This window comes from Diceros bicornis, chromosome 11 (assembly GCF_020826845.1).
Source record: "Diceros bicornis minor isolate mBicDic1 chromosome 11, mDicBic1.mat.cur, whole genome shotgun sequence".
NCBI classification, from domain to species: Eukaryota; Metazoa; Chordata; class Mammalia; order Perissodactyla; family Rhinocerotidae; genus Diceros; species Diceros bicornis.
This window is the reverse complement of record NC_080750.1, coordinates 71830780-71974958: the sequence shown is the minus strand read 5'-3', so window position 1 is coordinate 71974958 and position 144179 is coordinate 71830780. Positions and strand designations below refer to the sequence as shown.

Sequence of the window (144179 nt, the reverse complement as noted above, 5' to 3'; positions counted from 1 at the left end):
TGGACACATATGCTTTTGCAATAATAAAAAGAATAAGTTATTAACCTTTAAAACCTCTACTGTTCTTAGAACCCATGTGCCACTCCCCCACAGCTGAGTGCAGGAGCCTTTCTCCTCGGAAGGCCCATGGGAGTTGGACTTCTCCCACACTTCCTCTATCTAGGCTATAGTTATTTCTGAGCATGATTTTGCTAGACTATTAGCCATTCACCTTTCTGCGGCCCTCAGCGCCCTGCCCACCTGTGTGGTCACTGCAGCGCTCAGTGTGGCCCTGTCCCACACTAATATTAAGCATTTTTTCAATCATGATTCTTTTGATTTTTTACAACAAAACTGAACAATACCTATTATATTCCTTATTCTGTAGATTAGGAAAGTAAAGCTCAAAGGTTGACTAGAGACCACATACATCTGACTCCAGGTCCTCACAGACACCACAAACATCGCTCGGGGGCAGACCCCAAACAGGAGAGATGCTGAATCATTGTCCATTTTCACCTCAGCTGGGTCTGGGCTGCTCTTGCCGCCATTTTAGGCAAAGAAGAGTTTGTTAGAGTTGGGACAGGGCCTGGGCAAGCATGGCTCAAAGCAGGGAGTGCCCCCTTCCTCTCTCTGCCATGCCAGGCCCTATACCGAGGCCTGTATTTTCAAGGGAGATGAAAAAATTCAATTCTGGGGTGTGGAATTAGCGATCTCCCTGGAATAACAGATTAAAGCCTTATTCTCCAACAGGCTTCTCAGTGGTAAATGAGGTATTTTGATCTCCTTCTGCCTGGTTCATGGTTCAGAACTTGGGCGAGGAAGAGAAGGTGTCATATAAAAATGCCCTCAAAGACCACAGGAGTCCAACTGACCGCAGGTCCTTCCTTCTGTTAAATGTGCTGAGCTAACCCTGGGGCAAGGTTTCTCAGCCCTGGCATTATTGATAATATGGACTGGATCATTCTTTGTTGTAGGGGGCTGTCTGTGCACTGTAGGAAGTTTAGCAGCATCCCTGGCCTGCCACTCGATGCCGGTAGTATCCCCTCAGTCATGACAACCAAAAATGTCTCCAGGCATGCCCAAAGCCTCCTGGGAGGCACATTGCCTCCAGCTGAGAACCACTGCTCTAGAGTTCTGTGCTCCAGCTTCTCACCAGCACAGTAACAGATTGTGAGCAGAGGTATCAGACTGGGCTCTTCAGAACCAGACACCAAGGGAGTGCAAACTATAGAACAGGATTAGGGGCTTTGACCCAAGTCAAGACTAACTTCTGTGCAGTCACAGACACACACATTCCTAGCAGAGATGGTTAAAAGCAAAAGCAATTAGGGACCCATTCATTCAATCAGTCAATCAACAAATATGTGTCTATTTCTTGACCAATTATTATACACTGAGTGCTGTGCTAGAAGTTGGGGCCATAAAGATGGAGAAGATAAGAAGCAGAGTCCTGGCCCTCACAAAGCTTACTCTCCAGCAGGAAAACAGATATTACACAATCAATTACAATAAAGTACGTGAAGGATTATGACGGATAAATTCAGAGAGCTCTGCCTGAATTTACAAAAGATTAACTCAGCGGCTAGAAAAGGATCCTTTGTATCATCTTGAACTACAATATTGGCCTATCCCACAAGTTGCCCTTTCCCCACTGCAGCCCTCTCCTCCCCAGAGTCATAAGCACCCCCCCTCCAGATCTGGAAGCATGGTTGGGACGGTAGTCACCTAAGACCAGAAAGGCCCCAGAGTACTGAGGGTGTGTCAGGATCCAGTTGACTTTGCTCCCAGGTGTAACTTCTGATTCCATTTTGAGCCAGCTGAGGCTGGGGAGTAATCGAATTAGGCAAATATTATGGGGAAGAAAATGGGCCTGTAAGTAGCTTAAAGTGATGGAAATGACCTGAAGGTGGCCATGCAAATGGTCTGTATAATATCCTGTAATAACCTGTCCAGGCAGCCAAGGAGGCAGGCTTCCAGTAATGAGGTGTCTGATTAGAATAATGTTCAGTGAGAGAACGTGTGAGTGTCCGCATAAATCAGGCTGGAGAGCCTCCCCAATTAGCTGGGAAGGAGACAGGCAAGGTGGGCACCAACCCTGCCCCGGGAGGCTGCTGAGGAAGCTGCAGAGGTGGGGGAGGGAAACTAATCATTCACATAACAATCCCTGACATTTTAAAGCACTCTACAGTTTATAAACTCTTTCCCGTGCAATATTTCATCTGGTCCTAGCACAGCTGTTCTAAAGATTAAATAAGATGCTGTTCTCTTGTAAGTTAATTAATGGTCAGTCTGGTTGGCGGTTTTAGCCCCAGCACCCAGCATGGTGCCAGCACATAGTAGTTGTTCAATAAACAGAAGCTATTAAGGACCACGTAGCAGCGAGATGACTGTTTTCCAATCATCTGCTTTCTCCCTATTGGCACTGGGGACACTGGCAGGCTCACATGCATCCTCACAGAGCTTCCTTGCCCTTCCTCTACTCCCCAGACAATGGGGGTAGTTTAGCATTATTCTCAGCAGATAGCTACTTGAGAAATGTTAGTTTTGTCTTTATCCTCCCATCTCTGCTCCAACTGACAAGAACCTAGGTAGAATGTTTTGCTGGACCCCACAAGACAACTCATTCCATTTGGTAACTGGGTATTGAGTGTCTACAATGTCAGATTCGTTCCTTTATGCATTCAAAATAATCCTTGAATATTCCATATGGGCCAAGGTCAGGCACATGGGGGAAGAGTAGAAAACCAAGAGCCCTGGGAGCCCAGGCCTCGCAGAGGACACGCAGCCTGTGGTCATGCCTGCACCCTGGGGCACCAGAATCAAAAAGCCACGAGGAGGGGCCTTCAGAGGGGGGCCACACAGCCTCAGGGGAGAAGAGCAGCTACAACCCTCACATCTGTGGGTAGCTGTCCAGCTTACAGGGGTTTCCACACTCACTGCCCCGGGTTCCTCACCACTTACCTCTGAGAAACATTTCCATTCTCTCTGTTGCACAGAGGAAGAAACTGAAGCCCAAAGAAGTTAAGTATCTTGCCTAAGATAACGTAGCTGATAAGCAAAAACCTAGTTTCAAGGCAAGGTTTCAGACTCCAAATCTAGTCTCTTCTATGTAAACGAATGTGTGTGGTAATCAAACTCCCAGGCACAGCCACAGCCTGTTCGCAGATCTGTATGTGACTGCTTACACTGCACTTACACAAACCCTCACCAGAGACGGCTCCACATCCGTGTGCACACCCAAGCAACTCCTCAGAATGGCACCTGACCTCTTGGCATTTCTCTTTTGATGCCAAAGAGTAGTAATTTGGGGGGGGCATTAAAGGGCCAAAACAGGGATTGAGGGACTGTCTCCTGTGCCCTGAAATGCTGGGCTGGATGCGAGACTTCTGGGGATGGTTGGACCAAGATGGGAAAAACTTGACCCACAGTGATGTTGTTGTGATCATCCAAAGCCCAGATAAATTTGAAGATTCCTTACAGGTAATCCACTATGTATAAACGTACTACCTGCCAGAATGGATGAATGAATGAACGAGTATTCCCTCATGTCCTAGTCATCTCAGGCTACTGTAACAAAATATCATAGACTGGGTGGATGACACAATAGACATTTATTTTTTCATAGTGCTGGAGGCTAGAAGTCTGAGATCAAAGTGTCAGCAGGGTTGGTTCCTGGTGAGGCCTCTCTTCCTGGCTTACAGACAGCCACCTTCTGTGTCCTCACCTGGCCTTTCCTCTGTGCTCACTCAGAGAGAGAGAGAGAGAGAGCTCTAGTGCCTCTTCCTCTTCATATAAGACACCAGTTCTGTCAGATCAGGGCCCCACACTTATGACCTCATTTAACCTTAATTACCTCCTTAAAGGCCCCCATCTCCAAATACAGTCACAATGAGGGTTAGGGTTTCAATATAAATTTGAGGGAGACACAGTCTCCCTCAAACCATGACCCCAGCCCATACCAGGTATTCAGTCCATAACACCTCCATACCATGAGCTGGAGGCAAGCTCTGGGGCATAGGAACATAGAAACCCACAAAGAGCTGCATGTTGTTCACCCCAGGATATCCCCTGCAGGGTCTTGGATGCTACGCATCTTGGACACAGCTTTCTTCTGCCCCAGAGGCTTGTAGCACATGCTTCTACAGGAGAAAGGCTGTCAGAATCCAGGAAGGCTAAGAAGCAGACTCTTCCTGGTGCCCAGAAGCCTCCTCTCTTAGCCCTTCCCCAGCATCTGTAGACAGGGCTGGGGGTACATGTGGTCCAGGAGCAGTGGAAAGTAGCCCTCTGAGGCCCCAGGTGACCAGCTATAGCCGCATGGCCTTCTGAAAAGCAGACCTGAGTAGAGGAGAAATGAATATGCACAACTAGGGAGTCATCCAAACTGAGGCTAAGCTGTCAAGTCCAGCTTACAGAGCTGGGAGAGAACCCAGAGACGAGCCCATCCAAATAAAATATATTTGCATAAAATATTTTTGCATTCGTATTTTGCTGACAGGAAAACTGAGGAAAGGGATTTGCCCAAGCTGTAACTAGTCCCCACGCTATGTGCTACTGGCTATCATGAACCCATAATCCAAACTTCTTTCAGCCAGTCTCCAGAGTGATGTTTCCCAAACTCAGGCTAAGGATCCCCAGGTCAGAAGCTCCCATGGGCTGCTTGTTTTAAAGTAAGATTCCTAAGCCCCACACGCCGAAAGTCTGTTTCATTACATTTGGGATGGACCCCAGCAGGTTAATAAGCTCCCCAGGGGGAACGGGTGCACTCCAAAACTTGAGAACGATGCTCCAGAGGAGTATGGTCTGCTGTAGCAACTTGGAAACTACCACACGACACAGGGAGAGGGAGCATCTAATGGTGACCTGGGTAGAGGGAGGCAGTCCTCCACCTGTGACCAGCACAGAGCTTATGGACAGTCTCACCTGGAACAGTGAGGGTGGAGGGTAATCCTGATTCTTAACTTGGAAACCTCGTATACATAGAAATATATTGAACATTTGCATACTGCCTCTGCCAGCATCTGGAAGTCCCCTCAAATAGCAACGAAGCTGTGCTGGGGCTGTGAAGGCAACTGGTGGCCACAGGAGGAACTGTCTGGCCTGAGCCCCTTTCCCTGGCCCTCCGCCTGGCTTTCAGTGATGATGTACCACCCGCCTCCCTTTTCTCTTTCTGTCTTTTATTACTTCTTTTAGTTGACTCAGATCTTCTCTTTCATGCAATCACACTCACATTCTTTTTAATCCTCTTCCTCTTATTAAATTACATCACTTGGGGTTTTCAAATTCACATTCCTACAGGGGCCAAACAGAAAATACTTTCATTAAATGAAGAGGACCTGGTCCGGTCAACACCAGCCTACCATTACCCTGTGGTAGTTTAGTGCCACAGGGCCAGGTTGCTAGGGCTTCCCATAGCCAGAAATCTGGATATTTTTTAATGACATTTTAATATCCTGGCAGATAATTTTTTAAAGCTTTGAAATGCTGTGTAGAAACTATATTGTATAGTTGAAATTTGCTAAGAAGCTAGATCTTAAGTTTCTCACCACAAAAAAAAAAGATAACCATGCCAGCTGATGAATATGTTAATTAGCTTGATTGTGGGGATTATTTTACAATGTATACCAAAACAAAACATCGTCATACACCTTAAATATATACGATTTTTATTTGTCAATCATACTCAATAAAGATGGGAAAATATAATAAAATTTTTAAAAATATAAAAATAATTGCTATGTAGGCTAGCGTGGCATAGACCCAACAAAACATGCCTGAGGGGCACCAGCTTGTGATGCCGCAGTAATTCTTGCCTCTTGTCTCCTAGTTTCCTTTCTTCTCCCTCCATCTCCACTTTCCATTGGTAAACCCAAAGAGTTCTGTTGGTAAACCCAAAGGTCTGTTAGGAGAGAAAGACTTAGGTCAATGCTATCCCAAGCAAAAGATAAAGTGGTATAGAAGGAATCCTTGAATTTTTTTTTTTTCTGTGAGGAAGGTCAGCCCTGTGCTAACGTCTGCCAATCCTCCTGTTTGTTTTTTTTTTTTGGCTGAGGAAGACTGGCCCTGGGCTAACATCCATGCCCATCTTCCTCTACTTTATATGGGACGCTGCCACAGCATGGCCTGACAAGCAGTACGTCGGTTCGCCGGATCCGAACCAGCAAACCCAGGGCCGCCTCAGCGGAGCGCGCTCACTTAACCACTTGCGCCATCAGGCCAGCCCCTGGAATCCTTGAATTTTTAACCAAAATCAGACATTTAAAGAACTTATGCCATCAGCCTCAGTCTAAGTCCCCTGAGAGAGCCCAGAAGAACCCTTGCAGACTCTCCCCCGACACACCTCCGTAGATCTCCGACTGTTCTCAATTAACCTGCTTCCCTCAAGCGCCAGAATTCCAAATAAATAAATGAGTTCTCATTCAATGGAATTGTTTTTCTGTTTTGTTTAATTACTAGTATCGTGATAGTATTGTTTTCTACCATTTCCAATGCAAATGCACAGTGTTTCTGATTCATTATGGATTCAGCTGGGTTTTATGAGCTATCCCTGGAAGCTAACCAGCACTTAAAATCTACTCCTATGGGCAAATATGTGCCAAATTCCAAAGATCCAACTTTTACAGATCTGCTCCGGGAAGTACAATCTATTAATATGCTGAGGACTGCCTGGAAATATGCTGTGTTTTGAGGGGTACATTTTGCTTTTCACACCACTCTTACTAGAAGCACAGACTGTGAGGGTGAGAAGATCCTTAGAAATCAGTTAGTCCCCCTGCTTATTTCACAAACGAGGAAAACATTTACATAGGAGAGACTAGCAATCGCGAGATGGAGTGACAAGCCCCAATTCGCACAGCTAGACAGTGACCCGGGTTCCCGACACCCACCTCAGAGACTACAGCCTTTCCAGATGACGGGAAATCCTATGGCTTCAAGGCAGCCAAGGAAGAAAAGAAGTGACACCATAACAGCTGACATTTATTGAGCATTTGGGACGTACCAGGCACCGTGGTAGGCACTTAGCGCATCTCATCTTCCAAAAGCCCTATCTGGTGGTACAGATATGGTCTCCACTGTACAGATGGGGCTGCAGAGGTTAAGCTGTCACCCCAAAGTCACACAGTGAGTGTCAGAGTTAACTGTCACAGTTAATAAGTGACAGGGAACTCAAGCAGCTGCACTCTAAATCAAGGTGCCGCGTCAAGTTGCCCAATTTACTCCCCTATCCTGTCATACCCCAAAGGAAGATCTTCGCCACCCAGCCTTGTGGAGGTGGTGCTTCCCAAACCCCAGATTTGCATCTTTTTTTTCCTGTTGTAAGAGAGTGGTCTCTGTGGTACAGCATTTCTCTGTTGAGAAGTACCAGTGGGACCTTTCATTCCAGGTAACATGACAGTCTAGATGTTCAGAAAATTCTCCCAGGGAAGAATACCATAAGCATGATGAATAAAAATAAATTAATTGCATAAAGGCATAGCTGAGCTGGGCGGAAAAAAAAGAAAAATCCTCTAAGGCCAAAAACCATGAGAAAGCCCAATCTCAAGAGGTGAGTGCCCCCTAAAGCTTAGGGGGGGGTGAGGTGTGATCGGATGACACTTCTTGACCTGGAACTTGGGTTTAATGGATCAACATGAAGGGAAGTTGCTCAAGAGACAAGATCTGGGCTCAAGAAGAATGGGAGGCAGATGAGAGACCCCATCACAAAGCCAGGACACTTCTACACCCTAAATAAACCCACCCCACACCTGGAGATGGTGGAGACACCTGCCTGTCTCTGCCCTGGGTAGAGTCTCCCTTGATAATTCCTCATCAAAAAACATCTCTCATGTGGATTTGGGGCTGAAACTTGTACCAGCTGTATGACACCACAATAAAAAAAAAGTGATTTTAAAGTGATTTTTCTTGAAAAAAGCAAACACACAGACCCGCGGGAGGAATATAATTCAAACTTAGACGTCAAAGAATTCCTACAGATAAAGCTCTAGAGAAATGATCTCAAATATCTGTACTCCCATGTTCATTGCAGCATTATTCACAATAGCCAAGATAAAGAAACAACCTAAGTCTCCATCAACAGATGAATGAATGAAGAAAATGTGATTGATATATGTATATGTATATATGGGAATAGTACTCAGCCTTAAAAAATAAGGAAATCCTGCCATTTGCAACAACATGGATGAAACTGACGGGCATCACGCTAAGTGAAATAAGTCAGACAGAGAAAGACAAATACTGTATGGTATCACTTATATGTGGAGTCTAAAAAAAGCTGAACTCATAGAAACAGAGCAGAATGGTGGTTACCAGGGGCTGGTGGGTAGGGAAATGGGGAGAGATTGGCAAAAGCATACGAACTTCCAGTTATAAGATGAATAGGTTCTGAAGATCTAATGTATAGCATGGTGACTATAGTTAACAATACTGCATTGCATACTTGAAATTTGTGAAGAGAGTAGATCTTAAGCATTCTCACCAAAAAATAAAAAGTAACTATGCAAAGTGATGGATGTGTTAATTAACTTGATTATGGGAATCATTTCACAGTGTACACATATATCAGATCATCACGTTGTACACTTTAAACATATTACAATTTTTCTTTCTAAATTATACCTCAATAAAGCTGGGGGAAAAAAGAAATGGTCTCACAATCACAAATTACAGGACACAGCACGAAATGAGAAGTACCTGTAGTGAAAACCCTAAGGGGGAGTCGTGAAGAGGGCCCAAGGTGCTGAAGCCAAACCAGGCACTGAGAGGAAAAGTGACAGCCAACAGTCACAGGACAGTTAAATGAGCTGCGCCCTGTGCTAAGGCTCTATATGGAGAGATCCCTGAAACCTTTAACTGCATGTTCTACCCATCAACCAAGGATTGGAATAGAAATAAGCTTAAAATAGCAGAATTGGAAAGGGCAGTATCAACCACCTACTCTCATGTCTTTCAAACTGCAAGTCTTGAAATTTTGTCCAGTTGGATAGATACATAGATAGTTAGATCAATAGATATATAGATAGATGGTAGAAATAGATAAATGTGCACATAAGTATATATACACAAATGTATATGTGTGTGTATTAGTCAGGGTTCTCCAGAGGAACAAAACAATAGGAGATATACATACACATACACATACATATACACATATACACATACATATACATATACATACACATATACATATATTAGAGACAGAGAGAGTGATTTATTATGAGGAATTGGTTCATGCAATAATGGAGGCTGAGAAGTCCCAAGATCTGCTATCTGCCGCCTCAGGGCAGCTGGTGGTGTAATCAGTCTGAGTCCAAAGGCCTGAGAACCAGGGAAGCCAATGGTGTTAATATCAGTCTGGGGTCAGAAGAAGATGAGATGGATGTCCCAGCTCAAGCAGTGAGGAGAAAAAAGAGGTGAATTCCTCTTTCCTCTGCCTTCTGTTCTATTCAGGCCCTCAATGGATTACGTGGCACATTGGGAAGGGCAATTTACTTTACTGAGTCCGCTGATTCAAATGCTAATCTCATCCAGAAATATCCTTTCAGACACATCTAGAAACACCCTCACAGATACACCTAGAAATAAGGTTTAATCTGGGTACCCTATGACCAGTCAATTTGACATAAAAAATTAACCTTACAACATACATATATATATATATGTCTCCATACATACATACACATACAATATGAATACATATACTGGGTCTCAATGTAAAATATATTTCTTACAGCAGATCAAGGTTAAAAAACAAAAAGTCTAGGAAACGCTGACATAGCCCCAAGCTACCATTTTCTTTCATGGAAAACTAAGGCCCAGAGAGGGAGCAAAGTCGCTGGCCTGGCTAGAGCAGAGTCCATACTAGGGCTAGGTCTTTCTTTGCTCCCCGTGGCACAAAGTGGCACTGGGAGCCTTCACTATGCACAGCCCTGACCTGGAAGCTCCCTCATGTGCCCCTTCAGCACCTTCAGCACTCTAACTTCCTGTGACACCTCCTCCCCTCTCCTTTTGCAGAAACGCCTGTGGCTCTTCTGCTGTCTCTGCTCTCCCACTATCAAGACCTGGTCTCAGGAAAGGAGTTAGTAGCCCTCTTCACACAAAGCTATCAACTACTCTCACACTATCTTCTTCCTGATGATTTGTCCGTGTACTGAAAGATTGAAAGTTTAAGCCAGAGACAAGAATTTCTCATCCTGGAGTTTTTCCCTGGAGTCAGCAAACCAGCAGAGAGGTCTTGAGGGTGGCAGTGGGGGAGGGGAAACGCATTTGTCCTCTTGGGTACCTGGTGACGCACTACATCTAGTGCTGGGTAACCAGGTACCACCCGTAGACACTGGTGGTCCTAAGGGGTGACAGAGGGGTTGGCATTGTTCTTCTCTCCACAATCTCTACCAGCTGTTCCTTCCTCTGGTATGGAGCCCTCTGTCCTACTTCCAAGGTTGATAAAGAGATTAACAGATGACAAAGTTGTGAATCTGCTTTTTTAACACACTTAGCAAAATTTATCATTCTAGATAAAGTCTGTGCCTTCAAAGCCATCAGCTTGGGGGACAAATCATTTATTTCAGTGATACTTTCATTCATTTCAGGATCTCTGTTTTAGGAATATTAATAATTACCAATTATGAAATGCCTGCTATGGATCAAAAACTATACCAGGCACTTTACACCTTATACCTTATCAAATCCTGTAAAAGAAGTATCGTCCCCTTTTAAACAAGACAAAGCTACTTTTACTCTATCTGTATCAAACCTCGTTAGTGGCCACAAAAACTCTACTCCCCAATTTTAATCATCACAGTTGGCTCTAAATGACTTTAGGCTGTTTCCAGAAATCAAGTCTACCCTTGAAATGCAAAGAGTGACCCCTACAGAGAACAGTCAGAGAGTGTGTCACATGCTCAGTTGGATTTCCCAGAAAGGAGTTCCAGGAATATTTTGTGCCATAGCAACATCTTCACAATAAGTTCATGGCCCAAGATGACTACTTCGACGTTTGAACTTGTGTATGTGTATGCATGTGTGTGTGTGTCTGTGTTTAACTAGCCAAGGTACTTTAGAGATACAGGCTACGCTCTTAGAAAGATCTGCCTAAATGCCTGACCTGGTACTGTGAGAGGGGAGGGAGCAAGAAGAAGGTGTCACAGAAGTTTCCTTTCCTAACAGATGAGGGGGCGAGGCAACCATATCACCTGGTGCCCTCCTATCTAGTCCTGCACCTTCCTTCTCACCCCACTGGCTGCATATCTGGTGACTGCACACAGACTGCACACAGTGGCAGAAGGGATGGCTTGGGGGCTGGGTTCTCAGCTGCAGGGTTCACCCCACCTGGAAGGCTCTCTCTCCCCTTGCCCTACTTAGGTAAGACCGACCCTGGGGGAGTCCTAAGAGGTTGGCCTTGCTTTTCTCCCCCTTCACTCCTCTCCTCTGATATGATGACTGAAGTTTCTCAGCCCTATGTGGGTGTTTTGCAGGTTCATTGTCAAGCTCTCTTTCTGACCAGATCTATGCCTTTAAGTCCTTCAAATATAGAAATTCTGGAGTTGCCACTGGTCAAGTGGGCCCTTTGTGCTGCTCGACAATTGCCACACTCTCTGAGTCTACTTTCTCTCCTCTCTGCTCTCTTAAACTTCCAACACCTCCTCCCTACCTTTCACCTGCAGCCTGTGATGCTTATTTCAACGAGAAAAGAGAGACAGAAGAGAGCACCGTGGGGTCCCACCACTGGACCTGCCACCCTGCCTCTCTCTGCCTTTCCTCCCATGACAGGGACCTACCAGCAACATCTCATTAACACAGCAGATTAGCCCTCCCTCTCAAAACACTTTCTTCCCATGGCTTCTAGGACAACCACTCTCTCTCTCTTGGATCTTCTCTCACATCACCATCTGCCCCTCTCTGCTATCTTTGCTGATCTGTCCTCATAACCTTACTAATGGCAGGGCCCCAGGGATCAATTCTTTGACTTCTTATCTTTTTTACAAACATTCGCTTTCAAAATGAGCTCAATCTGTCTCATGGTTTTAAAATACCATCTGAACTCTAATAACTAACTCATACGTTTATATCTCCAGCCCAGACTCTCCCCTAAGTTCCAGGTTCCTATATGCACTGCCTACCCACCATCTTCACTTGAAAGTCACATCTTAACCTTAACCTACCCTGCTAGGAACCACTAACTCCTATCCTACAAGGAACCCTTGGTCTTCCCCCCAGATCTGCACCCCATGCAGCCCTTCCCATCTCAGTAAATGGCAACTCCCTTCTTCCAGCTGCTCAGGCCAAAACCTTGGAGTCAACCTTGACCCTTCTCTCTCACAGCTCATCCCATCAGTAAATCTCATTGGATCCACTTTCAAAGAATATCCAGAATCCAGTCATTTCTCAGTGCTCACCATCTTCCCTTCTGTTGCCTTGGTCTAAACCACCGTGACCTTGTCTGGATTACTGCAATAGTCTCTCTCTGCTTCCACTCTTGCTTCTCAGAGTCTACGCTCAACACAGCAGTAGGGTGAGCTGTTTATAATTAAGTCAGATTACTGACTTCCCTGCTCTAAATCCTACACTGACACTTAGGATAAAATACAACATCCTTACCCACGTGGAATTACCAGGACCCCCAAGATCTGGCACCCCACTGCCTCTCTACCCTCCTTTCCTGCCTCTTTCTTCCCACTCACTCTGCTCCAGCCCCAATGGCCTCTTCTGTTCCACTCCCACCTTTATGCTTGCTGCTCCCTCAGCCAGGAATATTCTTCCCTCTGCCAGGAATATTCTTCCCTGGCCTCTAACCCTGCTCTATTTTTCTCCTTAGCACTATCACCACCTGACCTATCAGCTGTCTATCTCTCCATTCCCCCACCGCAGTAGAGCTTCTGGAAAGCAGGGACTTTCTCCACCTCTGCTCATGGCAGTGCTCAGTGAGGTCCTCCTACCCTTTCCCCACCTCCAGTCATGGCAGTGCTTAGTGAAGTCCTCCTACCCTTTCTCCACTCCAGTCATGGCAGTGCTCAATGAAATCCTCCTACACATGCTCTAAGAAACTCCTCCTGGCGCTGCAGCTGCATCTCTGTCCCAGAAGCCACAGCATCTCCTACTCCTCCCCACCTCCACCACCTCACCTCACCTCATTTTGCTCTTTCCACCTGTCCTTCTGCCTGGTGCTGCCCCTGGCGGGCCCATGAGACCAGACACTCCAGGGCATCATCCGGAACCTACAGTGCTTTGCACCTGAGAGGATCTCAGTAAGTGTTGGCTGCTTGCCGTGAGGTTTCTATGATGCTGACTTTGTGATCCAAGGGGGGCTGAGTGTCCTGGTGAGTACAACCACCACAACCCTGGGGGCACCTACTGGCCCCAGAGCTGACTTACAAAGGCCCATTCATGCCTCAAGAACACCACCTGCTCCTGAGAGCTAAGGGGATCTCCACATTCCTTGGGCCAGATGGAGAGGCAGTGGGGACCTCACAGCCTTCTCACCTCCCTGAAGTCCCACTGCTGGCCTTTGAACAGGCATTCAATAGCATTGATAACACGGTGAAAATTTCTCCCCTTTTGATTCTCTTTCAAAGATCTTGGTATGGGATGAATTGTGCCCCCCAAAAAAGATGTGTTGAAGTCCTAATCCTCAGTACCTCAGAATGTGGCCTTATTTGGAAGTAGAGTTGTTGCAGATGTAATTAGTTAAGATGAGGTCGTACTGGAGTAAAGTGGGCCCCTGATCCAACATGGCTATTGTCCTTACAAGAAGATGTGAGATAGAGACACAAGGAGAAGGCCATATGACGATGAAGGCAGAGATTGGAGTGATGCAGCCACAAACCAAGGAATAGCAAGGATTTCCAGCAACCACCAGAAGCTATAAGAGGCAAGAAAGGATTCTCCCCTTTCAGAGGGAGCAGGGCCCTGCTGACATCTTGATTTCAGATTTCTAGTCTCCAGAACTGTAAGAAAGACAACAAATATCTGTTGCTTTAGCCACCCAGTTTGCGGCAGCCCTAGGAAACTAATACAGATCCCGATAACTCGAGAAAGTCTCATTTGCAAGCTAGCAGGTTTTTAATGCATTTCCAACACTTGCTAATTTTCCTTTTTATGAAGAAAAACCAGTCCTCAGGCTAAGAGCTTTTGGCAGGAAAGGCACCTAACTAATTAATAACCTTGTTTTGATCTCATTATATTTATTTTTATGATCACCATCCATTTCTGGCAAGTGATCACTGGTCTTTCTTGCACAACAGTAAAACAAAGTTTCATTTTTAAATAAATAGATTAAGTTAAAAATGAGTTGGGAGCTGGCCCCGTGGCTTAGTGGTTAAGTGCGTGCGCTCCGCTACTGGCAGCATGGGGTTTGGATCCCGGGCGCGCACTGACGCACCACTTCTCCAGCCATGCTGAGGCGGCGTCCCACATACAGCAACTAGAAGGACGTGCAACTATGACATACAACTATCTACTGGGGCTTCAGGGGAAAAAAAGGAGGAGGATTGGCAATAGATGTTAGCTCAGAGCTGGTCTTCCTCAGCAAAAAGAGGAGGATAAGCATTGATGTTAGCTCAGGGCTGATCTTCCTCACAAAAAAAAATTTTTTTAATGAGTTAAAATCAATCAATGTGATATACCACATTAACAAAATGAAGAACACAAATCACATGATCATCACAATAGACGCAGAGAAAGTATTTGACAAGATTAAACATCTATTTATAATAAAAACTCTCAATAAAATGGGTGTAGAAGAAAAGTACCTCAATACAATAAAGGCCACATATGACAAACCCACAGCCAACATCATACTCAACGATGAAAAACTGAAAGCTATTCCTCTGAGAACAGGAACAAGACAAGGATGCCCAATCTCACCACTCCTATTCAACATAGTACTAGAGGTTTTGGCTAGAGTAATCAGGCAAGAAAAAGAAATAAAACGGAGCCAAACTGGAAAGGAAGAAGTAAAACTGACACTATTTGTAGATGACATAATTCTACATATATAAAACACTAGAGTCCACCAAAAACTATTAGAAATAGTTAACAAACACAGTAAAATTGTAGGGTACAAAATAAACATATGAAAATCAGTTGCATTTCTATACACTCATAATGAACTAGCAGAAAGAGAAATCAAGACGACAATCCCATTTACAATCGCAACAAAAAGAATAAAATATCTAGGCATAAATTTAACCAAGGAGGTGAAAGACCTATACAGTGAAAACAATAAGACATTATTGAAACAAATTGAAGAAGACATAAAAAAATGGAAACATATTCCATGCTTATGGACTGGAAGAATAAACATAGTTAAAATGTCCACATTACCTAAAGCAATATACAGATTCAATACAATCCCAATCAGAATCCCAATGGTATTCTTTACAGAAATAGAACAAAGAATCCTAAAATTTATATGGAACAACAAAAGACCCTGAATAGTCTGAAAAAAAAGAAAAAAGTTGGAGGTATCACACTCCATGAATTCAAAATATACTACAAAGCTAAAGTGATCAAAACAGCATGGTACTCACAGAAAAACAGACACACAGATCAATGGAACAGAACTGAGAGCCAAGAAATAAAACCACACATCCATGGACAGTTGACAAAGGAGCCAAGAGCATACAATGCAGAAAGGAAAGTCTCTTCAATAAATGGTGTTGGGAAAACTGGACAGCCACGTGCAAAAGAATGAAAGTAGACCATTATCTTACACCATACTCAAAATGGATTAAAAACTTGAATGTAAGACCTGAAACCATAAAACTCCTAGAAGAAAATATAGGCAGTACACTCTTTGACATCAGTCTTAGCAGTATCTTTTCGAATACCATGTCTACTCAGGCAAGGGAAACAAAAGGAAAAATAAACAAATGGGACTACAACAGACTAAAAAGCTTCTGCAAGGCAATGGAAACCAGGAACAAAACGAAAAGACAACCCACCAACTGGGAGAAAATATTTGCAAATCATATATCCAACAAGGGGTTAATTTCCAAAATATATAAAGAACTCATACAACTCAACAACAAAAAAATGAACAACCCAATCAAAAATGAGCAGAGGATATGAACAGACATTTTTCCAAAGAAAAATATACAGATGGCCAACAGGCACGTGAAAAGATGTTCAACATCACTAATTACTAGGGAAGTGCAAATCAAAACTACAATGAGGTATCACCTCGCACCCATCAGAATGGATATAATTAACAAGACAAGAAATAACAAATGTTGGAGAGGATGTGGAGAAAAGGGAACCCTCATTCACTGCTGGTGGGAATGCAAACTGGGTGCAGCCATTATGGAAAACAGTATGGAGATTTCTCAAAAAATTAAAAATAGAAATACCATATGATCTAGCTATTCTACTATTGGGTATTTATCCAAAGAACATGAAATCACTAATTCAAAAAGATACATGTACCCCTATGTTCATTGCAGCATTATTCACAACAGCCAAGACGTGGAAGCAACTCAAGCGCCCGCCATCAACGGATGAATGGATAAAGAAGATGTGGTGTGTGTGTGTATATATATATATATATACACATATATACACACACATACACACACAATGGAATACTACTCAGCCATAGAAAAAGACAAAATCGTGCCATTTGCAACAACATGGATGGAACTTGAGGGTACTATGCTAAGCAAAATAAGTGATACAGAGAGACAAATACTGTATGATTTCACTCATGTGTGGAAGATAAACAAACAAACACATAGATGAGGAGAACAGATTGGTGGTTACCAGAGGGGAAGGGGATGGGGGGAGGGTGAAAGGGATAAAAGGGGCACATATGTATGCTGATAGATAAAAGCTAGACTATTGGTGGTGAACATGATGCAGTCTATACAGAAACTGATATATAATAATGTACACCTGAAATTTACACAATGTTATAAGCCAATATGACCTCAATAAAATAATTTAAAAATAAATAAAATTTTAAAAATTAAAATTAAAAAAGTTAATTTAAAGAAAAATATTGTATCACATTAATAAAAACGGCATAAAAATATGGCAAAAAAAGCAAAGGAGGGGATGGTGACTGAAGTTGAGCATATATCATCGTAAGGAGCGCCAAGACCAGATAGGCACTGTATAGATGCCTTTGATGTCCTGAATCATAAATGCAAAATAGATAAAATGAAAATGACAACACATACAGTTAGAAAAAATATGACATAGGCAGAATTGTCTTCACATCCGTCTTGCCTTTTCTTCATCACATCCCATCCCCAGCCCCCTTGTTGGCCTTCCGTCATTTGAGGGCAGGGCCTACATACGTCCAGGTTCCTCTTGCCACTGAAGAAAACTGATCTGACAAACTAGGTCTCCCTGAGCTAGGAGTCAGAGGGTGGAGTGACAGCCACACCACCGTCATTGACTTGATGAGTGACCTTGGGCAAATCCCATAGTCTCCCCAGACCTGAGCTTCCCCTTTACAAGAGAAGACAAGACTATCTTCAGGATCTCTTGCAGCTCTGAATTCTATGCTTCTGGGATGTTAGTGATTTAATACATTCCCTTCTTAGAGACTCATATTTCACTTCAAAAGACCCCCCAGGAAAGGGATGAATAAAGTCATAGGAATGATTCCACTAAAGGAATTCCAGGTTCAGTGGCACACGGAGGAGAGAGATTTTCAGGGGGGTGGGTGGGACACCTCTAACATTGCACAGTAGGCGACCTGTCTCTACAAGAGGCTGGCCTCACCCCCAGGTGACAGGCCTACCGTCGTCTTAGACCCCCACCTCCCCTACGGGTCATGGCCTAACCCCCCAGTGTCACTGCCTTCCACTCTCAGGAACCAAGAAGCCAAATCTCCAATGGGGCTGAATACTGCATTTTTAATTTTTAAAAAGCAAAATATAGATATTTATTTACATGAATGTTCATACAAACACACACACACACACACACACACACACACACACACACACACAGAGTTGGGGGCAGGAAAGGGCCAAGAAGAAAAATCAGTTTTGACAACCTAATAAATGTCAATTTCTGAGGGGGGCTGAGTTAGAAGATGAATCCTCACAACTTTAATTGGAGACATGATGCTCTCACTCTGCAGGCAGCCCCACCTCTCCCCAGATCCCTCTACAGACAGCAAGGCCCTGGCCTGGCCCTAATTGGCGAGATGCCTCTGTCTGCCAGGATCTGTTTCTGGGATGTCAGAGATGCTCTAATAACCCCCACCCCATCCCAGTGCCTCTCCGAGAGGAGAGACAGAAGCAGCAGGACATGGGGCTGAGCGGTCACATGGACGGTGCCTGCTCTGTGTGGCCCTACATGAGATTCAGGAGGAACAAAGGGGCCCTCCCACCTGGTGAGGTTTATCCCCCCAACAGAAAATCAGGGGGCTCCTTTGCAACCCAGTGATGGTGTTCTAATCCAGGCACAAGGGAAAAGAGTCCAAGATAGCAGGAGGGTCAGCACTAGAGTGCAGGCGGAAGTCAAGGGCCCCCCAGAGGCAGTGTCCCACAGTGGTTGGGAGGACCGCTCCAGAGCCAGACTGCCTGGACCCACAGCCCAGCCCCACCACTGCTACAGCTTGGATAAAGTGCCAGAACTTTCTGTCCCTCAGCTGCATCATCTGTAAAATGCAGACAATCACAGTACCCAGATGGAAGCACTGTGAGAGGATTAAATGGGCTGAGACAAGTAGCACACGCCCTCAGGCCCAGCACACAGTAGGAACTCGACCAGGAGGAGCCCTTCTCCTGCCCAGCACACCTCTCTCTGCCAGAGCTGTGGAACTAGAAATCCTGAGCAAACGCTGGAGCCTTCGCGCCATTACCCAAACAAGCTGCGCATCACGTATGAGACAGCCCAGCAATGACAGACAACCACCCACCTGGTCAATCTGGGCAGGAATGGCAGTCCCCACCCCGGGCCAGCCGTGTCACGCTAACGACCTTCCAATAAAACAGGGAGGAACATTTTCCTTCAAGACCCCCTAACTGTTCCCGCCCTCTCCAGAACCCCCAAGCATTCTCTTTTTGCCCTCCTGCAGACCTTAGTCCTAGTCATACCCTTTAGCTCCTTTTTACATTAGTAATAGCCCAAGTAACTAGCATCTGCATAGTGCTTTACTGTTTACGAAGACATTTTCAATTTACATTTTTGAACTGTTAATATACTCACGTTTCAAAAACTTAAAAATATATATTAGAAGACAAACAGTGAAGATTCTCCCTGTTACTCCCATCTTCTATCCTTCCAGAACACAGCCTCATTCCCCAAAGGTGACCACTGCTCCTCAGAGATCCTTCTAGACTTTCATTACGTAGGCACTGGAAAATATTCCTATTTCCTCCTTTTTAAAACACAAAATGTATCATACTATACATATTGTTCTGTATCTTGCCTCTCTTCACTTGACAATACATCTTATACATCAATACAAATGTTTCTTTCTCTTTCCTCTTTACGGCTGCGTAATACTCCATCACATGGGTGAACCACAGTCTCTTAAAAAGGCCATTCTTGATGGACATTTACATTGTTTCAAATCTTTTCCCATCACAAACAATGCTGCAACAAATAGCCATAAACATAGACCCTTTGCACTTACGCCAATATATTTGTAGGATAAATTCCCAGAAGTGGAATTGCTGGGTCAGAAGATACGTGTATTTATAAGGTTGATAGCTCCGCCAAATTGCCCTCCACGGAGGTTATACACATTTATCTTCTCATGCGGAGTAGAGAGTGCCTGTTTCCTCATGACTTCACCATTACAGGGTGTTATCAAATTTCTGGACTCTTGCCAATCTGATAGGTGAAAAAATTATCAGTGTAATTTTAATTTATGTTTCTCTTATTTTGAGTGAGATTGAACATCGTTGTATATGTTTAAGATCCATTTGTATTTCCTTCCCTTAGATGTACTTTGCCACCCATTTATCTCCTTTGGTCTTCACAACACCTCTGTGAGATACAGGAGGCAAGTATTAATAAGACGTGCATTTTAAAATGATAAAGCTAAGACTCCAAGCATTTAAGATACTGGTTGAAAGCCATAGGCTGGTGTGTGGCAAAGCCAAACCTCCATCTTGCAGTTTTCTCTCGTCTGCCTTGAACCCCCGCACTGAACCTAGAGCAGTGCTGAGACATGGTAGAAGAAGAGCCAGGGGACCAGAAGTCCCCTCTGACTTCGCCGCGGCTTGAGAGTTACAGGCTATGTGCCTTTGGGCCAGAACCGTCACTTATGTGCGGACTTTCCATATCTGTAAAACCAAGATTTGAACGAAATCACCAAGGTCCCTTCCAGGAAATGATTATAGTGGGAAGCACTCCATGACTCTTTTATTATTATTTCTTTTTGAGTAGAGGAAATAAAACAGTTTTCAAACCTCCCAAGATGAGAACTTTCAAATCACACACGTTTACATGAACCTAGTCTAATCAGGGGCCACGAGAGAGGCGGCAGGGGGAGGGAGACAGCGGGGCTTCGGGCAGTGTCGGGAGGAGGGGGGCCTGTTGTGGTTGTGCCCTGGAGTTGGCCCACACTGAGAGCCAATGGCGAGATTCTCAGGAGTTTTGCAAGTCGACTGACGTCAAACCAATAGCTTGAAAGTAGCCACAGTGGGAATATTTACACCATGGAAATCAGCAACTGCTACAAATGATAGCATCCTCATCTCCCACTCCCAGAGCCGGATGTTCAACATCTACTATCGTGTCTCTGCTGGAGGGTCTTCAAAAAGTTGTAAGCAAAGGGGAGACTGGGGAGTTAAGACTCTCAGAGAGTCTGGAGTGTTCTGAGCCTGAGACAAGCTCACCATCACCAGCACGATGCTCACGCAGGGGCAGCCTCAGTCAGCCAGGAGCCAGGTGACCCCCACCCTCCACATCACCTCCAGGGGTCAGAGCACGGACCCTGGAGCACACTGTGGGGTCCAAATCCCTGCTCCCACAAACTACCCGTGTGACCTCGAGTAAGTTGCTTAAGCACTCTGCCTCAGGTTCCTCATCTGAAAAATGGGGAGGTAATAACCATTGTACCTAGCTCAAGGGACTTTTGTGATGATGGATGAGTTAACCCATAGAAAGCCATTAGAACAGTGCCTGGCACAATGAAAGACTCAGCCCACGCAGGCTATTGCTGTTGCTCTTTTCCTATGGCTGCAGGGCAAGCAGGCTGGAGGAGAGGCCTGGGAGGGAAAGCTCTCTGTCCACACTATGGGACCTTGGGCAGCTCTTGGCCCCTCTAGGCAGTGTCCTTATCTGTACAGGACAGGCTTGGACCAGATACCCTCCCCTTCTCTAGTGCCAGTGTCCCTCCATCCTGTTAGGTCTGCCGGTGATGAACGCAGCTCTCAGAGGAATGCCTGCTCCATGCCTCCTCTGTGCCCTGCCCGCTGGACCCACTATGCCTTCTTCAGGTCCCCTTCTTGACAGGGGTCCTTTAGGTTCTGAGCCAGCCCTCTCTCTAAAGTGACCAAAGCCACGGGTCCCTCAGCCTGGAGCGCCCTTCTCTCCTCCCCCAGGTTAGAGGTGCAGTTGCTGCATCACCTCCCCAGGGAAGCCTTCCCTGATGCCCAGGTAGAGTGGGGCCTCCTTCCTAGAACCAGACGCCCGCACTCCAGTGCTATGTCTGCAGACCTCTGAGCACCTAACACACCATGCCTTGAATATCTGCCAATCTCCCCGCTAGACTCCTTGAGGCAGGAATTTGTCATTTTCTTCTCTACCCCTTACCTGGCCAGAGAGGACCCTCAAGGATGGAATGAGGGAGGGAGGGAGGGAAATGTGGGTGGAGAAAAGGCAATGGGAAGGAGGGAAGGAGACCAGGCACCTTCTGAAGCAAGCCCTGCCCATCTATCCTATGCGCCCCCCACCTCACACATCCTCCCCTCCCCCCACACAATCCACACACTCTCCTCCCAACACACACTCCCCTCCTCCCACAATGTCATCCCAAGCCTTGACTTTCTGCTGCAGAGCAGCCCCCGTTACTCCACATGGCTTCACTGCTCCCTCCAAATCTTGGTGTGAAAAAAGAGAGAAATCACTCAGATTAGGGTTGGGTAATGAGCCATGTGAGGAGAGCAAGCACCGTATTCCTCACTAAGCTTGGCTGGTCCAGAGCTTGCCAGCTCTACCCTCCCTCTTCCTGCCAGCTCAGGGAATATTTCCACCTCCCCATGGTCCCCTCTGTGGCTTTGGGATTTGAGTGGAGGAGGAGGCAGGCAAGGACAGAGGCAGGTCCCTGAGAGTGAGCATCCCTTCTAGCCCCAGTGCTTGCAGAGGCCAAGAGGCTGGTGGTTCCCTCATAGCCCAGCCCCATACCAGGAGGTCTGCCCCTCCTCCAGCCATAATCCTGTCCTCCCTCCTGCTTGGTTCTTCCCCATAGCACAGACTGCCATCTGACATCCTATAAATTTTATTTGTTTTTTTGTTTGTTTATTGTCCCCTCCTCCCCAAAAATGTAAACTCCACAAGGGCAAAGATTTCCATCTCTTTTGTTCATTCTGCATCCCCAGGGCCAAAACCACTGTTTGGCATTTCACCGGTGCTTGATCAATATTTGTTGAATGAATGGAAAACTACATCTCCCACCCTCAACCCAAACACACACACTGATACCTCTATCCAGACCAAATCTCCGGCTGTCATCTATTTCCTGCTAAAATGATAATAATTGAGGTGTTAGGTGATAATGAACTTAAGGCATGACCACTTTGTAGAGTATTTGCATTTTATGAGGGAGGCCTTTACAAATGATAAAATCTTTCAGGAGCAGATGGAGTGAGGCTATAATGGGTTAATTATATGGGGGAGATATTTTGGGGGCCCCTGTGCTCTGCTCAGAGTGTCTCAAAGCAGATGAACACATAGGGGAGAGTCAGGCCCCCATATCCCACAGCCAGCAGCCAATGCCCCTCCGAAGCCTAGTTCAGCTCTCCCCAATCCCTGGGGAAGCTGCAGTAGCCGTCGGGACCTCTCCCCTTCCCAGCCTAGCCCCTGCACACGAGGCCTCATGTCTGTCTTTGTCCAGGCTGCCAGGGCCTGGAGTTGGAGTTCAGGGGATTGTGGCTCTCTAGAGAAGCAGTTCCCACCAGGGCAGGGTGGCCCAGTCTGCAGCTCCTGGAGGCTCCCTGGCCTTTCAGTTAGGTGTCGCTAGGCCAGGAACCTCTGGTGCCTGGACAATGCTGACCCTCTGGGCTTTAGACCCCACAGCAAAGGCCGGAATATTTATGCATGAAGCGGGAGACCCCACAGAGCACAGGGGTCGGTGATTCAGTTGACGAAGCCCTCCTTACCAAGCGTGTCGCGTGTGCAGCATGCATGCTTGGCCCAGGGAGAAGAACATGCTGCGCCCCAGGGCACTGACCCCTACCCCAGTGCCCCCCTCAGCTCTGATCTGGCCAGTGCTTGGACTGCTTCAGGGGACCCCATCCAGAGGCCAGCCTTGGAGGATTCCTGAAAGCAGAAGGAGTCCTTCAGATTGTCCCTCCACTTAGGAGGCTCCCCCAGGGGGAGTGGTGTCTGAGCTTGCCGTCAGGAGATCCCAGCCTGCCCGTCAGGAGATCCCAGCCTGCTGAGCCGATTCTGTTACCCCTCTTGGGGGCGCTCTGAACGGGGGCCCATCTCGAGTCCACACTACTAGAGGAGGGGCTGATGGAATTACCTTCTGCGGCCAGAGGAGACCCTGAAGGCCCAAGCCAGTGATGACCTACAGTGCCCACAGATACCAGCAGTGACAAGCTGGGACATTCAGAATGTGACTGCATCCAGACACCGCGCCCTCACAGTCCTCCCGCTCAGCGGTGTCAGCGGCACACCTGGAGCTGCCAGTGCTCACCCAGATGGCGACCACACCCACTCTCAGTTCTGGGACAGAGCCGAGCCTGGAGTGGGGCCAGCAGGGAGAGCTTCTGGGCTGCGGGGGGGGAGGGGGGGTCACTAGGACTCCAGCCAGATCTGCTATCTTCTCTGGGGTGGGGCAGCATAGAACAGGCTTTGGGGGAGCCCAGGCCCTTGCCACCAGGCCCCTAAGTGCAGCCCCTCCATCCCGCTGGTCTCCATTAATCTGCTGGATGTTTTGCCAACTGGTCAGTCCTTCATCCCAGCTCTTCTCGCGGCTCCAATCCCCTCCTCAGGCCGTCTATCATCTGTCCACTTGCCTGGAACAGCAGAAAAGGGCAGCCTCTTACAGCAGCCAGGCCCAGCCCTCAAGGACCCTGCCAGCTGCCCACAGGTACTAAAGCCTCTGCCCCAGCACCCCAACACAGGATCTGGCTGTTTGTGCGCCTCTGGCGAGCCTCAGAGGGAGCCGGCTGAACCAAGAGCAGGTGGATCTAAGAGTTCTCTATCCCCACCCCTTCCCTGGGGCCATCCGGTGTCCTCTTCCCACCGCTCTCAGTCCGATGCCTCGTGGACACTCAGACGAGCTCTGAGATATGAGCTGATAAGAGTTTGGGCATTTGTTGCCATAGGGACTCTGGAAGATAATGCTGACTCATGGTTGACTAGAGGTACGCACTTTCCGCTTGCTTTCCCGTGATCTTATTTAAGCCACATGCAATCCCATGAGGTCGATGGGTGTTACTAACCCTGTCTTACAGATGAGAAAACCGAGGCCCAGAGAAAGGAAGTAACTTGCCCAAGGCCGCACAGGAGTCAGGGCCAAGTGCTGGAGCCAGACCTCTTTCCACTCTGCCACACTGCCTCCTGAACGTCTTCAAGGCACAAAGGGATGACACTCCTTAAGGACAGTAATGAGCATATTGGCAGGTGCCGCCCCACCATGCAGGGTGCTTTGGCATGCTGGAAAGGGCTTGGCTGACTTTCATCAAGCCTCGTGACCTTGGCAAGGCATCGAGTCTCAAGTCTGAACTTTAGTTTCCTCACCTGTAAAATACAAACAACACTCACTGTTTGGGAGGAGCAGAGGAGCACGTCGGATGCTTCAGGTTCCAGGAAGCCCTGTGCCCAGGAGAGGGGACACAGTCACCACACCCCCGATGGCACCCACGCCCACGTTGGAGACATATGACATACTGTGACAGTGCAGCCTCCATAGCTGACTGTGGCTTCCGTAGACAAAGCTGCTGCCTCTCTCCTGACTCCCTTTGTGAAGGAACAAAGAGGGCCAGGCCTGCGGCTGAGAGCAGAAGCAAAGAAGAAAGCTCCGTGGAGCAAGGGCGGGTCAGGGCAGGGGGTGTGGACTTGGAGACAGGCGTTCCTGGGAGCTGAGAGAGGGCGAGCCCAGCGGGGACCACAGGAGGGTACAGAGGCGGCTGGACTGAGGGACAGCTCTAAGCCCAGTTTCCAAGGAAGGTGAAGCAGAACTTTCCAGCCCAATGCAGGTACCTGCAAATGAAGGACCTCAGTCCATGAAAAGCGCCTCCCAGGTGTTTATAGCTGCCCCCAAGTACTGACTCTCTGTCTTCCAGCACTCACGCCACCTCCACGGAGATCACCGTGTCTTCTGCTTCTGCACTTCTCTGCCCGCAGGGCACCATAAATTTTTAAGGCATTGGGCCCTTGGATCTGCTAACAGTGCTTGTCAACCTGTAGCAAAGCAAGGAAACTCTCCCTTTCCCTTTTCTGTCTCAACTTCCACCATGGGGATGCCCAAATGTGCAGCCAGTGCTTTTTGTGAAAGAGCAGGTGCTGAAAGACGAGTCCTAGAGATAGATACCCAGACATGGCTCCACTGTGATCTATGTGAACGGTGCCCCTTGCACTAGTGCAGTGCACAGCCTGTACCATTGTACATGATGGCCCTGTAGACACTATACAGTCCTCAAAGCACCCCATCTCTCTGACAACTTGTGCTTTATTCCTTGGTCAAGCTTGTCATGCTCGCCTGAGCCGTCATTATGAATGGTGCCCCCTAGTATTGTTCATTGCTAAACCTGCACAGCCATGCACAGAGATCTACAACGCCATCTCCTTCCTTTAGGCTAAATTCTATCCCAGAAAGCTCCTCTGTCCTGTACAGTATGGGACCCACCCTACCAGTTCTCCAGACATGTCTGAATCCCACCAGTGGTCCCCACTATACATTTAAATTAAGACTTTTAACCCATATTTTCCACTTTCCCTCTTGGCAAAGTCATTTCTGCTGCCTTGCTGTCCTGGCAATTTCCCCAAAAGAAAGGACTATAGAGTTAATGGGAACTTTGAAGGTCTTCTAACCCAGCTCTGCCATTTTGCAGATGGCAAAATAAGGCCAAGAGAGAGGAAGGGAAGAGACTTGCCCAACGTGTCACAGCCAGTTAGTGGCAGAGCAGGGATTAGAGCTCCTAGTTCAGTGTTCTGTCTGGTGTCCCAAGTTGTCCCTCCTCCCGGACATGTGGAGATTAAGGGCACAGAGTTGCTGAACAAGCAAAGAGGCCACAAACGCAGAGCACACTGCACTGCTGCTGGTCTCTCTGCCGTCACCACCAAAGGAATCAAAAGGCCTTTTTTTGACAGAGGCAGCTCTGTTGTGTCTACTGGGAAGCAGAACCCTGTGATGGGTCAGGTGACCAGAAGGCGGTATCAGGAGAACACAGACCGGCTGTCAGGATGTGACAAAGCCTAAAGGTCGACTGTCCTGCCGGGGGCTGGCCAAGTCTCTGCCTTAGGTTCAGGCTGGGCTGGCTGGTGAATTCAGCCCAACTGGCCCTCAGGTCCCAAACACTGGATGCCTGGCTCTGAGTGCCGCACCTACTTCCTGTGCCTTCAGCTCCAGCCTCCCCGGCCGTCGTCCACACAGCCTGCTGAGGCCTCTACACCCAGCTGGGCCCAGCCCAGCCAACCCTGGCTGGCCATGCTCCCCTGACCTCCTCAGCCCCTCCTCCAGCACCACCTCCACCCCCAGAGCCAGCCAGGTTCCCACTCCTTCTCAGCCAACAGTCCTTGAGAAAAGCAGGATTTTTCTCACTGGTTCTCAGGCATAAACCTGGTTTGCACAAACCAATCCCTCAGGCCACATGGCGGCACTGGAACCTGGCTTTCGTAACCACCCTGCTTCTTGCAACTTGTAACCTCTTGAGGCTTCTCCTTCTTCTGTGACCAGACAGAGTGGTCTTGTCTCAGCTGCTCTCCCCTGAGCTCCCCTGGATAACTAGCCCCATCCCGCCAGAACCTCTGGTTCCTTGCCCAATCACCGTCTCAGTTCATTCCTTCTTGTGTCCACACCTTCCCGTTCAACCAGATTTATCCCATGCACCTCTCCACCCTCTATCTCCTGTCCATCAGCCGTTGTCTGCCCTTGCCTTACAAACACTCAGGGACCAAGTCGTTCCTGTCTGCAGTGGAAGCAGGAAGCTGGGAGCCACAGGCTGGCCACTGCGCCCTGCCTTGGAGTGGCCTGCTGAGGAAAGCTGCCCTGGGAATTAGGGTCAAGGATAACGTGGGCCAGGGACTTGGGGAGTAGTTCCTGGAGGAAAATGGAAAGAGAACAGGATGCACAGCGTTCCTTCCTGTATGGATTGGTGAGGTAAATGAGCAGCCTCGGTCTTAGCTGCTCTTAATTAGCCTAGACCTCTGGCTCGCACCCCTGGGAATTTGCTCCGGGACTCACAGTGGTGACATTGGGGAAGGGACGGGAGAGCAGGAGAATCAGGCGTCCTTGTCATTGTCGTCGTCGTCCCCCCAATTCCGCCCATCCCTCTCCTGCCACCTAAGAGGCTAAGATGATCTCCCTGTGGATGTGGCATGTGTCAGCATCAGTGATTTGTTCCTTTGCATTAAGTTCAACCCTAAACAAACTCTAATAAAATGTAAATACATCTAAGAGGGATTAAAAAATCCAGGGGCTCAGTTTCCTGCAGTGGAAGACAAGGACTCAGGCGAGAGCGTTGCTGAGGCCCCTTCGGCTGAGACATTCTGCTCCTTGAAGCATTGGGGAGAGGGCTTTCTCAGCCCTGGGGACAGCCCCCCACCCCCACCCAGGGCCCTGGCTGTGGGGGAGTGGGGCTGAGGTGTGGAGACTGCACAGGAAGACAGGCAGCCATCAACAGGGGGAAATCTGCCAATGCACCGTTCTCTTCAGAGTTTGGCCTGCTAAAAAGTGTGCCCTGAGCCAGGGCCCTGTCTGTGCCTCCTGCACCCGGAGGCCTGGCCACAAGGTTTTTAGGATGCATCAGAGGGGCAGCACCAGCCAACCCCGACTCCAGACTCAGGGGAGGGCCATCCTCACTTCAGCCTCCTCCTCCTGCCACCGCAGGATCTCCCCCGCCGCCTGCTCCCCTCATGCTTCTCTTCTCCCAAGGACTGAGAGTCTCTCTGGTGATGACCTGCCCCAGGGCATTTGCATTTTAAAAGAGGCCTCTAGGAGAGGAAGGGAGGACCCAACAAGCTTACTGAATTCCAGGAGTCAGTGGGGGAGAGGTTTCCTGATGGGGAGTCCTCCCAGGGTGCCGCAAATCATTCCATGTTGGGGAGCACCGGTGTCCCCCCAAGTAAAGTGGCCTTCATTTATTCTTCCCATCAAGAAATAGTTGTCCATGCCTACCTTGTGCCAGGCACTGCATCAGGCACTGGGGGTGCAACACTGAACTGGGTAAAGAGTGAATCCTCCCGCAGGACATCTGCAGTCTAGTGAGGGAGATGGCAAACTGCCTCCAGAGTGCTCTCTGCGCTCCTTTTGGTCCAGCCCCTCCCAGAGCCCCTCTGCTGGCTGCTGGGCAGTGACCCCGGGGTGTCACTGGTGATCACACCAATTGGAAGGCCATGCCAACTGGACCAGCAAGTGCTCCCACCCAGCACAGAGCCTGCCCCCATGCCCTGGTCCCGGCTGCCAGGCCATGAGAGGATGCAGCAGCTCAGATGAAAGGAGGAAATCTCCCCTGTGGCTTCTGTTCTCCGGCCTTGCCTCAAGCCAAAGGCCTTCTAGTCTATGAAGCAGCTTCCCTTCCAAGCGCTCTCACTTCTGGGCATAAAAGGGCAGGCAAGCGCCACTCTGCCTAGGGGTGCAGAGCCCCCAGGCAGGAGCCCCAGGCAGGAGCCCCCAGCCAGCAGCTGACAGGCCCTTGGTATTGCTCACTCTCCTTGAACACTCTTCTGCTTTTTTTTCTTTCTATCAAAAGCCTACTTCTCCTCCCCGAACAGGTTCTCCTCCTTCCATAGAGCCTAAGTTCACCCCCAAAGATAAGGGACACTCCTTCTTTGTGCCTCCACTCCCTTGCTCATAAAGTAGGGGTACCTCGCCCTGCTGCCCAGGGAGCCCTGGGGAGGTAAGATGAGACGGCGGGTAACACGGGAGCTCTGTGCGTTCCTGGCTCTGTGCTAGGAGCTGTGTGTTTATTCACTCACTCAGTCTTCACCACAAGCCTCTGAGAAACATATTATCATCTCCATTTTACAGATGTGGAAACAGATGCACAGAGCAGCTGCCCAAAGACACAGCTGGCAAGTAGCAGAACCAGAATTTGAACCCAGGTAGTCAGGCTACAGTCTGTGTGCCTAAGGGACTACACTGAACTGCCCCCAAAGGAGTTTGTGCAAAATCCAGAACATCCCTATTCTCCTAACCGTGGTTACGAGAATCCTAACTCCCTCAGACACACCTTCACTCCAACCCCACCCACCCAGCCCTCTCTGGTCAGACACCTGAAGGTGCAAGGCTGACCCTGCCCTGGGGTGCAGGTCACAGAATCACCTAACCCAGCTCTGGGACTCCAGCTCCCCCACAAATCCCTCAGAACCAAGTGCTCCCCTATCCACTCCCCTCCCAAAAGCACCAGATACCTCTGGCTCAGGGCTTCAGGAGCTGGTGTCAAGAAGAGGGCTTCTGAGGCGGGAGGGAGGCAAAGAGGAGAGAGACATGCCTAGCCAGAGCCTGAAGATGGTTGGGCCCTGCTCCACGCTGACCAGCATCGGATCGGCCTGGGAGCTGAGGATCGGAGCAGAGCAGCAATGGACAGCCGCCTGCCAGGGGGAAGCCAGCCTGATGCCTGATGGGATCAGATACCCCTCCCAGACCCCCCATTCCTCTACCTGCCATTCCCAGCTCACTGACCTCCCCCCTTGCTTCCCAGCCCCACCCTTCTTGAGGTCTCCAGCTACCCCAGTGGGTTTTATAAATGGCCCTTGCAGAAGGTGGGCACCTTGGCTAATTGAAGCAGCGCCCATGAGGCAAGAGGCGGAAGGCTGGTTAGCATCACAGCTGAAAGGTGGTGGCAGCAAGAGCTTGAGTATAGCCATCAGGGAGGAGTCTGAGTGAGCAGAGAGGCCTGGGCAATCTGGGCCTTGTTATATTCTGAGCTCCAAGGTGGGAAGTCACCAGGGGGCCCTAGCCACCCCACCATCAGCCTGGGAACAGCTTATGGGAAGGACCACAGGCCAACACACACACACACACACACACACACACACACACACACACATCTCACTCATATGCCCTGGAAAAAGAAAATACAAAGGGAGGCGAGAGGAGAGAAGAAACAGGAAGAATGAAATAGTGTGCTTATGTGTGCATGTACGCAGTTATATGAATCCTTGCACACATCTCTATGCTGGCCACCAGTCATGATGTCGTTCTTACCTGCCTTGATGTCACCTCTGCATAATAATTAGCAAATAAAAGCAGTTCTAATTGTCCTCGTCACGGCAGAGCATCTTGTGGTGTCAACAGCTGCCAGGTAGCAGACCCTGGAGCTGACAGACCCATTCTTGATGGAACCGTCACTTGGGCTTACACTGCCCTGTCTCCTTTGAGACCAGTCTGTTTTCTTACCTCTGAATTTGCCCCTTAAGAGCCAGGGTGGCAGAGAAACACTTCAGAGGGCATTATCTCTGTTTCTGTGTGAGGAGATTGATCCCCAAGACTCCCATCTTCATGAATCCATGCAGTAAACAACTCCTACATACCCACTCTGCCTGTGGGCTCCATGAGGGTGGGGGACAGGTCTGTGTCACTCCTCCTGGCCCCCCAGCTCCGGGTGGGGCTGGTACGTGGCATGAACCAATGAATGATGCACATGTCGTAGGCAAAGGCAATTGAGGCTGGCTGAGCTGAGCTGACGCAATTCCATGCAGGATGACCCACCCGCCTGGTCATGTCTTCTGAGAAGGACCCTGATGGCATGGTCAGCATCCTCAACAACTGGTTCAAGGACTTTCATTACCCCTCCTAACTTCCCCAAGTGCTCCACTTCCCCTGCCCCACCAGCCCTCACTCCACCTTTCTCTAAGGCCCCAATCTACCACTTCCCCTTTCCAGCAAAGCTAGCATCAGAACGAAGAACTTAGAAGTCCCTGCATCTCCAGCAGGAGGAGGGAAGGGAGGAGGGGAGCAATTTTCAGCTTAGGGTCCACAGGTCTCCAGGTGGGATTCTGAAGACCTGAAGGCACAAGCTCTGAAATGCAGATTCCTCAAATTATCCTCCATTCTTTTGGGTTGTAAATATTTAAGTTCCCTCCTTCAGGGCCAAGCCCCCACACCTGGCAGCAGCTAAGCCCCCAGCGGCCTTTTCCACAGGCTAACACTGCCCCCTGCTGGACTGCGCTAGGATGTCCACCTCAGGGGCTAGTGACGCAAATTAGAAGTGTGGCGTCCTGGCCTAAGAGCCCTCCAGCTCCCACCCCTGCCTGGAGAGGGGAAGGATTGAAACCTTAGACGTCTTAAACCTTCCTGCCTCCAGTGTAGTCTGGGGCTGGGACTGGGTGGTGGCAGCAAGGGCAGCCCTTTTTCCCAGACAAAAGCGGCAGGGTTCCTGGAAGCCCCCCACGCCCTCTCCAGCCTGCTCACCCATTGCCTCAAACTCCTTTAACAACGGCAAAGGGACGCACGAGATAACGCCTCCATCACAACACACCTGGAGGCTGCGGCGGTCCACAGGTCTCTAGTTCGTCCCCTCCCTCCCGAGCTCTGGAGCACCTTTCTGGCTGCTTTTAGGACTCCTCTAGATGGGCAGAGCTAAGGCATCTTCACCTCAACACATCAGAAACTCAGGTCACCTTCTCCCCTAAACCCAAATCTCCCTAGAAACCCTATTTCTCTGTGTTCCACATCCAGTGTGACTCCAAGATCTGCAGGCCCTACCTCTAGAAGGTCTTTTGAATCCCCAGTCTTTTCTGAACGTCCCCTTCCAAATTGGCCCTGACCCACCCTACCCCCTGTCCCTTTTCCACAGGCTGTAGGTGTTATTGCCCTAATGCTCAGCTCTTATGGACCCTCTGCTCAAAAGCCTGGTCACTCCTTCCCCTCTAGTTAGGTACAAATTCCTCCACACCATGGTTGGAATCTGCCTTCCCAACCAGACTGCCCCATGTTCCCTCGACTCTGAACGTAGAACCCTTGCCTGAGCACAATGTCCCTCCCCACACCTCCATCATGCACATTCTTCTACCCAGGATGTTCTCTTCACACCCCCTTAGTCTTCATCACATTCCTTCCCACACTTGAAGGTCCACCTTAAATGCCACCTTCAGTATGAAGCCTTTCTTGGGCCCCCAATGAACAGTTATCGCCAGGGCCCTGATTCACCACTGGTGGCACTCACGTCCCCATCTCGTGGTAGACTTCTGTGCTCTTGTCTCAGTCCCTTTGGCAGGAAGCATCGTGAGGCCAGGGCAGTCTAGAGCTTTACAAATAGTTCTCCAAAGTATTGGCAGAATTGGCTGATAGCAGAAATGTGTTGACACATCTTCCAACAAAAGCAGGTTTTGGGGCCGGCCTTGTGGCTTAGCGGTTGAGCACGCGTGCTCCGCTACTGGTGGCCCAGGTTCAGATCCCAGGCGCACACCAGCGCACCGCTTATCCGGCCATGTTAAGGCGGCGTCCCACATACAGCAACTAGAAGGATGAGCAACTGCGACGTACAAATATCTACTGGGGCTTTGGGGAAAAAAAGGAGGAGGACCGGCAATAGATGTTAGCTCAGAGCCAGTCTTCCTCAGCAAAAAGAGGAGGACTGGCATGCATATTAGCTCAGGGCTGATCTTCCTCACAAAAAAAAAAAAAAAGGCAGGTTTTGACGAGAGGAGAGAGCACAGGGCACAGAGCCTGACCCGTGGACAAACAGGACACAAGGGCCATGGAGCATCACAGAGCAGGAAGCACCCTCTGAGCCCGCACGGTGGAACTCGCTCATCTCACAGACGGAGAGGGCAAGCCTCAGGGAAGGCAAGGGACTGCGTGGGATTAGTCTCATTTCTGGCATATAGGAGGCTCAGTAACTGCCACCTCTTTCTTTTCCTCCAGTCCAGCTTTTCACACACACACACAGCTGCCCTGCTATCTTCCTAGTGTTGACCCTATGCTAACGAAGGGTTAGAGATGCTTGAACATCTTTCCCGGGGTGTTCTGACTTCCACAGACCTCCAACTGTGGATAGATGCTTGGGACCCAGCCCAGGCCCAGACAGGACCTTGCTGCTGGGAGAGGAGGTGTCAGCGGTGGCCAACTGGAGCGTTCATCCCCAGCAAGGCTGTAGCTATCCCATCCCCACCCCCACAGCACTCATGCCACACAAAAATATTTCAGAAATGTTTAATGCCACAGAGAAGTCCAGAACCTGCAGAGAGCCGCAGCCATCCTCCTGAGTGCCTGGAGCCAGGGCTGTCCCCTGAAGGAGACCTCGGCAGGCAGAAGGCCTGCAAAAGCCAAGGAACCAGGGCCACTTGCTGACGCCCTTTTGTCCTCTGCTCTCAGTGCCCTGGGTTCCTTTTAGGCCCGAGGAAGGAAAGAAGAGGAAGTGGAAAAGGAGTGGGAGGAGGGTGGGTCTCCTCAGGGCACTCTTCCTGCTCTGGGATGGTGACTCAGGCAGCAGGCTTGGGACAGACAGTTCCTCAGACCAGACTTGGGCAGGCCAAGCCTAAGGTTCTGGAAGGGGCAAAGGGAGGTTCCTGGGATGCAGCGGGCAGGGAGGGTTACCAGCAGAAACTAGAAGGGAGGCCTGCTTTCCCCTCCGGCTCCCCCTCACCAGCCTTTAACTCCCTCCCCGGTGTGCACAGGCCCACTTCTGCACTGGCATTTGATGGGATCCACATCTCTTCTGCCCCCCATCACTTTGGGCCTTTCTTAAGTACGACATTGTCATACTCGGTTCCCTGTGGCCAGCCAGAGGCAGAGAAGTCCTGCCCCGCTGAGTAGACATGCTGGAGGCCACTGGGGTCCCCATCAGCTGTGGCCTGCCTCCTCCAGGCCTCACCCCGGGGCTCCCGTGGGCTGTCATACAGGGACAGGGCAGCCACTCCCTCAGGCTCATCATATATGTGGTCGGGTTGCACAGGTGTGTGCTCCTCAATGCTGTCATACAGAGGGTCAACCGGGGGTTGGGGATGGACCGCCAGGATGCCCCTCAAGCTCTTCCCCAGGTTACGGGCCACTGCATCGAAGGGCACTGCGTATTCGCCCTCGGGGCCCCGTGGCCGGGGGGCTGGCACTGGGGCGGTGGGCGAGGGTGGTGGTAGTGAGTCGTGGGGCCGGGAGTAGGGGCTCTCTGGCCGGGGCAGCACCGTGGGGACTGCAGCTGGCTGAGTTTGGGGCCCAGGAGGGGTGGCATTCTTCTGGGCAGAGATGGCCTCTTCCAGGGCCAAGAAGATCTCGTTGCCTTGCCGGGTTTCAAACTCAAAGTTGCCCTCTCCCGAGATGCAGCGCCGGCCTGCCTCAAAGGAAAAGGTGACCTGTGTGGAGGGGGAAAGGGAGACATTGACCAAGCCAGAGGGTGGAGTTGCTCCTCCTGGACACGGCTCCCAACCAGAAACCTATCACCTCCAACTTCCCTCCACCAGGAACGTCTCCCTTCCCTCCCTCCATGTTTTTCCTCACAAGCAAAGTCCTCTCTCATCTCCCTTCTCTCCCTTCATTCTCCCTCCCATCCATTCAAGTCAGGAGCTTGGCACGTAGTCCGTCCTCAGTAATGCCCGCCACTCTTTTCTATTTCCCCTCTCACTTCTCTCTGCCTCTCCTCCTCTCCTTCTCCCTCACCCCCACCTCTTTGTCTCTCTCCCCTTCTCACACGCTCTCACTCCCCTCCCCTCCCTGGGTGTCTCCCCACCCCCTCAGCTGACTGTCTTTCCTCTGCTGGCTTTTATCTCGCTTTCCTTCCTCCTCCCATTCTCTCCTCCTTTGGGGTCCCCCTTGCCCTGACAATCTCCTTTCTCTCTCTCACCCTGCTCCACTGCTGCCCTCCTCACCTTGTCCCGCCCGAAGCGCCGCAGAAACCTGTAGGGCCAGTCGTACAGCTGGGTGCCTGGCTCAGGGCCGCCCCACAGCTCCAGGGCACTCTCCCCAGCCCGGAGGGTATAGGATCCCCGGAGCCGGCACCTCTCACTGGCTTCTGTGGGCCTCATGGTCACAGCAAACTCCTTGCAGGGGGCCGCTGGGGAGGAGAGGGGAGAGGAGAAGGCAGTTAATGGGAAACAGCTGGCCTGCCTCAACTCTGCCCTGCTCTAAATGAGTGTGCAGAAGGTCTCTAGAAAAAGTATTATCCATGTGGCCATGACCCCACAGCCTGCATCTTGAAGGCTGAGCTGCTCTGTGCCAGGTTATACTCCCCAAAATGCCAAGTACCTCCACCTTCTACCCTAGTAGGCATCATGCCCTAGCCATATGCACCCCAATCTCTGCCCACATCCTTCCTGCCCCTGTTGCCAGAGCCTTGTCTTCTCCATCTCATCTCTCACCCCAACCCAGCCGCCTCCCAATCCCTACTGTCACAGCTGCAGGTGCGGCTGACCCTGGCCCCCGGCTCCCAGCCTGCCCTCCCACTGCCGACGCATCTGGTGCCCTCCACACCAGGGGGGAGCTTGGATGTCCCTCTATGTCCACCTGCTCCCCCACATACACACACCCAGAGGGCTAGATGGATTGCAAGAGGGGGACTGCCCTGTCAGCAAAAAGCTCCCTTGCCACAGGACACCTTAAATCCATAGAAAGAAAACCATTCTTTTTTCAGACAATTAGTCAGGTCCCAACAAGGGAGAGTTCAAGAGCAGCACCTTCACCTGGACCCCTCAGCCTTGCCCTCTCCCACCAGCAGGGCCTGGGAAGAGGGAGTGAGCCAAGGGGAAGGGCTGCCACTCAAGGCAGGCTGGGCTCCCCTACCTTGCGCCGTGCCGGAAGCGATGCAGAGAGGCTGATAAGGGGGCTGGCCAGGGCTGGGGGCAACCACAAGGCAGGAAGACTCAGCCGGCAGCTGCCGGCCCGCACCTCTTCCCCACCACGCCCTGGGGAGAGCAGCCGGGGAGAACAGGCAGCCCCCTCACCTGTGGTTGTGCTGCTGTATAATTCGTTCTCCTCCATGCAGGGCCAGCTGCCCCTCCCCTCCGGCCCCGACAGCTCCTTCCTCTGGCCCTGAGGAGGAGGCCCAGGTCTCACCGCCATCCCCAATCCCAAGCCCCTCCTCTGGCCTAGGCCGAGGCACACTCAGCCCGCCGCCCCGCCTGCATTCTGGGTTGGGGTCCCCCCCACCAAGGAACCACCCCCAGCATCCTGACCATGGCTCTTCTAACACCTGCCCACAGGAAGTATCTAGTGCCCCCACTCTCGCACACCCCCTTGCCCTTTCTGCACCCCAGGATGACTCACAGGGAAGGCCAGGAGGCAGATGGCCTGCATCCATTCGCCACGCTCTGCAGTGGGGGCTGCCAGCAGGTACAGGCGCTCCTTGGTCTCCAGGAAGAAGGCGCTGGTATCCCGGGGGCTGCTGGCCTCCCCACCAGCCTCAGCTACCCGCAGGCAGTCACTGAGGCGGATCACCCTCCGGGCGGCCTCTCCCCGGCGCGGCTTCTCTGAGCCATCCTGGAGCTCCAACCGGGCCAAAGCACAGCCCGACCCTCCATACAGCACAGCCCCGAACCGGCGCCACTTCTGAGCCCAGGTGTACGGCAGACAGGGTGCCGAAAGGGAGCCGCCCAGAGATGGAGAGATGGTGACCAAAGGGGAGAGGAGGGACCGTGAGAGAGGGACTGCGGCAGCAACCCGGGGGGATGGGGAGAGAGAGGTAAAGACCACAGGAGACCCAAGGAGGCAGAGAGAATAGTTAGAAAGCATTGAGACCAGCTGCAGGCAATCAAGAATGAGGCCTGCGATGACAGCAGCAAGCTTACCAAGAGCAGAAACGGCACAGTGATGAGCCCCACGGAGGCCGACTGCAAGGAGGCTGGGCGGGCTCGGCCCAGGAGATAGGAAAGGAGAGGCGAAAAGCTGATGAGTCCCTGAAGCCCAAAGGAGTGGTGAGGAGGGCAGCAGAAAGACCCGACTGGAGACCATCACTCTCGTTCCGTGTGCAGGCCTACAGAAGGCTGTGTCTCCAGGAACTTTGGTGGACCCTCCTGACCCTTCCCGCCTCACTCCTTGACAGGCTGGGCCATGAGGGAGAGGGAGAGAGGAGCCCTGGTGTGGGTCAGCTGAGGGAAGGAGGACTTCCTCATTCAGGAGGCTAAGGAGGAGGAAGGAGTTTGGACACAGTGGGGCCTTGGCTCCCAGAGACTCCAGCTCAAGTTTAACACCAGGCAGATGCACCCCACTGGGGCAGGAGAGGGGAGGAAACCTCTACTACAACCCCGAATCACCCCCTCCACTGTTCCTTCCACTCCCTTCCAGGGTGTCCCGTGAGAAGAAGTTACCGCAGAGCAAGAGAGGCAAGAGACAGAGCCCTCCTCCACCGCCCCCAGGGGAAGAGCTGTCAGCAGAGCATGGTGTAGGGCCTGCTGGGGAAAGAGCCCTCCCAAGCCTGAGCTCCGGGTCTGACACCATGGATGACACAGTCCCCGCTATCCCATAAGCCTTTTGGGACCTTCAGGGGACCCCTTCTCCTCCTCAGGAATTTCCAGCAGCCCCAGCCCCTCGGCCAAGCCCTGCCCAGCCCTGCTCCTCCTACCTTTCCAAAGGTCTGCTGCTGCTGGAGGTATAGGCAGCCCTGCTTCAGCGCCACCTCTCCCATCCTCTCACCATCGCAGGGCCCCGTGCCGCAGCCCTCTCCTGCCCCTCCCGCCCTCTTTCTCTCCTCTCTGCTGTGTGTTCCCCCTTCGCTCAAGTTCATTTCCTCTCTGCCTAGAGTTTTCTGCACTATTCTAGTCTGCTTGATGACGACAGGCCGATAGGCCCTGTGGTTTTTTGCTCTGTGTATGTGTTGTTTTTTTTTTTTTTGATGAGTGAGTTTCACACTCAAGCTTCCTGCATTTTCAGTGAGTAAGAGATAATTTTCAAAAAGTCAAATTCCAGCTCCTCAGTGAGCAAAAATTCAGGTACAGAAGATGCCTAAGGAGTCACCAACAAAGAATGGCTGACCCACAGGAACAAAGAGACCCAGTAACCAAATTCAACTGCAAAACCAGTAGCCAAAGGCCCCCATGCTCATGCTGGGTGCCTAGCATGACACAGCTGGAAGAGAACTTAGAAATCAACCAGCTCAACTCCCTAATTTAAAAATGAGGAGCCTGAGGCTCAGGAAGGTGTGAAGGACATACTCAAAGCCACCAAACCGGAACCCAGGTCTCTCAACTCAGTAAGAGCTGAGCCACACACACAGGCCCAGCACACAGGACACATCAGACAGAGCTCGCCACTTTCACACACACAGCTGCAACTGCTTCCCTGGCAGGATCATGCCCTGCCCCCAATGACAACACACTGACGTCACCTTCTTGCGAGTCTAGAAACATGAACATCCTACACTGAAACATGCTATGCTCCTAGAGCACATCTAAACTGTTGGAGTTCACCTTCCTTTCAGCCTTTGTGAGCATTATAAAGACACTTGAGTGTCATCTGGAGATTTTCTTTTCAAGTTACAATAGCAATCTCTTATATTTGGGAAAAAAAAAAATGCCTCATAGTTACCAAAAGAAAAGTGCTTCATAGTTACCAAAGCTTCCAGGCACACACTGTCACCAGCCACACTACCCATCTCTGGAAGAAAGAAGGCTAGGCATGAACACACCTGTCTGCCACTCTACTGAGGCTGAAGGGCTGGTGGGGGCAGAGGAGGAAGTACCAGGGCTCCTTGTCTTTAATTCAAGTCTTTGTCTTGTTGGCCCCTAAGTGGAATCCAGACTCCACGCAAGAAGATACACTGCTTTGGGGAAATCTAAGCTCCTCAGAGAATATTGAACTTAGAGCCAGATGGTTTAGAGAAGCAAGCTGATGGAGGCGTGGTGCAGAAATGTTGGAGGAACCGGAGAATCAGACCAGCACTCTTGGGGTAACCCCATAATCGGTGCTTGTGTAACCGGGCTGTTTCCTCTACCACAGGGCTTCGGTTGCCTTGGGAAGGAGAGCAGAGCAGTGCCCCACTCAGGCTGTCTGCTGTACGTGCCCTGTGCTTGACCAACGCAGCTTTAAAAGATGAATGTCACGAGCCCTGGGAGAAGGCTGAGACACCGCACTCAGCCCTGCTCCCTGGATTTGAACAAGATGATCCAGAGACCAAGGGTAAAGCTCCTTGGGAAGCAGTTAAGAGTATGGACATGGGACAAGGCCTATCCCTTCTCTCTAGTCCCTAAGGAGAGGCAATGCTGCCTGGGAACTGTGAGGTGTTTGGCTGACATCTCCTCATGGAGTGAGAAGAGAAGGGGCTGCCATAGCAGTGCCTTTCAAACATACAGCTCTTGTTCGAGGTGCAGATTTTGATACAGTGCGTCTGGAGTGAGACCTGAAATGCTGATACTGCCGATTGGTGGGCCAGACCCCACTTTGAGCAGCAAGACAATAAAGGAAGTTCCCCCCACACTCTGATGGCCTTCCAAGGGAAACTGGGCACATTCCACTCATAACCACAGGGGGGCACCCGAGCTTACCAGGTTACTTGAAAGCTGTTTAAACCTGGAGGCCTGAACCCCAGGTATTCCAGATGCCCCCATGCTATCCTTTGCCTGTGGTAGCTGGAGAAGTTCTCCTCATGTGGCTATTCTCTGCAGAAGACAGCGCAGCAGGAGTGTACCATGAGCGACACCCTTCCAGGCCCCTCTCACTTTCCCTGACAGGACTTGTGGGGACCCTGCAGTGGAGGTACTAACCCTAGTCCCTTCTGCCTGGCCACAGGTGAACCCTGTGAGCAAGGACCCCGAAGACAAAGCTCCAAGACACAGCAGAGGGGCAGAGAACTAGAGGCCCTTGGGTTACCCAGCACCAATGATGGGAAGAGCAAACACCATAAAGGAGAGTCCTTTATACGGAGGCACAAGGTGGGCGTGGGGTGCCCCTCCGGCTTCTCTCTGCTTTCACTGGGAGGGGAGGGACAGCCCACACCTCACTTGTGCCGAGATCCTTTCCACTACAACGGTTTCTCTGAGCCTGTGTTAGGAACCATTCAGATCAGAGACCACAGATCCCAGAACTTGGCAACTTTTTGTTACTATTCTCACCAGTGATTAGCGACTAAATCCTTCACACAGAAGGGCTGTGAGCTTGCTTTGGGGGCAAAAAAAGGAAGGAGCAGAAGAGACTGTCTGATTCCTTGGGCAGGCTTAGAGATTAGGTAACCCCCAAATGATGGATAGGTGGGGGCAGCTGCCCAAAGGGCAGCTGTGGGCACACCACAGGAAAGAAGGTATAGAATGGCAGGGAGCTGGCGTGGGCCTGAGACAGAAGGAGGACTGAACAAAGAAATAAGCTAGCAGGGTCATGAAAGATCCCATGCCTGCTGCCCCCACAACAGCGGTTGCTGACTGCAAGGGAGGGGGGACAATACCTGTCTCTTGAGTTGCATTCCTAGTCTTCACCCATTCTCCATTAAGCATATCACTTCTCCCAGCACTAAGTAAAAAGAGAACCCAGCTCTGGAAACTCTCTGAGATGAAGGGCATATAACAGAAATCACAACATTTACTTAACATTGACGTAACACTTCAAATGCTTTATGTTCTCATATAAGCCCCACATGCACCCTAGAATGAGACTGAGATATAAAGAAGTTAATTAACGCAAACATTATTTATTGAGCATCTACTCCGTGCGGAGGCACTAGAGACACAGCATAAACAAGACAGACAGAATCCCTGCTTTTATTGTGGTTACTTTCTAATTGAAGACCCTGACAATGAAAAGAGTAAATATGCAAGTAAATAGTTTTGGACAGTGATCAATGCTGTAAGTATGATAGGAATGAGGTCAGGGGACATCTTTTAATAGAGTGGTAAGAAAGCCTCTCTGAGGAGGTAACACCAGAACTAAGTAGTCAATGACAGGACCAGCCCCGTGACTTAGCGGTTAAGTGCGCGCGCTCCGCTACTGGCGGCCAGGGTTCGGATCCCGGGCGTGCACCGACGCACCGCTTCTCTGGCCATGCTGAGGCCGTGTCCCACATACAGCAACTAGAAGGATGTGCAACTATGACATACAACTATCTACTGGGGCTTTGGGGGGAAAAAAAGGAGGAGGATTGGCGGTGGATGTTAGCTCAGAGCCGGTCTTCCTCAGCAAAAAGAGGAGGATTAGCATGGATGTTAGCTCAGGGCTGATCTTCCTCACAAAAAAAAAAAAAAAGAAGTCAATGACAGTAGGGAACCAGCCACTTAAAGATCTGAAGGAAAAACATACCAAGCAGAAGTTACTTCAAGTGCAAAGGCCCTGAGGTAGGACTACCCTGGATGCAAGGAACTCCAAGAAGGCCAGAATGACCAGAGCATTGTGAGCAAGAGGAGGCATAGTAGAGAAGAGGTCAGATGACATGGCCCCTCGGGCCAAAGCAAGATTTGGAATGTATTCTAAATGCAATGGGAGGCCACTTAAGGATTTTTAAGCAGGGGCATAAATGATCTGATTTATGATTTTTAAAAGAATGTTCTGCAGCTGTATGGAGAATAGATTATCAAAGGGCAAGAGAGGAAGCAGGGAAACTAGTTAGGAATCTATTACCAGAGCCCAGGAGAAACGTGATGGTTGCTTGAACCAGGGTGTTAGCTGTTGATTGGATGTGGGGGACTGTTGAGACACTAGGAATCAAGATAACTCCTGGGTTTTTAGTTTGAGCAACTGGGTAACTGGTGGTACCATTTACTGAGAAGGGGAACATGTAGAGAGACACAAGTGTGGGGAGGAGGACTGGTGGGGAGTAGATCTGGGCCTGGCCCACAGGGAGCCATTACCTCTACCCAATCAGACAAGTAGGGAATTACTGCCATGCAACTCTGACTCCAAGAATCTACCACTGTAGCTGCTATGCCAGTCAGAAAGCCCCTGACCCACCATCCCTGCTTGGTACCCTCAGGGAGCTAAAGACTGGACACTGGAAGGTTGTTGGAAAAAACTAACAAAACGAAACCAAGAAAACCACAACATCTCCAGGGCTGGGCTTGCAGAAGCAACAGTCAAAGGCTTCTGCCTCACTTCTGCCTCCAAAATCCTCTCTGACTGAACGGAACTGGCAGGGCTGAACTTGCATACAAAAACCTAGCTGCAAGGAAGTCTGGGTAATGTAGTTTTTAGGTGTCCTACGTCCGCAAACCAGGAAGACACCCTAGGAGGGCAGAGGTTGAAATGAATGCTGAGCACCAGTCCACTCCATCCATAACAGAAAGTGTGTATGTAATTCACTACCATTTCATTTCCATCGCACGTGGTAGCACGCAGTCAATACAAACTTCAAACAACCAATACTCTCAGAATCAGCTAAAATTTAATCTGGGGGCTTTGACTGGAAGTCGGAATAGAATCCAATGGAAAACAGGAACCAGCATTATCTAACACCGGTAATTCCTAGTGGGAACGACGGAAATTGGCCTCAGCAGACAGGGACTGACCTAATCTGACCCAGAGGAATGGCTTTCCCACTCAGACTGAGCCCAGGACCCTAAAACCCCTTTACTTCCTCCCACCACGACCACCTCTCCCAGAATCTGACCCCTCTCAGGAGGCAGCCTCGAGTACTGGTTAAGATAGCGATGTATTTGGGAAGATTGGAACTGTGCCTTCTGCATGTTCCCATCATCACCACTATTTGGCGGCTATTTCCATGAACGTTTACGGAGGAGAAAAGGACAAACATGAAAACAAGGAGTCACTATTTGGGTTGCTGGTAAAACCCAGGATCAGAGAACTATGGCCCTTGTCCACTGGAGGGGAAAGCTGGAAAGACACAAACATCAATCCGGCGGCCGGCGGCAGCGTATTGGAAAGTAAAGAATAATGCCAGCATCCTCAGTGGGGGTCATCGGTGGCGGGCGCATCGGAAGGTCCCTTGGGCGTGTGGTGCTACAGCAGTTCTGTGGCGGCGGGTGGGCGGGGGAGGGGGTGTCCAGGGGCCAGTGGAAAGGAGGACACTCGGGGAGAGACGACTCCACCAGGTGCGGGGCTCTGGGCGGGGACAGGTCCCGGTCCCCATCCGGGAGCCCTCCCCACGCCGACGAGCAAAAGGCAGCGCCAGCGGCCGCCGCAGCGCCCGCCGCCCGCCGGCCCGAGCGCGCGGCCCCTTTAAAACCCATGTAAACAAAGCTTTGTTCCCCCGACCCCCCTCCGCGCTCCCCGGCCCGCTCCTTCCTCCGCCCCGCGCGTCTCCGGCCGCTGACGTTGCCCGCGCCCTTACGCCGTCCCGGCGGCGCTGCGCATTCTCCAAGCGCGGCGCCAGCCGCCGGGGCCTGCGCAGCCGAGCAGCCCTACGCCGCGAGCGCAGCGCGACGAACCCCCAGCGCGCAGGCGCAGCGGCGACGGCGGCGGCGGCGGCGGCGGCGGCCCCGGCCGAGGTGCGCGCTGGGGGGGAGGGGGGCCGGCGAGGAGCATGAATGGAGCAAAATGGCGGATCATGTGCAGGTGAGAGGGCCGCGAGGGAGGGGGCTGCCGCGGAGAGTGGGGAGTGGGGGGCGCACGCGGCCCAGGGGCCTCGAGCCGGCTCGGGGCTCGCCAGGCCCGCGCCGCCGCCGCTCGGGGCTCCGGGGCCGCCGCCCGGCCCGGGACTCCGGGCCTTTCCCGCTTCGGGCCGGGGGCCTCGTCCATCCTTCCCACCCGGCGCACGCCTCTCGCTGGGGCTGGAGGTGCCGGGCCCCGCGGTCCGGCGCGCACGGCCCCGTCGCTCCTCAGCCCCTGCCTTCCCGCCGGAGGGAGGCCTCCGCGAGTCCTCAGTGCCCCGGGCGGGGAAGGGGGGACCCGAGCCGAGTGTGTCCCGAGGGGACTTCCCCTTTACCCTGCCAGCCCTAAACACGTAACAAAAAGGGAGCCCACGCCGATACACCTCGCGCTCACGAGTCTTTCCCGCCGCCTCGCTCTTCACGCCCCCGAATGCAGGAGATCCCCCTCCGGCCTCCTTCCCTCCCACGGATGCGCCCTTCACTCCCACATCCCTAATCCACAGCCTGCAGGGCCGAGCTGCCCGGGTCTCCAAAATGGGTGCCTAGGCCTGGGCCCGCCCCCCCTTCGGTCCCCCCTGTCCACGGTGAAGGAGTTGAGCGCCGACACCGCCTATGAAACGCGGGGTGGAGGGGGGTGTGTCTGAAATGAGAGATGCAACGTTGGGTGCAGGCGTCGCTCTGAAGGGTCTTGATCCGTCTCCAGAGCTGCCCCGGCCTGCTTTGGGCCCAGGCCACTTTTCCTCAGAGCCATGGCATGGCTCTAGGAGGGGATAGCCCATACCAAACCTAATAGTGGCTGGAGGGGTGCAGAGTTATTTCTTGCAAACTCGATTAAGGTTTCGATCTCTGTGTCTTAGATCTGATATTTTTATGAGAGTTATTGATACAAATCTGTTGTCAGAAACCTTGGGATTTTCTAGGTAACCGTACAAGTTTTGTGTTGTGGGAAGTAAAAAGTACAGAGCATAAGAAGTGTCGCCTTATTTTACATACTATATAGTATTCCTCAAGTAAAAAGAATGATGTTATGCCTAATATAATGTCTACGACAAGCTGGAGTGGTGTGCCTTTTCCCAGTTTTTTGGGGGAGAGAAGGGACTAAATAAATTTTCAGGCCAGGGATCAGTAGAGTAGATCTTTGGAGTGTGAGGGACCAGTTATCAGGACAATTATATCAAAAATTGTAACTACAGATAGGGGACCACAAGATTTGTGTTTTAAAGCCAGTATCGTGGCCTCATTCACAAGTAGCAGTAAAACTTGATAAAGGTGATAGTATAGCACCTTGAGTTTTATAGCAGCCATTTCTAAGAAGCATGAAGGATTTTATGTGATTTTTAAAGAATTTTTCCATCCTAAAAGAGTAGGTAGGCAAGAATTACTTTTGTCATTTTTTTAAAGGAACAAATCAAAGCACAGAACTGATAAGAGATTTACTTAAGGTAAGGCTAAGTGGACCAAAGGCTTTTTGACTTGGGGTTCAGTGTTCTTAACTACTGGGGAAAAAATAGTGTCCATGAGCATTCCAGAAGATGGTTTGAATTGATAGCCTTTCTGAATGATGCTTTGGGAAGCAGAGGAAGTCACTGTGCATTTTTGAATGTATATCTGTTCTGTCTCCTGTAAAGGAGTGACCCTTAATGTGATCTCTCCCAGATTTTGAACCCAAAATGTTGTCATTCCTCACCAGAGGAAAGTCAAGATGCTTCAAAGCAATCATCATAGCATTTTTGGCTCAAAAGAGGGTTTACCTTATTTTTGTAAGGTGATGTTTTTCTCCCACCCGCCCACCAAGAAATAAAAATCTATCAAAGTTAGAATTTATTGATTTTTCAAAACAAAGAGGAGTATGCGTGTGTGTGTGTGAGAGGAGATCAGCCCTGTGTTAACATCTGCCAATCCTCCTCTGTTTTTGCTGAGGAAGACTGGCCCTGGGCTAACATCCATGCCCATCTTCCTCCACTTTATATGGGACGCCACCACAGCATGGCTTGCCAAGCAGTGCGTCGGTACGCACCTGGGATCTGAACCAGCGAACCCTAGGAGCGGAGCACGTGCACTTGACCGCTTGCGCCACCGGGCTTGCCCCTTATTTTACTTTTAAGAGTTGTAGTATGTAATTAGTGGTGTTTATATTAATAGAATAAGTTTGTGAAGGAACTTTTTTCTCTTTAGTTGGAATGGGGTACATTGCTTTTCTTTGTTGGACCACTAAATTACTTTTAGTATGGATACTCACAGACGTTAACATGGTACTTTATTGTAGCAGAAAACCTTTCCAAGAACGATGTGTCCCCCTCCCCTATGGAATGACTAAATAAATGAAAGGATTAACAAACCTGAAGTGCGTTGAGGGGGAGTACTTTTTTCATAACTGTTAGAGCATAAAGTTTAAAAAGGAGTCTATTAAAGATTCAAGACAGTGATTATTTATTTGAAAGTTTCATACGTAGTACTAAATAGTTGTCATGTGTGTCTCGTACTTTTCTGAACCACCAGGGTGAGCAGTTTTTTTTTTTATTGACACTAAGCAAGTGTCATGATTCTCAGGTTGAAGTCCTGAGCATTTTTTCTGATATATATTTTATGGAAGATTTAAGTGTCACAAAACTTCAATAACAGAAAAATTATAATACTGGATTTGTCTTCTAACTCTGTTGATGTCATAGTCAAGCCTCTTTAGAATAGTGGCTGTAAGTAGCTCCTTGTTGTGATGGGTCTCTCATTCTTGGTCTTAGATGACCTTATCTAATGCCTACCATTGGGAGCAGTGGTTACAGAGCATTGCCTATAAAAATAAAAAAATCAAGCTCATTTGTATTTATCTTTAGTTGCCTTTCCTTGCCTTTTTTTTTTTTTTAATATCTAAAGTGAGGTGAGACAATGAGGATTTAATATCTTCACTTGCTGATTAGTTGTTGCAAACAGATGACAGTTCTTAGTGTACAGTGGCAATGAAAAAGATTAAGAAGGATCAGATGTTAGCTTTAATAGTGCTAGCTGGTGTTCAGGATCTTCAGAGGAAAAGGAAAGAATATATAATACTATAAATATATATTAAATACATAATATATAAGTATATGTAAATATATTAAATATATAATAATTATAATGTAAATAATATAACTGAAGGATAATTCTGGGGTTTTGTTGGATTTATTATGTTGTTATGCTGGGCCTTATACAGATCTTAAAGTATTATTTACTAGGCTCTGCATTATTTCTATGTAATAACAGAAAATACTATTTTCAAATAGTCATCTTTTGTTTTAAATTTAAGGTGCAGTAATTAAATATTGACCACCAGTGTAACTCTAGGGAGTCATGAAGAATTACAACTGGCAGGTTAAAATTTAACAGAGTACGAAAAGGTTAGCCTGATTATAGCAAAATTAATAGATGTCTTTTCAGTTTTTAAAAATATGCAAGGAAATGATAGTAGTTATTGGTAGTCCATTTTGAGAAGGGAGTTCTGTACAACTGTTAAGAATTTTAAATGGAAAAAAACAGTAACTTTTGTAACTTTTTTTCAGTTAAACTAATACCATAATGCTTAGTGTGTGCAAGGCCCTTTGCTGTGCTGGGCACTGCAGAGGACTCCGTGTTGAAAGACCCTGCTGAAGGCTCAAATTCTGGTACTCTCTTTGGGCAGCTTCAGAAGTACAGACAGATCGAAGAACTAATACATTGATTTCAAAACATGCTACATTTGTGTTGGATGAAACTGGAATAGCTACATCCCCCCATCTACCTCTTTTGTAGGTTTATACAAATATGACTGTATTTTAAAAGAACACATTTATATTTACTTGATAACTCTGACTTTAGTATATTTCCTGTGAGAAAACCTTCAGAAAAATTAAAGGATGTGTATATGCATGTGGTATCATTCAGACACTTATGCAATGAAACACAAAAACATGGTACTGTAATGGAATCTCTAATTTAGATGGAGGTAGGAGAGAGAAGCATTGAGAAGATCCCTCTTCTGTATCTTACAGGGAAATTAACTTCCATTTGATCCAGCAATCATGTTCATAATCACCAGCTGTATTTTCTTTTTTCTTGGTTGAGTTTTGAGAGCAATATTGTACTACAGCTTTTCGAGAAGAGAAAGTTGCCAGTTTAAACCAATAAGCTAATGTCTCTGCAGGTATAGCTATTGAGGCTTTTTTGCTCACTTCAATAAATGTAAGGAAGGGAGTGTTTAGAAGCTGCATCATTTTTTTAAAACACCAAACGTGTTATCTCGCAGGATTTCTCAGAGTCAGGAATCTGGGAGTGACTTACCTAGACGGTTCTAGTGCAGACTCTTTCATTCACAGTCACTGTGAGCTGGGGCTGCCGTCAGTCTCGGCTTGACTGAGGATGGAGATTCTGCTTCCAGGCTTACTCACATGGTCATTGGCAAGCCTCAGTTAGTTACTTGTAGGTTGTTGGACTGAGGGCCTCAGTGCCTCTGTGACATTGTCCAGAGGTTTCAGATCTTCACCACATGGGCCTCTCCTAGTACTTAATTTTTAAGGACTTCTTTTTTACGTTACACGTGATGTCTGCTTTGTAAAACTGACCCATCTTTTTACTGATTTGTGTTTTTTTTAAGTCTCTTATTGAAATATACTTTCAGACAGATACAAGAATCATGTGTTCAGCATGATGAATTTTCACAAAGTGAACACTCTTTTGTAACCAGCATCCAAATCCACAATATTATCAGTGCCTCAAAAATCCCTCTAATGTCCCCCTCAACAACTACCCATATATCCTTCCTCGTAAGGGTAACTACTATCCTGTCATTTGATTTTTAAATATGCTTTTACAAGTCAAGCTGAGGAAGGCCTACCTGTGAGAGCTTGAACTTCAAAGCCAGGGGGAGAAGCAGTGTAGAGCAGTGGTTCTTCAGGTTTTAGGGGAGTTTGTTTGGTTTTTGTTTTTTTTTTTCAGAATGTGATGGAAGCTTTGTGCTCTCCAGGGAGGAAAAGTGTGCCTACACAAAAATTTGCCTACAATTTCAAGCCATTCATGAACTTCAGAACTAGAGTTTAAAGATATATTCCTTTTTAGATGAAAATGCTCACTACATTTTATTGAGAAACTGATTTACAGATGTCTCTTTTGACATACGTGAAAGGCTAGTTCGGGGTTGCAGTATGTGTTCCTGGGGGGTTATGCGGACTGAATTTTTAAATATTGAATTCTTGAGGATGATTAATAGCAACTATTACGCATCTACTAATGTCTTGTTTTTAGTGCTATGCAGACACGTGGAAGGAGGTATAAGATGTGATGTCCCATTTTCAGGGACCTTGCGTTTTAATTGGGGAGATAATAGCAAGCCTGGGTTATTGAGTTGTGAATTTGTAATGAGACTATGGTTTTGTCAACATGTCCCTGAATGAGAGGGCTATTACTCCTGTTACCTTTTTCCCCATTCCAGTACATCTGAGTTCAAGCCTCACATTTATACTGACTCACTACAGCAGGGAGTTCTCAATTGAATGAGATTGGTACCCAGGGGGCATATCAAAATCTTGGGGAAAGAAGAGGAATTGTCAAAAACTGGGTCCTAACTATGTCTGATGTTTGCATTCCTGGCTGTTCACCCTCTTCATACACGTGAGCACGCACACAAAGACATACACACACACACGCACGCACGCAAGCACTCACCCAGTACCATAAATGGAAAGGATGTGTTTGAAAGAAGGCAGAATTGGAAACTTCATGCCAGCATTTCTTGGACTTTGCTGCTTGTCAATTTACATGATCTTGTTTAATGCTCACGGTGACTCTATAAGGCAGGTATTATTGAGATAATAGTAATGGAATTTTCCTTGAAATAGGCTGTTGAAAGGTCCTGGTGTCTCTGGAAGACTGGAGAACTGTTGGAAGATTTAGGTGATGATTGTGGTGGTGGTTATTGTAAAACTTACTGGCATGGGACCTTGGTTGGGGGTAGGGGAAAGGGAGATACCAACATTTATCCATCATCTGTTAGCCAGGCACCATGCTAAGCCCTTTTATATGTATCATGCCATTTAATTGGGCAACTCATTTAGTCTCTTTGAGCCTAGATTAGGTGATCTGTTAAGTCCCTTATACTTCCAGCATTCTGGCTGGGATTTCCAGTTGTCATCTTTACCACTCTCCCAAATAAACCACTGTGTTCTCAATTCATATGTATGTTATCGTACATCTTCCTAAAAATATTTGTGCTCATACTAATATTTCCATTTCATCTCTCTAAGTGTGCCTTCCTCTCCCCACCTCCCAATTTCTTAAACTTCCAGAGTTTTCTTTTAGGATCTAATAATCTGTAGCACTTCTCACAAATTGAGCTCTGTTATGCCCCAAATAATAAGTAAAGAGGTCTCTTATTTGGACAGTAAGCAGTGAAAGAAATTTCTTATGGGACAAGAAACTGACATTGTTAGAGGTTGATGCTGGTAGACTGAAAAATGATTCTCACTTAAAAGTCCCTGGAAAATAATCAAAATACTTTCCTATAAATACCTCTGAGAACAATTAGATTAATGAAATATCCTTTGTGCTACTTCAGAAAGTTGTGATCTTATAGCTGTGGTGGCCTTTTAATTTTTAAGTGTATGAACTTGTGTTGGACACAAATGCTGAGCTCATTTGTACTTTGATAGGAAATTATGATATTTGAAGTGTGTCTCAGAAAGAATTGAGAATTATGCTGGACATTTGCCCTAAAGTTTGAGTCTACTGTATGGTTAAAAGGGGTGTATTTAAGGATAGAGAAAGGAAAAGCAGGGTTTTTTTAAAGATTTTTTTCTCAATTCATTCACCTCCACTGACTCCTAAGTTTTGGTGTTTTATTTCTCTCTCTGAAAAGGACATAGTCTCAAGTCAAGCATGAAATTTAATTTAACGTGAGGAACCTATAACGTATAGTTTACCTGGAAAAGAATCTGGGAAGCCAGATGTGTATTTCATGTATCTGTACTTGATTGAAAAAAATTCATGCTTGTTTTGCCCAATATATAGCCACAAATTATTTAGAATATTATTTGTTTTGTGTGAGTGGACGATTTTTTTTTTCATGGTCAGCTTGCATTGACCCATTTGAGGAATCCTTGTAAGGTCTTCAAAAACTGGTTTCGGGCATGCCCAAGACTTTAAAAGAATAATTAAAACTTATTGGAAAATGGGACCTGTTTTCCCTTACTCTTAATATTTTGAACTGGTAATGTTCCATAGCTGAGCAAGTTTCTTCAAGCCTTCATAAGACTTATAACAAAATGTTTTTAAACAAATTTAACCTGAGCAACAGGGTATATTTAAAATAAGGACATTATCTCAAAGTGTTACAAATGAAAACTTGTTATAATGTAAAGGATTATTTACTAATTCTTGGAATTGTACATTTTAGTCTAACTTAAAATCCACGTTCCAAATAGGGAGATCAGAATATTGTGAACAGGAAGTTTCAATTCACAGAATTCCTAAAACTTGTCTATTCAAAGCTCTTTGATTTGGGTTACTATTACTGTGCCCTAGAGGTCCCAGAGGCACATTTCCCATCAGCAGAGATGGTGTGAGACATCACACTAACTTCTTATCTGTCCCTCCCTTACCCATCTCCTCAAATTTAAACAGCACTTGCTTCAGTTCATGGAGATTACTGTGGGTACTTCTGATGCCAATGGAATCAAGTCTTTCTTTAAATCATCTTTAGGTGTACAGTAAATTGCACCCATCTAAAGCATACAGTTTGACAAGTATACATCTGTGACTCCACCTCTATCAAAATACAGAACGTTTCCTCCTAACTCTGTAGTCTTATTCCCTTAGCCCTCAGCCCCAGGCAACCTTGATGTGCTTTCTGTCACTATAAATTAGCTTGCATTTCCTGGAATTTTATGTAATGAACTTACTGTGTAGTCTTTTGTTTTTGACTTCTTTCACTCAAGTCATTTTGAGATTCATTCAGGATGTTGAATAGTATCAGTAGTGGTTACTTTTTATTGCTTAGTAGTATTCCATTCCACATTTTATGTATCCATTTGTCCCTTGAGGGTATTTGAGTTTTTAGATTTTAGTCATTGTGAATAAAGGGACTGTGAGTATTCATATGCATGTCTTTGTGTGGACATAAATTTTCATTTCTCTTGAGTTAAGTACCTAGATGTACTGAGTCCTATGGTATATTTTAACTTTTTAAGAAAACAGTCAGTTTTCCAAAGTGGTGGTACCATTTTACTGTCTCACCAGCAGTGTAATAAGAGTTCCAGGTGCTGCATATCTTCACTAATCTTTGGTATTGCTGTTCTAGTGGGATCGTAGTGTGGTTGTAGTTTGCATTTCCTTGATGGTTAATGGTGGTATCTCTTCTTGTGCTCACTGACCTTTTGTATATTTCAGAGATTTGCAAACCAGGCTGGTGATTTTTCCCCCACGGCCTGTTTTTGTATGGCCTGAGAACTAAGAACAGTTTTTACATTTTTAAATAGTTGAAAAAAATCGAAGAGAGTAGTATTCCAGGACACATGATAATTATGTAAAATTCTAATTTCAGTGTTTATAAATAAAAGCTTTACTGGAACACAGCCACACGAGTTCCTTTACAAATTGTCTGTGGCAACGTTTGTGCTACAGTAGCAGGGTTCAGTAGTTGCAACAGAGATCTTTTGGCCTACGGGCCCACAGAGCCTAAAATATTTACTCTCTGGCCCTTTACAGAAAAAATTTACAGACTCCGGGGTATGTCCCTTCAGATCTATTGCCTGACTTTTGAGTGGGGAAGGAGTTTGACCCAGTATGGTTCTAACCCAAGCTCAGTTTGACAGGATGACCAGATCAGACTTGATACATTTTGTTGACTGTGGCATTCTGGGATCTCTACTGCACTGTCCAAAATGGTAACCACTAGCCACATGTTACTATTTAAATTCAAATTAAATTTAATTAAGATTAAGTTCTTGAGTCATGCTGACCACATTTCAAGTGCTCAGTAGTGACATGTGGCTAGTGACTACTGTAATGCATAGTGCAAATATAAAATATTCCCTTCATCATGGAAATTTCTACTGGACAGTGCTACTCTAGAATAAGAAGAACTTGCCACTGAACTAAAGAGATTGGAAGCAGAAGTGGAACATGGGTTATAGAATTGCTTTCCTGGGTGGCTGTAAAAATAAGCTAGATCCTCACTCACCCAGGTGTGTGAATGCAAATGCATACATTAAAGTATTTAAGATTACTTACTGTTCATGCTATGAGCCTATGATATGTTCTGTTCTCTTACCCATGTAAGTGAGAGGAAGCAGTCAACTCATAAAAAACATTCAGAATTTTACTGATAAGAAGTAGTGTTTTGAAGACTTTAAAAAAAAATACCCTAACTGTATTCTTCCCCAAAGCATTTTGCTAAAACAAGCCTTCTGAAGTTCCCATGTATTTGTAACCATTTTACAGATAAGATGGAGAATATTGAGAAAGGTATTAAACCATGAAATCACTTAATTCAATGTGCTAAGTTCAATCCTGGTTCCCTTCAGCTACTGATTTAAAAATATTATTGACCTTAAAGTTTTTCATAATGATTCAAAGCATTAGCTTTGAAAATAACCCAGAAGTATTCTAAGTTAAAGTGGTTACAATGGCCTACTTTAAGAATTAGTTTGAAGTGATGTCATTATCATGGCGGAGTGAGTTGTTCCCTTGTCTCTCCCCTCTAACTTCCAACAAAATAGACATCCGTTAAGCAAGAGAGAATTCCCTATACAGCACAACTGGACACCTGAGAGATCCATGCAGCTATACATCTGAAGGTGGGTGGACTGGACCCCCAGGAAGCAGTGGAAGTAGGGGAGCTGCCCCCTCTCCTTCCCTGGCAGCAGTGATCTAGGACTCGGATCTCACATAGCAGCCAACGCGACTGTGAGTGGATGTGGAGGCAGCCCGGCCTGCACACAGCATTTGCAGAGTGCCAGTAACCTGGAGCAGCTGACTGGCACGACTATGAGCAGATAGGGCAGGAACAGAAAAAACAGCCCCTGCTCTCTACAATAGTGGCAGGGGGAATCTGCAACCAGAAGCAACAGGAACCACAGCAGAACCAGTGACCCAGCCCCCAGTGGCGGCAACCGTAACACCAGCTCCACCAGCAGTGGGTGCTTTATACAAGTCCCCAGGTTCCCAGGGCCCTGTGAGTGACAATGGCACCCATGAACCCAGTACCCCTGGCAGTGGTGCAGCCAGCACTCCAAGACAACCTGGGAGCAGCAGTGCAGGTGCTGCATGGGACAGCAGCATCCAAGCCCACAGAAAACCAGTAGAGGAGCACAAGACACAGGTGACCACAACCAGAGTAACCAAAGCTATACCCAAGTAGGAAAAGGTGATTACTACCACAAATACGCTGGCAAAGGATCAATTCATCAGACACCATGAAGAACTATGGTAACACTGCAGAGCAGAAGGAAGATGACACCTCTCCAGAAACGAAACCTGAAGTCACAGAAGACTACTATTTAACTGACAGAGAATTCAAACTAGCTATCATAAAGAAACTTAATGAGTTACAAGAAAACTCAGACAGTTCAGTTAGGTCAAGAATAAAATTAATGAACAGAAGGAATATTTCACCAGAGATTGAAGCTCTAAAAAAAAACCAAAGAGAAATTCTGGATATGAAGATCACAAATTAATGAGATAAAAAATAATGTAGAAAGTATAAAAAATAGAAGAGACCTTATGGAGCAGAGAATCAGTGATCTCAAAGATAGAAACCTAGAAATGCTTCAGGTGGAGGAGGAGAGACAACTAAGACAAAAAAAATGAAGAAATTTTTTCTTCAAGAAATATCTGACTCAGTTAGGAAAACTAACATAAGGATTATAGGTATTCTAGAGGGAGAACTGTGGGGGGGGAGGAACAGAGAGCTTGTTCAAAGAAATACTAGCTGAGAACTTCCCAAACCTGAGGAAGGAACTGGACATACAAGTACAGGAAGCCAATAGAACTTCTCATTACTGTAATGCAAAAAGACCTACTTCGAGGCAGATAATAGTAAAACTGTCAAAAGTCAGTGACAAAAAATATTAAGGGCAGCAAGAGAAAAGAAAATAACCTACAAAGGAACCCCCATCAGGCTTTCAGGGGATTTTTCAGCAGAACCTTACAGGCTAGGAGAGAATGGAATGAAATATTCAAAATACTGACAGACAAAAACTTTCAGCCAAGAATACTCTATCCAGCAAAATTATCCTTCAGATATAGTGGAGAAATAAAAGTCTCCAAGGTAAACAAAAGCTGAGGGAGTTCATCACCACTAGACTTGCCTTACAAGCGATGATGGGAGCCCTCCTTCCTGAAACAAAAGGCAAAGGTTTACAAGGCTTTGAACAAGGAGATAAATAGAAAAAATCAGGAAATTGCAGCTGTTTATCAGAATAGGCCACAAACACTTAATTATAACAAAAAATAAAGGGAAAGAAAGCATCAAAACAATGTAAACACTTGAATTTAGTCACAAACTCACATCACAAAAAAGAATAATTTGTGGCAAGAAAAACATAGAAGGGAAAGCAGAAAGGGATGGACCCTGCTTAGGCTAATAGAGGTAAAAGGCTATCAGAAAATGGACTGTCTCATCTGAGATCTTTTATAAAAACCTCATGGTAACCACAATACAAAAAATCAGAGCAGAGTCACAAATCATGAATAAAGAGAAAATTGAGAAAACCATCAAACTGAAATAGCAGTCAGAAATACAAGGGAAAGGAAACAATGGAAATATAAAACAACTGGAAAACAAGAGATAAATGACAGTGTTAAGCCCTCATGTATTAGTAATCAGTCTAAATGTAAATGGACTGAATTCACCAATCAGGAAACACAGAGTGGCTGGATAGATTAAAAAACATGACCCAACAATATGCTGCCTCCAGGAAACACATCTCAACTCTCAAGATAAACCTAGGCTCAGAATAAAGGGATGAAACTAAGCAAATGGCAAGAAAAAGAAAGCGGATATGGCCATACTTAGACAAAGCAGACTTCAAAATAAAAAAGATAATAAGCGACAAAGAGGGGCATTATCTAGTGATAAAAGGGACACTCCACCAAGAAGACCAAAGTATATAAAGCAACTAAGAGACCTAAAGGAAGAAATTGACAGCAATGCAGTAATAGTAGGGGATCTCAACACCCCATTTACATCAATGGGTAGATCATCCAGACAGAGAGTCAACAAGGAAACAGTGGCCTTAAATGAAACACTGGACCAGGTGAACTTAATAGATATACACATATATAGAACATTCCATCCAAAAACAGAATATACATTCTTCTCTAGTGCATATGGAACATTCTCAAAGATAGACCATGTATATGTTGGGAAACAAGGCAACCTTTAATAAATTTAAGAAGATTGAAATCATATCAAGCATCTTTTCCAACCACAATGCTATAAAAGTAGAAGTCAACTACAAGAAAAAAGCTGGGAAAGTCACAAATATGTGGAGACTAAACAGCATGCTACTGGACAACCATTGGACCAATGAAGAAATCAAAGGAGAAATCAAAAAATAGCTGGAGACAAAGGAAAAAGAAAACACAACATACCAACTCTTATGGGATGCAGCAAAAGTGGTACTAAGGGGGAAATTTATAGCAATACAGGCCTACCTCAGCAAACAAAAAAAAAATCTCAAATAAGTAATCTTAAACTACAATGAGAAGAACTGGAAAAACAAGAACAAACAAAGCCCAAAGTCAGTAGAAGGAGGGAAATAATAAAAATCAGAGCAGAAGTAAATGAAGTAGAAACTAAAAAACCATAGAAAGGATGAGTGAGACTAAGCTGGTTCTTTGAGAAGATAAACAAAATTGACAAACCCTTAGCCAGACTCACTAAAAAAAAAGAAGACTCAAATAAATAAAATTAGAAACGAAAGAGGAGAAATTACAGTGTATACTGCAGAAATACAATGGATTATAAGAGAATGCAATGAGAAGCTATATGCCAACAAACTGGATAACCTAGAAGAAATGGGTAAATTCTTAGAATTATACAACCTCCCAAAGCTGAATCAAGAAGAAATAGAGAATCGGAATAGACCAGTCACAAGTAAAGAGATTGAAACAGTAATCAAAAACCTCCTAAAACACAGAAGTCCAGGACCAGATGGCTTCTCTGGTGAGTTCTACCAAACATCCAAAGAAGATTTAATACCTATCCTTCTCAGACTATCCTGAAATATCGAAGAAGACAGAATGCTTCCTAACTCATTCTACGAGGCCAACACTACCCTGATACCAAAACCAGAGAAGTACAACACAAAAAAGGTAAATTACAGGCCAGTATCGCTAATGAAACATAGATGCAACAATCCTCAACAAAATATTAGCAGATCGGATACCACAATACATGAAAAGGATCATACACCATGATCAAGTAGGATTTATTCCAGAATTGCAGGAATGGGTCAACGTCTACAAATCAATTCAATCTGATACACCATGTTAACAAAATGAGGAATAAAAACCACATAATCATCTCAATAGATGCACAGAAAACATGACAAGATCCAACATGCATTTATGATAAAACCTCTCAATAACATGGGTATAGAAGGAAAGTACCTCAACATAATAAAGGCCATATACAACAAACCCACAGCCAACATTATACTTAACGCTGAAAAACTGAAAGTCATCCCCCTGAGAACAAGAACAGGACAAGGGTGCCCACTCTCGCCGCTCTTATTTGACATAGTACTGGAAGTTTTGGCCAGAGCAATTAGGCAAGAAAAAGAAATAAAAGGGAGGCAGATTGGAAAGGAAGAAGTGAAACTCTCACTGTTTGCGGTTGATGTGATTGTATATATAGAAAACCCTAAAAAATCCACCAGAAAACTATTAGAAATAATCAACAACTACAGCAAAGTTGCAGGGTACAAAATCAACATACAAAAATCAATTGCATTTCTGTATGCTAATAATGAACTAACAGAGAAGTTAAGAATACAATCCCATTTATAGTCGCAACAAAAAGAATAAAATATCTAGGAATACATTTAACCAAGGAGGTGAAAGACCTATACACTGAAAACTATAAGATGTTATTGAAAGAAATTGAAGAAGACATAAAGAAATGGAAAGATATTCTGTGCTCATGGACTGGAAGAATAAACATAGTTAGTGTTCATATTACCTACAGCATTCTACAGATTCAGTGCAATCCCAGTCAGAATCCCAGTGACATTCTTCACGGAAATGGAACAAAGAATCCTAAAATTTATATGGAACAACAAAAGACAACCAATAGCCAAAGCAATCCTGACAAAGAAGAACAAAACTAGAGGTATCACAATCCCTGACTTCAAAATATATTACAAAGCTATAGTAATCAAAACAGCATGCTACTGGCAGGAAAACAGACACACAGATCAATGGAACAGAATTGAAAGCTCAGAAGTAAAACCACACGTCTATGGACAGCTAATCTTCAACAAAGGAGCCATGAACATATCGGAGAGAAAGGATAGTCAATAGGTGGTGTTGGGAATACTGGACAGCCACATGCAAAAGAATGAAAGTAGACCATTATCTTACACCATACACAAAAATTAACTCAATGGATTAAAGACTTGAATGTAAGACCTGAAACCATAAAACTCCTAGAAGAAAATATAGGCAGTACACTCTTTGACACTGGTCTTAGCAGTATATTTTCAAATACCGTGTCTACTCAGGCAAGGAAAACAGAAGAAAAAATTAACAAATGGGGCTACCTCAAACGAAAAAGCTTTCTACAAGGCAAAGGAAACCATGAACAAAAGGAAAAGACAACCTACCAAATGGGAGAAGATATTTGCAAATCAAATATCTTCTAACAAGGGGTTAATTTCCAAAATATATAAAGAACTCATACAACTCAACAGCAAAAAAATGAACAACCCAATCAAAAGATGGGCAGAGAATATGAATAGACATTTTTCCAAAGAAGATATACAGATGGCCAACAGGCCCATGAAAAGATGTTCAATGTCACTAATTTTTAGGGAAATGCAAATCAAAACTATAATGAGATATCACCTCACACCCATCAGAATGGCTATAATTAACAATAGAAGAAATAACAAGTGTTGGAGAGGATGTGGAGAAAAGGGACTCCTAATACACTGCTAGTAGGAATGCATACTGGTGCAAATACTATGGAAAACAGTATGAAGATTTCTCAAAAATTTAAAAATAGAAACATCATAGGATCCAGCTATCCCACTACTGGATATTTATCCAAAGAACATGAAATCAACAATTCAAAGAGATTTATGCATCCCTGTGTTCATTGCAGCATTATTCACAACAGCCAAGACATGGAAGGAGCCCAAGTGCCCATCAACGGATGAATCGATAAAGAAGATGTGATATATATATATACAATGGAATGCTACTCAGCCATAAAAAAGACAAAATCGTGCCATTTGCAACAACATGGATGGACCTTGAGGGTATTATGTTAAGTGAAGTAAGCCAGAGAGAGAAAGACAAACACCATATGATTTCACTCACATGTGGAAGGTAAACAAACACGTGGATAAGGAGAACAGATTAGTGTTTACGGGGGCGGGGGGGGGGGAGTGGAGGCAGGGTGAAAAGCGTAAAGGCCCACGTATGTATGGTAATGGATAAAAACTAGACTACTGGTGGTGAACACGACGCAGTCTGTATAGAAACTGATAGATAGTGATGTACACCTGAAATTTACACGTTATGAGCCACTATGACCTCAATAAAATAATATTAAAAATTAAAAAAGAAAAGAATGAGTTTAAAGACTTCTCTTTGTGTTACTGAAAACTGTTTTGTGTAATCCTACTCTTGGGGCAGGCATAACTGATTCTAAATAGTGATAATGGAAGTCAGTAAATATATTATAAAATAATTGTCCTCCTCTTTGGCAAGAAAAAAATTATGGAATTATTATACCTGATGAATTATCTTGTTCTTAACATAAATAGAGATGTTTATAAGTTTTTGGTGCTTGATTGGTTATGTCACTATAATCCATCCTAAAAATAAATGTTTTGCTGAAATAGGAATCTAAATGCACCAGCTAAGACTGGGAAAGTAGCATATGGGTGTTCTATTGATGTTCTTGTATACAGATATAAGGAAATGTGTAGCAAATGGGTATTTTAGAGGCTTCCAGGAAGGTATACTTTTTAAACAACTTCTGTCATTTCTGGTTTCAAATATAGTTCTTGTCACATTCTCGAATTGACCTGTATGTCTCACATGTACCGTAAATATGTTATCTATTTGCTTGTTTGATAGAATAGTATTGTTTAGAAAGTGTCATCCTTTTCGTGATTTGTGCAGTAGGAGAAATGACAAAGAAATATACATATCAGTAAACATTCTTTCATTCTACTGATATTTTTTGATTGTGTACTGTGTGCTAGATTGCTAGTCAGTGGAAATATAAAGGTGAGTAAGGTACAGCATCTATGCTCAAGGACTTTAATAGCTAGAAATGTACACGAGTAAGGGACATAGAGTGATATAGGTGATATGATACATGTTTGCGTAGAACATCGTGAGACACAAATGTCAGTCCTCTCTTGGAGAGCCAGAGAAAGCTTCTTAAAGTGGTGAATGCTTAAGCCAGATCTAAAAAGATGTGGTGTTCTCCAGGTTGATAAGCGCGTACCAGGCAGGGGTACCATAAGCAAAGCTATATATGTTCACGGAACATTCCAGGAAAGTGAAAGCAATTTAATATCACTGCTGTATAGGAAATAAAGAGGGGTAAAGTGAGAAATGAGACTTATAGTTGGAAGGGACTAGAACATGAAGAGACTGTTCTATCTTAATAACTAATTTGTATTGTAGATGTGTAGTTGAAGGTTTAAGTAGAAGTGATAGAATAATCACATCACTGTGGTAATGGTATAGAAAATTGATTGGATATGGACAAAGTAGGAGATGAGGCACTTAGTCTAGGCAAGAAATAAGTGGGACTTGAACTAAGGTAATAGCTGTGAAGATGGAGAATAGGAGATTTATGTTAAGGAGGTTAGTTACACTTGGTGGGATTTTGTGTCAAGTGAGAAGGCAGGTTCCCACCTTTCTGGGCAGCTGAGTGGAGAGCGAATGAATGAACAGGATATTGAAAAAGATAGTGAAGTCAGTCTTGAATATACGTATTTTGAGGTGCTTGTATACATTTGAGTGGAGATGTCCAGTAGGCAATTGTTTACTTGTTATCAACGTGGGTTAGAGCTCACATTTTTATAGTGAAAGCCTATTTCAGTAGCCTTCAGATGTTGTAAATATGTAAAATGTTAGCCGCTCACAATATAACCTATCTTATTTTATAACAACTGCAAAACTTGAGTGAAACTCTGATATTTTATTGTAGTTTGTTTGCTTAAACAGCCTCAGAGTCTGTTACCAGTGGCAAGAGTAAAATGCTTTTGACAATCAGCAGTGAAATTGGCATGCATTTAATACAAAAAAGAAGTGGTCATATTCTCAGGACTTTGAGTAAACCTTACAATGTTGACTACTCTAGCCACCAATACCTGTTAAAGGTTTCTTTATTGCTAAGGCAGCTAAAACTAAATCGACTCCCCATCCCATTTTTACTTTTGGAAAACCAGATTAGTTTTTCTAATCCCCCATCATACCTAGTATTTGAGGGGTATCCAGAAAAGACTTCTTTTTTTAAATCTCCCTTTTCTTCTATCAGAAGATTCTTCTAAGTCGCCTGTTTTGCAGCTTGCCTGGTCCTCCTTATTTACTGACATATGAGCTCCTGGAGAGCATTTTTCAGTGATCATATAGTAGTATAAATTTGAAAGGCAAACTGATATTTTATAAAACTGTTAAGGGAAAAATTATTTAGAATTCCAGAGAATCAGAAAACCAGCATGTATGTGGCGTGTATCACAAAACTTCTTAAGAAACATTTACTTAATAATCTTTTTTTTTACCTTTGTCAGAGCATAAATATGGAACTCTGAATTTTTTGCTTTTCTGAATCAAAGTTCAGAGTTCCAAGATTAAGTATTTGTGATTGCTTTTATCTTTTTTCCTTTAATGTTCTGTTTTCAGTTTCTTATGCTTGTTCTTGTTGAGTCTTACATACAGTGTTTGGGGTTTTCTCCTGGGAAGAGAGATAAGGAGAGCTGAGAAGCTTTCTTCTGAAATTTTAAGCCAGTAAAAATGTCTCTGTCCTCTTTATGCCTTTATTTCTTAAATCTTCTTTCATTCTCACTCACAAACTTTTAAACATTTATTATCAATAGTTAGGCTGTAAGTCAGTAGGCCAGAGGAGATACTATCTTAATATCTCAGAATAATAAATCTCAGCTAGACTCAGAAACTAGAGGCTGTTCATTCTTGATACCTGTGATATAAAGGTATATACAGGTATAAAGAAATAACATCTAAAATGGGGGCATTCAAGGAAAGTTGGCTATAATGTATGTTTAATATACACAGTGACTTCTTTTAGAAGAGGCAAGGATGCATTTCCCTAGGGCAGGAAAGCGTTAATTGGCCCCTCATATACTGTGGTACTTTACTGCCAGGATTATAGGTGTACATCCCATTCTGAGGTTTTAGAAAACAATTGAAATCTCTTTCTCCTTTTGCTGGATTTTATGATGTTATTATTGTTATGTTATTTAATAGACTATGTGGTACAGTTTGAAAACTCCTCTAATTCAAGGCTTCAGGGCTATATAAATCATTAGCTCCCCAATCGCATATACGAATTTGTTTAAAATTGGGGTATTGCCCTGACCCCTGTTTTTAAACAAACTATTTTAATGACGTAAAAAAGTAGATTACTTACTGTTTAGTATTACATTTACGTGGGTATATTAAGAAAGCCTTTTAAAGCCGGTTAACGTTTCTCCACCAAATATACTGTTTTTGTTTATCCACAACTGAATATTTAGAATGTTTCGTTTATGAACGCAATAATTGTATTACATGTCCATGTTAATCAGAATAATACTCTTATCAGGTTAATGAAATGGGATTAGAATCACACAATTTTTAAGCTAGAGAGAATCTTAGAGTGTGATGGTAAAACTGAAAAAAATTCGTATGCCCTCTTTTTGGAGGATAGTTAGCTGTACGTTATTGTTTTTTAGAGGTAATGTAAGAATTTAAACTTTTCCAACCATTAAAATCTTAATTTTGTTATACAGTTAGCACAATTAAAGAAGTAGTACAAGTAAACATGCTTAAGGAAGGTCTAGACAAGAATAGGTTTAGACAAGAAAATGGTTTTTTTACTTGTATATTTCACTCCTTTGGGGCAGACATTGTTCTAGATCCTACAGATAAAGCAGAGAACAAAATAGGCATGGTTCTTGCTTTCAGATATTCGAGAAAGTGTACCAATAAATATATATTCACAAATTGTAAAGTGATATGAAGACAAAGAGTGTATTGAAATCTTTTAAGAGTACTGATTATTTTTATTATTAGGTGGGGGTATTAAGGAAAGAAAGGAGACAGTGCACCAGACAAAAAGAAATGGCATGTTTAAAGGCCCTGAGGTGGGAAGACCTCACCTCACAGAACTGAAAGAGACTGTCCTGGCTGAAGCTTACCGAGCCAAAGGACTGCTATGCAGGCAATTAAACCAGATTTTCAGAGATTTGAATGATTTATTAAAATGCTCATTCCATAAATTAAATGGAAAAAGCAAGGAGTAAAACTTTGTGTAGTATCTTGATTCTAATTTTCAGTTGCAGAGGCAGAGGCTGTAATAGCAAAAAGATGGAAATGCCACAAAGTAGATTGTGATTATCTGTGTGATTTTTTTTTTTCTTCCTGTGTTTTCAGTTTGGGTATTTGTTGGAATAATGTCATGAGACATTGTATGACTAGAATAAAGACATATGCATTAGTAAATGGAGACTGTCTTTTGAATAAAATACCCTTTTCCGTAAGATAATTTGTTATCGCTAAGGACTATACTAGTTATATATACATTTAATGCTGTGTTTTAGTATGTCATGTATATGTGTGTGTGTAATATATACCTTATTGTGTTATATAACCTTGTAATTTTAGTTCCAACTAGCTGGAACATTATTCTGGTATTCATAGAAAATCAGACTGTTTTCTCAAAGAATATTTAACATCCTTTGGTTAAATCATTCTATTCTGAATATATTGCTTGCTATTTTTGTGAAAAAGTAAAAACTTACATTTTTATCATATTTTCAATTTTATCTACTGAAATTCATTTTTGGGTAGAGATCTAATTTCACTTTTTCCCCACATGGATTTTGCCAATCCTGTTTATTGTGTAGTCCTTTCTCCACATATCTATATTGCTGTATCTGTGATATAACAAGTTTCTTTTTGGGTGCTCTGTCTGTTCCATTAGTCTATTTCTCTATCCCTATGACTGTAGCATACTGTCTTAATTGATGTAGCTTTATAAGTTTTGGTCTCTTGTAAGGCAAGTGCTCCCAGACTTGTTCTTCAAAATGGTCTCCGTTATTCTTGGCCCTTTTTCTCTTCTATATAAATTTTAGGATCAGCTTTTCAAATTTATTGTAGTGGCTTTGGGTTACTAATATATTATTTAGGATTTTCTTAACTGTTCATAAATGAAAATTGGCCTATAATTTTCCTTTGTTTTTGGAGCTGGGGCAGTAGATCTATTTGGGTTTTCATTTCTTTCTGGAGTCATCTGTGTTAAATTGTAATTTTCTAAAAATTTTTATTTCATCAGAGTTTTCTAATTAACTGACGTAAAGTTCATAGAATTGTTTCTTTGATCATTGTGCTATCCTTCTAGGATGAATGTCCTCCTTTCTGTTATGTGCATCCTTTAGTCATTGTTTCAGCAGTTTGAATGAGAAACTCAGTCTGCTTTTATCTCAAAATGTTTTTATTTAGCTCTGACTTGCAACGATAGTGTAGCTGGATATGGAAATATAGAAAAACAATACTGTCACTTTTTTCTTACCCGTTGACGAAGTTATTCCATTGTCTTCTGTCTTTTGTTGTCAGGAATTCTGCTGTCAGTCTCTTTATCATTTCTTTAGTAAAATTAATATATGTCTTGGTTGGGACATATAATCTGGAACAGTCCCAATTTTTCACTCCTATTGACTTGGTCCCATCTGGTTTAACATTTGTCTCAGACAAAAGTGTCCCAGTTTGGAAAGTAAATTATGTGGTCACTCTATTTAAGATCTTCTCTTTGTTTTATGTGCTTTACTACAAAGTGAGGTGGGTTGATTTTTATTGATTCTGTTTGATGTGTGTTATATTTCCTGAAATTGGGGATTTGTAGTTTTCATCAGTTCTGGAAAATTCTCTGAATAATGCCTTTTGCATTCTTTGTCTTCCCTTCTGGACGCCTTTTTAGACATATATTGGATCTTCTTGTTCTGTCTCCTGCATATCTTAACCACTTTCTCGTATTTCATGTCTTTATTTCTTTCTATTCTGTATAATTTCCACAGATTTCTCTTTTAGTTCACTAATTCATTCTTTAGCTGTGATTATTTAGCTGTTTAACACATCTCTTGAAACTTTTTGTTTTAATTGGCTTATATTTTCCATTTTTCAAAGTTTTATTTCATCTTTATTCAAATCTGCCTGTTTTTTTTTTTCCCCATAGTGTCTTGTTCTCTTAAGGTTTTGATTACTTCGACATCTGTACTCATCTCTGTCATATTATCTTAGGTGAATTTCTTAGAGGTTTAATTCTCCTGTTGCTCTGCTGATTCTCACTCTCTTCATATATTTTCTGTCTTAGATATGAGCTAAACTGAAATAGAGATTCATCTCTGGGAATCTCGTGGGGTCTGGATTGGTGGTGCCCTCTTCCAGAGTTTTTGCATTTAATTCCACCTGACATAGAAGTATCATTGGCCCAAAGGCAATTTATTTGGTAGTTTCTTGACATGTGATTTCCTGAACCAGAGTGTGACGCCAGTCCCTGGTTACAAATTCTTCGGAGATTTTTTTTCCCTTTACCCAGAGTTCAGGTTAAGATAGATAAGCTTCCTTATTATTTCCCTATAATAATAAGGAAGGGATATATAAATATAAAACTTATATTTTAGTATCACTATCATTATTTTTAGTCCAACCTCTTTTTGAGATACTTTGTTTTCTAAAAGTATGAATCAAGAGTCCCTGGGTACTCAGTTCCAACTCCTCACCCAGTGCAGGCCCAAAGCATCTCTTGTCCTTGCACAGGTGTCAAAGTGTAAGCCCCCAGATTACCAAGACCAAAAACCAACACCCCCCATCTGCACCAGGGCAGTCACAGGTCATCGTTCATGCTTACTTCTCTGGTTTTTAGTTCTCTCTCAGTTTTTGGCTCTAGTTGATACCCCTACTCTTTGGTTACTGCAGCCATGCATTCAGAAGGGTTTTTGTCTTATTTAAATAGCAGCTCTAGTTGTTTATGTCAGGGAGGTTTGAAGCTAACTAGTAAGCCATATTGCTGGACCCAGAAGTCTGAACCTAGTTTACAAAGTATTGTCAAATGCCTTATTTCTTTTGATTTTTATGTCTTGGTGTAGGATTCTTCCGGGTGAGCAAACTGATTGGAAATTACGCTTTTTACCCAAAGTCACACAATCAATGAGAGCCAGGATTAAAACTTTAGTATTAAGCTCCAAGTTTAGGTCTCTTGCCAATACTCCCTCTTTTCCACTAAATACAAATAGACTTAACTCATATTTGTTGCAGTGCATACTCATTTTCACTAAATAGCTTGGCCTTTTGGTTTTTTTCTCATAGATAGGACTTTAAGAGGAATTTATTTTCTCAGAAAGTATGGTTTAGTGGAAGGAGCATTGGATTTGAAACAACGTCTAAATTTTAATCCATTTAACAGCAGTGTAACCTTGGGCAAACAATTTTAACCTTCAGAGCTTTAGTTTTCTTATATGTAAAATGTTGTCTGGGGTATTGGGACTTTCTCCTAATTAAATCCATGGACTCTCTTATGCCCATGCAGAGTCCCTCTGAGGGGTATGTATGGGCAGGATCTTGCTTTCTCTCTTCAATTTCTGCATATCCCAGGGGCTCAGTCTGCTTCCTCATTTTTGTTAGTTGCCCTTATTCTGTCCTTTGGGGCTTTCTTTTCCAAAGCATTTTTATGGAATGTTTCTTCCTGAAACAATGTCATAAGACCTTATTTTTCCTAACAGTTTTACTCCTAATCATTACTGGAAAACTGACCAGGAATAATAACAACAACAGTGTATATTGAGCTCTTATCACATATCAGGCATTTTGCTAAGTGCTTTATATACATTATCTAATTTAAGCCTCACGACAACACAATCAGGTATATGTTACTATTTTCATTTTATAAATGAGGAAACTGAGGCATAGAGAGGTTAAATGACTTGCCCAGTTTCACACAGATAGTAAGTTATAGAGTAGGAATTCAAACACAAATCAGAACTGTTCCAATCATACAGTCCTGCAGTATACACTAAGGATTCAAAGTTTTCTAAGTTCTTATGGTCGTGGTCCAAACTTACTGTTTCTTGACTCTTTTCTGAGATGGCAGCTGGAGGCATCTGCCTTTCTGTTTTATCTTCTTGAAAGCCAAGCTCTCCTGTCTCTTCCCCTCTGTCTTCTAAACTTCCCTGTATTAGAATCACCTAGGACCCCACCTCAACCTACTGAATCAGAATCTTGACTGTAGCAATTTGATTTTTTTTAAGAGCACCCCTAAGTGATTATCATTAGCAGTCATTTAGAGTTCACTGGTAATTATTTCTTCCACCATGACTCTCTCTTTATGTCTAGAAGATATAATCAGCAGAACAATTTTTGCCCTTTTTTTTCACAGAGGCAGTTTGAATCTCCGAATCTGCAGTCTTTCATAACATCCAGTCACTAGATTTCTGCTCTATAAAGAATGCTTATGTGATGCCTGTCCCAACCAATGATACTGTAATGATTAAATCATACATGTTCTGTGATAGTCTCAAAAGATTAATCCTCAAACTTCCATGAATCTTCAAATTTTGTGAGACCACAGTAGCAGCATTTCCTAAGTATTTCATGGCTCATTGGTCTGTCACCTGTTCCACACATTCACAAGGATTATTTGGTCTTAGAAATTGAGAAATACATATTGTATCTCTCTCTCAGAAATTCATGGTGTACGTTAGCATACTGAAGGACTCTTAGAAGTCTTCGGTTCTAATAATGATTTTTGCTTTATTTAGGCAGTTCCCAAACTGGAATGTCTTTTATTTGTGTAATTCTATTAGTAGCCAATATGAAACACTGACTGCTCTGTAGATAGAAGGTTCTGTTTTTTCATTTGAAAAAGAGGAATAATATCTACTTCATATTGGGTGGTTTTGAAGATGAAATGAGAGTTGAGAGGTAAATGTTGAGTGGTTAACTAGGCTACTCAGGACCTACCTAAGTGCCTTGCCTACTACATATCAGCCTCAGCAAAATAAAAATTTATCTGTCATCAACCTTTGGGTCACTTGACAGAATCAGACTTTGACTAATCAAATCTGTGAGTTCCAGAATTGTACTACATTTTTAATTCCTAGCACAATAAGGGCTCAAAAATTTTTAGACTTGTGGGTCTTCTGGAATTTTCAATGTGACTAGAAAATTTTTAGAGTAATATCTATAATTTACATAATCATTGTTAGATTATAAATTACCACCATAAAGCATTCACAGATTCATATTGGTTGAGTGAATAAATGAATGAATAAATGAATGACTCTTACTTGGGCTTATTAAATATATTTCCAAAACACACTTGAGTTCAGTCATTAAACTGTTGGTTTTTGTTTTTGTTTTTTTGTAATGAAGATCAGCCCTGTGCTAACATCCGATGCTGATCCTCCTCTTTTTTTGCTGAGGAAGACTGGCCCTGGGCTAACATCCATGCCCATCTTCCTCTACTTTATACGGGACACTGCCACAGCATGGCTTAACAAGTGGTACGTTGCTTAACAAGCGAGCCCCGGGCCACCACAGTGGTGCGCGTGCATTTAACCACGGAGCCCAGCCCCCTAAACTATTTGTTTTTTAAAACATGTTGATCTGCTATGTTTCAGGTAGAAGCACTTTTGATGTCTCTGGTACCCAGAAGATTAAACTTCCTAGTACTCATATAATAGGAAAGACTTGTAACTGATGTTTTGCTGGCTGACTCCACAGGACCTGAGCTTAGTATACTTTTCAAACTGCTTGTCTAGTTCCTTAGGATTCTAAAGTAGGGCTTAGCTGTTTCCTTTCTATTCCCATCTCTGTTCTTGTCACTGCAGTGTCCCTATCTATAACAGCCTACCAATTGTCAGAACAGGGAGGGTATTTCGTTTTTGAGTTTATTAACTACTAAAAGGCTCACTAAAATACTAAAAGTTATTGAGTAGTATTATAGTCTGGTCAATACATAGACTAGTATTAATAGTCTAATCTATTAATTATAGAGGATCAGGCAGAAACTGAAGTACCCTGGACCAACATGGAAACCTGCATTTCTGTTTCTCAGTGCCTGATTCTTGGTATCTTTGTTCCTCTTTTTTAAAGCAATGTATGTTTGTTGAGCAGCTACTATGTTCAAATTGGTATTCAGTTTTCGCAAGTAGAAATGTTATATGGGTACATGAGAATCTTCAAAGGTCTTGGAGTAATTTATAAAGAAAGTATAAAATTTGTATGTTAAGTTCCCATTTTTATTAAACTTTTATTACTACAGCTTCAGAGAAATAAGATATGGATAATGTTTATGAGTCCTTCATATGAGTTTTTTCAAAGTTTCTTAATATATAGCACCTTTTAAAATGGTAAATGTTGTCTCAAAGAGCCCCAGTATTGATTTAAATTATTTTGGTTTTAATGTAACAGATATTAACAAACATAAAACTAGGCTTCAATTCCATAGGGTTGGCACTCTTATGCAACTATAAACGAATTTACAAATTTGAAACAAACCACAAAACCAATTACATTCAAATTGGTAACATATACTTAATATGCTAGGTGATGATGTCTGTAATACTGCTATGCTCTAAGTTCTTTTCTTTCTTTTTTATTGAAAAATTCTTTTTTATTCTAAAATTCGCATAGCATAAAATTCGTCATTTTGAAGTATCTAATTCAGTGGCTTCCAGTATATTCACAGTGTTGTGCAGCCGTCAGCACTAATTCCAGAAGATTATCATCACCCCAAAAAGAAGCCTCATGCCCATTAAGAAGTTTCTGTAAGTTCTTTTTTGAGTTCAGCATGCCACTACTACTTTGTGCCATGTCATGACCCAATTCTCCCACCACTTTTCTTTCAGAGGTCTGGGAAACCCTCCTTCATGCTGTAACTTGGCCTTCACTTGGTAGAATGCATCATTTATGTATCAAGTTCACCCATGCTCCTTTTTTATTAGCCCTCAATTATTAAAGTATAACTACTTGGCACTAGTATATTCCTAAACAGGTATGTGAGCACCAGAATCATGAGGCAATACTTGATATTAAGATGATCAGACAGATGATCCAAAATACAGTTGTTCTTTTTTAAACAATCCTAAAAATGAAAATATATCATTGTAAAATTCTCATAGAGAACTCATGAAACACTGAGACTATATCTGAGGATCTCCGATTGAGAAACACTGTTATATATAATTGTTGAGGTCTTGTATATACTTAATGAGAATGAGGAACGTGGGCATTCTAAATCTCTTATTATACAATCATGTGCTGTGTAACAATGTTTCAGTCAATAATGGACTTCATGTAGGACAGTGGTCCCATAAGATTAGTACCATTTAGCCTAGGTATGTAGTAGGCTATACCATCTAGGTTTGTGTAAGTACACTCTGAATGCTCACACAACGATGAACTCTCCTAGCCATGCATTTCTCAGAACGTATGCCTGTCCTTAGGTGACCCAAGACTGTACTTTATTTTTTGTTTGTTTGTTTGTTCTTTATTTTTTGTTTATTGCAGTAACATTGGTTTATAACATTGTATAAATTTCAGGTGTACCTCATTATACTTCTATTTCTGCATAGATTACATCATGTTCACCACCCAAATACTAATTACAACCCATCACCACACACATGTGCCGCATTTTCCCTTTCACCCTCCTCCCTCCCCCCTTCCCCTCTGGTAAATAAGTCAGAGGGAGAAGATCAAAGACTGTACTTTAAAATGTTTAGGATAATTGCCCTGCAGTGTGGAAGATGTCTTTTTGGAAAAGTCTTGTTCCTATCTGATGTTGGTAAAAACAAGACTTTTATTTACGTAACTTTTTTCAATAGGAAGATGAAAAATACTTCTCCCTTTTGGAAGCTTCAAATTGATAATAAAATGAAATAATTTCATTTTTAGCCCTTTTATTCTTATTTTGTTCTTTATATAGTCTTTGTAATTTAAAAATAGATGGATGTAGGCTTTGCCTATAGAATATGCCTGTGGTTTTCAAGCAATAACCTATTTTGGGATTTTTAAAGTTACTTTAGAGTATAGTAGGTCCCCCCTTATCTGTGGTTTCACTTTCCACAGTTTCAGTTAACCGTAATCAACCATGTTCCAAAAATAGTAAATGGAAGATTCCAGAAAGAAATAATTCATAAGTTTTAAATTGTGCACTGTTCTGAGTAGCGTGATGAAATCTCGTGCCCTCACTCTCAGTCCTGCCTGGGACGTGAATCATCCCTTTGTCGAGCATATCTAAGCTGTATACCCTACCCACCCGTTAGTCACTTAGTAGCCATCTTGGTTATCAGATTGACTGTGGCAGTATCACAGTGCCTATATTCAAGTAACCTTTATTTTACTGAATAATGGCCCCAAAGCACAAGAGTATTGATGCTGGCAATTTGGATATGCCAAAGAGAAGCTATAAAGTGCTTCCTTTAAGTGAAAAGGTGAAAGTTCTCAATTTAATAAGGAAAGAAAAAAATATACTGAGTTTGCTAAGATCTATGATAAGAATGAGCCTTCTATCCGTGAAACATCCGTGAAATTGTGAAGAAGGAAAAAGAAATTCGTGCTAGTTTTGCTGTCACACGTCAAGTATGTACGTATGGGAAAAGACATAGTATATATAGGGTTCAGTACTATCTGTAGTTTCAGGCATCCACTGGGGGTTTTGGAACGTATCCCCTGCAGATAAGGGGGGACTACTGTAATTACTTCCAATGATTGAGTCATGGTTTTGTTTTTTTATGCCAAAATTCTCATAAAATTCTTATAAAATAATATTCTTATGATATTATAAAATAATTCTTATATTCTTATAAAATAATTGTAATATGAACTGTCTCTAGATGTTTATGGATCATTTTTTTAACATTGTATTAGGAAAACAGCATCACCGAAACAGACAACTTTTTTTTTTGTTGATTTATACTACCCAAAAAGATCAGAGGGTAAGTGTGACATGGTGGCAAGAGATAAGGCTAAAGAAACCAAATCATGACATGCTTTATGAACTAAGCTAATGAGATTTAATTTTATTCTGAAAACCAAGGGGGAAGTCATTGAAGAATTTTAAAAAATATAATTAAAATTATATTTTTTAGCAACATTTCCTGTTTGCTAATTTAATTAGCAAACTAGTCTTTTGAATTTTATCTGAATTTATTATCTCAACATATGTGTTAAGAAAATCATACTTTTAAATCTACACTGAATTTTTTCACATATTTAAGAACTGATTAGTTATCAACTTTTTCCATAACTAAAATGTCTTTGCTTATAGAATTGTACATTTTGAGGTGTGAAGCTGATCTTTACACAGCTAAATGTAGTGTAGTTAAATCCAGCCCTTGGTGGCCAAAAAGTGCTGTTTGAAAATTTGGCAGGGAGGTTAGTCAAATATGTTTAAATCCATTAATTCTTAATGATATTTACAAACTAATAATAAAAACTAATAATTCTTCAGAGGATGATAGGAAACCAATTCATTATCTTGAAAACTGGTAAAGGAAAAGAATCAAGTATTTCCCCTGCCTTTTCTGTGTGAACTGAACCAGTCGATAAACAGTAATTCAGGGGCAGAATCGCTTTTAAGTGTATTTCAACTAATAAATGAAAAAGAAATTATAGAATTAAAGTATCACCATATTACACTCCCCACTGACAGAATAGATACAGGCATTGAGCGTGAGTGTTCCTAAGATCACAAAAAGAAAGACAACCAGGCATTATGTGCCTCCTGTAGTCTTGCCAGAGGGGGACAGAACCTGAGCCTAAATCAATCCTTGGATCCATCTGTCAATTTTTAGGAAATACCAAAGACAGGAACATGCTGAACTGTGCTGAGAATATGCAATGAGCAAAGCCCAAACCTGGGGGACTCTGTAGGTCAAACAGCCTGGGTTCTTCAATAGATAACTTATAGGGAAATGAAAGGGATGCTGGAGAACCTTATGTATTAAAAGTGACCTAAAAGACACCAAAATTTTATTTTATTTTATTATCATTATTATTATTTTTCTTTTTGCTGAGGAAGAGTCACCCTGAGCTAACATCTGTAGCCAGTCTTCCTCTTTTTGCTTGAGGAAGATTTGCCCTGAGCTAACAATCTGTTGGCAATCTTCCTCTTTTTGCTTGAGGAAGATTCGCCCTGAGCTAACGTCTGTTGGCAGTCTTCCTCTATGTTGTATGTGGGTCATCGCCACAGCATGCCCACCAGCAAGTGGTGTATGTCCGCGCCCGGGAACTGGACCTGGGCTACCGAACTTAACCACTAGGCCATGGGGCCAGCTCCCCAAATTTTTTTAAATAGCCAGTACTAAACTGTAGTGTCTAGGGAAGCACACCATAAGAAGAAAATGGCAAGAAAGTGACAATATACAAGTCTGGGTAATGGTTACTTACAGCAAGAGAGGGAAGGTGTTATGATTGGGATGGGGCACTAGAAAGGGCTTCTGGGGTGCTTGGCAAAGTTCTATTTCTGGACTTCACTGATGTTTACCTTATAATAATTTATTAGGTCCTACACTGCAATATTGCAGAAGATTTACAGGTAACAAATAGTATTCCTAAGTATTTCTTGCTAAATAAGATAAATCAGGTAGTTTATAAGTCCTGTTGTCTGTAAAGTGGAACAGGGCACCCCAGAGTGCTGTTTTTCATCAACTACAGCAGCAGCAGTTAAACTTTTTGGTCTCAGGACTGCTTTATACTCTTTAATATTATTGAGGACCCCAGAGAGCTTTTTTGATATGATTTATAGCTACAATATTTACTGTATTAGAAATCAAAACAAATTTTAGAATATGTGAGTTCATTTAAAATAACAATCATAACCCATTATAAACATTTTTTGAAAAAATGTTCCAAAACAAAACAAAAATTTAGTAAAGTAGCATTGTTTCATATTTTTTTGTAAATCTCTTTAATATCTGGCTTAATAGAGTACAGCTGGATTCTCATCATTATTTTTGCATTTGCATTCCCATATGTTGTTTTGGTTGAAATGTATGAACAGAATCCAGCCTTGCACAGATATGTAGTTGGAAAAGGAAGGTCTATTTTAATAGCCTTTTCAGATAATTATGGATATTCTTTGATACTTCTTTGACAAGTAGTAGTTTCATGAAGGTTAGTTGCAATGTGGCATCTGAAACCATATCTGAACTTCCCTTACTCTGTCATGTGAAAACCCATTGGTATGCAGCAGAATCGTTTCGTGCATAGTTCCTATTTGTCACACAGAATATTAAAAAGATGTGTCCTCAAGGTTGAGATTTAATTTAAAAAGTAATAGTTTTTCTGCTTCCTTCATCAAGGACATTCTTAAGTGAAACTGGCTTTTTTTTTCTTTAATAAGTGTGTGGCAGTGGAGAGTACAATGATTGCTGGTATATTCTCTGGTGGTCTTGGTTTGTGCTCAGGCACCAGCAGTTTTATCCACCTTGCCTTTGTGCCATTGGTGCACCATTTGTGCAAATATCAGTATGGTGAAAAAGGTAAATAATGTCTTAGTATGAATATGAAAATAGCTTGGATCTTATAGACCTCCTGAAAGAAGGGGTCCGTGGACCATACTTTGAGAACCATTGAACTAGAGAACTTTGTGGATTCTCACTGGCTGTTATATTCAGCACTCACCTTCGTAATTTTTTGAGAAAGATATGAAAATAACTTCTTATGTTTTTAAGGAATTGGCACACACTGTGGCTTTCCTAGCCTTGTCAAGAATTAAGAACTTGATAATTTATGGAAGTTCCTTTTGGGTGTCATCAATTAAATAAAATATTTTGAACTGTAGTGTTAGTATACTGTAGTGATTGACTGTATGTTTCAAAACATTTCATTTCACATCATCTGAGAAACGTATAGGCCTCTTGATGCTTTGGATTGCTGTAACTGAATACATTTCTTTCACAAGTATTTGTTGCTCTACTTTGTTTTGAAGAAATAAGATTTAAGGATATGAAAGCAGATTTTGGTAGTATTAAAGGGTGAGTAATTTTATTAAATACACACAACATTAACTTCCTTCCCTTGAGGGTAACTAAATATGGAATCCTATTTCTTTTCTCCTATTTTCCCTCTAGTGAGGGTGGGACTAGAGATGAGAGTTCTCATTTCCTCCCAAATATCACACATTTGAAAGACATTCTGCTGTAATAAGGCAGTTATTTATTGATGGTTTGCTATAAGTTCAAAACTATGTTAAATATCATCAGAAGCTAAGTTATAAACTCAGTCAATAAGGCAGTGTATAGTTAAAGTATAAAAATGTGTGTTGCTGAGTTCAAAGTTGTGCTAAAGAGATTGGTATGATCAGAATTTCAGAAAGGCTTCTTAAACCCTTTCTGAAGGGTTTAAGATGAGTCAGTAAGGCTAGTAGAAAAAGGAAATGCTGTAGACAGACTATATCTGGATTTCAGCAAAGCATTTGATAAAATCTCTCAGAATATCCTAATTAGTTAAAATGTAAAATTTAATACAGTCTCAAATGTTTGTTGAATCATTGAACAGCTAGTTGAATGGCCATACCCAAGAGTGCTAATCAATGGATCATTGACAGCTAGGAACAAGATCTCTCTTATGGCTCAGGGCTCTGACCATGGGCTTATCCTGTTCAATATTTTTATCAGCAGTAGATAAGGATATTCATTCAGTATGCATTTATTGAATATATCTCCTGTGACTTATATACTTCAACATGCCCTCAAAAATCTAAAGTAACTAAGATGTATCCTATCCTTTAATCTCGAAGGGTAATAAACGATCATATAAACAAATAACTGCTGGAATATAAGTTTAATATGCTGCTCATATACAGGATGAAGGGGTGGATTGTTTGATAATGAAAGCTAGAAAGATCTTAATAGACGAGAAAAATTCTCCAAATCTGACAAAAGTTTATACAGATAAATATAAGATCCTACATATAGGTATAGAAAAACTATATAAGTATAAAATGGGAGAGAACATGTTTGAAAAAAAGAGGACTTCTGAAATTTCTAGCAGTATGGCAGAGTACAATACTTGAAAGTTCTTCTGTACAGCACTCAGAAATGCTTAGTAAAATATCAAAATAATTCCTTTTAAATACATAGTTGACCTCACCCAAAAAAAGTAAGGAAAATCCCTTGGGAGCAAAAATGAGTAGGAAGGTAAGAGTTCCATTTCCTATTGTATGGCAAACTAATTTTTCTGAAGTACCCTGCTATTATAATATAAGTAGATCCTGTTAGAATTTGAATAAGCATTGACAAGCTTGCAAGAAATAAGGGAAATCTCCCAGTTCCCCAACCCCATTAATTAATTTAAATGAACCCACTCAAACTGGAGTGTGGGGAGTAAGTAGTGAAGCAAAGTCGCTGTAGGGTCAAATGTCAAAACTGAACCCTTGTGCCTGCTGCAAAGTGAGGAAGCTAAAACTGAAACTTCCACGTTAATCCAGGATCCGGGAAAGCAGCTGGGGTTCTTAGCACTCCCTGGCCACTAACAGAAACAGGAACACGTAGGTATTCAGGATTTCTACGGATTTATATCAGCCAATTATGAGTTTATCTTACCCCACATAGAAAAAGGTCCCCATAAATGAGATTGAGCAGAAACTATAAGCAGCAGATTTAGATTACCCCATTTCCCCCCTCCCCCACACACACCAAATACTGAAAAATCGTCAGCTACAGAATAAAAAATAAGTTAAACTATGTATAAAATGCTTAACAAAATAATGAATTTTTAAAAGAAAAATTGAGCAAGCAAGAAGCGACCATCAAAAATGATAAGGCGGGGGCGGGCCCAGTGGCGCAAGCCATTAAGTGCGTGCGCTCCACTGTGGCAGGCCGGGGTTCGCAGGTTCGGATCCTGGGTGTGCACCGACGCACCACTTGTCAAACCATGCTGCGGCGGTGTCCCATATAAAGTGGAGGAAGATGGGCATGGATGTTAGCCCAGGGCCAGTCTTCCTCAGCAAAAAGAAGAGGATTGGCACGTGTTAGCTCAGAGCTGATCTTCCTTACACACAAAAAAATAAATAAATAAATAAAATTTTAAGAAATGATAAGGCACATTTGGAAAACAATCAAATAGAAGTAAGTTAAAACATAATTGTTGAAATTTTAAACCCAATGAATAGGTTAGCATATTAGAGAACTAGAAGATCTGAAGATCTTCTACAGGGAAGATCAGGGAAACAAGGACAGGAAAAGGATGAAAGGTTAAAAGACAGAGAGGGTAGAATATGCAGTGTACCTAGAAAGAAAATGGGAGAGAGACAGATATTTGAAGAATATTGGCTGAGAATTTCTAGAATAGAAAAACTGGGAATCCAAGTTAAAGGTGCTCTGCATATACAAAACGAGATAAATTTTTAAAAATCACACCTAGACATGTTGTTGTAAAGCTACAAACTCTAAAGACAAAGAGAAGGTCTTAAAACCAGAAAGACAGACATCACCTACAAATAAAAACAGGACTATAGAGACAGCAGCAACCTGGAAGCCAAAAGATTGTACAGAGGAAAATAAATGTCAGCTTAGAATTGTGTACCCAACAAAATAATCTTTCAAGAATGAAGGCACTATCAGTCATTTTTAGATAAACAAAAACTGAGTTTGCCATCAGCAAATCTTTACTTAAGGAACTTCTATAAAGGATATACCCAAAGAAGAAGGAAAATACTCTAGAAGAAGGATTTGGTTATGTGAGAAGTAAAGGTGAACGAAGAAATTGGTAAACATAAATCTAAACAAACATTGTATGAAATAATAGTAATGTCTAATTTTTAGGGCTAAAAAGACAAAACCAAAATAGTGGACAATAACGGTGTAACACAGAAGAGAACTATTCATAGTACGTGTTCTAAGGCCATTATGTTATTCAGGAGGGGGATAAAATATTGCCTAACTTTGGATTTTATTAAGAATGTGTAGTAACTAGTATTGGGGAGAAAAATAGAATTCAAAATCTAGCAAGCTAAATTTTTAAAAAAAAAAAAAAGGTCAAGGAAAGAAAAAGAAGCAGAGAGAAAAGTAGGACAAGTATAGCAGAAAGGAAAAAGGAAGAATAAGTCCAAGGTACATTAGTAATCACAAATATTAAGTAACCTCAAAGTTAAAAGCCAGTTTGTACAAGTGGATTAAAAATAATAATATAAAAGTAGTAAAGCTTGACGGCCACCCCCAAATACACACCATACAAAGTAGTCTCTTCCAACTGGCTTTTATTTTTTTATTTTTTATTTGCATGAGGAAGATTAGCCCTGAGCTAACATCTGCCAATCCTCCTCTTTTTTTGCTGAGGAAGACTGGCCCTGGGCTAACATCCACGCCCATCTTCCTCCACTTTATATGGGACACCGCCACAGCATGGCCTGACAAGCAGTGTGTCAGTGCGCGCCCAGGATCCGAACCTGCGAACCCCGGGCTGCCACAGTGGAGCGCACGCACTTAACCACTTGTGCCACCAGGCCGGCCCCCCAACTGGCTTTTAGATCTAAAGGTGAAAGTAAAAGAAACAAAGCTTTTAAAAGATAACGTAGAATATGTTTATGATCTTAGGAAAAGATTTCTTAAACAGGACAAGCAAAATACTAATCATAAAATAATGATAAATTGGACTGTATTAAAATTAAGAACTTCTCTTCATCAAAAGACAACATTGAGTAAAAAAACAGTCTACAGAGTGGGGGGAGGGATTTATAATACATAACTGGCAAAAGCTTTCAGAGATCAAGAGAGTCACTAAATAACAAAAGACTCAGCTCCTAAACTTGTATGCCTCTCGTGAAATAGCTTCAGAATATATAATGTAAAAACTGATGAAAGTATAGAGCAAAACTGCAGATCCACTAGCACTGTAAAAAATCACTCAGTTCATTGATGGGGCAAGGAGCCAAAAAGAATAAAGCTACAGAAGGTTTGAACACAAGTTAACAGGATGGATTTGATGTCCAAATCCACGTACACAACACATCCTAATCAAGCACACATGGAGCATCTACAGAAATGAGCAAGAAACAAAAAAATAGAGTGGAAGCAGGTCCTATAAGCCCAGAAGGATGAGCCTGATGGATTTGAAAGCCAGAGAGACCAGAGGGTTTGTATGGAGGAATAATGGAAAGTAAATTTAGAATAGGTAGATTGGAAATCAGATTGTTTACCAAATTTGTAATAGATCTCACTCTAATATATTGATCTAAAAGTGAAATCCAACCCTTAATTAGAAGCAGAACACAAATTTTAAAGTATTTTAAAATGTTATTTCTATATACTGGATTGAACCACATAAAATTGCCATTTTTTGTAGGACAAGAATGATTGGATATTTGGCACTTTCATATGGCTCAACCTAATAAAAAATGTGAGGCATTGAGCTTTTCTGTGTTTGTTTGTTTTTTTTTAATTTATTTACCTCCTCCAGAAAAACTAGTATTAATAGGCCATAATTCAACATGCTATCAAAAGCATCTGTGCCAGAATCTTCCTGAATTCATTTAACATTTCATATACCAGAAGATGTCACAGGCTTTGGTAATGACGCATTCTCAGACTAGAAGTAGAAGTGAGACTATTTCAAAGAAACCATTTGGCTCCTCGAAGGATCTGAATATATGGTCTCATCCATAGTTGTTTGAGTCATCAGCAGGAAATACTTCCCTGGGCCCTGGAAACTTCTGCCAGCAATAGCAAATTAGGGGTCCTGAAATAGGAACAGATGAAGTGTCCACAACTCAAAATAATTTTCTAAAGGTCTGCTAATCTCTCTGTTTAAAACTCTAGATGCCTTCTGCTTCTATTTTCTATTTCACTGTTGAATTACATTTTTCAGAAAAATCTCATAAACTGACACAGTAGTTCCAGAAATTAATATTATAGGGAAAATTAGTTTATTATTCTCACCCTGTGAAGTTTAATGTCCACATTTATAATTTAGTGACTTTTCTTCCTTGTTTAGCACAAATCTTCCTGGCTCAACCAACTTTTGCTTTTTGAGATTCAGTCGTTGCCAAAGGCTGACCCAGACATCATCGTTAGCTCATTGCCTGCCCAGAGGCAATTCGTGGCATAGCTGCCTTTCTCCAGGTCTGCATATTGAATAACATGAAACTGACAACTATTAGATTCTTACTATGGTGATACTTTTCCCATCATCACCACTTAAATGAAAGTTATTTTCGTGCATTAATTATGCCATAATTGGTTAAAAGCAATGTGATGGGGGGAGGGGGAAGCAATGTGGTGAAAAAGGTAATGTTAACTGTAGCTTTGAAATGTGTCCTGATTCTCTCTCAGTAACAACTAAGGTGTTGCAGCTGCTGCTCTAACTCGGCCAGGAGTCAGGTAAAGCTTCATCATACCAAGGGCAGCGTTTTAAAAAAGCATTCTACCTCCAAGTCTTCAGGTCTCACTCATTTATTGTTCAGTTCTAAACTTGACTGACAACTGTTGATTATTTTTGGTAGGGAAATGCAGATAGAACTTGATTGCAGTTTGGAAAGTCTTAAATTTCTGAAGAGAATGTAGATAGGAGCACTTTGCTTTAAACCTAATTACCGAAGTAGGAACAGAGATTTAAGTTCCAGAATGTACTTTTTATGGTCATTCTTACTGGGATCTAGGTTTGGTTTGGGTTGGTTTGAGGTTTAAAAACAGAATAGCGGGGCCGGCCCGGTGGCGCAAGCGGTTAAGTGCGCGCGCTCCGCTGCGGCGGCCCGGGGTTCGCAGGTTCGGATCCCGGGCGCACACCGACGCACTGCTTGGTAAGCCATGCTGTGGCGGCGTCCCATATAAAATGGAGGAAGATGGGCACCGATGTTAGCCCAGGGCCGTCTTCCTCAGCGGGGGGGAAAAAAAAAAAAAAGAGGAAGATTGGCCGATGTTAGCTCAGGGCTGATCTCCTCACAAAAAAAAAAAAAAAAAAAAAAAACAGAATAGCATACATATTAGGTTAGGTTTGTTTTTGACTTAACTCCCAGCCATATCCTAAAATATTTCAGTATCCATTTGGGCTAAATGGATCTAAAATTATTTTGTTTCCTTAAAAGTTGTTTCATTAATCTGATTTGTTTCACAGGCTTTTAAGGACATTTTCAAAGAAACACTTGCCTAAAGATTTAATTAGCATCGGTACCATTTGTTGAAGGAATATTTTGTGTTCCTAAACTACAGGAGCTGATTTTTGTTCCCCAAAGGAGAAGAGTAAATTGTTCTCCCCATCAGATAAGTAAGGTTTGTCAGTGAGGTTATGTTGAGAAGTTCAGGTCACATCAGGGATTGTTAATGTTGTTTTCATTTCAGTTGCTAGTTTGTCAGTTTAGTTTCAGATTATCAGCTTGCAAATGTTGCATGGACTTTCTTTGGATGAATTCAAATTGAAGCACCTTGCAATAGGCCGTTGTTAATGTCAAAAACAGCATTAGTTCAATGAATTATATATATTACATGTATATAGTATATACAATATACTCCTATTTCTTTTTTTGGTAGGCTTTCTTTAAATAAACTCATGTAAAATTTATATTTGCCTTCTATTTTTTAAAAAATGAGAATAACTACCAATAGGATTTTAATACTCTACCTCAAATTTTTATAGAAAATGAGACATGTATAAGTGCGTAGCACAGGGATTAACACCCAGCAAAGTGATAATCTTTCCCTTTTGGGAACTTCATATGTGTTGTCTTATCCATAGAGAATCCTCCTTAAGAGTCATAAGTAGATGTGCTTACTTCTGGTTGACTCCCCCACTTTCTAAACATTTGGCTCATTTTTTCACCTCTCTGAAGCCTATGTTAACTACTTTTTGAATACTGCAACCTGCACCTCTTCCTACCCCCATCCTCACATATACTCTCAGTTCTTCTTACCTTGCTCTATTTTTTGCATAGTATTTTTCACCTTCTAACATACCCTATAATTTATTTATTACATTTATTATGATTTCATCTTCCCTCACTATAATGTCAGCTCCAAGAGGGCAGAGATCTTGGTTTTGTTCACTGATACATCTCAAGCATTTAGAATGGTGCTTGGCACATGGTAGGCATTCAGATATTTGTTGTTGAGTGAATGCCCCTGTTTTCTATGTGATAGAGTAGAGACCTCCCAGAGTTAGGGAAGTTGTACTGTCACATAAAATGTCTAAAGCAGAGCTGCACATAAAACCACCTGTTAAAATCCTCTTCTCCTAACTTTCAAGTTCAGTGTTCTTTTCATTAGTCTGCCATTCTGCCTATTTAGTTTAAATATTGTTGGAGCCTGTCAGCATTTAGTCACACTTGGAGAAGCCAGTAGCCATATAGGAGTGTTATCAACTGTTTTGTTTTGAGAGTCTCCAACTGCTGCTAATGTCTTTTCAGAGCCTCATGTTCTCAGCTCAGTATTTTTGGAAAATTACTTTTGAAGAGTGTTTATGGTATTTATGATACTGAAACTTATATTAAGATCTTATGTTAATTATGAGTATATAACATGTATAATTATGAGTCATAGTTATGTTGACTGTGAAAGAGAAGATCTTCATGCTGTTTAAACAATGGGAATCCCTAGAGGTGACATAACAGTTAATCAAAATGGGAGTGATGGTGATCACCCAACTCAGTCTCAACAAATTTAAATAAAAATCATCTAGTACCATCCCCACATTGTTGGAAAGTTCCTCCTTGGTATTAGCAACCAGTTTAGCAGATGTCACTTCTCTTCTTTTCTGGAATATCAGATGCATTTGGCCTATTTCTTTTGTGAGAATTTAGCTCAAAAAACATAACACCAGTTTAGGATGTGAGAGATAGTAAAATACCTGTAGTCATTTCCTGCAACGTTTGTGAATGAAAACATTTATTAGGGCTGTTCAAAACTAAGTTTATTGATATGTTGCATGCACTACTTTTTTTTTTATTAGTTGCACATTATGTTAGTGGCAACAAATCTAAGATGTACTGTAAACTCGGTTCTTCAGGTGAAGTGAGTATTGTGCTTTTTTTAAAAAATGGAGACAAATGCATGATTAAGTTGCAGAAATGTATAGAGAAATATTTTCAATTGTCAAAGTGTCCCAAAATTGTATTCAAAGTTTTGAAAGGAGAGCAGAACACCAGAGATGCTATGACTCATAAGGCAAACCAAGGTATATTTTGCTGACCTTTCCCACTTAGACACATATCTGGGTGGTAAGGGATAATTTAGAAGAGTAACTGTAAGTTATTTAAATGTGAGCATTACTTTGAAATGACCTTACAAATCTAATTTTTGAAGATTTTCCCGATATAGATCCTCTAGCAGAAGAATATTTTATACCAGATAGGTACAGTTTGAATTCTAATTTAGATCTGCAGAGAACTACTGTCAATTACATTACCTCTGAATATGAATGACAGTGTTATAATGCCTACATATTAAAGTAGAGAACTTGAACCATTTTATTGCCCTGTCAAAGAGACCAGTAGGATGAAAGCTAGGATATAAAATGTCATGTTTTACTATAGAACATTGTTTAATAAACTAGACAATATTAAGATAAAATTTGGAGTGAAAGAGTACGACTTTTTTTAAACTGGCAAATTAGATTTGGTTTTAATATACTTTTTAGAGCAGTTTTACGTTTACAGAAAAACTGAGTGGAAAGTACACAGTTCACACATACCTCCTAATCCTCCCCCCACACACAGTTTCCCCTATAACAGTATTAACATCTTGCATTATTGTGGTATCTTACAATTGATGAGCCAATATTGATACATTATTTTATTTTATTTTATTATTTATTTTTTTTGTGAGGAAGATCAGCCCTAAGCTAACATCCATGCTAATCCTCCTCTTTTTGCTGAGGAAGACCAGCTCTGAGCTAACATCTATTGCCAATCCTTCTCCTTTTTTTTTTTTTTTTTTCCCCTCAAGCCCAAGTAGATAGTTGTATGTCATAGTTGCACATCCTTCTAGTTGCTGTATGTGGGACGCGGCCTCAGCATGGCCAGAGAAGCGGTGCATCGCTGCACTCCCGGGATCCAAACCCGGGCTGCCAGTAGCGGAGCGCGCGCACTTAACCGCTAAGCCACAGGGCCAGCCCTGATACATTATTATTAACTAAAGTCTACTCTCTGTGTTGTACATTCTATGGGTTTTGACAAATGTACAATATGAATCCATCATTACAGTATTATACAGAATAGTTTCCTTGCTCTGAATATCCCCTGGGTTCCACCTATTCTTCATCCCTCCTTCCTCCCACGCTCTTAGCAACCACTGCTCTTTTTACTGTTGCTATAGTTTTGCCTTTTCCTAAATGTCGTATGGTTGGGATCATACAGTATGCAGCCTTTCAGATTGGCTTCTTTCACTTAGTAGTATGCATTTAAGTTTCCTCCATGTCTTTTTATGGCTTGATAGCTCATTTCTTTTTATCACTGAATAGTATTTCATTTTCTGGATGTACCTTAGTTTGTTTATCCATTCACCTATTGAAGGATGTCTTGGTTGCTTCCAAGTGTTGGCAATTCTGAATAAACCTGCTGTAAGCCACTCATGCGCAGGTTTTTGTGTGGACGTAAGTTTTCAGCTCATTTAGTAAATACCAAGGAGCGCAACTGGTGGATCATATGGTAAGAGTATGTTAGTTGTTTAAGAAACTGCCAAACTGTCTTCCAAAGTGGGTGTACCATTTAGCATTCCCACCAGCAATGAATGAGAGTTCCTGTTGTTCCACATCCTAGCCAGCATTTGGTGTTTTCAATGTTTTGGATTTTAGCCATTCTAATAGGTGCATAGTGGTATCCCACTGTTGTTTTAATTTGCAGTTTCCTGATAACATACAATGTTAGGCATCTTTTCATACACTTCTTTGTCATCTGTACATCTTCTTTGGTGAGATGTCTGTTCAGATCTTTTGCCAAATTTTTAATTGAGTTGTTATTGTCAAGTTTTAAGAGTTCGTTGTATATTTTGGATACCAGTCTTTTCTCAGATATATCTCTTGCAAAAATTTTCTCCCAATCTGTGGCTGAACTTTTCATTCTCTTAAGCCAATTAGATTCTGTTTGTAAATGCAATTCCTGTCAGCCTGGAAACTGTAAGAACTAGTTAACATAAAAAGAAGGGGGGAGGGGCCGGCCCTGTGGCGACCGGTTAAGTGAGCGCGCTCCGCTGCTGGCAGCCTGGGTTCGGATCCCGGGCGCGCACCGACGCCACTTGTCAGGCCATGCTATGGCGGCGTCCCATATAAAGTAGAGGAAGATAGGCATGGATGTTAGCTCAGGGCTGATCTTCCTCACGAAAAAAGAAATAATAAGAAGGAGGGAAACACTAAGATTCCTGAATTTCCTTGCACACTCACCAGGCCAGTTGCATTTAATTGGCTAGCCTGTTAATGAAACTAAGTATAAGTGCTTGATTCTGAAATCCTTTTTATTTAGTCATTGTAAAACATAATAATGAAGCTTGGTGATTGGTGACCTTGGATAATTGATGATTGTATGTTTTATCACTTCCTTTGCTCTATTATATACAAATTGGTATTTAAATGGTGTTTTTAATATGATCCTGCATAAAATACCCTCAATACTCTAAAGTTTGAATCTTATACCAAATTGATATGAAGGACATAAAATTAAGACAATAAATGCACACTGGCCCAACAGTATCCCTCTACTGTGTAACTTAAATAATAAAGAACTCAAAAACAAATAGCTCCTGGAAACGAGGACTAAATGAAGTGAAAGTCTATACAACTTGCACATTTTGGCTCCTTTAATACTTAACCAATAGGCTATCACTTTCTGACCTTTGGAAGTCACTTGTTTGACCACGCTTGCTGTGTGGTAAAAATCGTTATTAAATTTGTAAGGAAAAAATCTGATAATGTCAGTAGACAGTATCTTTCCAATTTAAATTGCTAGAAATGTGGTTTAACACTCTTAACAGGTTTTGAGCTATTATAGGATTGTTCTCCCTATACAGACCTGCTTTTAAAAACAAGATTTTAGGGAAATGGTAATATAACAGAAAAATTTATTTACACCTATAATTGTTTGAAACTACAAATTTGGGTTCCCCAGATGGCTGAGTGTTGCCTTCTTTTCCTAAGGTGATCTGCTTGGCCTATATAATCTACTTTCTTACTCAGCCATTTTCATGGCAAAGTACATTGTTTTGGTCTTTTAATACTGTCAGCATGGCAGAATCAAGTTCCTTAAAAGGCATTTGAGAGATAAACAACCTTTTTTATAAAGAAGTGAAGGCGGCAAAAACAAAGTCTATTTTTTTTTTATTGGAACTCCATTTATAAATCATAAGGTGCAAAATTTTTACACTTTAACGCCTGTTACAGCTTTTAAGTGCTGTAAGTAACCATACTATGCAGTATTAATTTCAAAGCCATACTTTAATGTTGCACAGCTGCTTTTGTCCTTAGAATGTTAGTTTAAAATAATTACACAGCTCTATACGAAGTTTAATCAAGATTGGTTACTTTGTCAGTTGAGGGCTTTTCTGTGAACTAACTTTCTGGGGATTAAGGTGAAATCTTCTTAACATAAAAATTCTTACCCAGATATTCTTTTTTTTTTTTTTTTTTTTGATTTTTATTTATTTATTTATTTTCCCCCAAAGCCCCAGTAGATAGTTGTATGTCACAGTTGCACAGCCTTCTAGTTGCCGTATGTGGGACGCGGCCTCAGCATGGCCGGAGAAGCGGTGCGTCAGTGTGCGCCCGGGATCCTAACCCAGGTCGCCAGCAGCGGAGCGCGCGCACTTAACTGCTAAGCCACGGGGCCGGCCCTCACCCAGATATTCTGTCCTCGATGGCAGCAGGGATCTTGGTGATGACTTTGTAAGGGAGGAAGACAGTTCCTCTACCCTCTAGGTCCTTCTGGCTGGTCTAAAAATTAAATTGACATGAGACAGAATAACAGGAGAAAATCAAGCAAAGTTTAATCACATGTATACCTGGGAGAAACCCAGGAAAACCGAGTAACTCGCCAGAATGGCCAAAGCCACCACCTTAAATACCATCTTCAGCTAAAGACAAAGGAGGAAGTTGAGGGTACTAGTTTGGGACTTCAAAGGGGAGGAAGGCAATTTACATGGAGATGGACATGTTAGATAAATAAGTATTTGCTGGGCCATCTATAGACAGTGTGACCCGAGAGACAGAACTTTGATAAAAATGGGCTTGCTGGTGCCTTTCTGTCTATCACACCTAGTTTACATTATACTATCTTATCATGTTATATCTTATGATGTTAGCTCCTTCCTGGAACAGGCCTTCTATCTTAAATTCTTTTAGGCAGTTAGGGGGAAGGTCAAAGTTTCTTTCAGAGTCTTTTGTTCTTAAAAATAAGGCAAAGAGACACATTTTGGGGTGGGCACTTCTGATCCCCCACAAGTTCCTAAACATGACTTGTCCCTTGAGCCACTTTGTTTGAATAAAGCCTGGCTGCTGTGGATGACTGGTGCACAGTTGCCGTCCTAGATTCTCCCATCACCATCCTCCCAGGGATTCCTTTGATATCGTTCTCCTGTGTTGAGTTCCCATTTCCTACGTTCCCTGCTCTTACTTTGGTGTGAAGCACATTCTGTAATATGAACGTGGGTGACAGATTCTTGTGGCCTTCCATGCCTGAAATAGCTTTGTTCTACCCTCACACTTGATTACTTGTTTGCCTGAGGATAGTGTTCTGTGTTGCTCATTTCCCTTCAGAATCTTGCAGACATTGTTCTCTTGGCTTGGTTCCACTGTTGATTTTGTGATGACAAGAGCCATCTGATTCCTGATCATTTATGTGTTACCTGGCTTGGGTTTTGTTTTTGATTTTGTCCCCACCCCTCTCTCTATCCCCCTACCCCTAGGGCAGCTTATAGAATCTTCTTTTTGTTCTCAAGTTTCTGAGATTTCCCAGTGATGTGCCTTGGATGTGGCTTGATTTTCATTTATTATCCTGGGCATTTGGTAGACCCTTTCATTCCAGCAACTGATGAGTTCTCAGAAGTTTTCTTGAATTATTTTGTTGATAATTTCGTCATCTTCACTACTCTCTGGTCTCTGTTTCTGGAACTCCTGTTAATTGGATGTTGGACCTCTGGGAGTGAGCCTTTGATTTTATCTTTGCTCTCTTTTTTTCCATCACTGTCCTTTTGCTTTCCTTTCTGAGAGATTTTAACTTTATCTTCCAACCCTCTGACAGACTTGTTTTGTCTCTGCTATTGTATTTTTTGTTTTGTTTGTTTTTTGCAGGGGAAGATTTGCCCTAAGCTAATATCTGTTGCCAGTCTTCCTCCTTTTTTCTTCATTTTCCCCCCCAGTGCCCCCGTACATAGTTATGTGTAGTTGTAAGTTCTTCTAGTTCTTCTCTGTGAGCTACCGCCACAGCATGGCTACTGACAGATGAGTGGTGTGGTTCCACACCCAGGAACTGAACCCGGGAAGCAGAGCATGCCGAACTTTAACCGCTAGGACATCAGGGATGGCTCATGCTATTGAATTTTTAATTTCTGCAATCTGTCTTTATGTCTTTTGAATGTTTCTTTTTTAGAGCATCCTGTTCTTATTCCACAGTTGCAATATGTTTTCTTATCTCTTTGATCAGCTTAATATTTTTTTTTCAGGTTTACTTCTCCCTGCACAATTTTTGTTTGTTCCAGGTTGCTTTTTGTGTGTTTGTTTAGATCGCTCTTGTTAAAAGACAAACTGAGGCATGTTAAAAATTTTAAGAGTTAATTTGAGCAAAAGTCAATTCGAATTGAGCAGCATCCAATCTAGTAGATAGAAAGGAGCTTCAAGGAGCTGTACAAAATAAAAGACTTTTATAGGCGGGAAGGGAGCAGAACAAGGAAGTTGTGTCAGGCAAAAAATTGGATTGGTTATTCTAGAGTTACTTTCCTTTAGGGGATCGCAGGGGTCTGTCGTGCAGATGACCTACCTAGTGCTAATCAGGTAATTCTTGATTGACTGGTTTAAGATTCCATTTCTGGGAGAGCTGAAACTTTACTTAAGTCTCTGTCGGGTGACGGGCTTAGCATATGCAACTCCATTTTGGGCCTGTTGTCTTGTTTTTAACACTATCTTCCATGTTAAAGAGTTTCTTCAGATTTCTAGTAATCCTTGATTATTTGCTTATAATCAAGATTGAAAGACAAGAAAGCTTATGGGCAGCTCTTAAGTGTGGAGCTGAAGTTTGTCTGCTTGAGGCATCACAGTAGGGTAATCCGACTATGCCGTTTGTTGGGTGATGCCCGTATGAGTGTATTTTTAGGTATTTCCTTTGTGACTGACAAGATTCTCAGGGGAAAATCCTCCAAACTCCTGCCTAGAGAGTGCAGTCTGATCGCTGGCATTTCTGGGTGGAAGGAACCTAGTAGGAGAAGACCCAGCAACACTCAGTGTGCATGTGGCCACTTACTCGACCTGTTAGCTGTATGGTACCCAGATTCTCAAATATGCTTTTGACTGGCTTGGTGTCTCCCAGTCCAGAGAATGAGGGGCAGACATTCAGAGGCATAGATAAGGGAAAATATCTGGGAATCTCACTTCTCAAAAATACTTTCACCCTGTTCTTCCTTGCTTTGGCCTCGCCACCTCACCTTAACATCAGAGCATGGAGTGTAAATTGTTTGGTTTTCAGCTCTTCTCACTGCCAACAAGGGATTTGATTTACTTGAGTCAGTTAAGTCAGTTACCACGGATTTTTCTGGATTCCAAAATTTTGTTGCTGTTGTCCTCTCTCCTGCTTCCTGTCATAATCCTTGTGGGATTATGACTTTGAAAAAAAATCCCTTCAGTGTTGTTTTAATTGAGTTTTGGGAAGGAACGAAATTAGACATGTGGTCAATCTGCCATTTTAACCCAAAGTCCCTTTAAAAGCTTTTAAGAGTTAGACTTACCCATTTATGCAGGACATTTTTATGACGCTCCTACCATGTGCCAGACACTTAGGCACACTCTTGTCCTTTCCACATAGTGTGTGCATTGGTGCTCATTAACTAAAATCACAATACATAAATAAAATAAATGGCTATTTAAACAAACATTTGAGTCAGTTGTGCAAGAATTTGAGTATTACAGACATTAATATGGAAGTTATATAAGTTAAATACCTCTGAACAAATGCCTGTAACAGTGGCAATGCAGTTCTGTTTCTCTGGGGAAATATGTACTGAATACCATCCGATGATGCTGGAAATACAGCTAATCCTTACTGTTTATGGTAGTTATGTTCTATAAAGTCACTAAGAACACTGAATTAGCAGATACTGAACCATTGCTCCTAGAGGATATATAGGGTTAGGTTCCTGCCAACCTCTGGTCACAACATTTTCATCAACCAATCATCTATCACCTTATGTTATTTGTGTTTCTGTTTAAAGACACCTTATTTAATATGCCTGAATGAAGCTTCTCTAACATGTATTTTCACACAGCATTCCTCTCCTTAGGAACACTAGACAGCACTTCAGCACTATGTTTGGGGGCCATTTTCAATAGCAAAATTGGCAACAAAAAACACAGCACTAAATAAACCACAAAAAGGGCACTTCCCCTTTTTTACAGTATGAGAGCTGAAACAGGAAGGCAAGGCATCCCCTTGTTCAACCTCAGCTGGGAACATGTGTTGGGCCACTCAAATTTTTTACCATTCTGTGCATGTCCACAAGTGACCGCAAAATTGCTGCAAGTATTGATTTGGGGGTTACAAATAAATTTTAGCAAGTAAGTAAATTTGCAAATACAAAATGCACAAATAATGAGAATCAATACCCTGGTACACCAGTCTTTGAGAGAAGAAGCAGTTTGTTATGCAGTCGATTGATGAGGAGACAGAAGGACAGGCTCTGAACTCTGTCTCCGCAATCCAGGATATGGGGTAAGGTTTAAGGCTTTGGGGAGGGCAGGCTGGTATGCACTGGCAGGATGAGTTTCAATTGGCAGATCAAAATTTTCTCTTCTGCACTTGCTCCTGGCTGGTTCTCCACCCCTGAAAAAGAGCTTTTAACATCCTGTTGTTGATAAGGTCAATTATGGGAGGTTACTGGGAAAAACACAGTAAACAAGGATAAAGTTGTTATGCAGATTTAAGTCCTTGCCTTCTCCATTGATAAGAGTTTCTAGAGATTCACAGTCATTCTCCCCTTCCTGGCACAGAGAGGGAGGCACCCTTACAAATGGAGATTTCTCTTATAAGTGTAAATTTCTCTTACAAAAGGGTAACTTCTACTAGGTTTTCAGAGCTTTTCCTATGTTTGCTGTTTTTTAATCATCAGCTCAAAACAGCCCTTATGCCAAAGAGGCATATTTTGGGGTAGCAAGTTCTGTACCTCATCTTTGGAATCCCACAATCCCCCCAGCCCAACAGGGAAAGGCATTTATAACCCCTCTAAAAGAAACAGTGCAGATTTTATATGCATTTATGTATGCTTATAAAAGCTGTTGCTCTCCAGAGTTTTTATTAGCCAATGTAATCGATAATAGCCAGTAATAGACTGAGTAATTAACAATTTACATACATTTCGTCGTTGGCTTTTATAGCCTTGTGAAGTAGATGTTATTTCTATTTAAAAGAACTGAAAACTAGTTTGAAAGATTTGAGTAACTTACTCGTACTCCTCATGGCTAGTAAATAGAGGAGTAGGGATTTGTCTGACATCTGAGGTCTTGGCTGTTACACTGGACTGAGCATCCCCTCCAAAGGATCCTTGTTCCTGCTGCTAGGTCACTGAAGTTGTTTGAGTAAGGCTTCTATGCTACAGTGAGGGGGATGTGTGGGAGTGTTATCTGGTTTATTTTTTAAGTGTAATTCTCTCTTTTAAAAATTTTATCCTGGATTTGTTTTCGTGATCATTTAATTTTAATGTTTGTTTACTTTTAAATCCAGTTTACTTATATAATTAAAGTTGGAAAGATAGTATATATTATTACAATCATAGAATTTTAATTGGGAGTGTCTTTTAAAAATAATATAATAAAATCCACTTATTTTACTCAGGAGAAAACCAAAGCTCCAGGAAATTAACTTGCCCAAAGTCACGCAGTTACTAAGCCAGTATCTAAATTGCTTAACTCTCAATCTAATTCTTTTCTCTGCCTAAGTTTTATGTAGCCCCTTGTACTCAAAAGATTCTTTTAACCAATTTGACAAAGAGTTAGTACCCAAAGTCAAGGCAAAATCTGTTGTACTACCACATGCTCACTACTTTTTAACTTTGACTTCCTGGAGTGAACCACTCATATGAAACAAAATTTCTTTAGAGCAGGGGAAGAAAACAGCTGTCTACAGGGGCCAGGCCTGACTTATGAACTGTGGTGAACTAGAGAGAGCCTGCCCCAGGGAAGCATTGCCCTCTTAGAGTCATCTGATTAGTGACACTTGAAAATGCAGGTCCAGTGTTATCAGATCTTCTAATTTTTCATGGGAAGCTAGAAAACCAGATATTGTGAAATATTGACAACTCTGTCGTACTTTAAAACCACACCATAAGACAAAAAACAAAAACGTCTGAGGGCCGGTTTGAGGCTCCAGGTTTGAAACCTGTACTTGGGAGAATTTAGCTTACACTGCAGCTTTCATTCCTCTGCACCATTAGTGACTCTGAGAAGGAGCCTAAACCAGTTTCTAGTGACATGTTAAATGAAAACCCTTAAGTTAAATTTATAAGCCAGTAAACCAGGCACAGTTAGTCTGGCTGTTTACTTCCTGAAATAATTTGTTTACATGTGTTTTTGCTGCATGTTACCCACAAAACAAAGATCATATGTGTTTATTACAAGTTAGAATTGATTAGTATTTTGAAGTCAAGTGGAGAATTTTGCAGCCTCATATGTTAGCAGACTTGCTATCCTTATCTAATGCATGCAAGGCTCTCATAGCATTATCACTTGCTGAAAATAGGTATTTTATCTTGCTTTACGGCTGTAGACATTACACAGCATCTGCAACCCTCTTAGAACTCTCAGCAATAGAATGTCACCACATGCATCCAGAGTCTTACCTTATTTATTTCCTGAGAAAATAATGGGAGTTAATGGTAAAAGCATGAACTGATGTAAAAACAAAAGCATTCTAAATCTAAAGCACAGTTATCAGTTACTGATGAACTTCTTTTTCAGTAGTATCAGAAAAAAATAGATGAGAGTAAATACCTGGAGAATTTTGGGAGAACTGTGGCATTCATCTATCTTTTTGTAAAGCATCTTATTGAAATATAACGTACATACAGAAAAATATGCGAATTATAAATGTACAATTCAATGGATTTTCTCAAAATGAACACGCCTGTGTAACCAGCACCCAGATTAAGAAATGAAACATTTATCCATACTACTATTGGTGGACATGTGGCTTTCCATTTGGGAGCTATTAGATTTAGTGCTGCCATGAACATTCTTGTACATGTTTTTCTGGTGAACTTGGCACATATCTATGTTGGGTATAGGTATATACCTGGGAGTGGAGTGGCTGGGTCATAGGATATCCGTATATTGCCAGTTTTCCAATGTGTTTGAACCAGTTCAGACTCCTAGCAGTGTATGACTTCCAGTTGTTTCACATCCTAACCATCCTGATCTTGGCTTTTTCATTTCAGTCATTCTAATGGATATCTCATTGTGGTTTTAATTTACATTTTCTGATGATTATTGAGATTCAGCACCCTTCATTTGCTTATTGGCCATTTGGATATCCTCTTGTAAAGTCCAGATTCAAGTCTTTTGCACTGGCTTTGTAAACTTTTTTTCTTTAACTTTTAAAAATAAATAGTTTGTTTATATAAACATTCTCATTCAAAGAGCTAGCTACTTTTCCCCCCATTGACTCCACTGCAGTGAATAACATCTTAGAGATCTGCCGATATATGTATAAAACCAAAATAGCTTTGGCGCACAAGATTACCTTCTAGATAACTTTATAAACAAGAGGAAACCTTGCATGGAATGTTCTTTTCAGGCCATTTAACCTATCAACATTTATTATTAGTAAGAAAAAATGAAATAAAAGTAGTAATAAACACAGACATACTTTAAAAAAATTTAGTGTTTGGAATAGACGTTTGCATTTCTGGTTTTATGAATTTGTTTTATGAATTCTGATTGGAAACAGAATCAGCTGTTAATTAGTAATACTTCACTAATAGAAGAGTTCATTTAGAAAAAGAAGGTAGCTTAAATTTGCCCTTTTAAAAAATATTTATCAGTACAGTTGTTGGGGTTTTTTTCCTGCTTAAAAGAAATGTATGGTTGTGGTGAAAAATTCAGAACTTACAGAAATGTGTAACAGAAATTGAAAGTCTCCCATAATCTCACCTTCCAGAGATAATTGTTTGGTTTGTATTCATCCAGATTTTCTTCTATGAATTTGCTAACATATATCACAAATGATATACTCTACATACTATTTTGCCACTTGCTTCTTTAACCTAACAATAATTGTTGTTACTGAATTTTAAGAGTTTTTAAAAAATATTATCTATGATAATTGGATACTCATTATTGACAATAAGAATGCCTTATTGAACAGATAAAACTAAAATGTAATTAGTATATCAATTTTATTAACCTTACTTATAGATCTTTATTTTATTTATTTATTTATTTATTTTTTTGGTGAGGAAGATTGGCCCTGAGCTAACATCCATGCCAGTCTTCCTCTATTTTGTATGTGGGACGCCACCACAGCATGGCTTGATGAGTGGTGTGTCAGTCTGCACCCAGGACTCGAACCTGCAAACCCCGGGCCACCAAAGCGCAGCCTGCAAACTTAACCACTATGCCACCAGGCAGGGCCTAGATCTTTAAAATGGTTCATTTTCTGGCAGGTTCAATATGCATCTTTTAATTTACTTAACATAATATTTTCCTAGTAAACAGATAAATTCCAGCTAAGGAAGATCTAAATCAATCAAACAGATTGAAAGTGGCTTGATTTTTCAGCAGTTCTTTTTATATTTGTCATCTTAATAATGAAAATTCCTCTACTGAATTGGTAATTCTGCCCTATATTCTTCGTGAGGACTTCTCTGGATTGAGCCTGCACTTTACACTTTGGTAGGATGGTGGCTGCTGATCATTTCAGGTGGCTCGGGTGGCTGTCAGAGAACCTGCAGATCTGACTAGTCGTCCAAAGGTTGTGCTTGTTTTTTAGTGCAGTACTCGGCATTATTGGGAATGTCGTCAGATCCTTCTGAAAAGAGAATATCTAGTCTCTGGAAATCTCCAAGTGGATATTTTTTTTTAAGCAGTGAGGCTAACTTACAAGTATATACCGGGGCCGGCCTGGTGGCGCAAGAGGTTAAGTGCGCGTGCTCCACTGGGGCGGCCCAGGGTTCGCCGGTTCAGATCCCAGGCGCGCACCGACCCACTGCTTGGCAAGCCATGCTGTGGCGGCGTCCCATATAAAGTGGAGGAAGATGGGCACGGATGTTAGCCCAGGGCCAGTCTTCCTCAGAAAAAAAAAGAGGAGGATTGGCAGATGTTAACACAGGGCTGATCTTTCTCATACACACACACACAAAAAAGTATATACTGTCAGGCCTTTTATACAGTATTTTACAAGTTAAAATAAATTCCAAGGTATTCTGCTTTGTGGAGTAATATAACATCTAATGTACAAAAAAAATCCTTTTTTCTCTAACTAGAGGCAACTCTTCAGATAAATCATTATATTGAAATGAGAATAATTGAGCTTCATTTTCTCTATCTAGATTTAAAAGACTGTATAAAATAATGTTGCCAAATATTAAAGAAGATAAATTCTTTTAACACCTTTATTGTAACTCTTATTGGTGAAATCAGTGTGGTCTAGGTGTGGGGGTTTGATTGTCTTGAGTTTCTTGTACTAAAGCAGTACTTCGCAGTTGATCATCTTCCAGTTTTGTGAAGTATTTCACCCAAACGTGCTTTTCTGTTCCACTAGGACCAGATAGAAGTTTCTCTGTTTTTTATAGGTTTGGCAATCTTAGGAACAGAAAGTAGACATTCTTCTCTGGAGACTTTTCTGTGACTGAGCTGGCATCACGTAATAGATGTCCTTAATAAGAAGTAGTGAATGGGAGCAGGTTTAATACAAGCGTTACTGCGCAAAGTGGGAAGATGCTGTGGTGTGTGTTGCTACTCTAAATGTGAGGTACTAGTTTCAATAGCTAATCAAGTCATTGTAGGATAAATTATTTTATTCTGGGCCCCCAAAAAGGGTGATTCAAAATCATCTAACTATTAGATGAGTTTTGGAAACACTTAGATCCAAAAGAACATAAAGGTAAGTGTCTCGTTGCCCATATTCCCCTCTCCTTCCACGGTGAGTATGGGCAACCCAAATAAAGTGACTATTAGCCCTGTGGTTCTTAGATCTTTCCACTAATTGTTTGGGAAAACAAAATTGTTTCCATTTGTTCTTCTGCAAACAAAGAAATAGAGCTATAGTTCTTCAAACTGTTGGTGTAAATGGTCAAATTACTTTTTTGTTTTTTAAACAATCTTGTTTCCTGAGCTGAGAACTCATTACCAGACTTACTCTGCAGTATGTTTTTGTCTGCTAAATTAAAACAAATCAAAACAAAACAACAACCAAAAAAGCCCACCATAACCTGCATGTAGCTTTTTAGCAGTAAGGACCTACTAGTGACAGATGCTTAGCCATTGTCATGTGAGCAACTTTGTTGTAATAAGCATAAACAAGAGTTGCCCTGGGGGAGCTACTGGAACTGATTGATCAGACTTTAAGGAGAGTCATTACATGGTAAGCAGCATGACTGTTTAGAGAGTATCTGTTCAGGATATTGGAAAGCTCCAAGTGTGTGGTGGCTATGGAGGTTATGAGGCTGCTACTGCTCCCTAATACCTAATACCCGATTTTATAGCTACTTTTCAGTTTTAGTTAGGGTGTCTTTCTCTTGATGTGTTATGCATTACCTATTGTTTAAACTTTTTCCCTTTCTTTTAAGTGAATCATTTTATAGGAGGAGGGAAAAAACCAGCCTGCTAGGTTGAAATGAAACCTCGTGAAGGAGATTTAATCCCTTGCTTAGGAGTGTGGGGATTTATAATTTAACTAATTCATCATTAGGGTCTTGGGTCAGTATTGGCAAGCATACCCCTGATTTTCACTTGTGTTTTATGGAGTATATGTAAATTAGCTTTATTCTCTATTCCTTGTGTTTATAAGCTATGTGAAAAAATCAAGTACTGCTTATAGAACATCGTTAGTTGAGATCTGACTTTGCAAGTGCAACTTTCTCTGTGCTTTTGGATTGAAGAAGGCGTTAAGTGGGACCCTTGGAAGTCAGACAGAACAAATTAAACATGGGCCAAATCAGAGTCCCAGGATGTTTTGAAGGGTGGTTTGTTTGTTTTGCTTTGGAGTGGGAGTTGTTGTTTTGTTCTTTGGGGGCTCTCCGAAGTGAAACTGATGATCTTAGAGTGTTAGTATTTGTCTTTCTTGTTTCCTTTAGGTTAATGTTTGAAAGTTATTAATCAGGTTGAGTAAAATGGGTATCCTGCCCTAAGGGTTTTCCTGCTTAGTGGAAAAGCTGTGATTTATAAAGTCACAGCATAATGAAATAAAGTGATAATGAAAAGCCTTGGGCAGACTGGCTGTGTAATATATTTTAGGCTATTTGCACAGGTTGGTTTGTTTAATTACTGTTATTTTTGTTCTTATCAGAATTGTCGTTTCTAACAGTAGGATCCTACAAACTGTTTAAACCAAATCTTGCTTGCTACAGTAGAAAATAGGCTCAGAATATCTTCTTAAAGTCCAAACCATTCCTTTAAAGGCTAACAGATGTTTGCTCCCCTCTCCAGTCAGTGAAAGATGAACTCTTACTAGTTCCTTTCCTCTTTGCTTTTGAACATGGCATTAAGTGGAAGTAGATTTGCATCCTTTTGGGGTTTTGACCAAAGCACACACCCATCCCTTTCCTCCCTCCCTGGAACTGGTTCAAGATTTGGAGAGTAGGGTTTGTTTGGGGGCGTTTCCCTTGTGTTATCTCTGTGTGAGCATATGCTAGGGTTGAATTTATTTTGACCCTTCCATTTTAAATTTGGAAGCAAAGCAAGAGTTTAAAGTACAACAGGAGAAGAGAGCCTACTGAACTTTAGACATGAGGGACCCAGGGAGGAAGGTGCGTACATGCATTCTGAAGCTTTCCCCTAGAGCTTGGCCATCTTCATTCATATACTTAATTGAGAGCTAATAATTACTAGGTGAAGGGGAAATATTTAAAACTACATAAAGATATGTGTGACACGTGTTGGTGTGCTTAATTTTACAGCAATGCCTCTAGAATCCACAATTTTGAAGTTGATGGCAGAACAAGTAAATTCTAAATTTTTATTTGAAAGCCTTTTGGAAAAGCTTAGGAGGATGGATATTTGCAAGGAAAAATGTATCATTTGTGATTGATCTTTAAGGGAATGACTGAGAAATTATATAGATATTTTAGGCATTCTATCATTTTTGTCTTCCAAAGTATCAAATAAAGAGAACTATAAATGGTTATTAGATAAAGGTTACCCAGATTCTCCTCAGAGTTGAGAAGCAAATCTGTCTTCATTGATTATTATTTATCTTTGTCCAGTAATTTTGAGCACAGTACCTTGCATGTATGGTAGGCTGTACTGACTTCTTTCTTGACTGATCTTTTCCAGAGCCTGGCCCAACTAGAGAATCTGTGCAAACAGCTGTATGAAACAACAGATACAACCACTCGACTCCAGGCAGAGAAAGCCTTGGTTGAATTCACCAACAGCCCCGATTGCCTGAGCAAGTGCCAGCTACTCCTTGAAAGAGGAAGTGTACGTAAGATTTGAAAATTCCTGAAGGATAACAGAGGTTTAGGAAAATATATCCTGGTTCTAAGTTTAGGGGTGGATTGGGATAGCTTCTGTTTCTTGATTCTTCTAGGTGCCTCTGCCTTCTTAATTTTACTTTTAAAAAGCACCATACCTGCCAGGTTGGCAAAAAATACTATACAGCCTCATCAGGAAAATCTTGGTGAACATATATTTTGTCCTGTCATTTTTCATCTTGAATCAAACTTCTGGGACTCCTTTTCTGTTTTACACTTAAGTACCACCTCCTATCCTTTACAAAGAACATAGGCCTGTATATAGTGACTTTTCTTATCCACAAAGTCCATGTCATCATACAAGATCCCCAGTTTTCTCTGTTTTTCCTCCTCTGTACCACAGCTGCTTCTTATTGCCTTACAAGTGTAGGGTAAAAATGATCTTGACAATGAAATTAAAGGAAGTATAGTTTTAAAAATGGAATTAGAGGGCCGACTCCGTGGCTTAGTGGTTGAGTGCGTGCGCTCCGCTGCTGGCGGCCCGGGTTCAGATCCCGGGTGCGCACCGACGCACTGCTTCTCCGGCCATGCTGGGGCCGCGTCCCACATACAGCAACTAGAAGGATGTGCAGCTATGACATACAACTATCTACTGGGGCTTTGAGGGAAAAAATAAATAAATAAAATTATATATTAAAAAAAATGGAATTAGAGCCTCTTCTAGCTTAAAAATGGCAATGCAGTGATCAAAGTAATGCTTTTATTGAGACATAATTTGATTGAATTAATATTTTTGGCAAGGTGGAGGTGTTAGGGAGGGTAAGTACCCAACCAGGGTTTCATGAAGGGGCACTGAGAGAATCAGAATCCCAACTAGAGGCCTGCCCTGTGGCTTAGTGGTTAAGTGCACGCGCTCCGCTACTGGCGGCCCGGGTTCGGATCCTGGGTGCGCACCGACGTATCACTTCTCCGGCCATGCTGAGGCCGTGTCCCACATACAGCAACTAGAAGGATGTGCAGCTATGACATACAACTATCTACTGGGGCTTTGGGGGAAAAAAAAATGAGGAGGATTGGCAATAGATGTTAGGTCAGAGCCGGTCTTCCTCAGCAAAAAGAGGAGGATTAGCACGGATGTTAGCTCAGGGCTGATCTTCCTCACCAAAAAAAAAAAAAAAAATCCCAACTAGACTAGCAGCTAACACTGCGCTTAGGACTGGAAGGAAATGTGAAAAGAACAAAAACAGTTCATTTGTTGAGAGGGTAGAATTCTAGATGACTTCATTTTTTAATTTTCATTAGTTGTGTTACACTATTAATGCAGTAAATAGAACAAATTACAATTGGATAAAAATTATCCTTCAGTGGCTGAGCATTACAGAGTCGTGGTCAGAGATTGTCTAGTGCTCTGTTTTGTTTTCACATGTAGTATTTGTATATTTCTTTTCAATCATTCAGTCTTAGGATTGATCCACTTACATTTGTACTGTGGGAGATGCACAACCAGCTCTTCTAGTTGACTCCCACTGGAGCCCCAGTGTCATCTCGGGCTCTGTTAACTCCACTTCCTCATGTTGACGGTCAACAGGCTGGAATAAAATAGGATTGGTGCAGTACTAAAAACACTTAATTATAGTGGATTCTTCCTTTTTAATCTCTGTTGACTTCTTAGTGACTTAGCAGATTTATTGGAATTATGTGTAAAAACCATTTACATGTTATATAGTGTATAGTTAATATACTGTATTCTGTAGGTATAGTCTCTCTTGCATTATTAGTGATTTGACACACCTGCTGTAATCAATTTAAACTACGTTCAGGGGTGTTGAGTAAAAATCACGTCAAAATCATTTTTATAGATTTTTTTTTTAAGCTTAAATTCTTTTTATAACTGGTGGTATTATGCAATGCCTGTGGATAGCTTACTGTCTTAAGGGTTTATAGTTTCATGGCAAATTATCCTTGACCCTTGATTAAATTATATTAATGGTTCTGAGTCTGTCCCTGTTATGTGACATTATATACTATAGCCACATAGAGAAATTCCCACACGGCTCCTTCTTATACATTATGATCAGATAGAATACTCTGATTCTCCATAAGGTTAAAATTCATTAAAATCTGCACTTGAGAATATGATAATGCTATTCCATTGCTTAGGGCGTAATTTTCCTTTCTCATAAATAATTGTTATGAATTTACTTTTTGTTTTTTTGGGTTTTTTTTGGTGAGGAAGATCAGCCCTGAGCTAACATCCATGCTAATCCTCCTCTTTTTGCTGAGGAAGACCGGCTCTGAACTAACATCTATTGCCAATCTTCCTCCATTTTTTTCCCCAAAGCCCCAGTAGATAGTTGTACGTCATAGCTGCACATCCTTCTAGTTGCTGTATGTGGGACGTGGCCTCAGCATGGCCGGAGAAGCGGTACGCGCCCGCGATTCGAACCCGGGCTGCCAGTAACACAGCGCACACACTTAACCACTAAGCCATGGGGCCGGCCCTGAATTTACTTTAAAACTAGCATGTATATTCCCCAAAGCTGTAGCTGACTGATAGCTGTGCTGACGGAAAGATATAATTTGGAATTAACTATACCGTGTAATGTGGTGGTTCCCTCTAATACTTCCTGTTTTATTTTTTCTAATACTATTCTGTAGGAATTCTGAGGTGAAGCTTTTTGAAACATTGCTATAACAAGGCTATTGAAGGGAGAAGATCTCTTGCTTTAAATCACAGAAGAGATTTGTCTTCTGAAGATCTTGATATCTTTCTGAAAAGATCCCTAGCGTCCCCCCCCCGCAAAGTGAGGCAGATGTCTGTATTGGATTCTGTTTGTTCAGGCCATTTACTTTATCCTGCCCCTGTTTGTGATTGAAATCAGCAAAACGAGCACATATGCTATGTGGATTCATTTTTCCTTAGAATGATAGATCCTCTAAAATCTGGAGGATCAAATATAGCAATACTGGTTACTTTTTCTTGAATCTGAGCACAGATCTCCAAATAAAAAATCTTATGACTAACTCAATAAAATTGAATTCTAAGTCCTTTTCTCCTCTCTTTTCACAGTCATCTTACTCCCAGTTACTGGCAGCTACATGCCTTACAAAGCTTGTATCACGCACAAACAACCCTCTACCATTGGAACAACGAATAGATATTCGTAAGTAGAGAATTGTCTGTTGTCTCTTAAAGAGATTAGTTTGTTTAGTAATTTGCTAGTAATAGTTAAATTTATGTTGCTTGTTTGATAATGTTCTGAAATTGCTAAGCATACAGAATATCTAGAATCCAGGTTTTTTTCCGGAATTTTGGCCTTATGAAAGTGAAGAGGGCCCCATATAATTACTTCTAGATCAAGCTTAAGTCATTCCTTTTGTTGTCAGGAGGTTTCTTTCATTCAGTCTTTACTGCCACTAACAACTAAGAAAAACATTGTTAAGGATTACTAATTCTGTGCAGACCATGTTATTTAACTATCTAGGAGTAGATTCAAGGCTGCCATACTTCAGCTTCTTCATTGTGACAAGTAGAAAATTCTGAGTTGGAAAGCCTACTAATCTTGAATTCAAAGTTCTTTTTCTCAGTAGCTTGTGGAATTAAGGGAGTTTAGAGTTAAATAGTCTAAATTTACCATTTCTTGGACATTTGGCACGTTTAAAGATGTACACCCTTCCCTAGCAGAGCTTTTTGTTATGTGGATTATTTTTGCTTTATAGGGAACTATGTGCTCAACTACCTTGCCACTCGGCCAAAGTTGGCTACTTTCGTAACACAAGCACTTATTCAGTTATATGCCAGAATCACAAAACTGGGCTGGTTTGACTGTCAGAAGGATGACTATGTCTTCAGAAATGCAATCACAGATGTCACAAGGTTTTTACAGGTATGATGTGTATATTTGATATAATAGGAATGGGAGAAGCAACATATATACTTACTTATATACTGATCTACTTTTTGAAAATTACACAAAATGGAATTATTTGGTACAATCTCTTCCGTCTTTTTTATCCTTAGTATGTCTTGGCTTTACGTGTTTACATGCCAGCACACGAAACCCTACTTCATTCTTTCTAATGCCTGCATACTGTTCCAATCTAAAATACCACAATGTCACTAATCTCTTATAGGTGGGCCTTTCGTTTGTTCCTGTACTTTGAATGGTAAATAAATAATTCACTCAACATCCTAGTGTATATATCCTGTCATGCTTTGAATAAGTGTGTTTGTAGGGTGAATTCCTGATTTGGGATTATTCGGTCAAAGGGATAGGTGTATTTTTGGCTTTCAAGGATACTACCAAATTACCCTCAAAAGAAGTTAGTTCCTCCAACAATGAAAAGAGTGCCTATGTCCCTGTACCTCCATCCTGGGAGCTCACCTTTTTTATTTTTCCAATTTAATAGGTAAAAAGAATTGGTATCTCAGCATATGAATTATGAATGCGATGAACTAATTTTCCTATGTTAAATTTACTACTTATTTTTGTTTTTCTGTGAACTTTCTATTTATGTATTATGTACTTTTTTTATTGGATTCTTTGCCTTTATCTTATTGTTGTATATAGTCTCTTTATAAATTTTGTTACACATTCATCATTTATCTTAAGTGTGATTTGCCAGTTTCTCTTTTTATAATGTGTATGGTATAATGCTTATGGGGATTTTTAAAATACGACAGGTTTCCGTTGTGATGAAGTCAGATTTAGCAGTCTTCTTTTATGGCAGTTAGGTTTTATGTCCTGCATAACAACAGTTTTAAACTATAATTCCTTACTACCTTGTCTAGGCAGTTTTAATAGCGACACAGGACTGTGTCATTTTAAAAGTATGACTGCATTCCAAATGCTGAAGTCAAGCTGCACACGCCAACTCTTTCTGCCTTACATTTTTTACCAGGATAGTGTTGAATACTGCATCATTGGCGTCACAATTTTATCTCAGCTAACCAATGAAATTAATCAAGTAAGTGCTACAGCCTTCCTCATTGAAGTAAGTGCCATATTTTTTCTTAGTATTGGTGTTTTCTGCTCTGTGTGGGATGATCTTTTTTGGCAGTTGTGTGCTTTTGCGGTAAGTGATTAATGCCCTTTTGAAACAAAATAGTTCCATTGGGTTTTCCTCTGTAAGAGCAATCTACCTCACTCTTATTGTCCTGGTCCTCTTCTGTTTCCAGAATATTTTATCCTCCCATCTCAGCTTTCCTCACTGTTAATGTTCATTGTTAGAGATGAGGGCAGTGGTCCTAAGTCAAAACTTTAATGAAAGTAATTGCTTTGCTAATGAAAGAGAATGAGTCCAAAAAAGGGATCATAAAAATGGAACCAGCATAATTTGTGTGCCCCTTCTGCTGTATACTTTATTATGTGTTTATAATCACTCGAAAATCAATCCCCATGTGCTATTATTAAAGATTTTGCTGATAATCTTTTCAGAATGCAGGGAACATTCTGCTAAATACCAAATAATTGTTTAAATAGTCATTGATGTCACAGATCACTACAGAGGAAACACCAACGGCTTTCTTTTGCTCTGGCTGTTATTTTTTCATTTACTTTTGTATCCACCTAAAATTTTATAATTATTGAACAGGCCAGTATTAATATTAGTTATAACATCTCACCCTTCAGTCATCAGCTGTTAATTACGTTGGCATCACTGTTGCTGTTGCTCATATTTATGCAGACATTTTTATTAACCCTGAGAAATTTTAATTGCTGAATTGGTACTATTTTAAATGTACTAGCTTATAGTCTGTTAACATCTGGATCCACATCGTGTTCTCTGTCACATGCGATCCCCACTATGGTCAGTGATTACCAAAATAATAATAGCGTATACTTTTGACTGATTACTATGTGACAGGCACTGTCCTAAGCACTTTACTTATATTAACTAATTTTATTCTCACAATAGTCCTGTGAGATAGGTACTGTCGTTATCAAATTTTCTAGATAAGGAAACTGAGGCACATAAAGGTTAGATAATTTGCCTAAGGTGTCACTTAGCAAGCAACAGTATTTGAATTCAAACCCATGTAGTCTTATTCAGAGTCTGTGCTCTTAACAACTAACTTATTATTTAACCACCACTGCCTTTCTTAACCACCAGTGCCTTCAAAGTAGGAGAGCATGTATTAACTGAGTACAGAGGTTGTGGGGTTTATGTTTTCCCCTTTGAAGCTTGGTCCCATAATATACATCAATGTTGGTATAAAAAAAAACTTTTCAAAATTTTGCTTGTCCTTCTTAAGAAAACAATAGAAATGTGTGTAACATACTTAACATATAATTATTCTCTGTATTATGATAAGCATAACAGATTATATATGAGATATATAATCTAGCAATACCTTATTATCCAAGATATTTATGGTAACAGTGACACTGAAACTAGAATTGGGGAATATTTTGAACTTCTATATAACTTAATTTCCTGTGGTTTTTTTGGTTGTCAGATTTAAATCAGAAAGTATATTTCTGTTACTGTTTCTATTTGAACTTAGAAATAAAATCAAGGAGGATCCATAACTTGGTTGTCTGTCAGAAATCTTGCTGCATTATTGTTTAATGCACCAAAAGCAAAGTGAGCTCCCTTTTAGGTGAATTGGTCAGTGTATAAGAAGAGATTTAAGCTTTCAGTAAGTGGTTGGACTAAAAATACCCTTGCCACCTTGAAATTCCTTTATTCCACTTACTGAATGCCTACTATGTGTCAGGAATAGAGAGCATACTAAAGAAGTAAAAGACTTAGTCATTAACCACAAAAAACCTTTAAAATTTGGCTGAAAAGACAAGAACAGAGGAGTAAGTGAGAGACGGGTACGGCCATTTAATTGAGGTGCTCACTTCTGTGGTATAGACTACATGTTGAAATGGGTTAGAGAAGGAAAAGAGTATTACAGGTTATTGTCATTTATCTTAAGTTTATGGCTGTTGGTTCATGACTGTTTTGGAAATTCTGCAGTAACTTCAGCCCTGACTGTATTGTCTATCAAGACCCAAGCCTTGCTGATGTTTTTGAGACTAAGCCACAATACAGCATGATAATAATTATTAGCAGTATCTGCCAACAGTTTGTTAAATTTTACCTCCCTAAGTGCAGAGGACATTAAAACTTTGAAGTGGATATAATCATTCCTCCTTCCATCTTCCTTCTGTAAGCGATAGATGTGATATCCCGGCCAGGTATTAGGAGCTTATTGTCTCTTTGCATCCTTTCACTAAATATGATTTAACAGTAATTTAAATGTTAAAAATCTATTTTGTGTTTATGTTGCTCTTATTGGAAATCCTTCTCATTTATTTGAAGTCTCCATGAAAGTTGTTTGTCTTTGCAATTAATTCTAAAACTTCCATTGATTTATTTTTCTGCACAGGCAGACACCACGCATCCTTTAACCAAGCACAGAAAAATAGCCTCTTCTTTCCGAGATTCATCGTTATTTGATATCTTCACGCTTTCCTGCAATTTACTAAAACAGGTGAGACTGTAGGTTGAGTCTTGCTTCCCAGTTCCTTTTGAAAGGATGAAAATGAGTGGACACTTGTTAGATATCAGCTCTTAACTGAACCCGTGGGAGTTTTTATGCGTCTCTTTAATCATCATCGTCTCTTACATGACACCTGTCTCCAAGATGTTGAAGAAACTTTCCAGACTGACCACTGACATTAGAAAAAGGATTGTGATTTCCCTGTTTCAGATCTCCTCCCCTAGGTGAAGAGCAATAAGCGAACCACTTATCCCATGCTCCTGTTTTAAAAGAATCTAGTTTACCACAAAGTTTGAGATATCGTTTGCTTGTTTTATACCCACATAAAATCTTCCTGTATGGAGTAAAAGCATGTTAGCTTTATGGTGTTTGGATTCTTGGAGTTCTCTGAAAGCAGGTTCAGACTACATTGTTAGCATACTGAAACTAGGCTGGCTCCCTTGTCCCCTGCCGAGTCAAAAGCAGCAAATAAACAAGTAACATCTGTAAGGAAAAGTAGAATTTTTAACATCCATTTAGATTTCATAACCTGAAGGGGTAGATAGTATCACATAAGGAAATTACCTGTTTCAAAATAGGAAGTTGGTGTTTCAATTCATTTATTGAGTTGAACTAAGAAAGTAGTGTTAACCTACAAGTTCTATACATTTATAACAATGTGTGGATGCTTTGTCCGTAGAGAAAGCTAAATGGGATTAGCCTCTGGCTTTTTGTTCATTTGGGGTTTTTTTTGTTTTGTTTTGTTTTTTTCCTGTGTGGAAGATCAGCCTTGAGCTAACATCTGCCAATCCTCCTCTTTTTGCTGAGGAAGACTGGCCCTGGGCTAACATCCGTGCCCATCTTCCTCCACTTTGTATGGGACGCTGCCACAGCATGGCTTGACAAGCGGTGCGTCGGTGCGCACCCGGGATCTGAACCGGCAAACCCCGGGCCACCGTAGCAGAGCGCACGCACTTAACCGCTTGCGCCACCGGGCCGGTCCCATTTGGGGGATTTTGAGTTGTTTGTTCTTGTTCTCATTTTCTACTATGTCCCAATTTTAATTTTAGAAGCAAGTTTGGATTCTTTCTGTTGTCCCGGTTAATGATGTCCATCTTTTTCCTCAGTTACCTAGTTTTACCTCAGAATTCCCAAACAGTCCTCAGGTTGGGCAAGCTGCCTGGCAAAAGCTGTTGTACCCCTGGAGGGGAAAAGCTTTTGAGAAAACTGAAGATAGAATCCTCCTCACTGATACTATTGAAAACAGTTAGCCAGCCAGTCACTGAGGTCACAGCTGGTATGACCTTTGTGTCTGATAGTCACAGTAGCTACAGACCAGCATGGAGCTATAGGCAGGTACACTGCGACGAATAAATAAAATTCAATGGTGATTTTGTTTTAGTTTTGGTTTGAAAGATTTTTGTTGATGCTGGTGATGGTAATGTTAAAAAGAGGAAGGAAAGTAGGGCAGGGTGTAAACTTACTAAAACTCCCTCCGAGAGTTTAATCCTAGCCCTGTCTAGAAGTAAGTAGGATCTCACATGCAAATGAAGTCACCACACGTTCCATATTGCTTCAGAATTCCCTGTGGCCACTATGTCTGCATGTAAAGAGTAAATGTCAAAAGGGGGGTTTCTTTAAGTAACAGCTTCATGTTTTTCTAGTAAATAGGTTTTGATGGTCAATAAGGAGGTAGGATCTTTATAGTGCATTAAGGTGGTAGAAGTGCAGCATCTTTGGTGGGGGAATAGCACTGTACTGTGCTGAAATACAGCCCTCCTTTTCCAGTTAACAGCCCCTTGTCCATGAGTCTGGTAGAAAGCTTGGAAGAGAGGAGTGATTGTTTGGGACTCATTATGTGGTGATTTTTACAGGCTTCAGGAAAGAATCTCAACTTGAATGATGAAAGTCAGCATGGTTTGCTCATGCAACTGCTCAAACTCACTCATAACTGCCTAAACTTTGATTTCATCGGCACTTCTACTGATGAGTCCTCAGATGACCTGTGCACAGTACAGATTCCCACCAGCTGGAGATCAGGTAACAGAATCACACCACCTGAAACAGGCTGCTGCCCGGCTCTAGATAGTGTCTATAGGATGATCTAAAGAACCCCTGGCAATCCCTTGCTTGCTGTAAGAGAAAATTTAGAATTTCGGCGTCTATCTTTATAAAGTGAGGGGGAGGTTGTCAGAGGAATCTTAGAGATCCCCCAACCTGGGAGAACTCTTTCAGTTACTGTTTACTAATCATGTGAGTTTGACCTCCTTGCATTAATCACGTAGAGACTTCTGTCATCTTGTTCATTTGAGGTAATGTCTAGCTTTAAAAACAAAATCAAACAAAAGAATGTGTGCTTATGTTTGTTTTTGTGTTTCTAAGGATAAAAATTCTTACTGTGAACAGAGTCCTTATTCTCTTAAGTTCTCTGAGAATCAGAAGAATCTGTTTTTTAGAGGAGCTAAAAACTAGTGCTTTAAAAAAAAGGAAAACAGAAAGCACCTATTAGCTTACCACTTTCAAAGGAAATAAGATAAGAAAGCAGAAAAATATGCTCCCTAATATATAGTGCCAGGAGTGTGCCAGTAGCAATGTGCAGACATACCCAATAAAGTACTCTTTTGTCTTTCTTTCAGCATTCTTAGATTCTTCAACTCTGCAGCTGTTTTTTGACCTGTATCATTCCATCCCCCCTTCATTTTCACCTCTGGTGAGTCAGGACCACAGTTTCTAAAGCAAACCTATTTCTTGAAAGTAACAATAGTGAATGAGCCTTAGGTTCATTTTGTTGTACAAGATCATAGAAGTAAAGCATAGAAATCCTAGGGTTAGTTATCTAGCCTTTTGGGATTAAGCTTGTAGCTTAAAGGTTCTCGCGATAAAATCTTAACTTAATTTTTTAAAAATTATTCTGGTCTAATGACAAATTGCTGCAGCTGTCAAGCTCTTTTGGTCTCATCTTGTATGTGACTTTATGCTATACCTCAAATTGCCACAGGCTGGAGTGTGGGGACTCACCTTATGTTGTCTAGTTAAAGATTGTCCTGACTGAGAAAATTTGTGAAAATCTCTCAGGCTTATGTTACATAAGTGATAAATGGAAGCTGTATTGGGAAGGCAAATTTGCATATTTATCCCAAATAATATTTGAAAGCTTTTGGGAATGGTGCATTTCTCCTTTAAAGCAATAATTAACCTCCTCAGATCTCAAAATTCATTCAGGTCCTAGAAGATGTTGGTTTATTTAGTGTTTCAGGTTGTTGGTGTAAAATACTGTTGTACAAAACATACAAAGAAAACACAGTAAAGTAATGGGTGTTTTGCATAGTGTTTCTGCAGTAGACTACTTTCCTGGTCGTTGTAATACTTTTCCAAATTAATGTAGACCTTTGCTTTAGCAGAAACATGAATTCACTGTTGTTTTTATCAGTCAGTTTACTGCAGGAAAAGGTAGTGCACTCAAGGGGAGTAACTAATGAAAGGACTGTTTGTAAAGGTGTGGGCAAAATTAAGGGAGTCCAACAAGGGTGGTCACATACACCCTCTGGGGCTGGCAATAGTGGGGGGCCTCAAGGTGGTAAGGGAAGGAAACCCTGGAGAGAGCTGAAGCTGTGGCTTAGCGGAGAGCTGTACTACAGAGGTAGAGAAATTCTGCTAGCCATGGCCCAGCCGGGGCGGAGAGGGGGCGCCTCTTTCCTCCTGCCCTTGATCTCCTGCTGGTACTTTCCAGTGGTTGAAGCCAACTAGAAGCAAGAGGGCAAGGGAGCTTGGCTGTTGTTAGTCAATAGAAGTCAGCCTCCCAGGGAACAAAGCAGGGTGGAGAAGGAAAGAAAATAGATCTGGAGGGGCAAACAGAGAATATAAACATCTGGTGCAGTGTGGAAAGGGTAAAATGTTTTCAGTGTAAAAGCTGATTTTTCAGGGCACAGATCTGACTTGGTTATTTCATTATAGCACTACATAGCAAAGCCTGATTAGCCAAAAGGCCTTAATAAAACAGAAAAAAACTAAATCTGAAGCTTTATTTAAACTATAAAATTGCTTGGTATTTTCAAGCCTTAAATATGTATCTTCACAAGAATCAAAGAAGCCGTGGGGTGGTCAAAGAATAGTACCTACATGAAATTTCCAAACTGTGAATTTAACTAGTTATGATCAACTTGGATCTACTGCTCTTTTTTTTTCCTTTTAATGAAGCTGTTTCAGATACCAAGCTATACCGTCTTTGATCTTTCTGTATCATTATAATGGTAGTAGGGGTTGAAAGAACAGAATTAGCGGCACATGTAAAGAAGAATGTTATAGGAAGGGAAAGGGTCGTGAAAATAGCTGTACCATCTTTTTAATCAGTTGTGTTTGGGTTGCACCCTGCTTTTAGGTATTGTCCTGCTTAGTACAGATCGCCTCCGTCAGAAGATCCCTGTTTAACAATGCAGAGCGGGCCAAGTTTCTCTCTCACCTTGTCGATGGTGTTAAACGAATACTGGAAAATCCACAGGTAAGATTTGAGAATTTATTTTTATTTGCCTATATGTATATATATATATGATTTTGTGTGTAGTGAGATTAGTATATACTTATCTGTTATGAATCAGAAGGAAATCCATCTAGAGGCCACACTTAGCAGAAATCCCAGAAGACAGTTCAGTCTGTCATGCTTCAAAAGATTTAAGTGAATGTATATCTGTAGGAAAATTCTTGAGAGTGTTTGCCTAAAAGCGGAGTTTGTATCCTCTAGTTTCAGGAATGTAGGAGTTGTGAGAAAGGATCACTTGGATGCAGGAAAATAAGAATAGAGCTAGTCATTTTCCCCCAAGAAATTAAGAATCTAAACCTTGTTTTTTGTTTTTGTTTCCGTTTTTTTGAATGTATATTATTTACCTAAGCGTATAGGGCTGCTTTTAGATGAGAAGGGATATATTTCTCATTCAAAAATTCATTACATAACTCGACTGCCCTTTTTGTCTTTTTCAGTCCCAGAGATTTAGTCAACACCTACGTTTTGTAAAGTATCGCTTCTCTACACTGGGAAATATCATAAAATCAGTTCATTTTTAAATATACTCAGTTCTGTCCCCCTTTTTTGAAGTTCATTTATCCATTCAACAAATTTTATGGAACACTACCGTGTGGCAAGGATATGGTGGTGAACAAAACAGTCTGCCCTCCTTTGCTAAGAGGAAGACATATATATATAAGGAAGCAATTAAATCTGCTGCTATAATATGCAAACAAATCAAAACTGTTTGATATAAGTATATAATAAAATATATAAACATACTAGTATAGGAATAAATAAGTTCATTATAGCAGTAATGATATAATATAAATATGTGAAACATTTGTGTAACTTTGCCACTGTAGTTTAGTTGTGCTTAATGATAAATCTGACAGATGTGAAAAAGAAAATTTTATTATCTTTCCTTCGATTGGTGGGAAGCAAACAGACCAGTCACATCTTAGACCGTGCCCCTTTTCTGCCATTAATCAGCTTTACAACTTAAGGCAAGTAGTGTGATCCTTCTGGATTTCTGTTTCAGGCTCTTTGAGTTCAGGCTAATAATCCCATCTCACAGGATGATTGTAATGGACAGATGAGATAATAAATGTGACCATCTCTTTTAAAAGTGAATTTTTGAAAAATTATCTTTAAACATTATACACGTGTCATCCTGAATGATAACAGCTCAGAAGTTAAAGTAGATTTCCCCACCTCCCCTCATGCCAGCCCAAATGTCATTCTGGAAGTATAGTGAATCACATTGTACATTTTCTTTTCCTCCTATGCTGTCACCAGAGTTTATCAGACCCAAACAATTACCATGAGTTTTGTAGACTACTGGCCCGACTGAAGAGTAACTATCAACTGGGAGAATTAGTAAAGGTGGAAAACTACCCTGAGGTCATCCGATTGATAGCTAACTTCACAGTGACCAGCCTACAGGTTTGTCTTTCATTGCCTGTCTCTTTCTTCCTACACATTGGAACCTCTTCTCTTGCTCATTGCTTTTAACCTTATAAGAATATTCTTTTTTTCTCTTAGCAAAGAAGAATATACATGTAGGGTAACCCTGCAGAGTAGTTACTATTGCAGCCTCCTCGTTCGTATTAGAAAAGTGCGAGGAGTATGCTTAGAGGAACATGTGGGAATTGCAAGGATAATATTTGTGCTCAGGTCTTACCCCTGTAATTTCTGGTTCACTAGGTCCAGGGTGGAGCCTTGGTGTCTCTAGTTCCAGTGAGTTCTCCAGGTGATTCTCATGCATGCTAATGTTTGAGAACGACTTACACAAGGCTTTCCTTGTGGAAAGGTTTACACACCCAGCATAGAACTGTTCTTCTCATTAGATGCTTAGTCTCTGAAATACTAATAAACATATTAGACTAGTTGCCAAACACAGAACAAAGCTCATAAAAGTTTATCATCTTTTTTTAAAAGAAAAAAAAAAACCTCTTTTTTTGTGTGTCAAGTGGCATGAGACTAATGTATTGTGTTCAAAAATAAGAAATATGCATCCTGCTCTTTTGGTTTTCCTTAGCACTGGGAATTTGCCCCAAATAGTGTGCATTATCTCTTGAGCCTATGGCAGCGGCTGGCAGCCTCTGTGCCATATGTGAAAGCCACGGAGCCCCACATGCTGGAAACTTATACTCCTGAGGTCACCAAAGCTTACATCACATCCCGTTTGGAATCTGTGCACATCATACTGAGGTAAGAAAACTGGGAAAACTCCCCCATCAGTAGCCAGGTATCACACTTGCCAGAGATCAGACCCAATTGGCACAAGCATGCTTGATAGGAGTCTTATGGGAGCTAATACTGTTAATGGGCATTTTTTCATATCAGCTGAATAGCATATGAGAGCATAATGTCTGAAAGAATAGTCTTTCTCTGTAGCATCCTATTCGTGTCTCCCTTTATTGCCGTCTGTAGCAATATCTTTGAATACAAAGTTATATCAGTATGTTTGTCTTTGCCACTGATTTTCTTTAAACATGAGGGAAACATTTGTAGGCTATAGATGATAAGAATTATAATGTGTAAGTTATAGGTGCTTAATGTGAACTCCTAAAGAAATAAATGAATAAATAAGATTACACAATCTGGAGCTTACTAGAAGATGTAAGAATTCTAGGCAGCTTGATCACTGATTGCATTACGTGAACTCATGGTTTCTGTCTACCTTGACTATTAACTGGAGCAGAAACCTATAGCTAAAGAAATGTCAGACTCTTTCAAAAATGACCTATATAAAATGCAGCTATTTTTTGTTTGGGGACCTTTCCTGTTTGGTGGGAGTTTTTTGTTTTAAACAGCAAACATTTATTTTCTCACAGTTCTGGCTGGAAGTCCGAGATCAAGGTGCTGACAGGGTTGGTTTCTGGTGAAGCCTCTGTCCTTGGCTTGCAGATGGCCACCTCCTTGCTGTGTCTTCACAAGGCCTTTTCTTTATGTGCACATGCAGAGAGAGATATCTCTGTTATAGAAAGACACCAGTCCTATTGGATTAGGACCCCACCCTTAGGACCTCATTTAACCCTTTTTTTAATTGAGGTATCATTGACATGTAACAGTAGTTTCATGTGTACAACATAATGATTCAATATTTGTATATATTGCAACGTGATCACAATGTCTAGTTAACATCTGTCACAATACGTAGTTACAAAAATTTATTTTCTTGTGATGGGAGCTTTTAAGATCTACTCATATTTTTTCATTGGCTATTTCTGAGGGGAATTTACTTGGACTCTGAAGGTCTGGGGTATTTTTTAAGTCAGATTCTTAATTTGCTGAGAGTCAAGTGCATTTAATTGTCATAAGAGTTATAGTCTCAACTGTTTCTGACTTGAATCATTTCAAAATTGGAGTATTTGTGAAGCCTGCTGGAAAGTATTGTTCTATTAGCTGCATAGTTTCTGTTCATGAGGATTCAGCTGGTTTCAATGAGGCCATGTTGGGGAGTGGTTACATGTGTGGGCTCTGGGCCGAGATAGACTGTTAATAGCTGTGTGCTCTTGAGCAAGGTTATTATGAGGATTGAATTACTATGTCCTGGCCCAGTCTGTGGGCCATGGTAAATACACAATTATGAACTGCTAGTTGTGTTGGTGCTGCTGCTGCTGGATTGTCATACTATGATCTAACAATAGACAGAGAGCTTGTAATATGACAAGATTTTTAAATCTAGGAACCAGTAGGTAAGGCAAGACCTAGTGTAGACCCACAGTGCCTCAACTGCAATTCTGAAATCCAAGATGTGAAAACTAAATTTTCTCATAAGTTGGGCACCAAAACTCACTGGGTGGCAAAACTTGACTTGTGCTGATGTGAGACCATTTATAGTCCTCTTTTAAAATTCTACTTAGTGTGACTACTGATAATATTTATACATTTTGCTACAGAAATATTGTATTTCACATGCCACAGAGCCCGTTGAGCGTTTATATTACATGGTAGAGTATCATATTGCCTCCCTAAAATCTGAAGATTTCTGAATTCCAAAACGTATCTAGTCACAGTGGCCTCACACAAGGGACAGGATACTTGTAGTCCCAAAGTTTACTATAGTGGAGAACAGGTGAGAGGCTACGAGCCAAGAGCTCCTAGGGGTGAGAAGCATGGGACTGAGAGGATCAAAGCAGACAAATGTTAAGGGACTGGGAATTCAGACTGAAAAGTTGGACACCAGAAAGCAGAATATACCTACGAGAAACTGATGCTAGGGTGAAGACATCTGCCTTCCAACTTTTTTTATTTTCCTTCCTTGGTAAAAAGTAGTGTTGGGATGGGGCCATCTGTGATTGGAAATAGTAGCTAAATGAAGAAGAAAGAGCTGCTGCAATGGGGAAGTCAGTAGGCATGTTTTAAGAGAGCTGCCTTCCTTCTTCCCTTGGGAGTAGAGATGGACTGGAAGATCCTCTGGAGGATACAGGTCTGGTCCAGCAGCAGTTGGACCAGCTGTCTACAATCGGGCGCTGTGAATACGAGAAGACGTGTGCGCTCCTCGTGCAATTATTTGACCAGTCTGCCCAGTCTTATCAGGAGCTGCTGCAGAGTGCCAGTGCAAGCCCCATGGATATTGCAGTGCAGGAGGGTGAGTGGACAGTGGGCGGGGCCTGTAAGGAGGTGCTGTCAGTGCCCTTTTACTCATTGCCACCTCTTTCCTGTCTTCCCCCCAAAAGGATTCTTCCATCATCCATTACCTCCCTATACACAAAAGAGTATTTGTGAATAAATGCCACAGGGGACTAGAGAAGAGTGAAATCATATCTGCAGTGGGTGTGTATAATTTTAAGAAAGTACTGCACTTTGAAAATAATGACAAGGTTCTTGTCTAATTCGAGAACCTTGGTGAATTTCCAAATTCAAGGGAATGAATTTCCCCCTTGGCATCACCCTACCATAGCAGAGTAGTAGCTACATTCTGTAAGAAAAGTAGGACTTGGGCCGGCCCCATGGCTTAGTGGTTAAGTGCGTGCGCTCCGCTGCTGGCGGCCCGGGGTTCGGATCCCGGGCGCACACCGACACACCGCTTCTCTGGCCATGCTGAGGCCGCGTCCCACATACAGCAACTAGAAGGATGTGCAACTATGACATACAACTATCTACTGGGGTTTTGGGGGGAAAAAAGATAAATAAATAAAATTAAAAAATAAAAGTAGGACTTTATGGCTTCTCTATAGTGTTCCTAAGATTCAGGAAGCTCATAGTAAGAAATGAACCTCAGAGTGAGGAATTTCCTCATAAAATTATTATTGGAGGTGACACTAACAGGTCTTCTTCCTGTTGCAGGAAGGCTGACATGGCTGGTTTACATCATTGGTGCAGTGATTGGTGGCCGTGTCTCTTTTGCCAGCACTGATGAGCAGGATGCTATGGATGGCGAGCTTGTCTGTCGGTAAGTGCTCCCACAGAGGCTTCCTATTCTGCTGCTGTGACTCCCCCACCCTCTTTTGGGTCCTGAGACCGTGGAAACTTGACATGCTTCTGTTAATGCTTTCCTCCCCATTTATAGAATATAATCTCGTGAAGCTGATTGCCCATGAAAATGAAGGACTGTTACAGGTCCAATTTCAAACCTTTTATAAGTACAGCAAGAACTCTGCCTACAACCTTTACTAAAAAAACATTACAGTGATTCAGCAAGGAAATGATGGATACAGAATTAGGAAAACCAGAGTAGGGAGTAGCTTTCAGTTCTGTTTAAGGACACTATCTCAGAGTTAATGAAATGTGAACTGCTTTACCATACCAGAGTAAGTCTATTAGGAAACTATGATTTTTCACATATCCCCAAAAATGGAATTACAGACTTTCTACAGCCTTTCATACACTTTTCCTCCTACAGAATTTCAAGTTATTTTGTATCTGTTTGAGTCTCATCTTAGTAAAAACCTGTAAATGAGCATTTAATGATTTCTAAAAATTTTTACCTAACATAGAAATAAAAAGGTGAGATTTTTTAATACCCTATAGCAGAGGTTCTCAAACCTTTTCATCAGGACTATTTACCCTCTTTAAAAAGTATTGAGGACCTCAAAGAGCTTCTGTTTTTGTGAGATATATCTTTTGGTACTTATCATATTAGAAAGTAAAACCAAGAAATTTTTTAAATATTTATTCATTTTTAAATCACAAGCCCATTACATGTCAACATAAATAATATATTTTTTAAAGAACTATTTTTAAAAAAATGAATGAGAGAAGTGGCTTTGTTTTAATGTCTGACATAGTAGAAGTCAGCTGGATTTTTATATCTGCTTCTGCATTCAATTTTTCATGATATCACACATCTTGTAGTCTCTGGAAAACCCCGCTGCACCCTCATGTGAGAATGTGAATGAAAGGGCAAATAATATTTTAGTATTTTTATGAAAATGATTTTTTGACCTTGCAGAGAACTGCTACCCTAAAGAGTTCTAAACTTGCAGATGTTCTTCTTAGAGATAAACACATTTTAAAATGATGCCTTAGAATTTATTGGTCCCCAGACGTTTCAATCTATAATTCTTATTCTTGTTCAGAAAAATCCCCATTTCTCTCTTTCCACCCCAGTTTGGTTTGTCTGATGCCCATCTGCCCTTAGGTGCCTTAATCCTGACAGAAGTCTCCATAGCATGTCGCACTGACATTTTTTGAAGAGTTGAGCAAAGATTTAATGAGGAAGAAATCTAGTATCTTTCCGACTCTGCGGCCTGGTGTGATACTGTTTGTGTGTCATAATACAAATTGAGTTTAGACAGTGTCTCGTATACTGGTTCTCCACTTATGTGTTGCAACACGATAACTGAGTCTAATTCACTCATGATATGTCACAAATAGTTTGATACCTAGTCTCATACTATCAAAATGTCAAATGACTCACTTGTAATAACATCAGTCTTATTCACTAAACATTCAGTCACTCGCATTCCAATACGTTTTCTTTTGGAGGGGTGAGTGCAAGGAAAAGGGATAAAGTCAGAGGTAGTGTATCTGCTCTTGGTCCCTGGAAGTGTGACATGCCTGTGAATGTTGTTCTTCAGGTGTCTCCATTCCTTTCATGGCTATGTGAGAGAAAAGATTGAGAACCACTGGTTTAGTCCAGTCTCCCTCATTGTATAGATGAGGAACTGGGACTCAGAAAATTGCTTTACTCAAGGTCTCACAAAAGTTTCAAGGAAGACTATTACCCTAGTACCAGTGTTTTTCCCTCTATTTTTAAGCCAATTATGAGTTCTGCCTCATCTACAGGTTCAGTGGATTCGAAGTTTTAAACATCTCACTATCATTCCTATTCATTCTTTGGCTGTGGTTCCTATGGGGCAGAAATGGAGAATTTTATTACCTCAGCAGAGCTTAGAGACTGCAGAGAATGCCTTTCAGATACGATGAGTAAGGAGAGGAGACATATATGACTGTTTCGGGGCCGGTTGGGTTTTCTAGAGTGACAGGATATCCTGCTGTTGAGAAGATCATTGCTCTTCTTCCTCTAGGGTGCTCCAGCTCATGAACCTAACAGATTCTCGCTTGGCTCAGGCGGGTAACGAGAAGTTAGAATTGGCCATGCTGAGCTTTTTTGAACAGTTTCGTAAGATCTACATTGGGGACCAGGTGCAAAAATCCTCTAAGGTAACAAACTCTCAGTTGGCTCCATTTAGTTCTCCCTTCTGCTTGTAGAATTGCTGATTAAGGGAAACGGCTGATAACAGTTCAGGTATACTCTCTAGATTTTACATATCAGGATAGTCCAAATGTCTCCTTTTACTCTGTAGAATCTGGGGAGACTCATCAAAGAATTGGGTCCATTTCTCCTGGTGCTCCATATGCTTAACAAATGGCCAGTCAAAACATCTGTTGATCTCCCCAAAATTGGCAGTTCTCAGTCTCTACATAAATTGATGTTCAGAACAGCAGATGGTTTTGACAGTCTTTTTGTAATTTCAGGGTTGAAGCGGACCAGTAAGATAGCTCAGCATCTAGCCGATACTTAGTAATACTTAGAAACTAGCTCATCCCTTCAATAAAGACTTTCCCAGCATTGTTGTTCATTTTCTTCCTACATCTTACCCCCCGAGTGAGGACAGAAACAGTACTGGAATATGATTTTTCTAATCCATATTTTCCGGTTACTTTCTCTTGCCTTAATGTAACTCCAGCTGTATCGCCGACTCTCAGAAGTTCTGGGCTTGAATGATGAGACCATGGTCCTAAGTGTCTTCATAGGAAAAATGTAAGTGTTTTGGCTTGCCATCAGCAAGAGTCCCTTGCAATCCTGTTGCAACTGTAAAATGTGATCTTGGCATTGTGCTGCCAGTGCCTTGGTATTCCAGCATTGATCGTTTGCGTCAGAAAATTGTGCATTTGAGTGTGTGACAAGCTGTGCTTAGAGATATGGCCCGGCCCCAGAGCATTCCAGGCTTGTACAGGCAAGGATTTAATTTTGTTCATGCGGAATCTCATCTGTAGCCTCTGGAATCACGGGTGAAACCCTGTCATGGCATTAGCAAAATGGACCTCCCTCCCCAGTGATTGTGCTCAGCCTCTCACCTAAGCACCTTGCTGCTAGGGATGCCCAGAGTGGGCATTCACTTTCTGGTGCTGACTTCCACTAGGTATGCCCCCCAGGAGGAGAGCCCTACTTTAAAACAGGCTTATTCCTCTCCAGAAGCATCACACCCTTTGAAAGTCTTCAGTCTCCAAAATCTAGTGCTATTGTTTTAAACTGCTGGAGCTCCTAATTGGCCCTTTTTTTGTTTTTGTTTTTGTTTTTAAGTTATGCCTCTTTGTTTACATTTTCCCCTTTTTAGGAGCTCAGTTTATCAAAGCGCACACTAGGAGCCAAATATATTATCCAGGGCTGTGTGCAAAGTGATATTTTGCCTCCTTCCAGCCATCCCAATCCTAAACTCTCATATCCATGAGCTGGTCAATAATTTAAAATGAAAAAAGCAAAGGGGGTCTAAAGGACTCTGCCAGCCAAGAATCCAGAAGCAAGGGCTACTAGAATTCTGCAGCTGACAGTGGATGGTGCAGGTGCAGAATTGCATACGTCTGCATGTTATCACTGCCGCAGAAATCTCTTACCCTTGCTGCAGAAATCAGCCCTGGAGTGCCCCAGAATTCCAAGGGCCTGGGTATGGGCCAGTGTAGCTTTGGAACCAAGTAGTGAAGATTATCTGAAGGATAATTTTTCTAGTCAACCAAATGTAAGTACGGAGATTTTATACCCATTTTTTGTGGTTGTGATGTCTGTGAATTGGTGATGCAGATGTGTGGTGATTCTTGATGGATGATTTTCTTCTTCCAACCCTGAAGGAAACCAGGCAAATCAAAAGTGTCTCCTGCTTTTTTTTTTTCTTTTGTCCTCCAGCATCACCAACCTGAAGTACTGGGGCCGCTGTGAACCAATCACCTCCAAGACACTACAGCTTCTCAATGACCTCTCCATTGGATATCCTTTTCTAAGCCAGCGTCCGTGCACAACAGGAACTGTAGCGTGCCACAGTCTTAGAAATCATGGCTTCCTGCTGTTTCCACTTTAATTTAGCTTTACATATACTCAAGTATCTTCCATTCTCCTAGGAGCCAAAGGCAATACCCACACAGAATCCAGGAATAATTTCGGACCCAAAAAATGAGGCAACCCACAAGCTAATAATTTATTACAGATTTATCCCTGGCTGCCTCTAAGATCTAGAAATACCTGACAGATCTGTCTGATAGGACACACTCAAGGTTTTAGCATCATCAGTGGCAGCAAAGTCCATCTTCACCGTCTATCAGCCTATTGGTAGAAGCAGCCTGATTACAAGCCTTGCAATAAAGGTAGTGGCTGTGCTTCCTCTTGACTTGGACTACGTATGCTTAAAGTTTGAATTGCTCTAAGACAGCCTTTCACAACCAGGGTCTGCAAAAGAAGTAAACCCTATAAAAATTGAGTGACTTTTTTCTCAATTCTCCCAAAGATTATACATAGGTAGTACCCTTGTAAATGCATAGGAGAGAAGTTAATTCACCACACACCTTAGGCTGGGCTTTAGGGCTTAATTCTCTCTTAGAAACCCCATTGAGAAAAGCTCCTCTAGGATGTTCATGATTCTTGGGGGAAACTGCTGGGTTTTATTTATTTTCTTACAGATAGGAGTTTGGTATTCTCTCATTGATCAGCTGGATACTGCTTAGAACACATTTTTTTCCCATTTAGCAGTGCACATGGTTAAGAAAGATAAGATATCTGGGTATGGAATTTATAGGAAAGGAGGAAGTTGTTCTTTATCCTAGAAAGTTTCATTCTGCATTAAAGGATTCTCAGTTTTCCTCACTCTTTCCTTGACCTCCTTCCTTTGTCTTTACGTACAGTAGTGTAAGGAAACTAGTGAAGCTTAGTGCCGTGCAGTTCATGCTGAACAATCACACGGTGAGTGTTCTGAGCCCCTCATCCTGCTCTGCTCTCCAGCTGCCCCCTCACACCGTTTCTCCACGTACAGAGGGGCTGTTCAGATCCCTCCCTCCACCACACTGCCGGATCACACTTACTGCCATCAGAGCTGCTCTTTGGGATCCAGGTGATCTGAGTTATGGTGAAGCACCTACTGTTGCTCATACTAGGATAAATTAGTTGTAGGGAACAACAACAATAATAAAAAAAAATTATAATTCCCCCATACCCTTAAGGAATGACCATGTAACCATTAGCTTGAAAGGGCTCAGTAATTCTAAAGTTACTGGCTTGCATTCTGCCTCTAACCCATGTTTTTATCCTTGTAACTTGTTTTCTTTTCTTCATTAGAGCGAGCACTTTTCATTTTTGGGTATAAACAATCAGTCCAACCTGACAGACATGCGGTGTCGGACTACCTTCTACACGGCACTTGGGCGTCTCCTCATGGTGGATTTAGGTACTGCAATACATCCTAGAGGCTCATGAGGTCATCTGGCATTGTTCTGTTTTCACTAGATAGAAAGCTAGATGTGGAGGAGGTCTTTCCTGCTGTTTCAACAGCAGCAAACCTATCTGAAATAACAGTGTGATTTCACCAAGAACAGATCGTGCTATCACAGTCCCTGTAACTGGAAAAGAATAACAGTATGGTCTGAAGTTTTCATCTGATATGCAGTGGTTTTAAAATTCTGTTCATGTTTCTCTTCTGTAAAATAAGGCAATTGAGATTCCTAAATGCGTCTTGTTGGCCAGATAACCACCCTCCATACACACACACTGAGGTGCAACTCACTTGAGACGGTGAACACAACCTGTCTTTACTGGTTCACTAGCATGTATGAACCAGGAGGGCGTAAGCACCTTTCTAGCTCAAGTTGTGATATTAGCAGTTTGAGGTCAACTAATAACTGAAGCTCAATGGTATGTATCCTCATAATTTTGAGCTATTTAATTTTAATCCTACAAAAATGACATTATAAAACCTTCTGCGTTTACGCAAGATTACTGAAAATGAAGTGTGAATGCAGCCTCCACAAGCACCTAATTCAAGTTTGAGTCTCATCTAGTTCTCATACACCAGACTCAGTCTTTTCTCAAGTGACTGTAGTTCTCACTTAAGGAAAAATAAATAATGTAGTACCTTATATGAATCTCTAATATTGTGGCTCAGTATCAAAAAAATTTGGACATCACTGGACTAGATGATTTCTGCCATTTTTTAGTTTAAAAATTGTTTCTATATATACATTTTATTTTGAAATTACTACTAATACCTATTGAGATAATAAAGGGACCCCTTTGAATTATCCTTGGGTCTGCTCTTCTTTATACCATCTTATTTTCCATGCATATACAGCTTTGAATTTTTTATATTGGGGTCACACTCTGGATTGTTTCCCTTCCAGGAGAGGATGAAGATCAGTATGAGCAATTCATGCTACCACTCACAGCAGCGTTTGAGGCTGTGGCCCAGATGTTTAGCACTAATAGTTTCAACGAGCAAGAGGCAAAGGTGAGTCCTTCACCCACTAATTGATCAGCTTCTGGTTGAGGGCAATCCCTGAGAGAGATTAGATTAGCTAGCACTGCAGAAAATAGTGCTTATCCGTGAGTTTTCCACTGATTTAGCTTTTTATTTAATCTCTTGGACTCTTGGATTTTAAAATAAAAGAACCAGTTTGGTTTATAAACTATTTTTATGTTAAAGTGTGTTCTTAAGCAGCCCTTAGGATTTTTCGTCTGAGTTTTCAAATGTATTAGCATAAAGTTATTTTATATGTTTTCTCATTGCCTTTTTCATCTCTATTGTATCTTTAGGTTTGTCCCCTTTTTATTTTTAATACTGCTTACGAGTGCTTTCTCTCTTTTTTCCTAGATCAGTCCTTCCAGAGATTTGTTAGTTTTATTAGTCATTGTAAAAAAAAAAATTTGAGGGGGCTTTGTTTTAGCTCTGTTTTGTTTGTATTTTCTATTTCATTTATTTCTACTCTTAATTTATTTTCATGTATTATCCTTGGGGTTATTCTGTTGTTCTAACTTCTTTACTTTTCAGCCCTTTTTCTTTCCTAATGTAATCATTTAAAACTATAAATGTCCCTCTAGATATATTATTCCACAAGTTTTTTTTTTTTAATTGTGGTAAAAAAATCATAACATAAAATTTACCATCTTCATCTTTTTTTCTTTTTTTGGGGGGATGAGGAAGATTAGCCCTGAGCTAACATCCATTGCCAATCTTTCTCTTTTTGCTGAGGAAGATTGGCTCTGAGCTAACATCTGTGCCCATCTTCCTCCACTTTCTATGGGACACTGCCACAGCGTGGCTTGATGAGTGGTGCGACAGTCTGTGCTGGGATTAGAACCTGCGAACCCTGAGCCACCAAAGCAGAACACGCGAACTTAACCGCTACACCACTGGTCTGGCCCCCGACCATTTTTAAGTGTACAGTTCAGTAGCATTAAGTGTATTCACACTGTTGTGAAACGGGTCTCCAGAATCCTCAAGTTTTAATATGTAACATTTTCATTATCATTCAGTCCTTTGTATTTTCTAATTTCTATGAAGATTTCTTCTTTGACACGCAAGTCATTTAGAAGGGTTTGTGAATTTTCGTATATGTGGAATTTTAAAGTTATCTTTAGTTATTGATTTCTGGCACCCAGAATTGTCATTTCTTGGTTTTTGCTTTCCTCACCTTTTTACTTCACGCACACCTGCTCTCCTTACCTATAGATCACTGTACCTAACCAGAAGACACTAGGCTATTAATATTCATAGGACTTTTTTGCAATGTTCGTAATGATACTGAGGCTGAATTATAGAGCCACAAAATAACCCAGGGTATTGCCCCCCAAAATGCCAGGCTTTACCTGACATTCTAAAACTCTCCTTTTTCATCTTTAGAAAGCCTCTTAGTTTTCTATCTGCAAATCAGCCAGGAAATCAGAGAGCAACACCACTTTGTCCCACTCTTTCTCCTCTTTATACCAGTGTTTAGGTCTGAGATGGATACCATTCAAGGCTAAGGTTAGTGTGGAATCGGTAACTTAGGCTAGCGTATCAACGAGTATCAAGGATAATTGAGGGATCTCTGAGAATATCATCCCTTATTCCCCATCACATTAGTTCCATACAAAGCAAATGAAATTAATAAAAAGAGTCACCTTGGCCTAGTTTGAACTACAAGCATTACCCACATCTGTGTCACGCCTCAATGTAACAAGTCTTTCAGCTTGACCATGTCTTAGACTTGAACAGTGAGCTTATGGTGTCAGTTCAGGAATAGAACTGTTTGCTTAAAGCAGGCTGTTAGCAGAAGTACAGTTATGTTTGTGTTTGTTTTTTTGTGTGTGAGGAAGATCAGCCCTGAGCTAACATCTGTCGCCAATCCTCCTCCTTTTGCTGCGGAAGACTGGCCCTGGGCTAACATCTGTGCCCATCTTCCTCTACTTTATATGGGACGCCGCCACAGGGTGGCTTGACAAGCGGTGCGCTGGTGCGCGCCTGGGATCCGAACCTCGGGCCGCCAGAGCGGAGCGTGCGCACTTAACCACTATGCCACCGGGCCGGCGCCAGTACAGTTGTTTTTGGCAAATGAGTCAGGATACCCAAATGTGCTGCCTCCTTGAACCTACTGATGAATATTAGCTTTTAAGGGCAGTCTTATTGCTGTTCAGGGCCCACAAGAAAAGACTGTATTGAGAAAGAGAGCATTGGATTTGGGGTCTTGGTGCTTTGAGTCCTAATCCTGGCCCTCTTGTCGCCCAGCAGCATGACTATGGGCAAATTAGTTGACCTCTTTAGGCCTCAGTTTCTTTTTCTCTAGAAGTATAGTGTAGTACTTTATGGCTCCAAGGTTCAACATGTCGGCCTTATTTCCAGACACCCCAACCAAAGGGGCAGGTACCATGTAGACTACTTTGTCTTCCTCCTGGCAGGGTCTGCATTTGTGTTGCTGTGGTGCTAGCATCTTTGTATAATTAGGTGTGGTACCAGACCTTTAGGATATATGGGTCTTCCACCTCTTCTTAGATGGACTTTTTTGCCTTTTTTCTTTTTTCTACCTCTAAAATGAGCTTTTTTGCTTTTCCACTTTGTAACATATGATTTATCGCAGTAATGTCTTAAAACTTTATCAGCCTCTATTTTTGCTGTGATGGGTCAGGAACCATCCCTTTTTCTTAGTATAAGAAGCTTCCAAAATTTTTAAAGTGAAAAGATTCCATTGTATGGAATAGTGTGGAAGAGACTGATTAGGAATATTTGGGAAGGAGAATTTCTTGAATGATGGGAGAAAGAATTTGATTACAGATATGTGAGATCCCCATCAGGTGGTTATAGGTGTGCTTTTTATTCTATTTTAACATATTTTTGCCTTCTACTACAGCGAACTCTAGTTGGCCTAGTAAGAGACCTGAGAGGGATAGCTTTCGCCTTCAATGCCAAGACCAGCTTCATGATGCTGTTTGAATGGATGTATCCTAATGCAAACTAGGAGTGTACCACAGCAAGCATTAACTGGAGCATGAATGGGTGATGGAGGTCATCGGGGGAGGAGGGGTAGGGAAGGAATGGTAAGGCAAAGAAGGTGAAGAGTTGCCCAAAAGGCCTGTCTTGTATCTTGTAAGCTGCCATTCCGTAGTAGTGTAATGATATAATGTTGCCTGCTCTGGGAATTGAGACTAGGAAATGAATGAGCTAGTTTCCCAGTTTCTTTTTGGGTCCCAGATATAAATGCCTGTGGAACAATACCACTGTGAAACTGTTGCACGTGAATTTTGCTACACTTAGAAACATTTCAGTCTACTAAAAAAGAGACAGCTTTACTAGGAATTAGAAAGTCTGACCTTACTGACTTCATAATCCTGAACAAATCATTTCACATCTGAGTGCCTCTGTTTCTCCAATAGTTATGTAATGGAAATAGCTGATTCGTATCCTATCACAGAAGTGTATGAGGTAAGAGGATAAATAACATGAAATACATTGTACTCTTCAGAAGAAAGGCATAATGTAAATTACAGTGTATTATTAGATGCCTATTACAAGTTAAAGGATACACAATCACTTTAGCACCTTCTGGTTAGAAAGACTCTAATAAGCAAGAGACAGGAAATTAGAGAACTATAATTTGATAGTTCAAATTCTCAGCACTGTGCTTGGCCAGTGCTGAGAAATTATTTAAAATTCTGTACCTTTCTGGATTCAGAAATTCCTCCTTAGCTTTTCATTTACAGATATCCATCCTACATGCCAATTCTCCAGCGGGCAATTGAGCTATGGTACCATGATCCAGCCTGTACCACACCTGTGCTCAAGCTGATGGCTGAATTAGTTCATAACAGGTAAGCAGGGAGAAGATTTTCAAAGGGCACAACTGCCCTTTTGTCTGAGAAAGCCCTAAGAGAATTTGTTCTGTCTGGTGTTGTGGGGAGATTGTGGGAGATATTAAGATTCACTGCTATCAGAATGTGAAAACCTCTGAAAGTACATGTGTGTATGTCTTTGTTTGAAGGAAGGGTGTCCCCAACCACAGAAAGCCATAGCTGCTTGCAGGAAAGAGGTCACTTTAAAAAGAGTCTCAAGATTCTTATGAGAAGTGAATTTGGCGACCAAGGTTCTAATTTCCCCACCCAGATACATCAAAGTTAACATTCAGTAATGGTGCTGTGTCCACCACTTTCATAGTTCACATTCCAGAGAGACAGTGGAGGGTGAGCCAGGACACACAAGAATATTCTTTCTTAAGAAAGGTATTTGTTGGGGCTGGCCCCGGGGCGTAGTGGTTAAGTCCAGCGTGCTCCACTTCGGCAGCCCGGGTTCACGGGCTTGGATCCTTAGCGTGGACCTACACCACTCGTCATCCACACTTGTGGCAGTGACCCACATACAAAGTAGAGGGAGATTGGCACAGATGTTAGCTCAGGGCGAATCTTCCTCAGCAAAAAAAAAAAGAAAGGTATTTGTTTTTGGCAAATTACAGCTGGATCAGTAAAGATATACTTAAAAAGACAGCAAGATTTCCAAAATACCAAATTTTAGATTTGCACAACAGTTTAGAGATGGAGAAAAAAAAAATCCAGCACTTTGATTTCACTAGAATTTCAGGTCTATGCATCTGCCTCTCATGGCACTCCTGAGAGAGTTAGTCATTTTTAAGACTACCTTAGTGAGGAGGTGGGTAGTATTCAAAGAGGCTATAGCCTCCTATGAGGCTTATGATCAAGAGTTATTCATTTATAAAATAGACATTTGAGAGCATCTCTTTGCCACGCACTTTCCTAGCTGTTGTGCCAGACAAAACCTCTGCCCCCTTAGATGTTACATTCTTGGGGGAAGACAGACAGTAAAACAAGTGTGGAAGATCATTTCAGACAGTAGTGAGTGCTATGAAAAAAACAAAACAAGGTAATAAAACAGAGAGGAATTGAAGGAGAGGAGGGACAGAGAAGGTGATGTTTAAGCTGGGATCTGAATAATGAGAAAGTTTCTGATAGCCCTGCAAAGAGAAGGGGCAAGAGCGTTCTAAACTGAGAAGATAGCTGCAAAAAGTCCTAAGATGGGATGAGCTTGCTGGGACTTGAGACAGAAAAATGCCACTGACTGGAGCGTGGTGAGTGAGGGGAGGCCATGGCAGGCAGTGAGTGAGACAGACAGGCAAGAGGATGGATGGTATAGTGACGTAGTGCAGCAGTGGGGAAGGGGCATGTATCCTCATTACAGTGGGAAGCTGCTGAAGGAAGTCTTTCAAGCAAGGGATTGATGATTTAAAGGTATCAGTCTAGCCACCAGATGAAGAATGGGACTCTGGGGGCAAGAGTGGAAGCAGAAGAACCATACAGGACATGGATGGATTCAGTCATATTATAGAGGTAGACCTTGAAGCGTTCAGTGTGGGGAGGGAAGGAAAGAAAATCATGAAGGACTCCTGGGTTTGAGGCCTTACCAACTAGATCAGTGAAGCTCCTTAAAAGGTGGAGCAAACCGAAGAAGTGCTCTAGTCTAGGAAACACTCAGGAACTCAAAACTCAGGTTAAGATGTCTGCCTTCCCTGCCTGACTGCTGTTGTAGCATTCCAAGTCCCTTTGCATCTTTTCTTCTGATAAAGTGGTAACAATGCTTATATCCTTCCCTCAGCTGCCACTGAAGCTATAAAGGTAAATGTAGATTCATGTCCAAAGGGCTGTGAGTTAGTACTACCAAGAAGTGACTGTGGTACAAGCTATACTAATCAAATAAAATTGAGAATTTTAAGAGAATAATTTTATCTGCTGCTTTTTTTTTTTTTTGCTTTTTTTTAATTGATGTCATAGTAGTTTGTAACATTGTGAAATTTTAGTTGTACATTATTGTTTGTCAGTCACCATATAAATGCGTCCCATCACCGCTTGTGCCCACCCCCCAACTCCCTTGTCCCTGGTAACCACCAAACAGTTCTCTCTGTCCATGTGTTAGTGTATTTGCCACGTATGAGTGAAATCATACAGTGTGTCTCCTCTGTCTGGCTTATTTCACTAAACATAATACCCTCCAGGTCCATCCATGTTGTTGCAAATCAGACGATTTTGTGTCTTTTTATGGCTGAGTAGTAGTCTATTGTATATATATACCACATCTTCTTTATCCAGTCATCAGTCGAGGGACACTTAGGTTGCTTCCACTTCTTGGCTATAGTGAATAATGCTGCAGTGAACATAGGGGTGCATACGCCTCTTTAGATTGTTGATTTCAGGTTCTTTGGATAAATACTCAGTAGTGGGATAGCTGGATCATAAGGTATTTCTATTTTTAATTTTTTGAGAACTCTCCAGACTGTTTTCCATAGAGGCTGCACCAGTTTGCATTCCCACCAGCAGTGAATGAGGGTTCCCTTTTCTCCACAACCTCTCCAACATTTGTTATTTCTTGTCTTGGTGATTATAGCCATTCTGAGAGGTGTAAGATGATATCTTAGTGTAGTTTTGATTTGCATTCCCTGATGATTAGTGATGTTGAACATCTTTTCATGGTGCCTATTGGCCATCTGTGTATCTTCCATGGAAAAATGTCTGTTCATATCCTCTGCCCCTTTTTTTATTGAGTTGTTTGTTTTTTTGTTGTTCAGTTGTGTGAGTTCAAGATTAACCCCTTGTCAGATGTATGATTTGCAAATATTTTCTCCCAGCTGGTGGGTTGTCTTTTTATTTTGATCGTGGTTTCATTTGCCTTGCAGAAGCTCTTTAGTCTGATGAAGTCCCACTTGTTTATTTTTTCTTTTGTTTCCCTTGTCCAAATAGATGCTGCTTCATTTTTTTTAATATTTTCAGTTTGAGCAGAACTTGAATCTGGCTTGGTGATCTTCAAGATATAAGCTGTATCAGTGGTTAAATATCTTTGATTAACTTGATTATTTCACATTAGGCTAGGTAATCTGCACATCTTAGTGCAAAAAGAATCACCCGAGGTACTCAGATGAGAGCCTGAAGTACCGCAATCTTCCAGCAACATGCCTCTGACTTTTTCTCCTTCTGTGCTCTCTGTTAGATCCCAGCGACTCCAGTTTGATGTTTCTTCCCCCAATGGCATCTTACTCTTCAGAGAAACCAGCAAGATGATAACAATGTATGGTAGGTTCTTTAGAGGAACATAACCCTGGAAGTGAATTCCAGCTACATCACCATACTGTATGCCGTCTGGATCTCAGGCTAGCCCTGGCAGTGGCCGGGACAGCACTGTCAAGGCATGCTGTGTTGCTCATAACATTTGTATTACAGTGCCAACTGGCACCGAGGGCCTTTGGAGTAGGAGGGTTGAGTTGGTGTGTAAACTATCAACTATAATGTGGTTGAATAAATATATATATATCACATGTCTACTCAGGCAATCGCATCCTGACACTAGGAGAGGTCCCAAAGGATCAGGTGTATGCACTGAAGCTCAAGGGCATCTCCATCTGCTTCTCCATGCTAAAGGCTGCTCTCAGTGGGAGTTATGTCAATTTTGGAGTCTTCCGTCTCTATGGAGACGATGCCCTGGACAATGCTCTACAGACCTTCATCAAGCTGCTCCTCTCTATTCCCCACAGTGATCTCCTGGTAAGCCTTAAGCTTCATTGACAGGCTCCAGGGCCCTCATCCTGTTGTCTTTTTTTTTCCCTGAGATCATGATTGAATGTTTCTCTGAGAACTATAAGCTAGCTCCAACTAGGTCTTTTGTCTTCACATCTGAAGGGAACTAAGCTATTTTATTTAAGGTCTTGCTCCTTGCATGCAGGGGTACACAGCGCCGAAGCTGATTTTTATCCTCCTCTTCTCCCACAGGATTACCCCAAGCTCAGCCAGTCTTATTATTCACTACTGGAAGTCCTGACCCAGGACCACATGAACTTTATTGCAAGCCTGGAACCTCATGTCATCATGTATATTCTCTCTTCCATTTCTGAAGGACTTACTGCACTTGGTAAGCCCCTGGGTTGGTTGGTTTCTTTTTACGACTTAACTAAACAAAAAGGGAGATACTTGCCCCATATCCAATATGATTACTACTTTGGGGAGTTGGCCCTAACAACAGAGTACATAACTCATGGGTACATTCTCATCCAGCAGATACTTGCTGGTCCCCTCCTAAGGACCAGGCACTGTGTTAGGCACTAAGGATACAGTAATTAATAACACTAGTCCCTGCCCTTTAGGAGCCTTTTATCTAGTGGATGAAACAGACAACAGCCTGTTGACCACACTTACCTACTTACACACTATGGTGGGGGTGAGTACGAAGTGCTGTGGGAGCTCCCAGGAAGAATACCTCAGCTCCTGGTTTTGAGGAGGTAGGGTCAAGGAAAGCTGGCTGGAAGACTTGGTATCAAAGTGTAAACCTGAAAGCTGAACAGGCCTTATCAGGTTAGTGGAGGAGGCTTCCTAGCAGTAGGAACCACAAGTGCTAGCACCCAGGGGCAAGAAAGCATTGGGAAATCCAGGTGGCTGGCACACTCGTGCAGAAGAGGAGAGGAATGAAGTGAAGCTAGATAGATAGGCGGGAGAAATCTAGAGATCACAAAGGGGGCCCTTAAGCCATATCAGGGTGTTTGGAGTCTATCCTGAGGACAGTAGAAGCTGTGGAAGGGCTTTGCTCAGCTAGCTCCGTAAATTTTTCCATCCTACTCCAGCTGGTTCTTGTCAACCATTTTGTTCCTAGGCTGCCTTCTAGCAATCAAAGTAGGTGTGTATGGGTTCAGAGAATAAAATACATTTTTATGTTGGGCTGAGCAAAACATAAATAGGAAGACAGCTGTAAAATAATCATGACATATTGCAAATGCACATAGAATGACTTTTGGGTTGTCTGCTGTGGTGAGTTGTCCACACCTCTGTGCCACTTCTTTTTTATGCATTACTTCCAGCGGAGTGCATAGCCATATATCTAGGACAGTCTAGCCAAGGTATCAGACCATGCTTTGGAAGGCTGTTTTATAGCTTCTCAAAAATAGAGGGGCCTCTATGTAAACGGAAACAATGGTTTACTCTGTAAGGGTTCATCCGTTAGTGCTCTGGCCTGTGCCTCACCTAGTCAGAGCTTTTTCCACAGGCTGTGCTGCAGTGCCGCCTTGGTAAAATGCAGAGACGAGTCTGCAGCTCCCTGCCCCATAATCCCTCCGAGATGTTTTGGAGATAAACAAAGAATACAGTACCCCACTCTAACAAACGAGATGTTGATAGCTATGTTAAGCTGTGCTTACTGACATCACCCAGGTAACTCAGAGTATAGGCTCACAACTCAGACTGCTTGGATTTTAATCACAGCTCTTCCAGTTATTAGCAGTGTGATCTTGAGGCGAGTCACATAACCTCTTCACACTTTGATTTACTCATTTATAAAATGGAACACCTGCCTCCTAGAGTTGTGAAGAGGATAAATAAGATAATACCTATAAAGTCCTTAGCACAATATCTGACACAATAGAAGTACTTGCTATATGTAAACTTTTTTTTTTTTTTTTTGCTGGGCAAGATTTGCCCTGAGCTAACATCTGTTGCCAATCTTCCTCTCTCTTTTCTGTTTTCTCCTCAAAGCCCCAATACGTAGTTGTATATTCTAGTTGTAGGTCCTTCTGGTTCTTCTATGTGAGCTGCCGCCACAGCATGGCTAGTGAAAGACGAGTGGTGTAGTTCTGTACCCAGGAACCAAACCTGGGCCACCAAAGCAGAGCGTGCTGAACTTGAACCACTAGGCAGAAGACATACGTCCACACCACACTGAGTCAATAATTTCAATATTTATTTATTTATATTGTCTATTATCACACACTCACTTTCCAACTTAGAATTGGGCCTTGCTATATGATGAAGGTGAGAAGTTAACAGGAAGCATCCCAAGCAGTGGCCTTGGCTGAACTGGCCACAATTCCCAGTCTGACTGGGTACCTCTGTGGGATCTCAGCTGAGGGCAATCCATGTTTGCCCAAGTCATCAGCCGCTCTACTCCACCTGTTCCTGCTCTGTTCCACCCCTGTCCTCCTTTGTCCCAGATACCATGGTGTGCACAGGCTGCTGCTCCTGCCTGGACCACATTGTGACGTACCTCTTCAAGCAGCTGTCACGTAGCACCAAGAAGAGGACGACGCCCCTGAACCAGGAGAGTGACCGCTTTCTGCATATTATGCAGCAGCATCCAGAGATGATCCAGCAGGTAAGGAACATGAGGGTTAGGAGGCAGTGTGAGGTGTCCTACAGTGGAAGAACCTGAAAGAGATGGGAGGTGAAGCAAGATGAGTCTGACTAACATCTCACCAGGTTAATGCCTCCAAGGTAAATTTTACACCTTAAAATTGCAATGGATTTTGAGTTTGCTGAGTAATCACTGGATATAGAAAATATGAAAAAAATCAGGTGCTGAATTGTTCTTTTTTGTGTGTGTGTGAAATTTTTGTTGTACATCATTGTTTTTCAGTCACCATATAAATGCATCCCTCCACCCCTTGTGCTCACCCCCCCCACCCCCCTTGCCCCTGGTAACCACCAAACAGTTCTGTCTGTCCATGTGTTGGTTTATCTTCATGCAGTGTTTATCTTTCTCTTTCTGGTGTATTTCGCTCAACATAATACCCTCCAGGTCCATCCATGTTGTTGCAAATGGGACGATTTTGTGTTTTTTTATGGCTGAGTAGTATTCCATGGTGTGTGTGTGTGTGTGTGTGTGTGTGTGTGTGTGTGTACACACACCACATCTTCTTTATCCAATAAGTTGAGGGACACTTGGGTTGCTTCCAAGTCTTGGCTGTAGTGAATTGTTGAGTGTCACACCAAGCTCTGTGCCTTCGTTGGGCCTGTCCCATGAGCACTATCCCCCTTCCATGACAGTGACTTTGCTCACCCATTGCCATAAATGGGGCATGAGTTAGCAGTATCCAGCTGTAAAGCTTCCCACCAGAATGGGAATAAGAATGCAGGACAAAAGGAAATAACTGACCACACAGACATCAAACCACATGCTTGCCATCGTTCTATTTGTACGCGTCTTTTCAACAATAAGATTTGCAAAAAATATACTAGATAAAAATAGGCAAAGAAATGGGATTGGTGGAATTATTTAGATTTTAGCCAATAATATTTTAACCAGTCTCATCTTTGTCTACATTGTTCTCTAAAGAAACAGTGAAATAATTCACATTCCCATCACTATCCTCAAAATGTTATAAAGCTATCTCCTCTGAGACAAGCACCTGGGAGATAGAGTACGAAGTGATTTTGCCTACTGTAATCATTTGCTTGACCCATCCCATTCCCCACAAAAATCAGGGTGAACTGGAAAGGTCCATTTTTAAGTGAATTATCAAACCGATTTAAAGAACAGAAAAGGAAATACCTTAGAAGAAAAACTTATCTTGTAATAGAAGATTAAAATGAAGCTTCCTAAACTGTCTGCTTTACCCCAAACAGAAAAAGCCTTCAACCTAATAAACTCTGTTTGGAATCTGTACTTATATCTGGGGTAGCCACAAACCAGGTCACTGCCTCAGCTTCTCCATTTCCAGATGCTGTCAACGGTGCTGAACATCATCATCTTTGAAGACTGTAGGAACCAGTGGTCTATGTCCCGACCCCTACTTGGCTTGATACTACTTAATGAGAAGGTAAGAGAGCCAGCTCCCTGGTGCCCAGAGCCAAAAGCAGGAGTACTCATGCATTTGGTGATCATTTTCCAGGGCACTGTGAAAAATACTTACAGAAACACCCCACAATGGTGAAACAGAGGGAAAATGGCCCATTTCTGAGCCTGTCCTTTTTATGCTTCGAATAACACATCATCGTTTAACTGTTAGAAGTCAGCACGTGTGGCAGTTCAGACAAAGGTAAAGGATGAGGAAGTGTTACAAGGAGAGAATATACCTGGAGATCAGAGCACCTAAGACCTAAGTTCTAGTTCCAGCTCTGCCATAAACAAACATAAATAAGTCGACATATTCCTGTAAAAGAAGAATCTGGACCAGATGACCCTTATAGTGTTTACAAATTTATTTATTTATTTATTTTTGAGGAAGATCGGCCCTGAGCTAACATCCGCCAATCCTCCTCTTTTTGCTGAGGAAGACTGGCCGTGGGCTAACATCCATGCCCATCTTCCTCCACTTCATATGGGATGCTGCCACAGCATGGCTTGACAAGCAGTGCATCGGTACGCGCCCAGGATCCAAACCGGCGAACCCCGGGACACCGCAGCAGGACGCGCGCACTTAACGGCTTGCGCCACTGGGCTGGCCCCTACAAATTTAAAATTCTTGATTTTTAAGTAAGATAAAGATATATTATTTTACAAGTACTTGCTTGCACAAAAAAGGGTATCCAATTTTAGTAGATATTCCATTTCTTCTCGGAGAAGAACATTCCTTCAACCCTGCAGATTGTGGAGGGCTAATCTGCCTTTCCCCATCTTCTCTTCTTACCCTCTCTCACTCCTTACCCCACAGTATTTTTCTGACCTAAGGAACAGTATCGTGAACAGCCAGCCACCAGAGAAGCAGCAGGCTATGCATCTGTGTTTCGAAAACCTGATGGAAGGCATTGAGCGAAATCTTCTTACGAAAAACAGAGACAGGTGAGTGTAGAGGGTCCTGCAAAGAAATCCTAGGCAATTGTTATTTTTCAAATCATTGAGACAAGGGAAATTCCTTAAAAGTCTTTTAGTGGCCATCTAAAGCAGTGCTGTCCAGTGGAAAAGCAAACCACATAAGTAATTTTAAATTTTCTAGTAACCACATTAAAAAAGGTAAAAAGAAACAGACGAAATTCATTTTATTTAACCCAGTGTATCCAAAATATTATCCTATCAATATTTTAAATTAATATTTAAAAATTGAGAATTTTAACGTTCTTTTCATTGTACTAAGTCTTCAAGATCCTGTGTATTTTACACTTAACAGGGCATCTCAATTCAGATGCTAAATTTTCATTGGAAGTACTTGATTTGTATTTAGATTTCATAAAATTTACAGTTGACAAAGTAGATTCCCATACTCAAGTTGTTCCAAACATACTTAGAAGTTGTTCAATAACTGAATTGAATATCAGGCTTTTCTAAATTAATTTTTAAATTTTATTTAATTTTAGTTAATTTAAAATAGGGCATTTTAAATTAATTAGGGTGCGATTGGGGCACTGAATTTTAAATTTAATTTGATTCAGTTCCTTAGTTGCACTGGGCACAGTGCAAGTGCTCAATAGCCATATGTGGCTAGTGGCTACCATATTGGACAGCACAGCTCTATACCACAGGTCTCTTGGCAATAAGAAATGAGACAGCTTCAATCTCTTCCTGCCCTCACTTTGTGATGATTACTTCCCACCTCTGTCAGTAAGATTCCTTTTGTGCTGCCATGAGCCCAAGGTGGCCCTCAAGCCCCAGATTTGACCAGATCTCGAGACCTGCCATGAAGTTGTCAGGTAAAAAGGAGCACAAAACTAGCCCAATTTTCCCTTAATGTCTTAAGACTGAGATTAACTGACCTTAGAAACAGAACCCATCAATTCACACATTCTGTCTCTCAGTAGCTACTTGTCTGCTAGAAGCATTTTAGGCAGAGACCTTTCCCTTCCACCCTATTCCCACAACCTACATGCATCCTCTCTGTAGGTTCACCCAGAACCTGTCTGCATTCCGTCGAGAAGTCAACGACTCGATGAAGAATTCCACTTATGGCGTGAATAGCAATGATATGATGAGCTGACACCTCCTTGGACCCTACCTGTACAGAGCAGCGTCCCTTTGGTCTGGCCCAGAGGGGCGAGCAATTACAAGGGAGAGGGCCTGGCTGATCCTGGCTCCGTCTCCAGGGGTGTGGGGAAAATGGCAATGGTCAACTAGCTACTTCCCCAGGGAATAGGGGTGTGAGTGCACTCACTAGGGGGCAGGGCGCTGCTGGTTCTTGGGGGATTGGGTAGGAAGGGTGGTGGGAGGAGATAGAGACACAAATGTGTGAGACTCCAGCCCCCTCCTCCTGGGGCCACCCAAGGGGGGAGAACCCCCAGTGTCCTGCCACAACCTGCCTTGTATAAACATGTACATTTTTTCATAACATTTTGAACAAGGTTTATATTGACTCAAGTTTAAAAACAAAAAGTGTGACTGAAAAATTTTTACAGAGTCTAGTGCACCAATGCTGACGTGAGGGGTTGTGTATGCGAGTGAGGAAAAAATGTGTATTATGGTGGCCTGAAGCTTTACTGGACAAGGATGTGTGAACGTGCAGAGATATATTTAGTGACACAGTGTAGAGAGGCAAAAAAAAGTAAAAATTCCAAATGTATATTTTTTCTTATTGCCCTTTCCTTGCCCCCAAAATTATCACTTCCTGTTACTGTATTACCCTTGTTATTAGGAACTCTAAGCCATGCAGAGCACCGTCCCTCCCCTTCAGCCGTAGATGCTGCCCTAGGTCCCTTGGCCTCTTGCAGTGACAGACAACTCCAGCTAAAACTGTTTGGTGTTCTTGGCTTCATCCTTTTTCCCACTTGGCTTACCCTCAACCCCAGACAGATGCCTCTCGCTTTTAAAAGTCGGATGTAACTCTATGATTTAGGGCTCTTGGTCTCTGTTAAGGTGGAGACCAGAGAGAAGGAGTTCGGCCCACTGCTATTCTGGTGAGCAATTTGGATGAGTCCACCAGAGGCCCAACTGCGTGTGGCCAACAACTTTTAGTCTTCCCCAGCCCTTGAGGCAGTGTGTGTGGAGGTGTGCGTGTGGATATTTATATATGTACCCTGCACTCGTGAATGTATGAACTGGAGCAAGTTGTTACTACAGTGGAGGGGTTCTTAATAACAAGGTCTGCCTGGCATGAAGTATTTAGCATTCTCCTACCCCTTTAAAAATATACATTTTTATAAAATGAAAACCATAATAAATGTTTTGAATATAAAAAAAATTAATCTACAGAGGAAAATTAATGGAGAAAGCTATTTGCCTTGTACTTTTTCCACAATTGTTGCTGCTAGTTGTACGCATCTCTAGTTCAGCTCTTGCCCATGGGACACTCATCAATTAGGTTTTACATTTTTTTCTCTCCTCTACCCCCAGAAACAAGCCTGTTCGTTTTTTTTTCTTCTCCTCTGGCGACTGTGTGGTGAATCCTTCCTTGCGTGATCAGGTTGCGGATAGACTTGTAAGGGTGTTTGCCGCATACAGTGTAAGCATTGTGACCGCCAATAAACTTTAATGGTTTCTACTGACCTGGTTTCAGCAGTCAAGTCTAGTGTGTCTGCAGGGACATGTCCCACTCTAAACCATGAAGATGTTTGAAACATCCATTCTTAAAAGCCAGTGGATGACAGGGATCCCTCAACCTTTTCAAATTAGCTTGTTTCTCATTGGACTAAGTCTGACTCAATTTCTTTTAAAAGTATGATTGGTTTAGTTGACAACAAAATATGTATCTTAATACTTTTCAATGTTCCTGGCAATTAAGTTCTCTTATACCTAGGTACTACATAGTATGGGGATCAGCAGCAGTCCCCGGTAACTGTAGTGTTCTTCATTTGATAATTCTGGCCCGTGAGGTCTGCAAAGTATTTTTGCTGTTGTCCACAGCTATAAAAGTGAAGCCACTCTCCTTCTTTACTAGTTTTCAGGTAATAACATGGCAACAAGCAGAGAAGTAATAATTGCAGAAAGTCCAGTTTTGTTAATATTCTGACATCTGCTCCTCTAATGTGGGCTGGGATTCATTCATTAGACCTTGACAAGTTTAAGGATAATTGTTATCCCTTAACATACTTTGCAGACTCAGTGGGCCAGAATTATCAAATGAAGAGCACTATTTAGTTAACAGGGACTACCTGTCATTCCTCTACCGTGTAGTACCCAGGGAAGGGAAGTTACTGTCAGGAACACTGTGATGTGCTTATGTCCAGTAAATCACAGGCCCTAGAGCACCACTCTTGTCCACCTTATCTAGATGTACTGCTACCTGTGTCTGCTGTTTCGGTCTTCAGGGTACCTTCTTGGTCCCAAGTTATTTCAAAGGCAAATACAATTGATTCATCTTAGCCACGTGTGTCTCTAAGCCTAATAGAAATATAAAATGGTAGGCATCATTACTACACAAAACACTCCAGTCACATGTTCCAGTGACCTTGAATTCTAATTCTGTAGTAAATAAGACAAAAAAACTTTCTCACAGGTACTTGAAGAACTCCCTCTCCTCCAACTATCCTGAGATGCTGACTGATCAGCAAAATCCCAGACCCCTCCCTGCCCTTCCACAAAAACAATGTCAGAGGCAAGAAACTCACCAGAGGTGGTGGTCTCCTCAGTGCAGTCCAGTCATGCCCAAATGCCACAGTTACAGTCTTCCACAGCCACTTGGGCCTTGTTAAACGGTGAAGCTGTTCCTTTCTTAATTGACAGTTATAAGGGGGGCACCCCAAAAAAAGCCACCTTTTCTGGTTAATTATCAGCAATTTCACATGATTCAACCTAAAAAATGTGAAAGCCACTTATCTTTAAACTTTGCTTTCCCCAGGAAATCATATGGAGGTTGTATTCAGTTAAAACATGAGTTTATTGGTTTCTAGAATATCCTGGGCACTATGGTCACCGTGTCAAGTGGTTTTAGACAGTGTTTCCTGACACAAACTGTAACTTATGTTGACAAAACACCTAAAGTCTTTACTGCAGATTATTAAATTGCATTATGTATGTATGTGTCTGTTTTGTTGGCTCTGCCCAAATAAAGGTTATCTATTCCCGCTCAAGTATAAATCAGACAAAGAAAGAAGGGTTTTGGCCCAGGGTCAAATTTCAGGTTTTTAGATTTTAAGAAGAAAGGACTTGAAGCTGAGTGTCAATTTTCTAATGACCAGTGACAACCCACTAAGAAATAATAGTTTTATATTCTGCAAACATGAACTTACTCGTAAGAACTTGTTTCTTTTTCCCCCAAGTAGACAGATGTTCTAGTACCTTATGAAATTTCAACCAAGTGCAGAAACAGACCACCTTCCAAAATATTCTTAATCATGGGGTAACATGAATTGAATCTAGAGAGCCAAAACACCTTTCTGTAGCCTATTTGCCACCAGCCAACCCTCTGCCCACCCAAGGTTTTTGCCTGATCTACAAACTAACCTAAGTTGCCATATAATGCTGCCAAAGTGCGAAAGCAAAAAAGTAAGCAAAGATAATTACAGGGAACCTGCAAAAGCCATAAATCTGATGACAAGGCCTTGAAAAATGTAAATATTATAACTGTTTAAAAGGCCTAGTTCTTTAAATATTTTAAAAATAAATTTGAAAAGATAATAAGGTACTCACCAGTCACAATTAATACAACTGCCAGCTAGGTGCTAGATAATGTCTAAGAGGATTCTTGCCTCTGTCGCTTGTCCATTACATCTATCGGGATTCTTAGATACCGTGGAATTCACTAGTGAGCCACTTTGGTGTATTTCAGGAGCAATGGGTCAACTAAACAAATCAGCTGCCAGACAGTAGATCATCAGAATGGAGAATGGAATCAAGCTTGGAACATTATTCCTCTTCCTCAGCAAACCCTATGGTTTTCAGGACAGCCTGACTGCTGCTGTGTGTTCATTTGTCAAATACTTAGCATCCACTATAGGCCAGACACCTTTTTGAGAGTCAGCAACAGAAAAGGAAACGCAAAAGAAAAGCAAAAAACATCATTTGCACGGCAAATTCATTGCCACTTTTCTGTGTAAGATCCCTCAACAGTACAAACTGACTCCAAAACAGTGAACAGTACTTAACAAGCACCATACACAATTATATTTTAAATTCTCCTTGATAACCATGAAGACAGACAACTCAGACTTAAGCATACAGCATCACCTACATGGCCCAAACCATCCCATTATTAGGCTACAAAGGAATGAAAAGTGACAAATGGGGAATCTCCTAATCCCTGCTATCGGATAACAAATTAAGCAAGTCCATGCATGTCTGGATTCAAGGTCTGGAGGACAACCAAACTCAGGATAAAAACTGATTAGTGGAACAATAGATCTGGCTTTATGTAAAGCTCAGAGGGGCCATATACAGAGTCTGATAGTAAAAGGGTGGGGGAATGTAAGAGCAGTAGTCTCAGAGTCAGAAAACCAAGCCCTCTCTCCTCAGCTCTTCAAGACTGATTATAATGAAGGGACAGCATCCTCTCAAGGCTGAATTAATTCAACTGGGAAATTAATGGAAATTAAACCACTTTTCATTTTAAGAACAGCAGGCTATTATCATTTCTGTTTATCAGAAAACCAGTTCTCCACTCTTTAACACTGCAGTCTGGGACACGTGTCACAAAGCAAATCAAGTTAAAAGCTTTACCGACCAGCTGCAGCCTGCCATTCAACTAGACGTGGCCACTGCCCTCGCTGGCTCCCCGTCCCACCTCGTGCCTTTTCCCGGTCTGCAGAACCCTCTCTTCTCAGTCTAAACGCCATGCCTTCTGCCCACCTCCCCTTCTCAAGACCCAAGGGAGAGCCCCACTCTCTCTCTCAGGTCTCCCCTCCTGTCCCTATGTCTTACGGCCTACTCACACGTTCATGTGAGGTATTCCTAACCCCATTTCTTCCCCATCTCAGCAACCAAAATGTGCTCCTTATGAGCCGGGACCGGACGACAAAGATCGTGAGGAATGAAAAGGACGTGTTTCTGGGGCGTGGGGAGAGTGGAGACAGCTGGACCTAACTGGGGTGACACCCCTGCAGAGAGCGCCCCGGCTGCCTGGTTGGGCGGGTGAAACTCACATCGTTGCCATACGCCTCTACCAGAAAGAAAAGAGCAGAAGCAGCTGAACCGTTCCCCCGACCCTGCAAAGGAACGAGGACAAGGGTTCACCCGCGCCCCGGCAGCACTCCCCCGACAAGCCGCCGCGCCCCGGAAGTGGTTCCGCGCGTTCCTGCCGTCCTCGTCGCGTCTGCGCACACGGGCTCGCTCCGTCGCCGCGCCTCCGCCTCCGCCTCCGCCCGGCCTGCGGTGTGGCGGCTGGAAGAAGGGTGCGGCTTCTCTGTGGTGGTCGGAGCGTTCTTGTCGGGCAAGGCCGGATTGGCCTGCGGCGGCCCTCGGACCCTCACCGAGCCGGGTGCCCGGTAGACGTTCGAGCTCACACAGGTGGCCTCGTCCGCGGCGGTAGTCGTGAGGCACTGTTCCAGGACCGGGTCTTTGGCTGGGAAGAACTCGGTCGAGGGGGCACACAGGCTGAAGAGGGTGATGACTGCGCACCCCACCTGCTCTGGGGGTGTGAAGGAGGAGCCCCCAAGCGGAATCGGAAGGCAGGGCAGAACACTCAGGCAGTGCAGAAACACTGTGGCATGAAACGCCTTGGACCTTTCTAGGAGTTGCAAAAATAGCCTGGCTGGAGGGAGAGGGCAGCCCTATACATGTCAGGATGAGGAGTGGGGCACAAAAGGTTGGGATTTGATCCTAAAAGCCGTAAGTTTGCAACGGCCACTTTGCAAAGCAGCCTGATGACCAATCTTCGTTTACCCACTAGCTAGTGGGTAATAAGGATTTGAACCAAAACAAGGGCTGTGGGAAGAGAGTTGAGAAATAGGGGAGGGGGCCAAGGGAGTGGTTTGGAATCAACAGGACTTTGTGACGCAGTTGGATGTGGAGAGTAAATGAAAGAAGATTCTAGTAGGAGTCCCAGGGTCCAGAATAGAGCAGCAACGGAGTCAAGGCAAAGGAAGCATGGGACAGTATGGGGATGAGGGCAGAGAGCTTGGTGAGCCTGAATGGAAATGTGCTCCAAGGAGACTGCCCTGTGCTTGCAGGCAGAGCACCTGAGAATGCACGAAAAAATCAGAAAATAAAAGAGAATTTCCAGTTACTTTATGAAACAAGCACTTCCTTGATACCAAAAGCAGACAAACACATTAAAAGAAAAAACAACTCTTTAGACTGATATCCCTCATGAACAGTAATGCAAAAATCCTTAACAAAATATAAGCGATTCAAATGCAAGAATACATAAAAAGGATAGTATATTATGACTAAGTGGGATTGATTCTAGGAATGCAAGGTTGATTTAACACAAAAAAAATCAATGTAATTCACCATATAAACAAAGAAAAAGCTGATTGTCTCAATAGGTAAATAACACATGACAAAATTCAGTACCTATTTATGATAAAAATTCTCAGAAAACTAGGAATACAAACATTCTTAACCTGTTAAAAGACATCTATGAAAAAGCTACCACCAACAGCATACTTAAAGGTGAAAGACTGTTTCCCATAAGATCAAGAACAAGGAAAGGATGCCTATTCTTACTATTTTCATTCCACGTTGTACCTGAGGTCCTCACCAGAGCAAATGCAGGCATAGCTTGTTTTATTGCACTGCATTGTATTGTGCTTCACAGATAACTGCATTTTTTACAAGACCCTCCACCAGCAAAAAGATTTCAACTCACTGAAGGCTCAGATGATGGTTAGCATTTTTTAGCAATAAAGTATTTTTTAATGTATGTACATTGTTTTTTAAGACATAATGCTATTGCACACTTAATAGACTATAGTGTAAATACAACTTTTATCTGCACTCGGAAACCAAAAATTGGTGTGACTTGCTTTATTATGATATTCACTTTATTGCAGTTGTCTAGAACTGAACCCGCAATATCTCTGAGATATGCCTATAGGCACAAAAAAGAAATAAAAGGCACACAGATCAAAAAGGAAGAAGTAAAACTGTCTTTATGCACAGATGTCATGATTTGTGGTACAAAAAAGCTACTGGAACTAATAAGTGAATTTAGCAAAATCACAGAATACAAAGTCAGTATACAAAAAGCAACTGTATTTCTATATACTAAAAATAAACTATTAGATGAAATTTTAAAATATATACTATTTCCTGTAGCATCCAAAAACATGAAATACGTTGAAATAAATTTAACAAGATATGTGCCAGACCTGCACACTATAAAACATTGCTGAGGAAAATTAAAGATCTAAATAAATGGAGAGATTATAACATGTTCATGGATTGGATGACCCAAAATTGTGATGTCAACTCTCCCCAAACTGAACTGTGCATTCAATGAAATCCCAGTAAAAATCCCAAAAGGCTTTTTTGTAGAAACTGATAAGCTGATTCTAAAATCTATGTGAAAATGCAAAGAATCTGGAATAGCCAAAACATTTTTGAAATAGAAGAACAGAGTTGGAGGACTCAATTACCTGATTTCAAGATTTACCATAATGCTACAGTAATCAAAACAATGTGGTGTTGGCACTAGGGTAGACAGATAGATCAATGGAACAGAATAAAGTCCAGAAATAGACATGTATGGTTAATTGATTTTCAACAGAAATGCCAAGGTAATTGAATAGAGAAAGAATAGTCTTTTCCAAAAAGGATACTAGAGGAACTGGATATTCACTTGGGGGAAAGAAATCAATCTCAACCCT

The 144179-nt window shown here is 42.2% G+C and overlaps 2 protein-coding genes and 1 long non-coding RNA gene across 6 annotated transcripts; 1 reads left to right on the top strand and 2 right to left on the bottom strand.

Moving 5' to 3' along the window:
* Positions 1–33416: 33416 nt before the first annotated feature.
* On the bottom strand, positions 33417–37974 carry DOK2 (docking protein 2). 3 transcript variants are annotated; one of them, XM_058550589.1, is made up of 5 exons: positions 37767–37974; positions 36473–36754; positions 36151–36238; positions 35080–35264; positions 33417–34566 (listed from the first exon to the last, which is right to left on the bottom strand). In XM_058550589.1, exons 1-5 carry the CDS (start codon positions 37926–37928, stop codon positions 33946–33948), a joined length of 1338 nt encoding a protein of 445 aa, XP_058406572.1. In that variant the 5' UTR covers positions 37929–37974; the 3' UTR covers positions 33417–33945. The 3 variants fall into 3 exon arrangements, with proteins under 3 accessions (XP_058406572.1, XP_058406574.1, XP_058406575.1); XM_058550591.1 differs by lacking the exons at positions 36151–36238; positions 37767–37974 and having other exon boundaries at positions 36473–36597; XM_058550592.1 differs by lacking the exons at positions 36151–36238; positions 36473–36754; positions 37767–37974 and adding an exon at positions 35990–36144.
* A 5498-nt stretch (positions 37975–43472) lies between these two features.
* On the top strand, positions 43473–137981 carry XPO7 (exportin 7). 2 transcript variants are annotated; one of them, XM_058550581.1, is made up of 28 exons: positions 43473–43633; positions 98740–98886; positions 101950–102043; positions 102600–102766; positions 103782–103847; positions 106261–106365; positions 108228–108393; positions 108990–109063; positions 110732–110851; positions 112151–112297; positions 112893–113065; positions 115258–115451; positions 116150–116255; positions 118333–118468; positions 118996–119069; positions 120210–120290; positions 121193–121256; positions 121629–121737; positions 122687–122793; positions 125669–125757; positions 126519–126626; positions 129805–129887; positions 130141–130355; positions 130581–130719; positions 132785–132945; positions 134291–134389; positions 135224–135351; positions 136387–137981. In XM_058550581.1, exons 1-28 carry the CDS (start codon positions 43616–43618, stop codon positions 136478–136480), a joined length of 3264 nt encoding a protein of 1087 aa, XP_058406564.1. In that variant the 5' UTR covers positions 43473–43615; the 3' UTR covers positions 136481–137981. The 2 variants fall into 2 exon arrangements, with proteins under 2 accessions (XP_058406564.1, XP_058406563.1); XM_058550580.1 differs by having other exon boundaries at positions 103782–103874.
* On the bottom strand, positions 132869–141594 carry LOC131411572 (uncharacterized). The gene is made up of 3 exons (XR_009221575.1): positions 141513–141594; positions 140065–140380; positions 132869–132998 (listed from the first exon to the last, which is right to left on the bottom strand). It is a non-coding gene; the product is annotated as an uncharacterized LOC131411572 (long non-coding RNA).
* Positions 141595–144179: the final 2585 nt, after the last annotated feature.

Excerpts from the sequence above, each read along its gene's own strand:
- DOK2 (XM_058550589.1), bottom strand. The coding sequence starts at position 37,928 with ATGAACTTGAGCGAAGGGGGAACACACAGCAGAGAGGAGAGAAAGAGG. Across the intron at positions 36,755-37,766 it reads AGCAGCAGACCTTTGGAAAG|AAGTGGCGCCGGTTCGGGGC; the intron begins GTAGGAGGAGCA and ends ACCTGGGCTCAG. Across the intron at positions 34,567-35,079 it reads GGCGCTTCGGGCGGGACAAG|GTCACCTTTTCCTTTGAGGC; the intron begins GTGAGGAGGGCA and ends CCCTCCACACAG.
- XPO7 (XM_058550580.1), top strand. Across the intron at positions 106,366-108,227 it reads CCTGCAATTTACTAAAACAG|GCTTCAGGAAAGAATCTCAA; the intron begins GTGAGACTGTAG and ends TGATTTTTACAG. Across the intron at positions 113,066-115,257 it reads TCTGTGCACATCATACTGAG|AGATGGACTGGAAGATCCTC; the intron begins GTAAGAAAACTG and ends CCTTGGGAGTAG.